The sequence below is a fragment of the Platalea leucorodia genome (genome assembly GCF_965183815.1).
Source record: "Platalea leucorodia genome assembly, chromosome: 2".
In the NCBI taxonomy this organism is placed as follows: domain Eukaryota; kingdom Metazoa; phylum Chordata; class Aves; order Pelecaniformes; family Threskiornithidae; genus Platalea; species Platalea leucorodia.
In genome coordinates, this window is record NC_138824.1 from 118,844,856 (window position 1) to 118,989,034 (window position 144,179).

Here is a 144,179-nt window from a genome sequence, read left to right on the forward strand (position 1 = left end):
CTCTGCAATGATACGGTCTTGCTGCTGCGATCACCCTTCACGTTTTCCAACACTAGGATTTCTTCTGCCACCAGGTACTGCCTGGCATCACTCTGTAGGATGAACTTACTCTACACATTCCATCACCATCTTTAGATCTGTTGCTCTCTTTAAACAATTATATAATTCATACTAAATCAGTTTTCAGCTACAGGCCACAAAAAGCACTTGAGTTATACAAATTATTTCAACTGCCAAAAAAAGTTAGTAAAGATTTTACAAATAAAGTCAAATTCATACTATTTGAAAAGCATAAAATCCACGCCTACGAGGTGTACTGCATTAAGACAGTTTCCTACAGCCTGTTCTGAAAAAACACAGCACGAGCATCTGGTCCAACAACGGAGCAGAAGATGGGTTAGCACAGCTGAGTCTCCTGCAGCCATCTGCCTGACCCCACCTCCTACCGCAGGCTTTACTTCTGCTCGGCAAAGCCAGTATGACCCATAGCTCAAAGAAATGTCCTTAGCAGCATTTAGTGTCCCACGCACTGTTAGCTTCCCATTTCAAAATAACAATGACTAATTAGGAGATCTATATGCTTCTGAAGGCACCCAGAGCCCCTACAGAATTAAAAGCCTGCACTTTCTCAGAGTGCTTAGCAGGGAAACTTTGTCACTTCTATCCTGCCTGATTTCGATTAAGAGGACTGTAGGTACCCTACAGCCAGCGTGAGAAATGCTATTGCTTCCAAACATTTCAGGTGAGAAAACTATCACAATTCCAAACAAATTGTTTCCCTCAATCCAACGGTTTAACAACTGAGCTACTTCTGCAGCCACCACCAGAGTATATTACAATGAATTTGTGAACTAATAAACTAGAGCTAGTCCGAGATGTGAAATAGTCCTTCCAGCGGCAATGAAGAATCCACACCTTTTGAAATAGTACCTGCAATAAGCACTGGGGTTTTTAAGTTGAGGGAAGAGGATATAGGAAACAGAGTGAAACTGACGGCTCGCTTAATGACACATGCATTATGAAACCTTAAGAAAAACAGACAGTGAAGTCTGCAAAGGCAACGTTCATCTACCTTGGCAATTTATGAGGGGGAAAAAATACAACCTAGCAAGTATTTTCATGAAGACTAATCATCAACTTCAGATTTCCTCCTCAGATTACTAAGCAAGCAGGACACAGACGAAGAATATTACACTCCTTTTGCGAATTCCTAAATACACTTAAAAATCTAATTTCATGGAGGAAGTGAGCATCCAAAGAAAACACATTTCTTTTGTTACTATTACAAGTTTGATAAAATAACATGCAGTTGAGCACTGCTGGATATTTAGACCACAGACACAAGCCAGAACTCATTTAATGCTCTGTGTAAGGTCTCCTTGTGATCACTTTTCTTCTTCTGCATAAGGAGACTAAGCACAGCCAAAGCAACACAGCATAACCTGCAGTAAGGTAGCTGGCCTGCATGATCACAGAGGTTCTGCTCATATATTGCTTTAAGACATTCAAGCTTCCTACTTCAGAGGCAAAAAAATTAAATCTGTCTAGTGTGGCTGATTAGAACAGTGGGTCATGATTTCCACTCCTTCACTTTTATACAATTCAGAAAGTTCTGCCTGCTTTGTTGCAAGTCAGTATTTTCATAGAATCATAGAATTGTTAAGGTTGGAGAGGACCTCTGAGATCATCAAGCCCAACCATTAACCTAACTGCCAGGTCCACCTCTAAACCATGTCCCTAAGCACCACATCCACACGTTTTCTGAATACTTCCAGGGACTGTGATCGCACCACTTCCCTGGGCAGTCTGTTCCGATGCCTACCCACTCTCTCCGTGAAGAAATTTTTCGTAATATCCAATCTAAATCTCCCCTGGCACAACTTGAGCCCACTTCCTCTCGTCCTGAATTTTTGTTTACTATCAAATTACTTTCCAGAGATAGATCTACAAAATATAAATTTAGCATTTCATCTTAAGTAGTAGGGGTAGACATAAGAAATTGTTACTGAAAAGATTTGTCTTGAGCCTTGACTAAATAGTGATACAGAGGAAAATTGATGAAAACAGTTTTAAAGAAGTTTTATTTAATTTTTTTGTATCTCCTAAATGCAACTAAAATGGCCATTGTTTCCAAAGGTAAACCAACTAGAAGTTACTTCAGCTTTGAACAGCAGCATCTAGAGAGAATGATGAAATCAATTCCATAAATATTTCAAGTTTGTCGTCTGTACTCCATTTAAACAAGTCCTAACTTTTTCCTTAAAGTCCAGGTTAAGCTAAAAGTACCTTCTGCAGTTAGTGTTTTTCCACTCTTAAAAAAAATCCTGAATGTGACAATGACTTGAAAAATGAATTCTGAACTCTCAGTAAGGATACTTATTATAAACAATAATCAAAACACCAGAAAAATATTTGCGATATCCTGTGGTGCATAGTGCAGCTACAACCTCACAACTCTCACGTGGCACAAAAATGAACATGCTTCTACATACACGAAATGTCAAGGAGCAGATGCCTCTCTGCTGCCCCTACAACCTGACTGCAAGCAGGTCAGCCAGTGCTGACTGGTCAGGCAGCAGCTTTCAAAACCCAGTTCTGCCTCCTTGCAAGATGGAGAGCCTGAAGAGCCATTATAAAACTGGAATCCTTTTTTCCAAGTGGAAATAAAATGCATTTAGAAGGGATGCTTTTGCAAGAGAGAATGCAGGCCTAGGAGAGAAAGAGGCAGGTGTATTACAGGATAAAAAGTCATACCAGTTAATAACTGCAAAACCACAGTTACTCAGCATCAGCTGACTGTCAGTGCCTACCAAACATTCAGGTGGTGAGATTGTAAAGAGCAGATACTGTACCATTTCCTGCCTTTTGCAGCAGCAGCCTAGGATAACTGCTGCTTATCAGCAGCCATCAACTGCTCATCAACTGCTGATACCACCTGCTCCTTGGTAACTACAATTTGAAGTAACCCATAAGCACACACCAAAATTAGCTGCTGCAAAAATGAGTTATCATTCAGCAGCTAATGAGCACCGACTAATGTATGCAGGTTCTTAACAGCCTCATCAACGATGCAAGAGCAGCAACTGCACCAACAGGTCATCAATAAATCATACAGCGCCTACTCCACTCTGCAACAAAATAGGAATTTACACAGAGGTCACAAGGCTGCGACAATTTATCATTTTCTTGCATACGTTGTGTAGGAGAACTAAAGGAGTAAGAACAAGTTCACTAGGTACCAGTCTTTGTAAAAAGCGGATTTACCACAATGCTCCTTGCATTCAGTACTTTGAAGTTATCAAGCATAAACATTTGGAATGTAAGAATTAACAAAGACTGCTGTTTGATCACTTGCTTAATCCCACAGAAATTCAGGTTGTCACCAAAAAAAGCAAATTCTCGTCTCTGTTCCTCAAGCTGACACTAGCACTTGTGTGGGCAGCCTTCTTACAGAGCTGATCAGCCTGAAGGGTTTCTGACAATCAGTTAGTTTTCACTGGGATCAGTCCCCACTCCCTCTTGTTCAGAGTCAGCACAAGCACTAATGCCGATACAAGAAGGAAGCGAGGACAGGTACCTGAGTGGAGGAAGGGGACCACCCGCACCACATCAGCTTAAAGCAGGAATGAGAACTACACCCTTAGTCAGGTTCATATTTAACATACTGACTGAAGTACTAGCTACGCTGCCAGTTACAAAGTACGGTCCTGCAAACCACAAAATATTTCGTTGAATTACAGACTGTCATACTGAATGTTGAAAAGGTACCCATTTAGGCCTTTAGGTAGGCTTTTGCCCTCACCTGAAGAGGAATGCAATTCTCAACACATACGAGGAAACTGCTTCTTCTGAATTTTAAATTTGGGTTGATTTTTATTTATTATACATCAGTAGCTGAAGAAGCCACAACTCAACTGTTTATTGGGAAAGAACATCCAGCAGAGTATTTGAACTTTGGCTTAGAAAAGAAATTATTTTAGAAATTTTTAAAGAGAAATCAAGACTCAGACTGTTCATAAAAATCAGTTCTGTGCATACCTGAATCTTCCTGTTTCCCCTCACCCACCCATAATTTTACCATTTGTTGTCATTGGCAAACATATTAAAATGAAAAGAACTGTTCCCATGTTACAGGGAATGTTTCCATTTTCACAACTTGTATTGGTGAAACTCTAAAATTAAAACAAAATTCGCAAACAATCCAAGCAAGCTGCGGGAAAAAAAGTTTTCATCTTGGTTCGCCTGTAATCCCTTATAAATTAAAAAAAAAAAAAGTAAAAAAATTCAAGTTCTGCAATGGCAACAATTTCAGTTATTAAGTAGTAATTGAGTTATTTATTTAATATCACCTGTCATTGTAACTGCACAGCGTTAACAAATTGACTTCTAGTCAATGTAATAAAGGAGCTCAGAGTAATTAAATTCTTATTCTGAGAAAACATACAAAAATCACAACTATTATATTAAAAACTCTGTTGTAAGTATATACAAAATAATTACCAAAGCATTTGGTTCGTACAGTGCTGCTCTAAGTCATGAAATCAACTACTTGATCCAAGAGAGTCAGTGCTAGAAATGGATGCCTGGGCAACCATCTCAAATTTGTCTGCCTGGGGACACATTTAGAACAACAGGGAGTTGGTCTGTATTCATTACAAAGTTGGAACCATAAGGTAAAAGGAAAGGAAGCTATTAATCCAAAGAGAAAGAGACTTCAACGATGCCAAGTTCCCCGTATTGTCCCATTAAACTACTTCTATCGTTCAGTGACCTAAAGCAGCAGATGGTTTTCCTGGGACTTAGATGTCCATTTAGACACTCACCGACCCCAATTTCAAAAAAACAGATGCAATGATTTCCTATTACAACTCAGACAAGAGTTTAAACTGGTGACCTGAAGAGAAGCAACCTGAAGTTTGTGAACCTCGTGTCATCTAGTTCATTACATACTGCTGCCAACCCATATTTAAATGTAACCATATTTTGTAACCAAGAATAACCTATCTAACTCCATTCCTAACTACAGTACAAAATCTAAACTAATACTCTGAAATATTTTTTAGCTCTGGAAAGGTGCCCAAAAGCATCACCTGTATTAATACTTTAGACTGTATCTCAGTTTGTCATCCAGCAGATCTGACTCAAAAAAGAGACAACATCACATGGCTGCAACCATTTCAATATTCAGCTATGCACTACAAGTGCTCTATGCTCCCCCCTTACCCAGTCACTCAGTTCGGAAAGAATTGCTCAGAATTTCTGAGGTTCAAACACGGTCAGTTCTTTCCCATCATACAGCTCTTGCAGTTGGTTTGACTCGTATTTTATAGAGGGTTTTTCAATTTGCATCCCAGGCTCCAGAGCATTCTGTCCAACTATTTTAAGATTCATAACTTTTATTTTCCAGGTATTCTCCCTAGCGGGACAGCTAATGAGTCCAAAAAATTGTTCAAAGATGCCCAAGCAAGTGTTGTCTCTATGCACTGTGCCAGCCACAGCTACCAGTATTAACCCATGTGGAGACATGGCACATTTCAGTCCATTGGCATGCAAATTAGGGCTGAATAGAAGATATTCGTCTTTAACTAAGGAGAGCAGACGAAGGCTCACCATTTCTGCACCAACATATTCTTCCGTGTTTTTTTCTAATGTGTTGTAACGGAACTTCATCCTGGCATCCTCCCAAAAATGCTGTGGTCCCCATCTTTCTTCAGATTTTACTCCCAAGGGATGTTGAGAATTCAGGAGTTCAAAGAACCATTGACAGAATTCTTCTCCTAGATCGTGAATGTCATCTTGTGGTGACTTTTGTCTCTGTCCATGACTCTGCAATCAAGCACATTTTTTTTTCTTTTTAGCCTTATTCTTTTATTTAGCTTTAACATGCAAGATTACCACTTAGAACAACATAAAATCAAGTAAATACTTATTTTAAACATCCTGTCTTCTTCAAGTGTTCCAAGACAGAGTGCCTGAAGAAAAACAACAAAGTCAAATCTCATTTATTTTTTAAGATCGTGATTATCTTATCACCTAGAGAATTGGGGTAGGTTCTTTGAATTACAGTTAGAACAGTCCTTCAGTTTTGTCTCCGTCTACAATTTATGAACAAAGAGGAAAATCCTGGTTCTACTGAAAAAGGGCAGGGGAAGGATTTTTGAACAACTTCCATGAGACCACGATTCTCACACAGAGAGAAAAAATTTCTGCGGAGTAAAAAACGCCTGGGTTAGTAACTTTTCACTGGCCTTTACATTTCCAAAAGAAGGTTACAGAAAAACAAGGATACAGACCCAACCTGAAAAGCTAATCTCATATTAAGGCATATCAATTTACTAAAAAGTGCTTATAAGTAAGCAATTCTGTTGACATGTTTTTCCTGTTTCACGTTGCCTTCAGTCTCTTCTTTTTGGTACCTTTCAATTTGGTGAATTGTGTTGGTCTCTGCATCTTCATATAGCTGATAAGAACAAATAGTACTTATCGGGAAGTCACGTTTTGAATATGCAGATAGAATCATAGAATCATTTAGGTTGGAAAAGACCCTTAAGATCATCAAGTCCAACTGTTAACCCAGCACTGCCAAGTCCAACACTAAACCACGTCCCTAAGCACCACGTCTACACATTTTTTAAATACCTCCAGGAATGGGGACTCCACCACTTCCCTGGGCAGCCTGTTCCAGTGCCTGACTGCCCTTTCGGTGAAAAAATTTTTCCTGATATCCAACCTAAACTTCCCCTGGCACAACCTAAGGCCACTTCCTCTTGTCCTATCGCTTGTCACTTAGGAGAAGAGACCGACCCCCACCTCGCCACAGCCTCCTTTCAGGTAGTTGTAGAGAGCAATAAGGACTCCCCTCAGCCTCCTCTTCTCCAGACTAAACAGCCCCAGCTCCCTCAGCCGCTCCTCACAAGACTTGTGCTCCAGACCCTTCACCAGCTTCGTTGCCCTTCTCTGGACACGCTCCAGCACCTCCATGTCCTTCTTGGAGTGAGGGGCCCAAAAGTGAACACAGTACTCGGGGTACAGCCTCACCAGTGCCAAGTACAGGGGGACGATCACCTCCCTGGTCCTGCCGGCCACACTATTCCTGATACAAGCCAGGATGCTGTTGGCCTTCTTGGCCACCTGGGCACACTGCTGGATCATATTCAGCTGGCTGTTGACCAGCACCCTCAGATCCTTTTCCACCAGGCAGCTCTCCAGCCACTCTTCCCCAAGCCTGTAGCACTGCATGGGGTTGTTGTGACCCAAGTGCAGGACCCAGCACTGAGCCTTGTTGAACCTCATACAGTTGGCCTCGGGCCATCAATCCAGCCTGTCCAGGTCCCTCTGTAGGGCCTTCCTACCCTCCAGCAGACCAACACTCCTGCCCAGCTTGCTGTTGTCTACAAACTTACTGAGGGTGCACTCGATCCCCTTGTCCAGATCATTGATAAAAATATTAAACAGAACTGGACCCAGTACTGAGCCCTGGGGAACCCCACTTGTGACCGGCCGCCAACTGGATTTAACTCCATTCACCACAACTCTTTGGGCCTGGCCATCCAGCCAAGTCATCCAAACTTTACAACATAAAGATACATGACCTCCAACTGTAAGGTGACGAGTTTTTTGAACAAGAACTAAATGTACAGCTATTTTGTAGGGCTTCTCACTATTTGCAACTTGACAGCAAGACTTTTAGAAGTAAATCAAATGTCAAGTTTGCTAACATTGAAGTCTAGTAAGCATTAAATTAAGCAATTATTAAGTAATTAAGTATGAAAAGTTTAGAGACTTCTATATAGAAATGCTGTATTTGTTTCACAATAAACTGTAATTAATTTCTAATTCTGTTACATAGGTTCATGTTACCCATTTCTTCAGAATGGTGAGGGCCACAAGAATGAAGAGAAAACAAAGGCAAAGAAAGATGTATGTGATAAATAAACCAGTTGAACTTCTCATTCTTTGTGAATGTGTTTAAGTACTTTGGAGAATTTATTTACTGCAATCATAACTTTGCTATGGGTTAATACTTGGGAAGCATTTTTGCAAGAGCAACATTTTTATTTTTTTTTCCAAAGTATGCACACAAAAAATTATTTTGAAAACAATTCTCAGCTAAATCATAATTCTCCTCAGTTAATTCCTGACAGAAAGCTCAATGCAATAGGTTATCAACAGCTACAGAGCTCTAACAGGCCAGCTGGTGGGGCTGTTGCCCATTAGGTCTCAGAAGTACAACACTTGGAAGAGCAAGGTGGCTATTTAGAACTACATGGTAAAGATCCAAGACTAATAAAACACTGAAAATTCACTACACCACGAGGATTTGCTAAATGTCAAACTTTTGAACTTCAAAACAACCTGTAATTGCCAAAACACATTTAGTTACACTGTATTAAGTGTTACTACTATCAAGGGAAAAAAATTACACAGACCTGGCACTGCTACAAACTTTACATTTCAACGATATAAAAATTCGCTAAAATCCATTCTGCATTCTAACTGCAAGAAGTGAAAAGGAAAACAGCTTACAGACAGTGCTACTTTGATTGCACTGCCTCTAGAAGTAGATCAAGGCCACTTACAAAAAGGCAGTTTTCTCTCCATTCCCTCCCTCCCCTGCAACATTTTAGACCACAGTCCGACAGACGTCTTCGCCCTATGATTTACTATCGACAGCATCTCTTTGCTCTGCTCTGGGACGTGCCCTACCAATGATATCGCTAGTGCCTGGTGTGGCTGGAGGGTGACTGGAAATCCTGGATCTATACCAAAAGTTTAAGAAGATCCACCACATTAAAAAAACTACAAGGAGGTATGCAGGGTTTCTGTACCATTAACACTGTTTTCAGTTGTCCTTGAATCCACAGAATTATTTGTGAATACCCTCTATTTTAGCTTACAGTGCAACTTCAAAATCAAAAGCATGGAGAAGACCCCACACATTAGAGTTCAAATGCACTAATATACTTTGTAAGACAGAGCAGAAGACTGTACTCTGCAAGTGATACGTTGGCACAGACACCTTTAAATGATGTAATTTTAAAAAAAAATAAAAAACCAACAAAAACCAAACAAACCGAGTTAAAGAGACTCAGTAACTTCCTAAACACAGGTGAAGAGCCACATTTTAGATGTACATTAGAACATTTACACTGGTTATCCTGCAAAAGCAATGCTAAGCATCCTCAGATCTTTCAGAAAGCAGAACTCACCTCTGTGTATGGTTTTCTCTCCCCTGACTCTGCGGCACGTGTTGCGAGCTGCCCACTCCAGTACTGCTTTACACGATCAACGAGTAGACGTTTCTCAAAGGAAGGAGGCACTGGAATTCCTTGTGTTGCCAAATACTTAAAAATTATTTCTCGATAGACTTTTCTGCGTTTCAAAAGTTCTTCTACACTTTGGCTGTAAACCAAAATGGCATGAATGGCTTCTGCAAGTAAAGAAATTCAAGTTAGCAGTTACTTCTCTCATGATTAAAACCCAAGCCTATGCCATTTCTTAAACTCCTGACCAGCACCTCCAAACACAGTACAATACAAGCCTAAATGAAAGGCAAAGACTTAAAAGTTTGTTTGCAAACTGAAATCTGACCTGATCATATTAGACACAGAAGGTACCCAAAGACTTGGGAACACGTTTAAAAAACGGTGCTGTTTCTACTGAAGAGCTTGCTACCTTGTAATCCCTACTTCCAGTAGCAATGACTGCTTAGAACTTATTATGTATTATTTGAATTTGATGAAAAGGATGCAACTTTTTCTTCCAAATGAAATTACTAATATTCTTCAAGTATTTTCAAGCTGTTTAGAAACTCCAAGAAGTATAAAGATTCTTGCACACAATGCATTTCACCTATGCTTCCTGAGATGCAGCTAGCCTTAACTTCAAAATAAGGTCATTTAACATGAAATCATTCAAGGCTTCCTGCTGCGTGTCACCATACGGCACCTTCGCTTAGCAAAGGCTGAGCTTGGGTTCATTCTCCATTTGAAAAAGCTCTGGGATATTTCAAAATAAGCCATCCACCTGTCTTCTTGGAAGCAAGATTACACAGAGAAAGAAGAACCAAACAAATCTTGTATGGTTCTTCTGAATATGCAATGTGAATCTTAATTTCTGAACCAACTGGGTACTTCACATGATTCGGTCAGAGAACACATTATTATTTTGAAGAATATGCAAGTTTTCAAATGTTTCCCATGAACAGAAAATTGACAGAAATGCAGAGAGAGAGATAACTATGGTAATCTCTGTTTCCTTGTGTGCTGAACAAGAATTCTAGTACCAGAAGTTTGCAGTTTTTCAGACAACACACAGTAGTTTGTGAAAGTGAGGTTCCACCTAGGTTCCTGAAGACTGACAGTTTTATTTCCATGTTAATAAAATTACTACTCCCGGGTTCATAAGAAAACACCATTCATCGTAGCACAATGACAATGCATTGAAATGTAACATTAAAAGAAATCAGCTACAAGGTTCTGTGGCAAAATTAGGAAACACGACAAACTGAAATTCACTTTTAAAGTAGTTGTGGTAGCCAGTTCCCCCCTAAACTGAGGCTGGGTACTTAACAAGTTACTCATAAAAACTGTAGGTTTACACAAGAACAGACCAATAGCTGAAGTAAAAAAAAATAGACATCTTTTAGTTTAACCTACAACCACTGCAAAAACTGGATAAAAAAAGCAAGAAGAAAAACTACAGGCATAAGACCTTTTTAAGAAATGTGTTTGGCAAATCTTACAGGTCTGAGTTATACTACGTGAAACAAACTCAAGGTTTTTGGATGAGTATATTTCAGGGCAATATACAGAGTGGCCTCAGGTAAATCATATGCAAAAATAAGTTTTACAAAACAAATCTCACCATCTACAAAGCGATGGGGGATGGTCACACCTGAAAGTGCTCTGTTCTACACAGAAACAAGTTCAATATTTGATTTGTGTTTTACCCTTTCAAAACCTGAAAGCAAATGTCATTAACGCAAACAGCAAGAGACACTTGGGTTTTAAATACGTTTACAAACACTAACAGGGCATAGGAGGGGCACAGCAGTGCACGAAGCTCACCGCGGGGGGCGGGTGGTCTAAGAGAGAAAAAGACGTCCTTTAGATCTGAAAATCTCCTAAAAGCCACAGGCAGCCGCAAGTTCCTTGGCCAAAACAAACCGCAAACTCCCAGCAGCCAGATCCCGGTGCTGTTCGGCTGTACACAGGCCCGCTGGAGGAAGAGGCTCCCGACAGCTACAACCGAACAAAACGCAGCTGCACGTTTCGCTACAGCCCTGCACCGGGGCAGGGCGCTGCCACCTCCCCAGGGCCCCGACAGTCCCCCTGGGCAGCTCCGGCAGCCGGCCTAGCTCGCCTCCCCCGCAACCCGCCGCTGCGAGCCGGCCCGGCCCGAAGCCAGCGGCAGCGGAGCGGGGAGGCAGGGGCAGCCCCCGGCCCAGCCTCCGTCTGCGCTGACCCGCCGGCGGGGCACAGGGGCAGGTTCCAGCATCCCCGCCCCGGGGCCGGGAGGGCCGCCGCAGGAGTCAGCGTTCCCGCCGCGGGCTCCGCGCACCTTGGCGGCTCTCCGGGTGCACCAGGCGGTTGGTGACGGTGTCCGTCAGCGCCATCAGCTCCTCGGTCTCCAGAAACTCCAGGAGGTCGCGGCACCCGGCTTGTTCCCGCTCGCTCAGGCCCAGCGACGCCATCGCCCGGCGCCGCTTCCCCACCTGAAGCCCTAGCAACGGCAGCTTCCTGCACGGCGCTCTAAGCAGCCCCCCCGGTCAGCGGCCTACAGGCGCCGGGTGGAAATAGCGGCCGGCACTGGGGTTCCGTCCGGGAGCGCCGAGGCCGGGCCTCCCGGCAGCGAGGGGAACCTCCCCGGGTTGCGAGCCCCGGCCCCGGCCCGGGCCCCGGCCGGCCCGCCGCCGCCCGTGGAGAGCAAGGACCAGGCAGGGGAGAACCCGACGGCTGCCACCCAGCCCATGGGTGGAGGAAAGCCACAAGAAAGTGAACCTAAACGTAGACAAGATATATATGAAGAGTTTATAATTAGGCATCGCCCGCCCTTCCCGTCGGATCGTGAAGTTGCCGTGCCAATTCCCTCCCCGCGGCCCCTTAAGCCAGTGCAGCATTGCTACAGAGCGCCCTGTATCGCTGGCCCCGGCCGCGCGGTGACTGGCCCTCCTCGCTCGCGAGCCCGGCAGAGGCTGCGAAGGAGAACACCAAAGATCACTGCGTACCTCAGCGATGGTTTTCCGTCGCTGACGCAGAGCCAAGGCCTCCGGTCTCAGTGTTTCCAAGCAGCTCTCCGGGGTCAGTCACGGGCTGCCCGGCCATGGAGGCCTTACACAAACAAGGCTCCCAGCAGGATCCAGCTGTGCCCAGCCGCCATCGGCTCCTCGGGAAGGGCTGAGCGCTCCTGCTGAGGCCCGGCAGATGCTCACAGTGGAAAGAGCCCCTGGAAGCCTATTGATAGGCCTCAAGCTGTTGTAACGTCTACGGTGGTCGCTTCAGCCGGACTGACCGATCTGTGGCTATCTGAGATGCAGCCACAGTGGCATCAAGTCCTCCACTCATGCCTGAGGCAGCTGCGGACACCGTGGGAACTAACGCCAAGCCAGTTGCACATGTCCGCAAGGGCAGAAAATCTGACAGCACAGCACCTGCCTACAGAAATGAAGTTCTATAAGCCAAAGCTGCTGCTCTCCTACATGCGAAGATTGAACCTTGTGCTGCTCCTCCACTTGGCAGTATTTTCTCAGTCAAGGGCAGAATAACCAGTGGCAGTCACTTTATGGGTTAAGGGAGAGAAAAGAAAAAGGAGGAAGGATGAACAAAAAAGGAAAAAGATGACAAGAGAAGCTTCAGCTGAGCTAAGGACCGTAAGCTACCCGAGGGCTGGCGCTGAGAAAAATACAGGTGTAACGAGTCCTTGGCCTCACTGTGGCAGAAAAAGCAGGCACTCTCATCAAACCCATGCTTTAATACCGGTAGCATAAGGAGGCCACCTTTTGGTGCTAAAGTGGTTTCAAAACCTGTGGTTTCAAAACCAGGAAGACCTAGATTCCGTAAGGATACACAGACTGTCGCTTGAAGACGGGAGTTAAAATTACTGCTGATGCTTTTGCACAAAGAGGTGACAAAACAACTGAACGCTTCTTTATGGTAGGCTCTGTTCAGATCCGTAGTAACGAATGCCTGCCCTCAAGACCTCATAAACCTAAGACAGAACATCTACAGGAACACAGAACACATCCTTACCCCCATGTTAAACATTTTTTAGACGATTCTTTCCTCTTTGAGGTCTAAAAAACTGTCCATGCAGATCTCCCAGTTTCATCAGAAGTAAAACCAACACACCTGCAGCTACAGTAATAGGTATTCTCTTGAGCTACAGCAATGAATGCAAAATAAACCAGAAAAAGCTGAACCAATTTTGCTCATGAATTTTAAGTCTTTCAGATAAAAATTCAGTCCTATAGCATCTGGAAAGATTCAACACAATAATGCTTTCTGTGCCAGAATTTCCCCTCATGTGCATTAATTTAATATTCTTTGCGCAGTTAGAGTAGCACGTAACAGCTTCTATCGACAAGATCAGCCTCATGTATAATATAATATACATGGCCTTGCCATAGAGCTATTACACGTTCTGTAAGACCAGTTACTTGTGCGCTCTTCATGTAAAAGAAAGATCTCCCACCACAACATGCAGTGCAGAACTGTGCATATCCATATTAAAGTTTACAAAGCAAAATTGGTTCATCAAAAATGAGACAGCCTACATGCCACCAAGGTAATTTTGCTGCTGAAATCTTGAATTTCTTAAAATTAATCCTGCAAGCTTAAAATTAGAAAATGCATCTGAGAAATATAAATGACCTTTCTTTCATTTTGCTTATGTTTCAATAAACCTATTTAGATTTGTAGACTTCAGGGGAATAATATTTAACTGAATATTCTAGAATTCACGGGAAAAAAATCAAGATGCCATTTTTTAAATTAGGTTATTTTCAGATGTTTGTTGTGTTTTCAGTGAATAATTTTTTGGCAGGCTGCCTTAGAATGGTGACATTCCCATTAATGCTGAGAGAAGAAAAGTGCATTGTCATCACAGAGACTAGAGAGCCTCTTTAGTGTTCAGAACTAATTTCTTTTTTTTTTTTCCTTTCTTATTTTAAACAAAGGCCAGCACTAGTAGTAGGATTATACCTATACCTTGTAAGGAAAGGTGAAAATCTCAGAAATAGGTTTTATTTTTTTGTCTTTCCCGTAACTCAGAATTGCCTATAAAGTTTTTATTCAAACTTTCAAAATTGACTTTGATCACTGACAAGGAATGTAAACTGGCATTCCTAAAGGGGATGAAACAGGAAAATTATTAGCCTATATAAACAAAAAGTGAATAGAACTCTTGCAACATGAAGCTGCAGTTGTAATTCAAGGAGTCACTACAAGTGATCCCCTACCTCGTCCCATCCACCCCACCCTATTCAGAATTTTATTTACTGCAAATTATAACCCTAAGAAGTCAAATGTCCTCTTATTTCCATGAGCACGGTGCAGAAGTCAGGCACTGAGACAGAAAGTACTGGATGTAATGATACTGATACATAGGAGTATAGCTTCAGGCAGTGCCAGATACTGCTCTAAGTCACACAGGCGCTGCTCCGACACCAGCAAGACAGCACAAAATATGTCCGAGGTTATTTGGATTGGCAGGAACTAAACTCAACTGAACTACCACTTACAGACTTTTTTACTTTCCTTCGAAAGCTAAGCAAAATAAATGAGAAGTTACTGACTACAACACAAGCAAATACATATGAATTTTACAGTCATCTGTAGAAGTCGCTGTTTTATAGGCGGGCACGGTCATAAAACTATAACAACTTAAGGATATTTACATACATACTTAAATGGCGCTGGCCATTGCATTAACTCATTTTACCACTGCCATCCTACACTAAATTTTCCAACAAGTTAGCTTATGTAGTGTTGATTATGCTGATAGACAAAGATGACATGTACGGTCTGAAAGAATGCATTATAAAAAGGGACAACAGTAGCTAGTTACTGTGTGAGGCATATTCAGTTTAACTGTACCTCCCATTCAATTCCATTTCATAACCTTGAATTGATATTTTATACCTCCTACCTGCCATCGTTGATAGTTACATTTTTTTTTCTTACATAATTCTACAAATCAGGAAAAAAATTGTTCCCAATATGACCTTTTCAACTTGCAAAATACAAAATTCAAGTACTTAAAGTCATCTGTATACCAAACCACCTCAAAAAGGTGGCATTTGTCTTAAACGTATGTAGACTATTTCAAGCACCCTTGAGCACCTCTTTGGTCTGTCCAGTCGCTTCTGATTGTTAGGTGCTTCATTCATCCAGGCACCCCAGCCTCCCCGTGGGCTCAAAGCTCATTATTTACTCCTCACAATCCAGCTGTTTAACACTGGACACCAAACCTTTCCTGCCCCGCTTACCAGCCGCACTAACCTGTTGTGAAGTGGGCCGCTGATGAGAAAACTTACAACGCTGCATTAGGCTACCAACTTAGGGCACAGTTCTACTGAGAAATTGTTACTTCTGCCTGAGATTTTAGCATGTCAAAGGAATTAAAACAATATCCAGGGCATCAAAGTTTACATTTGGTAAGTTAATATATTTTGCAATGAATTTATCAAATGGCTTATGTATACATTGCCATTTTAATAAATATTTTGCCTGCAATGTGCATGTGCCATAGCAACAGAGATTTGAGAGCCCTTACCCTTATGCCCAAACTGAGTAACTTTCTTAGGCAAAGACTTTGTCAAAATTATACAAAGCAGAAAATAAAGGTAAGTTTGAAGTCAAAACACCAGTCCAAATTTTGCTGAGGACAGTCAAAATCTGCGGTCAAAGAACATTAAGAATTTACAGGACTGCAAATAATAAAGCTAAATAATCCAGCATTTTCAGATGATGGTATTGAACTTTTTTGAAGCAAAAGAAAAAAGCAATTACACTGTCTTTGTCTCTCAACTACAGCATTCAATCAAGGGGACTAACAAAGCAATGGAAACAAGTGTATCACACCCGAGGTTACTATCTCTACTAGCAGCATTACCAGAAGCAAACATAAGCTCATAAACAGCAAAAATGGAGGCTAAGTATTACCGCCAACAAATCTTCCTAAGAGGTTTAGGCCAGCATTTGGTACTTGTAACGCAGGACCACTGGAGAACTTTTCACGATGGAGAAACACAAACAGCCAGAAGCAGAGGTATCTTGAACGTGCGGCATCCCGACCTGGTTGTGGCCCCAAGTTTGGCTTTCAAGCCCTACGCAGTAACTTCAGAGCGGTTAAATTCCCCTACCTTTCGAATCCATTGCCCCCTGGGGTAAACACTATACAAGCCATTAAAACGAACACAGGTCTGCCGAGTTCTTTGAACACCACAGGCAACTTTTCCGTGCAAGCTTTATTCCTCCCAACCCCTACTGCCTCCATCTCTGCCCTGCCAGCCTTACGCCATTGGAGCTGTGCATGTTAAAAACCTCTACACAAGCCCTCCATTACCAGATCAGGAACTTGAGGGGCCTGCCCTGCTCCTGGCCACCGAGCCGACTCCCACTTCCCCTCGGTCTTCTGATCGATTCCCTTTATCGGGAAGCATATCATCTGAACAACACATGACGCTTGTAAATAACACAGGTATATGCAGTGATGACAAAGTCTGGTTCCCAGCGCACATTGCTGACTGAACAAATGATCGTAAAGTTGCCAGTGTTTTGCAGATGGTCAGAGCCAGTCAAACCTGAGGGGCGGATTGCTGGGTGTCTAAGGCTCAGATGCTGATGGAAGCGTTTTCTGCAGTAGGCGTGTTCTTCACACATCTCAGACTGATGACCAAAAAGCTATTCCTCTCCCTCACACACGGACATGCTTCTCTATTCAGCAGTTATCTATTTCTAAAGAATCTGTATGACTTTTTGAAGACTTATTTAAACCAAGAGGTCCCAAATTTACCAGAGCAGGTAGTTAATTAGGTAGAAGGAAGAAAAGGGGAGGGGGGGAAGAGAGAGAGACAGGAGTTCTGTTTTAATTTCCTTGGTAATCCTGGGTATTCTTGGATATACTTCAATAGATTTAGTCTATTCAAATCCAAATATCCACACACCTGGAACATCAAGACCTGGCAGCTTTACACAGGTGCTGTGCAACAATCATATACCAAACATAACATGGTAATAATAAACATTGCAGCAGTATTTTCAGAGTGACTCCCCAAAAGACAAGATCAATTTCTATCAACAACAAAGACAACCTTTTATTGAACAAATCTATGTACAGTACAAAAAAGTTTTTAAAATGAAACACTACTGTTGATTTATTGCAGTTTGATGGCTCAGTTTTAATTTGTACTCTTATATAAAATGCAAAGTAAAATAATTTAACATTCAACAAGGAAGCACAAATTTCCTTTCTTGCTGAACCTGTAACAGCTTTTACAAATTAACAGAGTCCCAAAATGCATACACTGCATTTAATCAGAAAGGTGTTATACAGTACCAAATAAATTAAGAAAATAGTAACACTACCACCCCCTTTGAGTCTTTTGTCCATACCACTGGTGTTAAACAGTAAAAGAAATGAGTACAGCTGAACCTTCAATGTGATATTAAAATCACAAAGTTTAATGTTATAAATTATCCAAACTATACAATTTATATAGTTTTAATGAATATGGCTAAATAACCAAAGTACCAGTGACCTTTCCCCACAGATAGAACCACTTTCAACCTACTTTCAGTATTTCTTCTTTTGTGAAAGGTGCCTACCAAGCGGCAACTCTTTGAAAATTAGAACTTACATGACCTTTACAGTGAACTGTGATCGGGTTAGAGTAGACAGTCTTAAAAGGAAAGTCTAAATCCAAGTTACAGCCACCTGGAGGAACGTTATTAGAATACGATTATCGGCAATGAAATGCACAAACTTTGATCCAACAAAGCTCCTAAGCTCATGTATAACTTCAGGCAGCTTTAAGATATTTGCATGCTTACGTTACACATGTACTTCAGTATTTATTGAATCAAAGTGATACATCTTGAAGAAGTACTTCCAATTATATCATACAATGCTTAATGCCTGGGAAAAAAACCTTTCCGTTCTCGATTTGGAACCTTTTTCAGCCCTAGAAGTTGCAGGCTTAGTATAGGGTAATACTCAACATACTAAAGAATCCTTAAAAAGCATGTAGAATTATCCCTCACACGTTGTAAGTATCGCTTTGCTCCTAATTAAAGTAGCTTAATACTGCAACTATCTGAGAATACCAACAGGTTATCAGAGAGTAGCTTAAAGAAAATGCAGTGCCTTTTGAAGTAAAAATCATTACTTAAAGCAAAAATATTACCACCCACTTGCTACTTTAAGTCAATTTAGCATATTTCTGATAGGTGTTAGGTGATGCTAATGTTCACCTACATAAGAATTCAGTTTTCCAGTTCTCCAAAGCATATATACTGAACACATGGTATAAACAAATGGTGGTGTCCAAGAAAATAATCTTTGAACCAAAATGAGTTTAATGCAGGTACAAAAAATTATGGTCACAGTCTATGCATGTACATAGATGCATTTATCTACACACTTAAACCAAAGAAAATACAAGTCTCAATCATGTTTTTAAAGCATCTTCAAACACATGGAGCTCCAGGAAAAGGCAAAAAAGCACCAAAGATTAAAGGTACATTTAAAAGACTTTACACAAACATTTTTGTCATATCTATTGACTGAGTTTTCAGATTTTTAAAACTGTAATAGTTAAAAATTAACCTTTTTTCCCAATATATTTAACTAGATTAACAATGTTAAGCAAAGAAAGGGGAGCCTGGGAACATTCAAGATGATAACTGGGTCCTTAAAAATTAGTTGGTAACTTGAAAGCAAAAAATGTGAAAGTGCATTTGGCTGATAAGGTCCCCATTAATTTTATGTTTAAAAACTTTTAATGTATTTATATATGTAAATATATATATAGTGTGTGTATATATGTATATATAATGAATGGTGCATTTAAATCAGTTTTTTTGCAACTGCAAAAAAAATTCTTTGGTGCCTCAAATGTCATACAAATCTCTGAAAGCGGGCCAGTCATCGGTATTAATGTAATGCACACATACCTGTGATCATAATTTTATAACCTTTTATGTAATCCAACTCAAAGTTAAGGCAAAAACTTTCTAGAATTCAAGAGAGCATGATTTTGAATTTGCGTTCTTTTTACCTCCCAGGAGGGGAAAAGGAAGCAGAATTAATGCAAATATCTGTTTAATTTCACAGAGGATTATTAGCAGAGGTGTTACTGAACTATTAAGTTTAAGTTCCAGAGCTAGTTAACAGCCTATTTTACAATGAAACCCTTAGGTTTGCAAGTGTGAGCCATTGCTACAATGAACAGATCTTTTATGTACCTCTTTATTTTCTACTCATTAGTTTTTCCTTATCTGTTGATTTAAGCAAGTTGATCATCTTATTATGCCATACACGCGTTGTGATGAACTATTCAGTAAGCAGACTAGCTGAGCAGGAATTTCGGTGATGACTCCATCTGTACACACCAGTTTTCACCACTATACCTTCCGTGCCTACAATCACATTAAAATTTTCAGCTACCCACACAGAACAGGATCCCAAATAAAACATTTTTAGGTGGCAAGACAGTATAACATAAATTAGAGGATAAATTAGCCCAGTAATTAGACAACATGCTTGTTTGTCACACCTCTGTTTGGGGTGGGAAGACCAAAAACTACAACAGCATCTTTTTGGTTTCCGACTGTCCTATATTGCAATATTACATATAGAGCTGAATGACTCAAATTTCCTGTCTTCACATTCTGATTGTTTCTATGAACAGTGAATTTTGGATAAAGTGCTTAACATTTAAGTCTAACCCATTCACTAACTTCTGGGAAAGGCTATCTTTTCAAGAGATGCTACTAGACAGGGTTGTAATGTGTGTTAAGGTTGAGTCAATACATATTTTTTCCCTTCCTCTAGACAGTAAATAAGGAGTTACAGTACTGAGTTGGGACCTACCACCATTAAGCAATATCACATATGTGAAACAGGCTCTTCCTGATCTTCTTTTTCCCAACTTGACATGTGCTCTGCTTTTGCCTGCCCCTTTTTTTATTTTTTTTAAACTTTTTTTTAAACAGGAAGCCATCTCAAGTTCTTTTCAGTCATACCAACAGCTGAAGGACCTCTGTATTTGCAAAAAATTAGTTTAACTCTGCCCTGTAATGCAAGCTTAACCCCCTTCACATTCTGTATTTGTTTCAATTTGCTTCTGACAATATCCACACAAGCTGTGCATGTACTGCTTGTATTAGTCTTCCTGCACCTACAACAGATGTTTTACAGGACACTCTTAACATACACATTTACCATAGCCTTGAAAACGGCTTCTCTTGCATGCATCTGATTTCCACTGTGCGTAACTTCCACACTTAATATCACACCAACACACTTCTCGCATGCTCTGTACTTCAAGTTTTTGGCTATTCGAGCATTCCATCCATCTTAGATTTCTTTCTACATTCCTCTTTTTGGATTCTGAGTATAAGTTTATTAAAATGAGCTCCATGCTTTTTAGCAGATAAGGGAATCACATACTCAAACTTTGAAAAAAGAATGCGTGGTTCCTCTATGCATTTCTTATCCATGTTACAATAATTTAACACCTTCTCGAATGATTCTTTCCCAGCTGTGTGGATGGATATCCTTTAACCACACATTTTCCAACTAAAGTAGCTTTCAGAATTGGCTGTTTTTATTTCCAGAAGGCAATTAACACCTCTGCTTTCTCTGCTTGCTCAACTGTATGCCTTATTTTCCTTAAACCTTCATGCTAGAAAGACTGTGCCGCTAAGCTTCAATCACACATTTGGAATGAATGTGGCTTTCCGGATAACTGGTACTTTGGGGATTTTGTAGCAACCTTTCTGGACTCAAGACCTGCAGAGCTCCTAGTATTCCTCTGTGAGTTTTGTCTAGAAAATGTGCTTTGTCTTTATCAAGGTCATGTTTTTCTTTAGTAATTTGAGACTGCTTTATGATTAAGGCCAACTGGGAAACGAACTGATGCTTCTTCATGTAGTGTTTTCTTACACCACTCCTCGTTTGATACATTTTCCCACAACATTGAATCAGGCACCTGTAAAAGAAAATGGATTGGGATCAAAATGAAGACTAACCAATGTAAATCATTCTTTAACCTAGAACACTGCTTATGTTTTTCAACATGTTTAGTTTCAAACACGCAAGGAAAGACAGACTGAATTACCCTCTTCTGTTTTATAAGGTCTTTTCCATTAGGGTTGCCTACCAATTCTCACCACCTCTTCCTTACTCTACACAACACGTCCAATTTAGCACAGCATTGCGATTTAATTGTCTAAGTTCTAGCATACTACAATTGCTTAGAAGTCGTGTCCGTCTTATCTATTCCATCAGGTTGCCTGTTTTCAAAGACCATTTTCTGGTTGATTGGTATTTACCTCCAAACAAACCAATCCAGAAGGACTGTAAGACTTACTTTCATCATCTGAATCGAATCCAAAGAGCGTCTGACACTTCTTTTGTGCAAGGTGAGCCTCAAGTGCTTCTGAATTACAGTAGATGGTCAAGCAGTTGCCACATCTAAATCTTTCTGTTGATTTGCTACAAAATTTATCTTGTTCAGAATGAGCATCTACTTTATCAGTCAAAATTTTTCTACGTTTTGGCATGCTAATGTATCGTTCATCAAGATAACTTGGAGGCAATGGTCTAACATACGGTTTTGTTAAGATGACACCATATGAAGTGTTCTCTGTTGTCTGATTTGGTTTAGAAGGTAATTGCGAGGCAGCAGCATTATTTTGTGGTATATCATGACAATTCTGTAAAACTGGTAACACTGACCCATTTTCTGTCCTTGTTTCATCTGCCACTCTGTCCAAAGGTATTTCTGATGACTTTGATGATGTCTGATCTAGGTCACTGTGCCCATTGACTAGTTGGTCACTAACAACATTACAGTTTCCAGAATTTGGCTGTAGCACAGGTGTCTTTTGGTCTATCAAACTTAAAACTGTAGTGCTACCCTCAGATGAATTTTCATTTCCATTGTGAATTACATTATTTGCTTTCTTCTCAACGCTTTGAATATACGTCTTTGGTTCTGTAGAATCCTTCCTTGACTTCCAAGTTGGAATTGGTAAATCTACAGTTTCTTTTTCATTAATAGATTCATCGTCATCTTGGTAACTACAAAGTTCTGAAGGATCATCTGAAGAATCTTTTTCACTTGCATCTTCTGAACATTCTGGTGTTTTATTTAAATAATGCTGAGCCTCATGTTCATACAGCAAAGGGAGCTCCTCAAATAGCTCACAGCACTCTGCAAAATTGCATTGAGCTTTAAAAACACTATGACTTTTTGTATGTTCTGCAAGCTCAGTTGACAGCTTAAATCTCTGATTACAATTAAAGTGTAAACAAAAGTAAACATTTGGATACACATGTCTCTTCAGGTGGTCTATAAAATGTTGGGAATCAGCAAATTTTCTCTGGCAGAACCGGCATTTCCCTTTATTCCATTTCATTATATGCTGCTGCACCTTCAAATCAGTTGGATGAGCTTTTCTTGCGTGTTTATTGAGGAATCTTATCTTTTTAAACACTCTAGCACAACCATTAGCTGGGCACTTAAAGCTTCCTTCCTCATCCATAGCATCAATGTCTTTTTGAAGGCAAAAAGCTCCATTTACTTTATGCAGAATAGGTGACTCTTTACTGGAGCTCTCATCATCTTCAGGCAAACTTTCTGTACTTAAAGCATCAGGAACATTATTAAAACAGCTGTCACTACTATTTTCAGTAGCATCATCCTGGTCACTTAGATGGTTTTCCACCGCATCAAATACCTGTTCTGCATTCTCCTCCTCCACTTGAACCACTTGGTCAGCGCTTGGAGCTATTGCAGTCTCTGGTTCATTGTCTTTGGAACCATCAGAATTCCCGTTTTCAAGAGAAAGAGAGACATCAGAACATTCTAGTTCATTAAGAGCAGGAGCCTGCTGACCAGCCTCAAGAACTGCAGCAAGATGTTGCCTTTCTATCTTCCTGACATGATTCTTTAAGTGCTTCAGCATAAGTCCTTTTTGCCTGAACTTTCTGGTGCAAAGTACACAGGAAAAACTGCCCTTTTTTTGGTGAGCTTGTGCATGTTTCACAATGTGACCACCAAGAAATTCCTTGTTGCATATCACACAGCGGTGCCTTGGTACAGTTTGATCTAACATTTTCGATGCCTCAAGAGCTTCATGGTTCTTTTTGGCATTACCTTTGGACTGGGCTTCAGAGGGGTCTTCAGGGTCAGGCTCCCCATTGCTTACATCTGTTAAACAGACACGTTCCTCACTCAGACCCCTGTACTCTGTTATCTTCTCTGTATTTGCAGTAGAGTTTTCCAGTGTACTTTCACTTAAGCCAACGAAGGCTTTATCCCCCAATAATGCTAAACAATTCTGCTTGATCATCAAGAAATTCCAAAACTCAGGATCAAAAAACAATCCTTTTTTCAAAATTGGAAGCAATTCAAAACGTACACGGTTTTGAACAGAACTAGTGCACTCATTGTATTCTTCATCTGCACATTTATATAAATGTTCAACAGTGTAGTAAGATTCCAAGGTGCGCTCGAGAAAAAAGATTGAAAGAGCACAAATTCTGAGGATCTCTAAGTCATTTGGCAGAAAATGAGCAATTGCTTTATAAATAAGACTTTTCATGTTGGGATCTTCACGGAGGTCCAACTGTAGGGCACATCCACATATCTCAACACATATCTGAAGACCATCTTCACCAACCTGCAGAAAAGAAATTACAGTGTACATAATTATAGAGTACACATAATGGTATTTTCCTTATGGGCTTACAGGTAAGTCTACAACTTGAAAGTAAAATAATAAAAAAAAAAAAATCAGACCCAGAGGGGAAAAAAAAAAAAAAAAAAACGAACTAGTATAAACAATGCCCAAACATCCAACATCCCATGTATTTACATTCATCTACTTGCAAAATAGTTCGGAGTTCAGAAAACATCCTGCTAGTAAACTGCACCTAAGGGCATGTACATTTTAAAATAATACTCAAACAAGACTATAAAATATAGATACAAAAATGCTCAAAAATAACATCTGGTTTGCACTGAAAGCTATACAACTACTGTCAACAAAGCTTCAGATACTTTTGCCACGTGCAGTTCTATAAAGACAATTAATTATTTGGGGATGTAAAACAAGACTGCAGCAAATCATATCTGATCTAGCAGTATCTTCTGTCTGCATCTTCATTACCTAGGCTGTTTCACACTATAACTGGACAGTTGCTCTGTATTTTGTCCCTGTTCTAATTAATTTAAGTTGAGTTGCATAAAAATACCAGTTATAAAATATTGCCCTCAATTTTGAACAATGACCACCAGGGAAACCATAATAACCCGTGGCCAAGCATTCTGAGAGGGTTGACTTTTAAGAATTGACAAACTATCCTTCCAATGAGCAGAATTCCTATTCCACACTTTAGGCTGGGAACATGTAATTCAGAGGGATGATCAGAAACATACTGCCCAACAGGTAACAGATTAAAGTAAAAAGAGTTTCAGGAAGTTTAAAAATAATTAATACTTACCTATATTTAAATGTGTGTTAACAAATACATACAATGCTCCATATGTAGTGGGTTATTAAAAAATACAATCATTCAGATGCAAATACAAATAAAAGTTACTCATGTCACCACAAGTATTTTAGAATGCATACCAAGATTAAAGTCTTGAACAGCAGCAAATCATTGCATTTAGAACTGTACAGCAGCACCCACGACAAAATAATTTATAATTCATTTAGGGCATAGAATATGAAGGAGCTCTGTTCAGTCAGGTTAATGATAAAAAACATTTGTTTGGAAACAACTCGCACTCCCGTGTGTAAAGCACTGCACGTTACATCTTTTGCAGATGTTTGTAGGGGACAGTATCAGACTAACATCTGAAGCATGAAACACAGTGCACTTTTCTGAAGCAAAATTATGCCTTCTCCTATCTTAGTCTAGGTTTTAATTTATATTACATTAAGCATTTCTTCAGATTTGATTAGAACTGGTGAAAGGATTCAGAACTTAACAAGGGTGAAATGCAGATACAATGGCACTATACAAGTCCTATTTCCTCAAGGAGCCAGGCTGAAAAAAACCAAACCAAACCAAAAAACCTCCACAACGCAACCGATGCATCTTTCACATTTACTCCATGTATTTATTATTAATTTCCCCGTTTATTGATAGAGCATGGCATTCTTCAAACTTACTGCAGACAGAAAGAAAAACTCAATTCAGTCAAAAAAAAAAAAATCTTAAAAACCACACAACAGATCAAGGGCAATCATAATATTGAAACACATTCTGGAACTTGACAAAATTTTTAAGATAATATTGTGTCTTTCCCTATCTTAACTGCCCACAAAAAGTGGCTGTTAGACAATATAAACATCACTTCTCTAACTGAATGGGCGTGAGGTAAAACAAACAAACAAAACTTACTTCATCCTTAATGACTTTCATGAAAGGGAAAATTACTCTGACATTTGTAGCAATTCTTAAAAGCTGGTAGCACTGGTCGACAAATACTTGTTTTGATGGGTTAGATTTAAGCTGCAGTTTACTCCAAATGAAGATCAGGTCCCTATAAGTACAGAACAAAATATTTCAATTAGATTGAGTTTTAGAACTCTTCTCACTAAGCATGATGTGCTACTAAGAACAACTATTTGCATATTCTGTAACTAAAATCATATTTGAGGGTGTAATATCAATCTAATTAACACTACAACTGGACACAATGTGCACAATGGAAAATGCAACTTAATTACTTTATTAAAGCATTCAGGGTATCTCCTATCACTGAGCCAATTAAATAAACAACAAAGTATTAATGTATTCAGCTTAGTATCAGAGAACTGCATAATAAAACCAGATGCTACAGCATCTAGCCCTTAACACCACCGGCAATAAATGTCAGGCTGAACAGCAAGCTCTGTGTGTGCTCTTGGGATTAAGTTACTTTCAGTGCAAGGATGAGGAGTCCTTCAGGAAAAGAAGTGTTTGAATGTAGAAAAAGGGAGCATTGTAGAAAGCTAGCTTCTGATATGGCCCATTGACAGGAAATATTGATGTTTTCCAGTTATGCATATTACAGCACAATTTTCTTTTTTTACTGCTGTCATCACTGGTCTTTCTAGCCAATAGCAGTTACGTCAAAGTATCAGGCTCTACAGCTTTTCATACATCTCTATGATCTTCAGTCAAATAATATTTGACTGATACAAGAAAACATAAGAATAGATTGCTAGCCTCTGCAGCAGAGCTCCTACACAGGTAATGTGTTTAGTCTATAAAATATAGCTAATTGAAATTTACAGCCTGTAATTTCTATGCACTTTAATTCAAAGACTCAGAAAGGCAACTGGACTTAACTCTCAGTTATAAGAAAACTTGCCAGCACAAAGATTTTACACAGGAGTAGATACAGTCAGGACTAGGCGGAAAACCCACCATAACATTACAACGAAAACAGGGGACCAATCGACTTTCATTTTCTGAAGGAAGATACTTTTTTATACCACCAGCCTCCTCCCTCAGAAAACACAAACCCAGTTACTGGCAAAATATTTGGTTGATCTTCCAGAGTGTCTAGTCTGCGCCAGACACAAATCAGACAAACCTTTTGAGATTAAGCTTGTCTAGTGAGGTCAGCGCCTGCATGAAGGGAAGTGACAGAACTGCCTATGACAAAACACCAACTTCACTTTTAAATTTAGGACAGCTCTACAATTCTGCTTGGCATTTTAAGAGTTAGACAAGAGAGCTTGATTGTTTTCTTTCATTCAGAACCCAAGAAAACTGAAGTCGAAAGAAAGATCAAGCTTACATGGGGGAAACTGTGAAAAGGGAGTACTATAAGCAGCTCTACCCACAAAAAATCAGTCATACAGGTTTTCTAAAGATACAAGCTGTTCACCTCTGCCTTTACCAGGCTGGAAATCTAAATTCTTTGCAAACTTCACGTACAGGTTTGAAAGACTAGTGTCTTCATGCACCAAACCATTCATAAAAATTCAGTAAAAGTCTCAACCTGAAGTACAAAAGAAAGAACTGAACATTTTTGCTGTTAAATGTTACAGCAGTTAAATAATACAACTTATTCTCTGCTTTGTCTCATACCATTTCAGAGCAAGCCATTTCAACACTAATCCCAGAGAATCTCAGACAACTCCAATTATTCTTCTGAGATTAGTGGTTAACGTGGCTTGCCATGTGTTCAGACAAGTGTGACGGCTGGCACAAGGAAAGAACTGAAAAAGGAATAGAGAAAACTGAAAGCAGAAGGAACAGCTCCATGGGTGAAGAGCAAGCTGTTAAATCAGTTGAACCACCAGTTGACTAGACCCTGATGTGAAATAGTATTTTAGCCTTATTCCTCCATGTAGACATGGAGGCTTCTCCTTCTCAAGCACATTTCTGACTTTGATAATCATTAAGGATTAAAGCATTCTTGAAAAGCTGACTGGACTCTATTTCAACTACTTAAATGCTTTGGATACCAACTTTAATGCTGAAGTCAGCAGCACCTGTGATATTTCTCTGTCACTGACCACAACACAGATGATAAACTTGAGATAATGTAGGCAGGGGTAGTTTTCCGTTTCTTGATTATTATGGCATAGTAGTATAGCACTTAATGACATTTACTTCTTGGATAGCATAACTTAGTTCACACTGAGGCCTGTGCTTAAACTATTATGGACATGTGTTGGGGCAATTTAAGCTGTTACCATGAGATCACAGAACTCCATACCTCTTTACCAGAGGCAACCAACTATTCCAGCCTGTTAACCCCCTACAAAATACCAAAGGCATTGTGTGCCTCCATCAGCAACATAAAAGAATGGTTAAGTCCACCCTACCGTAGCTAGATGCAAAACCTTTGCTATTGTTGGTAAGTAGAAAGTCTATCTTTTCTCAGGTATAGATAGCACACTTTTCCAAAATATTATCCAATTCACAAAAATTACTGAAAGGTCAAAGACTGATCGAACGTGTGGGAAAAATTTCTTGACTTCCTGAATTTACTGCGTAGGACCCACTTGAAAACAGCCAAAACAGCATTTAAAAATTGCCTGGCAGAGAAGGCAAGCCATTCTGCTACGTCTGCTCCATCAAAATTTTGGCTGTCTTCCTGAAGAGACATCACTTTCTGATACTAGAAAGTCATTAATCACACCCTTTATGGACTGATTTCTTACCAATACCTTGTACACAAATATTTCTAGTAAGGCCAAGCACAGCTTGATTTGTGATTAATTTGTAAGTGGGCTTTCACTTCAGAAAAATAATTCAGATCATCTGAATCTTAAATTTATTCTTAATATCAATGAAAACAGTAAGAGTTTTGTGACAGAGCTGCTTAAAGTCCATCATCCTCTGATATGAGAGCTAATGGTTTCAGCATGAACATTTCATACAGGCTGCTTCGCATGAAGCGATAGCAAGTATCTGCTATTTACAGCTTTCTAATCTATTTTGATATCTTATCTTTGCTAGCAGCGTTTGCTGCTGGATTCTTGCTGGATCCCTGCTAGATCTGCAAGGTCCTCAATTCCAGACAGGGCAAGACGATTTATGCTGTGCTGAAGACATAAAAATCTTCTCTAGGGAAAAATACATGATGTGGGTTAATTTAAACTGGCTCCTACTCCCTCATTTGAATTACAGTATAGTCATGCCTTCACAAGCTTTGTTCCAGATTACATTATCTATTAAGCATCATGCAGATTTCTCTTGTTGGGTAGACAATTGTTAAGGCTCAGCATCTGTAAAAAATGAAACATTTGTTCTAGTTGCACAAACATAACTGCTCTGAACTCTTTCAAAGATCCTCAAGTTCTATATTCTGAACAGAAGATTAAAATACTAAGAAATGCCAAAATGGTTTCCTTGATAAACAGATATCAATCAGTACTTCGGTCTCTTCTGAATTTCATTTTTGACATCCACTTTGCCAGAACATAAGGACAGACATCTTGTTTTGAATAGCAGTTTTGAAAATGGATGATACAAAACTTAATGATCAACTGGGTAAGAGCAAGGTTAACATGTTACTACAGCAAAAGGTATAAAAAGTAGGTTTAATTCCAGTATTTAAAATGCAATTCTTAAAAGACTGAATCCCCGAACCAGAAAGCACTAACCGCGTAACTAACACATGTAGGTTACATCTGCAGATTTCCTGATAAGCAAGAAGTCAGGAGATGCAGCATTGGGGCAGGAATCAGCAAAGTCAGATTCCATTCCAAAGTTGGTCACTGGGCTCACATGAACTATGTACCTTTTTGGTTTAACTTCTTTATCTGTCCTATGGGGACAGTCATGCCCACCTTTTCCTGGACAGACAATGAAAATGCCTCTAGGTATTGCCAATACATTGTATTATAAATGTATGTCAATCATAATTCCAAAGGTTTTGATTCAATGCAATCAATTATTCATCAAATAGTTAAGGAAAAATTTTATTAACAAACCAAGCATTATCATGTCTGGCCTTCATTACTTCCTCAATTAAAAAAAGGAGACACATCTTACTTTTCAATTCCCTGAAATCTGGGAACAGCAAAATCCTATATAGATTCTAAACTCCATATTAAAATTAGTTACGCAGATTAATAAATTGATCTCTATTGATTGAAAAAAAAATAATCAAATCCTTGCTGACTAAGCCTTTTTGCTTCAACTACATAATCAAACAAACAACTTAAGCATACTTTATCAAGGAATGCAGATGTTACTTTAGGTACAGAAATTATACAGGCTAAACTGAAGGATTATCTTCTTTAGCCATCTTTTAATCCTCAGAATGATGAAATTTGTTTTGACAACTCTTTAGAAAACACTTCTTAGCCATAAAAATGTCCAACTATCAAGCTGATTCTGAGTGTATGAAAACATTCTTAAACATTTTTTAGAGGACCACCATTTATGTTATGGCTCTGTATATGAAGTAAAAGTTTGCATAATTCATAGCATATTTTCAGAACCATATATTCTCTTTTTAGACACGTTGGTGACATACTAGTTTGGTTATTATAAGCAGTGCCGTTTAACTAGCAGAACAGCAAAGTATCTGCGTTGCCGGAGAGTCTACAGACTGCATATTGTTACACATTGCTAATGATAAATACCATATTTATAGGTATTTACAGCCTAAAGTCTGTAAAGGCTCACCCTTCTGCCACTTTGAAACAGTTAGTAAGTGTTATGTACTATGTAGGCTACCACTATACACTATTGTGTGTACATAAGCAACAGGCATAACAGGTGTACTAGGAATGTTTAAAAATCATGTTAGAATGTTTTTAGCTGGTATTTTAAACTTGAGCTACATCTCAAAGTTAGATGAGTTTCATTTTGGCAATAAGCATTTATTATCTGCTAAGCTGCTTCACCAGAAATAAAGTATTTACCATATACAATACATGTCCCCATTTTGAAGCTGTGGGACTAGGAACGATTCACATAGCTGTAAGGCTAAGGTAGTCTTCCCTTCTTTTTCAGTGTTGCAGATGATCTCAATTCCACTCTTGCAATCAGTCCTCAACAAGTGCTATACAATTAAAATAAAATCAATTTAGATAAATTTGCTAACATAAAACAAAAACCTATCAGACCTTGCTATATTAAAGAAGCTACTGAAAACTTCAGGAATTGCTTTTAACATAGGATTTCTCTGGAACAGCTTTTGTGTAGGTCTGTAAATAGATATTTTGGAGATATTTCGAACTCTTTCATATTTCTTAGAGCAATGACAATCAGAATAATTGTCTGAGAAATTAAAAGACTACACAAAAGCACTCTTTTTGCACAATGGTACCTTGTTCTTAAAACAAGGTTAAGAAAAGCATTGTTATCTAGTAAGGGCTATCAGTGGTAAAAGTAAGGCCACATTCAGCTACAGTGTCATTTTACATACTGGGGCATCATTAAAAAAACTTCAAGGCTCACAAAACTATATAATGTACAAAACGCTGGACTGACATCAATTAGGCTCAAGTGCTTTTGCTAGAATAATAGTCAATAGTAAAATAGTCAATACACTGAAGTTACAAAATATTAACGACTCAAGTTATTTAGGGAATATATCTACAAGTAAACTTGACCAAAAAATTGCATTTAGGTCAACAAGATTTGTAGGCGCTTAACATTTAACTTTTCAAAGCTTAAGCCAGCACTAAGTTAAGCAACACCAGTGTAGTTGCCTGATTTTATGACATTTAGTTCTACAAAAACAGAGTTCCATATGCTCCTCTTGACAACTTGTATACAGTAAGTATAATGTACCACTTCATTAAAAAAAGGTATACTGACAAACAATACCTCCTGGAATAGCTGATCTTCTAATGGTGACATATAAAGACAGGTGAAAAGAGCTTGATGGAAATACAGATCTTTACTGATATCTGGATGATTTATGCAAGATTTGATAAGAGCCATTGCCTCAGGGATGCGTTCACAGGCAATAAGGTATCTGGCACGTAGTTCAAAGAACAGTGGATTTTCAGAGCTTAAATATTTGTTAACTGTACAGAAAAGAAAGATTTAAAGGCAATTAGAATATGAAGTCCAAACAACAAATATATTTAAATGTAATGTTGTTTTTAATAGTGCAATGTCAACAAATAATATAAAAAAGGCTCTGCTAAAGAAGCTATCATATATTAAATACCATCAAGAATCTGTCCTTCTGCTTAGAAACAGAAATTGTTATTTTTCTTACACCAGTAATCTAATCCAGTTTTTTGTTTCTAACAGATCAACACAAGGTGCTGCAAAGGATTAGTAAAATATACACTATATAGAAGCAGATATGAACATTTTCAAGAAAGAAAAGTCCCTCCTTTCTCAGCAGTGGAATCTGAGTGATTGTCAGAAGTATAGGATCAACATCACTTCCAACGCTATAATTATAAATATTTAAAACAACTCAGGATACTCATGACCCATTAAAATGGAAGAGCTCAGAGTGGTGAAAAAGTTAGCTAGAATTCACATGCTGTTGCTTTAAGTAGCTTTGAACACCTTGGTTTTGCTTGAAGAAGTGGAAAAATATACTTTTGCTTCCTCCAAAAGTGCTACTGGGCACAATTCTAAATCCCTAAATACCTTTAAATTCTAGGCCCTGATTTCTGGAAATGTGTTTTTCAGATCTAAAAGCTAATCTTAAAGCTAACATTTGAATGAAATTGTTTCAACAGAGATACTCAAAGTACTTAACATTTAAGTAACTGGGAAATTCTGAAATAAATAGAAGACAGGCTTTAGACCTCTATTATAAAAAATCACACAGATTCTAGTATCTCTTCGGAGTAAAAGTTATAACATCACTCAAGGGTAAAAAATGCAATAATGCTGCTTTTATTTTGAGAATTGTTTGCATCTTGTCAAGTAAATGGACACTCTGAGGTGTTATAGTGTGTTAACATTTATGCAATATATCGGACAATATGGCCTGATCTTCCTCTTGTATTCTCAACAGCTACCTTAAAACAAACAGTTAAAATCCCACAGTTTCTAGTGCATACCCTGTAGTACTGTACAGTGTTTTATATTTTAAAAAAAAGAAAAAAAAATATTGTCAATTTAAAGTCAATGAAGGCTAGAAGTGAGCATGGTAAGGTTATACCTTAAAAGAAACGTGCATTAAGAAAGTTACAAGCAACTTAAAGTGACACCTAAAATGATGAAAAAAATAGAAGTGGTTACTGAAAACCACAGTCTGAAGCACTAAGAGAAAATTTTTTCCCAAAATAAAAGATCATTTGTATAACAAGCTTTCACTTAAACTTTTTTTTTAAAGGACACCTAGTTTGAAAGACATTCCTTATGCTCAGAAATGGGAGTTCTCTAGCATCTTTATTTTTACACAAGCTAATGGTATTATATGCTAATGAACATTTAAGGAATATTATTCAAGGTGATATAAGGTTTTAGATTAGACTTGTTAATAGATGTACTGTAAGGTCCACCATAAGAGATCATCTCATTCCCACTATCCATTAGCACTTCTGGGTACAAACTTAGTAAAGATGATGACTGAAAGAAAAGCCAGTGTCTAACAGTGGTCATTAACTGCAAGAAAAAGCGATCATACAGAACAATCCTTAAAGCCAAGTAAAGACCTCTCCTTTTTTGAATTAACATACTTATGATAATAAACCCAATCATCAGTTTCATATGCAAACATTACCCAAGAGATTACTGAATGTTCACATGGGAAAATTAGGCCAGAAATACTTAGCTTTTGCTATGTGCTAACGTTAAGAAAATGCTGCACATATAACAACTGGCAGTAACATCCTTTTCCCTCAAACGAGGGAAGATTGCAGTCCACAATACAGGTCAACTTGTTATATCATTCCCACTTTGTGTGGGGAACTCTTAGGTCAGTATGCCCCTGTGCTCCAGGAATGAGAATCCCACTTCTGACAGCATGAGCTCCCAGAGAAGGGGATCTCCTACACCATCCAACACTGTTTTTAAACAGACCGCGAGTTCCAGCTACACCACTGGCAGGATTGTGCTCCCTCCCTGTAGTGGAATGCCCTCTTTTCCCAAGGCAGTATTTACAGCTCTTCTAACCCTCCAAGCAAAAGACAACTGCTAGCTATGGTAGCATTTAGCCAAGCCTGTGATAAATTAACAACAGCTTGGGGAAAACATCATCTATTCATGTCCAGGCAGCATATGTGGTGCTTTGCTTTAGAGCAACAGATGCCAACCATCAGCTTATAAACTAATTACCTGCTTACATCTGAGCATACCTGTCTACAATACTCTTCCACATGTTCACAGTAGGCTGCCTTACTCTCCCTAATCTACTAGAAGTTTATTGCTCCTATGTTTCAACCTGCTATTTTTCTTTAAACCCAAAGACTGCCTTTCTTTCCAGCCATCTCAAAACAGACTGCAGCATCTCGAAGTATGCTACAATTCATGTAAAGACAGACACAGCGAGGTTTGTCTTGGCCTAATCTTCTCTACGTAATTAATGAATCCAAGACAGGATTATGTAGTTCGCACAGTACATACTTATCAAACTGACTTTTGCAAGTAATGGTTGGTGATTCAGCAATAATAGGCAGTTTTCCTCATTTAAAATAGCGATCCCTGAGGGAACTATATGGCCAAGTTTCAAAATATACACCAAACACTGCCAGCCTATAAAGCAGCACAGAATCTTTGCTTTGTGTAAGACTTCACAAGCATCAGATTTTAGAGGAAGTGAGACAAGAAAGAAAAAGCTTCCAAAAGATATTATCTGAAGTAAAATGTTTGTCGTCACAGATGAGGTATGTCAAGGGGGCGTGTGGGGATATGAGAAGATAAAAGGAGGAAGAATACCTCAGCAGAGGGGAAGGAGATGTGGCCTGCAACAAAAGGAAACAAAATGATCATCTAGTGACAACAGGCAGCCTCATTCCTACTCTGCCAGGTTAAAACTAAGTAAAAATCCTCAAACTGTTACCCATCACGTAGAGGCTTCATGATGATCAAGGGAATCACTACAGCAAAGGACTAAACTAATTCTTTGCTGGAGAGATGGAGATCGAGACCTAACTTCAGATCATAACCACCAAAACTTCTAGAGTTCGTCATGTGATGCAGAACAAAACAAGGATAACCTTTGTTTTCATCTTGTTTCTGTAGGTATTTGACTAGAAGTTTATGAGATATATAATAAAAATCATGGGTAAACTATGTTGCTCAAGTGCTTGCTTCACAAGAGAGACAAACAACAAAGGCTACCCACTTAATCACGTTAATTTGCTATCAAAATACTTTCGCTGGTTAAGGAGGCAGGTCACTGAGCAGTTCTGACTTTATAGTCCTTTTCCTCTCTCTACAGAACGAACACATTGTCGTAAACACAGTAATGAATTTGAACCATGCGTTACACCATAGTAACTAGAGAAGAACTAGTATTTTCTATCACTATCAAATAGAAACAACTTTTAAGAGGTCCTCTGTGAACACTGCTAGCAAATATGTCGCATAAGATGTTAGTAAAGACTTTACTGTAGATTGGGTATTTTCCCCTTATGAACTTTCATTAACGTTCTGCTAATGTTTGTTTCCACACACTGTTAAAAATGCTGGTTTACTTTGCAGCCTGAACAGACATCTTTCTCCTACTCCCAACTCTAGGAATTACGTACACATTACAGAAAGCAGCTATCAGGTGTAGTCACAGGCCTCATTCTAAACAGAACCAAGAAAAGCCACAGGCCTGAGTACTTACAATTTAAAAGAAAAATTGAATGAGTCAGAGTACCATGAGACAGAAATACACATCAGGTCCTCCCCGATCATGTTACTTCAGGAGCCTAACTGAAGTCAAGTCACCCTCCATGCTCTTTCAGGGGTTGAACACCTGGATTTGGTAAATTCGTTTTATAAGTAACTGCTCAGTAGCCTCTTGTATCTGAATAATCTGATCTCTACGCTATACAAAGAGACTTTAACTATTAGCAAAGAAATTTAGTTTTCCGTCAAATAAAAAAGGGACCGGTACATTTTATTACAGAAAAATAGTTAAAAGTGTGTGCAATGCCAGCTGACACCACCTGACCCTGATATAAAAAAAAGCATAATTTAATACATTTTTCAGTACTCTAAAAAAAATTAACGTCGTAAATGAAATACCTAATTCCTGTGATACAGGCTTTGCTTTAAGAATTGCTTGTAACACTGGATCTTCCCATGGTCCACCATCTCGGATGATGCGAGTCACTAGTTCCAGGTTCATATTTCTGTATCTATTTAGAAGATTTTGACATTCCTATATGTAAAAAGAAAAACAATTAAAAGAAGAAAAAAAAGTTGTCTAAAACCAAAGTTAGGCCACCTAAAAGATAAGAAACAAGAAAACTCACGCATGTTTGAATACTTCCTCAGTCAACAATGTAAGCTACGAAGTCTTTTATTGAGCAGGCCTACACAAAGCCCTAAAGCAACAACTTATATTCTCTAAAAACAATAATACAGAACTGTGGAATCCAGAATGCTCCTGTCTTCTATAGGTACACAGCAAGAGCCTGTCATTTGCATAACAACGCAAAACCACCTTTCCTTGAATTAGAGATATTACTGGCATACACTGTGGGAGAAGTCTTCACCTCATGCTAGCCTGCACAGATTTAGACATGCTGACGCTGGATTTGCGATCCAGTGATGGTGTCTGAATTCTGCGAGGGGAAAACTGAATAAAGCCATGTGAGTCACCAGCCCTCAAGCAACCATTTTTCTCCAAATCTCTACATAACAGAAATTATGCTTGCCTAAAGTAATCCAGAATGTTTTAGCCACCCATGATTTTCACATATACCAAGTTCCACCCCCTCCTTGTTATTTGCTGGTAAAAGTGTCAACATCAATGTTAATCAACAGTAGAATTCTCATCACAAGAAACATGTATCTAATTTTGAAATAAAAAGATGCAGCTGAAGAATGGCTTCCATGCACACAGAATTAACTTCTTCACATATGCTTTTTTGATGTAAATTCTTTTAGTTTCAGCTCATTTTTTTTCCTTTATATTCAGACAAATGTGTTTGAGGGTAAAAAATGGTTAAGTAACTGAAACAATGGTTTTCACTACCAGTTTGATTACACAATTGATTCAGAAATTCTGTATCTAGAATATTACATAAAGATATATTTTAATACATTCACTGTTTAAAAGTCGAGGCAATTGGGAATTGCAATAGAAAAGCACAGAGAAGAAAGTATTATACATCACACTTTTTCCTAAATCCTTTCTTGTTCATAGACTGTTTTTGAAAAGCACTTATTGCAGGACTGCCAAAATGTCCCATTACTCTTACGCAAGAGACCCTACCCCTTCCCGAGGCTGCTAAGCCACTCCTTGACCCCATTCTTCCACCAATTCTAATCAAGCATGTACTTGCTGCTGGTTTGATAATTAAGGTAAGTAGTGCTGACACATTAATTTGTAGCTGCAGTAACAAACAGGTATCAACACAAAAATAACAAAGGGATAGCTATTTTTCAAACTGCAGTTCCATGATCAGTATTAGCAGAAGAAACAACCCTGTTTTTCATCCTTTTTTTCCCTATAACAAAGTTTCCTCTCATGGTCGCACAAGTGCTTGTGTTCCCTTGCAGCGAACTCAACTCTCAAAATCAGTTCAGGTCAAATAGTCTTATCTGACAAAAAAAGGTAAGTTTTTAAATCCAGGATCATTTATCTTATGCAGTTGTATATAGTCATACAAAACCTTGTCCCAGTCTAGCCAAGAGTACGACAGTTTTAAACACTGCAAGTTTATGCTGACCTGAAGAGTTCATTAAGATCAATTTCAAATTTACTGTTTAAAAACACAGCAGGAAACTTGAGGTTTCATGTCATGAACTGGTATGCAACACTGGATTAGATTAAGTTCTAATTAGATGTAAACAAGCAAAGCTTCCCTCTTCTATATGGGAAACACACAAAATATGTCTTTAACAAGACTGGTATTACAAACAAAGAGAAGTACATTTTACTCAGTCCACGTAGATTCAAATAGCAATACTGATGACAAATGTAAGAATAAATGGCTTTCGCTTCAAATATCCCTTTTTTCCTTTGGGTATATAAACGTAAGCAAAGCAGCTACCTTCTTTCAGTATAATGGCATGTTTCCTCCAGGTTATATATCCACAAAAACTGTCTTTACATGTACTGAAATAATATTAAAGGTTTATATGAAAGTAGGCAACACTACCTGGATTGAACCTAAAATATCTTTCAAAGGATCTTCATAGAACTCATCCTTTCCAAAGAACAGCAGCAATTCAAAAAAACTCCTAAAAAACAGAAGTAGTGACAAGTCAACCAAACTAAAAATGTTAATTCAAAGAATGAAACTACTGTAAGTCTGTTAGTTTTCACAGCACTAAAAACAAAATTAGGACTTTCATAAGTTCTAGATCTGTGCCCATGCCAGAGTCGCTCTAAAAAGCCTGGCTAATGCCCACACTCTCTAAATGCAACTCATATTTCAAAAACTTTATGTTGGTCTGCTATTTTGTGCTGGATTTTGGCAGTCAGACTTCCACACGCACCACCCAAACACATTTTTCATCAGGCATCAAGTCACAAATGCAATACAGCTATAGATAAGCTAACAAGACCAATTCAGTAATAAAACAGATCATACTTAAGCACAACTTAAAACCCCTTCTGCTGCACCTTCTTCCTAAGTTCAGGACATTTAGACTGCCAGTACCTGCCTGATCTTCTCCCTCAACAACTCTCAGGTCCTCCATACTGCTGCTCCCCATTTACCGTTACAGAAGTGAACCTTCCTCAAAAGCCAAAGCATTTGTCAGATATGCAGCAGTTTTGAGGAAGAAAGAGGACAACTGTAAAATTACTATAGTATGGACAGTGGATAAGGAGTTACATTCAAGGAATAGTAACTTCATGTGAATACAGATTCCCAGCAATTCATATTTTGAAGTGTGATAAGCACTTTCTACTAACACATTTTATTCCATTTCATCCTGTCTTGCCATAACACCCACTGGAGTCTCTCTATGAAGATGCAGGTTTAAAAGTGCTATTAATTTCATATTTCCAAATAAAAGCCTTTTGCTATTAATTTCATATTTCAAAAAAAAAAAGCCTTTGAAGATTATTTTCAAAGGGAGACCTTTTGTGCAAATATGCAAATGGAACTACATTCATCTTCTGTGTGGCATTCAAACAAATTGATAAAACTTCAGTTTTACCACCACCAAGTTTTTAAGCAAATCAGGTCTATGTGCAGCAACACGAACTCACACGTGTTACCTCAAAAGAGGTGGCAGATACAGAAGGCAGGACTGATCCTTTCAACAGCAGCCTAGATTCAAACTGACTTGTGGCCTCCATGTTTTCCATCATCTTAAAATACTTGTCTAGCATTTTATTTATTTTTAATACAGTGACTGAGACAAACAATCCTGATAGCACAATCAGAGAGGCTGGTAAAAAGTAGCTTTCCAGAGCTCAAGTCAATTCAGGTCTTCACTTACAGAAGCATACTTCCACACAATACTTGCAACTCAGGCAATTCAATCACAAACTAAATATTTGGATCTCATGGATCTGCAGACAGCTCCAGTGCACCTGCTATTGCTCTGCCTTAAGATTCTGAGGAATTTAATTTCTGTTTGGAAAAGGTAACTACCAAGTACTGCACTAACATAATCCGCAACTGCTGGTTGAGAAAGTCATGAGCAGCAGGCAATAACCGAGCGACTCTCAGAGGGAAAGACAGCACTGAAAGAAAAACTGTGCATCTAGGGTGTTTTAGAAACAGGACTGAATAGCAAAGGCTTTGGTCTCATAACAGGAGAAAATATGAATAATTTTTTTTAAGATTATTCTAGACATTTTTTCCAAATGAACAAGGAGAACAAGGAGGCAGAAAGGGAGAAGGTGGAAGATGAGTCCTGAAAGAGGTTCCAGCACTCTTCCAACCTACAGGTTTTTGAGTCAAGATCTCGCTGATGGCAATTTCTTTCCCAACTACAGCATTTAGTCTTTTGTTGCCAACAGCTCTTAAAACAAAAGGCAGATTTACGTGAACAGCTGGACAAAGAACTCTTTTGCAGAACAATTAAATTCGTTGCAGTTATCTCCAAATTTAAAGTCAAACTTCAATATTTGAAGTTAACACCCAAAGTATTCCTACGAAACAAGATGTTTCCTTTTTAATAAAGCTAATTCAAAATAAGTTAAAGAGCAGGCTTAAGGCAATTTTTACTACTAGTAACATTTTCAGAAATACAGTGCATTAAAAGATCTTAATATTCACATAAACAAAATGAAGTTTTGTATGGGAATAATGCAAAAAGTATGAAAAAAGTAGGTTTCCTTTAGATTATGCTGCAGTAATTTTTTTTCCTAACCAGTGATAAGCTATGCCAAAAACAGACCTAGAAAATTTAAGATACACATTCATTATGTTCAGTGACAGAATTTTTCTCCAGATTAGGTCCTTGAATTTCAACTTAAATAGGGAATGAAAAAACAACCAGTACCCAAATAAGTACTTTGCTCTGAAAAACATTATCTCATTTCATGTTGATAAACAAAATTTTGCAGCATACTTGACTCTCAGGAAAGGTCAGGCATGAGTCATGTCATGATCTGGAAAGCAGCCAAACCGGAACTTAAATAGCAAGACAAAACTAGTTATAGCAAATGATGCATGCATCCGTTTTTATTTGCTTTGACCGACGTAAAGACAATGGGATCTTGAAAAAAAAAATCTGGAAATTAATAGTGAACAAGTGTAAACTACAGTTGTCTTCCCTATGAATGCACCTGCCGCACACTCTTATCAGACTAAAATATTTTGATAGCTTCCTTTGTATTTCCTCATCACCAGCCTCCATTCAGTTAAAATTATTATAGTCAATTCCAGCTTGGCCCTGTTACCTTAAACCAGGCTGCAGCATTGCACATCCACATTAACATCCATTCGTTTAGAACAATGGTGCTTCTAGATTTATCGCATCATGACTTTGATATTAGTGGTATCAGAAGATTGCCCAAGAACACCAGTATGCTGGCACCAGTCTCAAAACCCCCTGATATTAATGGCAATGCAGATGCTGCTCCATTTGTGATGAATAGCAAGGTTAGTAAGTATAGGAAATGCAACAATCATTACTGTTAATAGTTTACTGTCTGGTTACCAAGGAAATCTTACTCAAGTATGACAATACAGTCAGGTAGATTTTTGCTCTCCAAGAACTAAGACTTAATATACACCAAATTTTCAACAGAGATTCGAGCAAGGTTTCCCAGGTAACTGCAACTACTAAGTCCCAGGATCCCTTTACGATATCACGTGCAAAACTACACCAGTCAAGCAGAGCCAGAAGAAAAAAAAAAAAAAAGCTGGCATTCTAGAATGGAAGAAAATCTCAGTAAATAAACCCAGCTCCAAAAACCAAGAGAGACAAAGGTGACAGGAACTCAGTGACAAATTCAGCTCTAGATTATCAGGAAGTGATCACCTATATACAACAAATACCTGAATTTCTACCTTTTTTCCTCCCAAGCTTTGACATTTAAAAGTATATAAAAGCACAGTTTGAACTTTATGAGGTTTTTTTTCCTAAGAACTAGTGAAAAAAAACAGAGGTCACCATGGTTTGATGCAACTGCTAGTCATTCTCCGATACCTGAGCATTCTAGTTTTTAAAGTTGTGGTCTTACGATTCCATAAATAGTCCCACATCAAATAGTTTCACACACAAAACAGGAAAACGCCTTAGTGAAGTTTCACCAACAATTAAAAGATAACATATACTCTGTAAGTGTACAGAATAAAGCCTTGACTCCTATGTAATTAGTACTAATAGCTCAAGAACAGTGGAAAGAATAAGCAACCCAGTCCTCCTGACCAAGTAAACCAAGTGAGGAAGACCAGGAGAGCATCCTCTTCTGATGACTAGATGAGGCAGAAGCAAGACATTTCCACACAAAATTCTGAACTGAGGTATCGAGCTGTATTCGAAAGCACTGCTCAACAAGAAAGCAGTTTAACCAGCTGGACAAACAAATCTGATTTACTCAAACCAAACTCGCAATAAAGCTAGCTTTTAGGTTTTTGTCCCCATCTGCTGAGAGAAGATCAAGTACATTACATCTCAGCTAAGTATATCTAACTCACCTCAAGATTTTTTTTTTTGCTTCCATTCAACATTGAGGTTTTGAAACCTGAAAAGTAGGTTTTTAGAGCAAGAAAAAAATGGGACTTTTACTTATCTACTGATCATTACGCTGACACTTTCAGCCTTCATTTGGGAACACCACCAATGCATCAAGAAAATCACGATTATAGCAAGATTTATGACCCAACATTCTGCAGTTCTTTAAGTTGAATATGACTTTTTGTCAGTTAACTGTATAACAAGTCATTCCCATTTTGATGACTCAAACAAAGATCCATTTTAAAATTGACTAATTTCTTAAACTTTACAAGAAATTTATCTTAACAAATACTTAGCTTATTACATCACTAGAGGCAGAACAGTAAAAAAATTTGATAAATTATTTACAGTTATGTACTGTCAAAGGTTGGTCTTCAAATACCCCAAAATAAGACTTTCCAAAAAGAAGCCTGTATGGTGATCACTTATTTCTTTAGATTTTGCCAGAAAACCCTTATGACACAACACTGTAATACCCAACTTGAATATTGAACAAGGACATAAAAAGACTACAATAAATTCTAGGTTTTGTACCCTCAGTTAGCAATTCTTGGTTCCACGTAGCTACGTCACCTGGTAAAACCAGGCTTAAAAGCTCTGTGGATCTCTGAGACCCTATTGCTATTATAAAAGTAACACAGACAAGTCTGTATGTTAAAGGAAATAATAAAAAAATTAAGATGTACTTACAAAGCTAGGCTACTCAATACATATTGTACGTGCTCACATTCAGCTGGGAATGATACACAGGCAGACGTGAAACAACAGAGCGCTGTCTGAAGCACCTGAAGCTGAGGCAAAGGAACCTGCCATCTTCCAGCATAGTCTTCAACAACCTAACAACAGAAACATTGAAATATATATTACAATGGAAAACATTCTTTTCAGTCAGAAATAATAAGTAGTTAATACTGTACCTGCTTTATCTCCCCTCCTCCCTCAGAAGCAGGGTTTGTCACCAAAACACCTGACCATTTTGTGTTATCAAACCAAAAAAATAAATAGAAACTTTATGGCCTACACCATAGAAGAGATACCACAAAGGACCTTCAACTATTCTTTTCAGAGGGCAAGGCAGGAAATACTTTCTTCTTACATAGTATCACAGTAGATATTACACTCTGCATTTAAACACAATTTTTTATTTTGCAAGAGGATACAAATTAGAGAGTCTATAACAATATCCAGACATTCCATTCTAAAACTTTCAAAGAGGGAAACAACTAGCCAGTGCTATTCTAGCCTTTATGTCAGCAGAGAAAGGCAAAAACATACCAGTCACCCTTTCTTATCTGATCAAATAAGTAAATTTGGCCTTTTTTATCCATATGATGGAACTAAGGCTAGTTATGCCCTGATCTACAGTTACAGAACTGCATCACTATTTATAGAGAAACATGAAGGTGAAATATAGGTGTTTTAATGGAGAAAATGGAGAAAAATCCTTGCCTGGTCATCTCGTCCATCTTGTTTCTGTTAATTAACGCAAATTTCTGGCACTGCCTATGCTCACATTGGAAGGCTCAATAACCCAGCCCCATCTGATTTTTCTACACGAGCATCCCTACACTGAAGTCCTCTGAAAAGCCCAGTCCATTTAGAGCACTCCATGTATAAAACCCCCAGCACCGAGCTCAGCCTGAAGCACAGCAATAAAACAAGTGACTGTAAAGGCACCCACCAGTTCTGTGACAGACTAGTCATTATGCTGCAGGCCCCCAGCAAGCAGAAGGCCAAGGGCTTTGGGTTGTATCTCCTCCTTTAATCAACAGCTAAGCTGAGTCCATAGGCAGTATTCTAAGCAGAGACTGAAAAATGTATTTGCTCCATGCTCTGGCACATAGCTTATCTCATTACACTACAGTCAGGCTCCCTTTGCTCACTTACTCTTGCCTTATTTTTTTCATCTAACAGCACAGCTTCAATATAAGCCGAAGAGCGGACTAGCTGCACTTCAGGGCCTAGGGCACTCTTCCCCAGCTGAGCACACCTAACTGAGATCACCTACATCCTGAGAAAGTGAGAAGCAGGTGGGGAAACACAATGCCATCAGCCATGTTGTAAAGAGAAAGGTAAACCACTCCATAGCATACGGAAGAGACAACTGGCTTCAAGAAAGCTATGAAGTGCCAATCCTACACCTGGCTACCTATCTCAAGAGCTGGGCTGGCCCACAAAGCATAGACTAAACCAAAAATCAGATATATCCCTCTTCAGGATTTCTTTCTGACTTAAAAGTCTGTGAATCCCACTTAGATTTGTCTAATTCCCCATGAACTAAATAAAGGGCTTATAAGTCAGGTTAAGTGGCCTACATTTTTAGTTCCAAAGCTGCATGCCTACTTTGTTTAAGGCTCTGCAACATGAACAGCCCAGCGTCCCATTTCTGGCAGTTTGGTTATAGCTGCTCCAGAGCAAAGCAGTTACTGATAATGGGACCAGTAATTTTTTCTCCTCACCAACAACAGCTGAGACTGATTTATAAGTAGATTTTGACTTTCCACCAAATTTATTTTAATAATTCCTGTTTGAAAAATCTATTAGCTTAATGCAGCAAATATCTAGGTCATCTGGAAGAGAATTAGCAGACTTGTAGATAAATACTCTCTTACAAGGAAGAATAAACACTTTACAAAATAGTACTGCCTCACACAACTATCATGAGTTCTCTGAAATACTTTTAACAGGGTCCCTTGTATAGGAAAATACAAAAGCGTTAGGAGAAACAGAGCAGACTGAGAGAACGAACGTCCTTTAGTGGTTTTAGCCTCCAAACGGTCAAACAAAGGTAGAAATAAAACATCAGTTCCCACCATGGTGTTTCACAACACTTTGACCTGAGAGGCACAGTATAGATACATTCATAAATGATTTCAAGCAATGAGACAACATTTTGTGATGATACTGGGTTTTTTTCTTGGCAGCATAAAGTGCTAACTGTAAAGAACTATAGAAAGGATTTATGACAGCGAGCAATGAAATTCAGCATACACAAGCATGCAGTGGTACCTGGGGAACAAAACAATCCTAACATGTAATATGATGGCCTTCAAACTGACAATTACCACCCAAGAGCAAGACTCTTATTATGGCAGATGTTTTAATGAAAAATCACCTCAATGCTCATCACAATGGCCAAGAAAGCAAATTAAATATTAGGAGAGTAATAACATCAAACAAAGCAGAGTGTTAACTGCTCAAAACCATAGCACATCCCCACATCTATAAAATTGCATGCTGGTTTGCTACCTACCCATTCCCATCTCAAAAGAGAATACAGAAGGCCTTAAAAAAGCTTCGAAGGAAGGCAAGAAAAGCTAAGTAGTGAAATAAATGTCACATAAGGATCAATGCAGCTAACTAGGACACTTTAGGTTGTAAAGAAATGACGACTGCAGGGGGGGACACACCAAACAAGGTTAGCAAGCAGGATCAAAATAAATTACAGGAGGTAGGTCTTCACACAGTGTGCAATTAAGCTGTGGAGCTCCTTACTAAAGAGACACTGTGGATGCTGAATGGCTACGTGAGTTGAAAGAGGCTGCATGAGCTGAAAAAGATAGCTACCAAAAGTTACTAACTACAGTAAATTAGGTGAACTGAAAATAGTTAGAGAGGGGAAAGTTACTGTATGTGCTCATCTCACTCTTTCGTTAGGCATATATGAACTTTTGATAAGATTCTGGTCCTTATGTCAGTGTATTGCTTCTGCCAATATTTGGCATCCAAAAGCAATACAACAAAGGCTCACAGTGACAATAATAGTTAGACATTGTATTCTCTGAAAGGTGCAGTCCTACTGCCCCCACTTTATGAAGGCCTATACAGTCCTGCTAATTGCCCTTGCTGCACCTACAGCGCTCATCTGAACCCAAAGCAAACAAGTTCAGGAACGAACAGGCAGAGAACAGCCTCTTCTCCCCAAAAAAGCCACCAGTCACTGTCTGCATCAGCTCTCTGAACTGGCCAGAAGAACAGAAAGGAAGACACTGCAACAGCGACATTGCTTTAGTTAGGTCATTAGTCTGCAACCCAAATGCATCCACAAAAGATTCACAGCAACAGATTCACCCCCAACCCCAAACTGGTCAGGAAGAATATGAATAGCATACTTCTTTTCTGAGTATGGATACCTGAAACCATCCATTTGTCAGTCCCGGGGGGGGAGTCTAGAATTGGTCAATTCTCTGCAGCAATCACCAGTAAGAGATTGGGGCGGGGGGGCGAGAAAGCTAAACTAAGTACAAAATAAATCCCAAACCATACTCCACACACATGCTATACAGAAGGGGAAGGGGGGAATAATATGTTTGTTTTACAATTCTACGTATGTTTCACTGTCTGCTTTCAAGTGATCTCATGGAATAGCTTTTTCTATAATAGAAACTAACATCTTTTTTTGTTCAAAATACTCAACATGCCATGCTTTGAAACAGGACTGTAATCCAGAACATAGGGAAAGGTTTATACCAAAAAGAACCTGCAAAACAAACAAATAAAACCCCAAAAAACTTTACAACTTCTGACATTTTTCAAGGAAAACGGAAGTCGAAGGGACATGCATATGTTCACCGTCATGTTGTGAAGTTGTGTCATCAGAGCACTTCAGAAAAATCAGATAGATCATGCTGCTTGAGTCCTAAATGCTTTACTCGAAGTTTATCAGCACATTGCTGTGTTTTAACCCCAGCCTGCAACTAAGCGCCACCCAGCCACTCGCTCACCCTCCCTCTGCCCAGTGGGATGAGGGAGAGAATCGGAAGGGCAAAAGTGAGAAAACTCCTGGGTTGAGATAAAGACAGTTTAATAGGACAGCAGAGGAAGAGAAAATAATAATAACGATACAAGAATATACAAAACAAGTGATGCACAGTGCAGTTGCTCACCACCTGCCAACCGATGCCCAGCCCATCCCCAAGCAGCGATCGCTGGCCCCCAGCCAATTCTCCCCAGTTTATATACTGGGCATGACGCCATACAGTATGGCATGGCCCTGTGGCCAGTCTGGGCCAGCTGTCCTGGCTGTGCCCCCTCCCAGCTTCTTGTGCCCCCGGCAGAGCAAGGGAAGCTGAAAAGTCCTTGATGAGTGGAAGCACTGCTCAGCAACAACGGAAACATCAGTGTGTTATCAACATTATTCTCATCCTGAATCCAAAACACAGCACTAGACCAGCTCCTAGGAAGAATATTAACTCTATCCCAGCCAAAACCAGGACAGTATGCACCCCTTATTCCATACCTTCTTTGTCATGTCCAGGTCCTACTCTTTCCAATACATTCCAATTAATCACCACCACTTTTTTTTTTTAACAAGCACACTAATTTCAATACAACGCAATCAGCCAAACAAGAAGCACATGACATTGTCAAAATGGCCTGTTCCTTGTCCAATAGCACAGAGAACCAGAAGGGAGGTGACGTTTTTACGTGACTTTCCGCAACAATTCCCTTCAAGAATTCTGTTAGGTTGCAATTTTTGTGTATTTAAAGACTCTCCATGCATCATTGCCCAGTCTGTCTTTACCTTTTAAATTACTACTATCCATGATGAGACTGTGGGGCCTTTTGTCTTCCCTTTCTCATTCAGTGCAGATACAGATACTGAAAGGGAGGCTGAAGCGTCTTTCTGACACCCTCCACCAATTCAACTCCACCCTTCTCCCATACCAATACACTACTTCCCCTTCTTTAATATGTTTGAGTAACTCAGAGGAAAATCCACAATTCAGATGTGTCCTATCAAGTGCAAAATCAAGACCAGACTTATCAGTCTCCTGTAAGAAGTTTTAAGCACACAGCTAAAGCAGCCAAACCCAAAAATAACAAGGTAGTCATTAAAGACCTGAACCAATGCAAAAAATATTTTTTCCTGGAATATTATGTTTTAACTGATTAAATGCACATACATTTTAAGTGATCAAACATTCATATAAAGTGATTTGACTATATTCCAAATACTTAAGAGAAACAACATTACAAATAACTAGATTTGCAAATATGTAGGACACACGAAAAACGTTTTATGCAGTGCAAGGCCTGAAGTTGCTACAGCTTTTCCTGTCCCCCCAACCCCGCCATGAGAAAAGAACTAAAAAGAAACAAATCCTGCCAATTTAAAAGTTTTGTCATGACTAGGATTTTAATTGAAGTTACTCCCATCAATTTTTGTGAGATTTAACCAATTTTAAAGTTTTGTCACGACTAGGATTTTAAACAAAGTTACTCCCATCAATTTTTGTGAGATTTAACAGTAAAGGAAGTCACCACAGGATTAAAATCACAACAGTTCTGTGAGTACTTTTGTTCATAGTTTTCAGAAAAAGAAAGCTAGTAGGCAAATACAGTGGTTGTCATTTATTATAAGCAAATAAAGCGGTTGTCACAGAATAGAATGAACCAAAAAGGATGTAAAATGCCAAGCAAAAAAGAGGCAAGTTTAAAAAAAATTAGTTTCCTGAAAATTAAAAACCATAATTAAAAGCAACACCTACCATGGGTGCCTGTTCAGCAAAAGTACCAGAGCAGCTTGGATACCAAAGTTCAGTTCTAGAAAAGAACTTGAGTAATACTAAATTTACTCTACCTGGAAACACCAGAAGAAATAATCACACCTTTTTTACTTCTTTTTAACCTATTTAGTGGATGACGAGCATTTTGTTCTGTTTCTGCATACAAACAAGCTAACTGTGCCCTTACAAGAAAGAATCCCATTATCCAAACAGAGAGTAGAAAAAGTTTTAAGATTTTAAGATAACATAAAACATTACTTAACAGATACAAGTTTAACATGGGTTTACATGGTGTAACTAAAAAACCCATGATGTAAGCAATGGCTTTACTGCAATTCACATGTGAATATTACATAAGGAGTAACCAAACATAATCACACTTCTGGCAAAAGAAAAAACATCACCCAGCAACAGCATGACACATCCTATGAGACAAGTTTCTGCCAAAGCTCTACCCTTAAAGCTAAATGCTTCCCCCCACCCTTAATCACTGAAATCTCATCCATCTCCTCAGCCTGCTTGAGGCAAGAACAATATCTTAGACTGGGTTCCATATACCCATTACATTTAGCTACCCAAAGAGCCAGTTTCCATACATATTTGCAGTCTGCCACTTGCACAACAGTGAAAACTATATATTAATCCCAGAAAAGCTGTTTTGGCTACTTGTAGCACTGTAGTAAACGTGCCTGTGTAAGATTTTATGACTGAAAGTTATTTATATTAAAAAGAAGTAATATTCCTCCTCACCTTTTGATTAGCCCCTCCCTAGAGTGAAAATTAACTAATTTAAGGAATTGTTTTGATTATATATGGAAGAGAGTACTGACAATCTTGTGAACACACACATGAATGCATATTTCCAGATCCCCAGTGATTTTAGTAAAAGACAACTTAAGATGCATTTCAAGTGAAAAGTACAATTATTTCTTTCCCTCATCTGAACAACTGCTACCCAAAAGGACTTAACTTTTTAATTTTTGCATTACCTACCACAATAGGTGTGCCTTTTCTAACTTGAAAAAGCCTGCATAGCAAGGCTATCAGACAGACTATGCTACAGAAGCATCATTCAATGGAGATCCTTCTTTCTAGGTATAAAAACCTGCAACTCTTTATAAGTTATAATCTTGATATGTTTTTCCAAGCAAAACTCAAAAGCTTACCTTCATACAAAAGCTAAACTTTGAGACAAGGCGTTAAAAACTGGAGAAGTAGCAATAGCAAGAAGTTTAAGAGTGTGAAACAGAAACGATCCAAAGAAGTGGAAGGAGAAAAACGTTACAAAGATCAAGAAAAGTATACAAAGTATTTGTACATTTGTGCAATGTTTCCTTTTTTACAATACTAACGCCTTAATTCCACTTTTAAAAGAGGGAGATAATTTCTCAGGGTGCAGCCAAGGACAGCAGGCACCAAAGCTGAGGAGAAGCGGTAGGAAGAAGGAAGTGAGTATGTGAATAAGAAAAGACTTTATAATGTTAATGACAAGACAAGGGCACTGAAGACTGACTCCTTCAGCCTACCCATCCGCAAATAAAGAGGTTGCAAATCAAATACTAGTGTGAATTCTCCCAAGAAGCTGACTGAAAACAGCCAAATGCACTGCATATACCACAACTTCGTCTTGCATGGTAGTGGCTTATCAGGTTTCCCATCAAGGGTCAAAGGAAGGAGTGCCACCACCTGACCCAGGAGACCCTTCTTGGCAGACGGGCAATCCTCAACAGAACTGACCGCTCACGCCTGGCCGTCAGCTCGGGAGTAAACCCGACCTGGGGCTGGCCACAGCTGCTTTGGAAGGATTTCCTTCCAAACCCCAGCTTCACTTGGATCTCCAGCAGCTCAATACCAAACTGCTAACTAGCAAATCAAATACGCTTGTTTTCACCAGCCAAGCACCGAGAAAACACCCAGTAAATAGACAACATGATGACAGGTTAATTTTTAAATTTAAACCATTTCAAGTAGTTATGGTATTCTGTGATACACAGGTAAATTTAGTTACTGCAGTGTACAGTTTGCCCTTTACAAGCTTTCACATAACTAGCAATGTCACACATTTAAAAACAACCTGAAAAGCAGTCCGTCAATAAGTCAAATGTGACTTTCAACAGTGCTCCCAAAATTTGAGCACATTAACAAGTATAAAGCATATATTTATACATTAACAAGTATAAAGCATATTTATTCAGGAAGCTAAAAAAAAAACCCTAGAACACCACAAATCATTACAAGAGAAAATAGGTGGTTAAAAATTACAAATTATACCTTCTCAGAGAAATAAGCTTCAAAGAAATTGAAGAGATCGCTTTCCAATACTAGTACTCATGTGAGCAAGATTTCTGTAGCTAAACTTCAAAACAACATATGGAGATCAAATATGGATCCCAAAAGTCCAAAAAGTAGTAAAATAAAAGTCTGGCATAACCTAAAAGGTTATGGTTTTGGGTTTTGTTTTGTTTTTTTTTTTTTTTTCTTTAAAATATGAAAGCACCTTAACAACTATTGACTTGAAGTTCAAAGAAAGAGTCAAAAGCAAGTACTTCCAAATTTAAACACATCACAAAAAGTGTGAAAATGTATTAATCCCAAAATCATAAGAACAAACTTTCAAAGACGTGTATTTTCCTACCTTCATCCTCACAAAGCAAGACAGACAACAGTTGAGTCATACACCCCTGAATTTTTTTTGTCTACTAAAATAAATCAGGAAACACTATCTTCTCTAGTGCGTTACTAAATTTTACTTCTTAGCTTTCGAGTTTATAAACCCGAGAATTATTTTTCTAGCAGTGACTCAAGATACCACCAATTAATGTGAGCAAACTAGGTAATCTTTATTTCAGGAAGCCAGATCATACTGGAAGGCCGTAAGCTGATGCCACAGTACGAGCAGATCGAGTACTGCTTACCCTTCACAGTATTACCTTGTTACTTCAGATCAGACTCACCTTGTGTTTATTTCAGTCAGTCCCAAACAACATAAAATACATCTAGTACAGTTATGCAGCCATGTGGACAACTACAGAAACGCTAGGAGTAACTCGTAATATTTTGACAGTACTTAATATTATGAGAAAAGATTCTGAAGAGAAAATTTCAAGCTAGTTGATAAAACTATACCCACTTTAAGTGGAACAAAGTAAGCTATATCCATTTTCCAGCTTGCTGTTCAGGTCTGTTTTAAAATCAAGTAAATTTGGAAATTCATCCTTCTAATTATAAAAGTACTCCCTCCACCCTCGTACCAAAAACCAACCATCTACGCTATTTTCTCTGCCCTTCATCATTTGTATTTCACTCACACAGGAACCTCTCAATGGCTCTAGTCCCTGAGAAATCTCACGAAAGAATTTCACATGCTGCATATAACATAACATGTTGAAACTCATTGAACCTCTTCCAAATGTTTAGAGTGAGGGGGTTTCTGCTAGGTACCACCTTTCAAATTTCTTTAAACCTACAAAGTAGTTATAGACACCTTGTTCTTTTGCTAGTCAAAGTTGGGAACAGTAGACTTGCTTTTCCCAACATGTAAGTGGTTTCAATACACGGCGAACTTCACAAACAGGAAGAAATGCCAGATCAGCAATTTTTAGAAAGTAACACAGGAACAGCTGGTGAGGTGCATAAGCTGGGCACTTATCTTCCAACTGTCTCTTTTCATTCCCAACCACAGAAATCTTGATCTTTGTTTTCTCCATGTCATCAATCTCAAATAACAATCTAAGAAAACATTTTATTCCACTTTGCCTTGGAAGATTCAGGCTGTAATGACTCTGTATGACCATGCACACCTACAATACAACAACAGACCCCAGAAACTACACATGGGTTTAGAGACTCCACATTCTGACTTCACCTTGTATCATTTAATTGTGATTACACCATACATTTAAGGAAAACACTCTGATAATCCAGTCATCTTTTGTAACTGTTACTTAATCTACTGTCTGAAAGTGAAGTTCAGCTGCAATACTCCAGGCCTCAAGAGTACTGAACCTGGCTGTTTACAGCAATATTTTACCTTTCTAACATATTTCAAGGAGGAAAGACACGTGCATGCCAATGCTTTTCAAGGTCTCAGCCACCCTCTTACTCTTTAAGATCAAGTCAAGAGATCTTTGCTTCTATCTACAGAAAATGGCTCTACAGACCAAAAAGGCTTTACACCTTGCTTCTTTTTTCCTGTAGCTCTTCCTGAGAGATGTGGATGTGCGCATACTTCTCACAGTAGCATAACTATAAGCAATCTAAACAATATTCTTTTCAGCTGACACCAAGCTTCATCACTATGATCAAAGTACAGCCATATATTTTAATAGTTTGTTATTCTGAATGTAAAAACGTTTATTTCAGGTAGTTCAAACTCGTGGTATTATCGATAAGCAACTATTTCTACAACTGCTGTTCAACTTTCGACGCAAAAACAGGAACAATGGAGGCAAACTAGGACATTCAGAAGCACCAAATAACCATTAAGACAAGCAAAATTGTGTTATCAGTGTGGAGTGGAATGAGGTGGAGAAGCTTCATTTGCACAACAGCCTAATATGACCTTCAGAAGATCTGGATAGAAAAGTACAAAGCAACAGGCTCTGACAAAAACTAGAGCCAAAGGGAAAAATGGCACTAAAAAAAAAAAAAAAAAAAAGATATCGGGGGGCGGGGGGGGAGAAGCTAAATCTAATAAAGTAACACAGTATTTAAGTGAGAAGTTTTGTTTTACAACAGATGTTATGAGAAAGAGGTGACTTAAACTTCATGATACTTTCCAAAGAAGAAATATAAATATGCTTCATCACTTATTAAATAGGCTGAGGGCCTATCAGCCCTCTATATGTACAGGTATATATAAACCAGTATAATTACACCAGTGTCAATCTCATGAGGGTAAATGAGCTAATGTGGAGCACACGCAACTTCATTTGTTGTCAAACCACAAATGTCACACAGCTACTAGCTTTTTATACCAGTATACCACACCAGTTAAGATCTTGTATTTATATAGTTAAATCAGTAGAAGAATCCAGTACTAAAAAACATGCTTAAACAAAACATGGAAGACTACACTTTTGAGTGAGCACATGACTGCTGATCACACTAGGCCAAATTTAAACAAACAAACAAAAAAAATCAATCCCTGGAGACAAGGTGTTAATATATTAACTCACTTTCATCAGCATTATTTAAATGATGCATTGTTAAAAAAAAAAATTAAGAGAAAAGAAACTGAGCCTTTTATATCCTCAGAACATTGGCTGCCCATGTGGAGAGTTCATAAACTCGAAGCAAAACAAAACAAAGTAGGGGAGAGAGCTTGGCAATCTTTCTAGACAAAAGAAACTGCAGGAGAAGTCAAGGTCAAACGATTTAGATACTCTACCATTAACAACTGTGGTACAACTATTTTATAGGAAAATTCCTTTCCTGGCCTTGTCCTCTTCTGTTCCCTACCAATTCCTAGCTTTCTGAAACGGGATTGGCATCAGTATATGAAGCTATTGCCCTGCCCACACTTCCTCCTTAATACAACGAAGTCAACACACAGTAAGCGTAGCTAGAAAAATTTAAGATCAAACTCTCAGTGTTCAGCAGAAGCAAAGGTCTTTCCAACCTACCAACTTAATCAAATACAGTTGTGATTTCTTACAATAGTAGTTTACGCCATACTTCCAAAAACATCCACTTCTCCTTTTACTGGCTTCACAATTTTTTTTTCACACACACTAAGTTTAGAGAAATCACCAAACAGAAGAAAATATAAAAGGATCGATAAACCCAAAAAGCAACCTGTGGACTTATTGAGCAGTATGCTACCCATGATGATTTTAAACACATCTTACAGTAAATAATATGTGAAAAAGATGTTTTATTGAATGTTAGAACAGGAAAAACAAAAAGACCACAGAAGCACATTTATTTAAACGGAAGAAAACCATCATAGCGGTGAGGTAAGCACTCAAGAAGTTGATGAAATGAAGTAATTCCATACAAAAAACCTCTAGTCTGTGCTTCTGAAAACGGCAAGTAGTGTGGCTGAAGTACACCCGGCACAACTAATATTTCATCAACACCTGCTGATGAAAGCAACTAGGGAAAGCAACCTGTTGTTGCTTGTTACTTTGCAAGGCATACATAAAGAGGTTGCAGAGAGCACAAGAATTCCGGGCCCGCATAAAGAAACACTGCTTTTCCAAGGAAAAACAAAACAAAACAAAACAAACCCACCCTGCTCTCATTTAGCCACCGTTACGGGAACGGTTCCGAGGCCCTCCCTCCGTCGCCGCTCGCCCAACTCCCGGCCCAGAGATCCCCACCCGGAATTGCTCTTCCCGCAGCAGCACCGCCGCCGCCGCCGCACGTGTCCCACTTCGCCGGGCCCAGGAGCGGCGGCGGCCCCCAGGCACCCCCGGCTCTTCCTCGCCCGCCCCCCCGCCCCGCCGGGAGGCGCCTTCCCTCCCCTCCCCCACGCAAGCCTCCCTGCCCGGCCCCGGCCTCCACCCTCCCCCCGGGCCGGGCCGGGCCGGGCCGGGCCGGGGCCGCTCAGCGCCAGCACCCCGCCCGCCCCCCGCGCACGGCCGGGCGTCGCCTCCGCTCCCCTTCCCCGCCTCAGGACCCGGGAGCGGGGCGGGCCGGGCCCGCTCCCCCGTTAACCCCCAGCCCTGCCCCGGCACTGACCCCAGGCCGCCGGGCCGCGGCCCCGGCCCCGCGGCGCCCCCGGCCCCCTCCCCGCCACCCCGAGGGGCCGGGGGGGCCCGAGCCCCGCCGCGCCCCACCCCCACCCCCGCCCGCGGGGGGGGAGGGGCGAGGCGCGGGCCGGGGGGGCGGGGCGGCGCTCACCTGGCAGAAGCGGCGGCAGTAATACTGGCTGTTGAGGAGCGCCGGCAGCCCGGCGGGGAGCCCCGGCGTCACCAGCGCCTCCAGCTCCTCGCTGAGCCGCTCCGACTCCTGATCGCTCTCGTCTTCCGCCATGCTGCTCCGGCCGCCCTGCGCGTACCGAGCACCCCCCTGCCCCCGCCCCGCCACGCCGGAAGGGGCGCCCCCCTCCCCGCCGCCTCACGTCCGGCCACGCCCACCCGCCGCGCTCCTATTGGGCCGGCCGCCGTGCCCATCAACGGTCGACGACGGGAGAACTCGCTGACGACCTCTGACCTCTGGCTCCGCCCTTCCACCCGGCCCCGCCGAAGCGTCCGGCGATTGGAGCAAAAGTCTCTTCGTTACTTTGTGCCCCCCTCGCCATTGGCTGCTCGTCCCGTCCGTCACACCTCCCTCCGCAGCCTCCCGCCGACGACTGGCCCAAGCCCCCGTCCGCTAGACGCCGAGGTCGCCCTCGCGCACTCTGACTGGCCTGAGCGCGCCTCCATCACGGCGCTTGCACCCGCCCCCCACTTCTAATTGGGCGGAACTCCCGTTCGTCTCCCCGCGGCCGGGCCAGGGGCAGCCAATCACTGAGGGGCTTCTCCCGCTCGGCCGCTCTGCGGCGGCGGGCAAGGGGCGGGCGGCGGGCGGGCGCGGCGGTTGCTAGGCGGGTTGCTAGGTCCCGCCTACCGCGGCCGCCAGGGTGGGTAGGTCCGTCTGGCTGCGGCGCGGCGCTGGCTGCGCGGCGCCCGGCGGCGGAGGGGCGCGTCCGGCCCGCGGCGCGGGGCCCAGCGGCGGAGCGGCGGCGGCGGCAGCCCCGGGGCGGCGCGGCGCCCGCCGGCGGGGCGCGGGGAGGCCGCGCGGCCGGAGCGGGTAACGGCGCCCGGCAGGGGGCGGGCGGGGGCCGGCGGGGCGCGGCGCGGCGGGCGGCGCTGGCTCGGCGGGGCCCGCCCGGGGCCGCGCTCCGCCGCCTGTGGGGTGCCCGGGGCCGGGCGGCGAGGCGAGGGGAGGGGCCGGCGGCGCCTCCCGGCTCTGCCGCGGAAAGCCCCGCCGTGCCGGGAGGGGCCGCACCTGTCTGCCGCCGCCGGGGGCGGGGGGGTGAGGGCGGCGAGGCCTGGGGTGCGTGCGCCGCCGCCGGGGCCGGGCCGGGCCGGGCCGTTCCCTCAGCCCCCCGGGGCGAGGGGAGCGCGGACCCCGCCGCTCCTCGGGGGCCCTGACGGGTTAAATGGCGCCGTCAATCCGGCGGCCAAACCCCCGGGAATACAGGCATCGAGTTCTGGCTCCCGGTCCAGCGAGGGCAACCGCGAAACCCGCCCGGCGGCTGGCAGCCCAGGCGCCTTCCCCTCCTCGGCCGAGACGGTGCCGGGGCTCGCCGGGAGGCTCCGCACAGCCGCCGCCGTCCCGCCTGCCCTGGCGCCGTTGAGCCGAGGCTGCAGGGGCTCCCGCCGCTCGGGGAGGGCCCGCCTCGCCGGGGAGCGGGGCGGAGGGCGGAGGGGGGCCGGTCCCGGGCGCCCCGCCCGCACCCACGCCTCCCCCCGCGCCTGGGGACGCAGGAGCGGTTCAGGCGTTAGTGGGCATCCAAGAATCCATGTGAAAACTTGAGAGAAAAAAAAAAGCGCACACCAAAAATCCCCTGTTCCAGCAGTTGTACTACTCACAGAATTCCTACGGGTTCTGATAAAGCATAAGTGCAAACACCTAGTTTGGCAGGGGATTTGTTTTGACATTTCAGAGGCCTAAGCAACAAGTTTACGTTAGGTTAAGACTTGCTTTCTGCTTGATTTCAGGAAACAGTTAGGAAACTTACGGGGATAAATTGCATAAAGCAACAAAAATGAAAAAAGTTCCATCGATGCTGAAAGAAGATTATCTTAGTCTGTAGTGTTGTGCAGTATCAGTCAAGACTTACAGTTCTGGAAAGTAGCAGATGGTGCAAAAAAATTAACTAGGAAATTAGCTAATAGTAAGAGCTTTGTCTCCTTTTTTTCAGAAGGTCGTCATCTCTTAGTGTAGCAAAGGTTGAAGAAAAAAGACAATTTTGAAGACTGAATTCTCTGTTCCTTTACTCTATTTTCAGAGCAAGCAAAAGGCATTCTGGACAGCAGAAACTCCATTCAGTCCTTAGAGCTGGACAAGCTCAACTTAGAGCTAGTTTGGAAATTCTGGTCTTTTAGAGGCAGATCTTTTAAAATGTTGCAACAACAAACTCCGTATGTGTAACAAAATAAGTACAGAGAATAATACATCTAGAGGTATTCCAGTCTCTCAGTCTGCCTCATAAGCACAGGCACCCATAAGTAAATGCCCAGGCAACCAAAATATATTTTTTTAATAAATACTTGTTGCCCTTTTTTTGATAAGAAGGTGGGTAGTTAATGTAATGAATGGTCATTTTGCTCAGAAAAACCTCAAACCTGAACAGAGCTGTTTCTTGACTTCAACTTTACTTTGAAAAGGACTTAAAATATCTTGGCTGAGATTTACACCTACTCTATTTATAGCTACTCTATTTCTCAACAACAAAAAAAGAAATAGGTCCTATTTGATTTTAGGACAGTTGACTAGGTTATTGCCTACATAGTGTAATTTAGAGTGATGTTAGAAAGCATCCCTCTAAGTTCTCTGTTACCTTCCTCGGAGAAGTTGTCGCCTTTGAAAATACAGGTTCTTATTTTGCATTGAAATGTATGCAATCTTCTGTTTGCATGAGGCTGTTTCACCAGTCTGTAGTTGCAATGACAAAATGATTTGCTTTTGACTCTGAGTTAAGGTTCAATCTAATAGTTGTGGTTTGAGCTGGGGCAAAAGTGAGGGATGTTCCAAAATGAGTGCTGACAAAGCTCAGGTTTGCTTTCTTTTGGTTTGTTTTTGGTTTGGTTTGTTTTTGTTTTTGTCTGTTGGCTTTTGTAAGTGACAGTAATGGCCCTCTTGCCTGATATTTGGGCAACTAAGTTTTTGCTAACAGAACTAATACACATTTTCAGGGAGGAAACAGAAAAATACTGACTCAACATAACTGAGAAACTGTCAAGTATGTTGACAATATTAAGAAAGCACCCTTTACCCTAGAGAGTAAAGGATAAAAGCTCTTCAAGAAGAAGCAAAAAAACCTTTCTATTTGACTTTCAGTGATGAACAGGTTGAGTTTTGAGGGTTCTGTTGAGCTTTGTAGTTGTAGAAACTAAAAAGTATTTTACCCTCACCCATGAGGAACTTTGGTCTCCTAAGTTCTTTGGACTTCAAGATGAAGAACCTTTCTAGTAATAGTTTCACACATGTGTCTTACATGTAATTATCTTTTAGATGTCAATAAGCGCCATATTGGATATTGAATAGACTGCATCCAGAACTATTTGGTTGAAATCATTAGCACACTTTAACGTTTGGGTTTTTTTGGTTATTTTTTTTTTTCAGCTTTCAGGTAAAGTTTATTCAAGGCAACAATGGAACGATTTGGAGTGAAGTCCGCTCCATCACGTAACCGCTCGAAGACTGCTTTGTATGTGACTCCTCAGGACCGTGTAACCGAGTTTGGCAGCGAGCTGCACGAAGATGGAGGAAAACTCTTCTGTACTTCCTGCAATGTGGTTCTGAATCACGTTCGCAAGTCTGCCATCAACGACCACCTCAAGTCTAAAACACACACAAAGCGAAAGGCAGAGTTTGAAGAACAGAACGTCAGGAAGAAGCAAAGGACTCTGACTGCCTCCCTTCAGTGCAACAGTACTGCCCAGACAGAGAAAACCAGCGTCATCCAGGACTTTGTGAAAATGTGCCTGGAAGCTAATATTCCACTTGAGAAGGCTGATCATCCATCTGTGCGAGCCTTCCTGTCCCGCTACGTCAAGAACGGCAGTTCAATACCTAAGTCAGACCAGCTAAGGAAAGCATACCTGCCTGATGGGTATGACAATGAGAACCAACTCATCAATACTGAAGACCGTTGAGAAGAAAACTGTTTTCATCATCGTTGTGAAGTTTTACATATTGATGGTGTGGTTTATTTTTATATTCATGCATATATACAGTGTTACATATTGGTTTTACAAGCTATTTTGTATTATTGTAGAAATGACAATCTATTTGTGAACTTAGTGGTATGCCACAGACTGTTGCTAACCCTGCCGTAGACGTCAGAGCTACATTGATGTAGAACTCATGATGAATGTAGGGAACGTACCTGGCATACACCTTATCTATGTTCAGTCCAGCTGTAACTGACGCTAAGAAAAAGGCACTTGGATGGCGGACCTCGCTTACCCAAACTGTGCATCTAAATACACGAGGAAGATGATGCGATAGGGATTGTTAATCATGTCAGTGGATTGCTTTGTCCAGTATCCTGTCCACGAGTGACCAAGAAGAAGTGCTGCACATTTGAAATGCAAGAAGCTGTAGAATGGTTAGTTAAACATAACTGCTCTGTTGCGGGAGGATTATTACAAATTCCTATTCAAGTTCGGTTTACGTTCTAAAACAGGAAACATTTTTCTTCTAGAATACTCTCCTCCTCTTTGGTGCAACTGTGGATGTATTCATTATCTAGCTTAAATAGCCAGTCTCTTGTATTGACCTCAACTCCACTATTCTCATAAAGCTAGGAGTTCTGCAGGTTTGCCATGCCCGCTTTTTTAAAATCACCGTTTTCATTGTCTTGGTTTAACACGTCCCCTTCGGTTTCAGTGCCAATCTTTGAAAGTCGAGTAGACAAACCAGTAACTGAGTGTGGTTTGCAGTGCAGCTGCTGGCAAGTGAAACTTATACTGGACCAAGATCTTAGCAGGGAGGATTAATGCCTTTTTCTTACTAGCAGGACAAAGGATGCTAAATCTAAATTGAGGGTGGGGGAGGCACTAAATTGTGGAGTTGAAAAAGCTTTTTTTGCAGTGCACAGGAGAAGAGGCTCCTCCAGCTTTCCCTGAAAGTCCTCTGCATCTCTGGCCTTGTCCCTCAGCCTTTTAGTCAAAGGAGGTAAAGTGATTAAAACAGTTTTCACAATAGTTACTGCAAAAGCCGTTCAATACCTGTAAGCGCAAACGCGAAAGCATGTATACTTTGAAGCTATACTGGAATTACAGACCTGGGCTGTATTTCTTACTCTGTGCCAAGGCCACATCTGTTGGACTGGCAAAAAGTAAAATGGGAAATTGACGAATTTCAATACTGTTACCCTCTCCGAAATCTAGTAAACTATTACGGAGCTATTCCAAATTATTATGCCAAATAGTCCACTCGATGCAAGTGCTCTATAAAGTTCTTGAGTGGAATGAGGGAGCATTGTGCAAAGTGCTGGAATACGACCAGCTTCTGCCTGCTCTAGATTTCCTTGAGATGCTCTGGGTTCAAGCAGGAGCCGAGCATCTCCTAGCAGCACAGAAATCCTCCACTCAGTGGATACAATGGTGTCAGCATCTTTAACTCCCTCAGGTGGAGCCAGTTGTTCCCTTCAGCTTCCTTTCCCCAGTGGAGTTTCACAGTATCTGTTTCTCAGTATTTCTTTTACTCCAGATATTTACAGCAATACTAAGTAATTGCTAAAGAGAGACAAAAATAACCTGCTTATTTTGTTTCGGTAGCTATTTCCCTAGCTATTTCTAGAGCAGTCTCTTTTGCTGGACTGAGAGAGACTTACATACTTAGTAACAACTGGTTTTTGTGCAATTAGCTTCTACAGAAATGCACTTGCGTTACATTATAACTGTGTCTGCTATGAGACCTGTTTAAATAAACGGACAAAACTAAAAAGCAGAATGCTGCCTGTCCATGTCTACCAGGACACAGGTACTCAGTACACTGCTGCACCTTTGGTCCCTGTTGAAGCTAGCAGGAATCCATGCAGTCATAGCAATCCTGTCAGTGATACTGGTTGCTGGTTTAGAACTTCAGACAGAAATAACAGTAGTAATTTTTTTCTCTAATCCTAGATATCAAAATATGCCTTCCAAAATATCATTTGCTATTGCACAAGCTTGTGTTTAGCTTAAGATCATGAACTGCCTTGGGCTAGAACTGTTTTATAAATCTTCTTAAGCCAAGTGAAAGGTACACTGCCAATAGCCTTTTCTGTCCTGACAATAATTGAAAGTGTTCTTTTACAGCTGCTGTTTCATTACAGTAAAACAACATCCTTGCTTTAATTTTTTTTTTTGTTTACCTTATGAATGCTATCTTAGAGTCGAAGCAAATAAAAAACAATGAAGTATTGAGAAAACAGGCTTCCATTAAATAAAAGCATCTCAAGAAGGTGGTATGATTAAAAGGTATGAATTTGGGCTAGTTAGCTCAGTTCTTGCTAACATGGGATTTCACAGGCTGCACCCCATAACCCTTTTATATAGGGTTCAATGCTGTATGTTTTTTCCCTTGACTGGCAAACTGACAGACATTTTGAAAAGCTTAAAGGTAACATTAAATAGGCTCTTGCACAACTGAAAAAAAATTATTTTCATTTACACAAGTTTACATAAAAATAGAAGTTAGCAACATCAACAGCTTTTGTTAAAAAAAGAAAACCAGTCATTTTCAATAAGGCGAAGCAACATTACCACACTTAGTTTCTCAAAAGCTTACTCATAAAGCAGTCTGTGTACAGAGCCTCAATTTATAGAATTAATACAATTCTGTATTTCCAGTAATTATTCTAGTACCAATTTACTTTTTATGCAGAATTACTGCAGAGGCTATGAGCCTGATGAGGAACCTTATTGATGTAGCCATAAGCTACCAATTCATAACAATTTGTAAGCAAAAATTTGTCTTCAGAATTTTGAATGGAACTGACTTAATTCCAATGCACAGCAGTTTGTAGGACACTGGTGTCTTAATAATAGGATATTTTTGTTAAAAAAAAAAAGCCACAACGTTTTTCAAGCTTTTTGAAAATCAAAATGCCGATCCATTGCAACAAACATTCATAATGGAGTAAAACTGAAAAATAAAGCACTTCCAGGTAATCTAGAAAGAACAATGAATAAGTAAGTTTATATTCATGGACATAACCCAGATCATCCACAAGACAGTTACACTTATTTTCTTTAAAAGTAGAAATGGTTCCACTCAGTCTTGGAACGGAGTCCTGCAAATACTCAAGTTCAGAGCAAAATTTTGCCAGTGTGGCTATAGTTGGATAAAGCATAACCTTAGTTTAATTGCTATTGATCTTAGGGAAGATTTACAGCAGAAGTTTTCTGGTGTATCTAAACCTAAGTAATAACGGATTCCTAGAACAGAGGCTGTGGTTAAGTTGTTTTACAGTCTCCATGGGGTTTCCCTTTTTTCTGCAAGAACACTGCATTATTTTTCCATGTATTTCCTGTAAAGAGTACCCTCGGAAGTAAAGGGAGGATGGTAGCAACGTCTGCTTTTCATTTTGCATACGTATGTAGGGACAAGCTATAAGGGATACTTTTTGCCAGGTGGTTTTATTAATATATTTGAAGCTCTAAATGTAACATTAAAAAAAAAAAAAAAAAAAGAAGAGATATTTTCTTCTTTGACCATGTACTTATATTAGTTTAGCCAACTCACAGCTAAAATTACCCCGAAGTGCTTTTCTTGGAACAACGCTTTCAGAGAGTAAAATACAAACAGGAACATTCTCTGTTTTGTGACTACTTACATGTATGCACCACGTTAGTTTCAGCTTGCATGTTCTTGAGAAACCGTGGGCAAGTTCTAATATTTTTAAGCATTTTGAAGCCTGTAATTTGGCAGGCCCCTAGAAGAGGTGAAACATTCGACATAATGAAAGGGAAAGCTGTTTTTCAATTGAGAGAGAAACTTGGTTCTGCAAAGTATGGGATATTCTCATGATAGAAGGACTATTTTTAGCCAGAGCCCCTTTTAACAATTCTGTTGAACTCGACAGTGAAATGCTCCCTGCTAGGTTTTGCAGCATAATGAGCTGGTTTTCAGGGGGAAAAAAACCAAACAAACAAAAAAAAGCTGGAAGTTTGGCAAGGATAATCTCTATTTATATTTACATATAGAGAGAGGCAAAACTCACTGTTGTTGTGTTCACATTGTACTCACTGCTAACTCTGTGTAATTTGAGTGCTTGTTGTCTTTGTACAATTTTAAGGTTGTGTCTAACTTTCAAAATAAATTTTTTTTAACAAAGCTTCTCATTGTAATAATGCTATTAGAGTTCAGTCTCTTTTGGGCTAGTGAAGATGCTTTATTTTTGGTTTGGTGGTAAGGGTGTTTTGCTGATGGTGAGTGGCCACAGAAATGGTTTTATTTAAACAAGCGATGATTAGATACTAGAGTGAGGCTGAAAATACCTGGGTCCTGCAGTGCCACAAGACTTCCTGTTAGAACAGTAAGACCAGAGTGAGTGAGTTAAGTTTTTATATTAAAATATTATTGGAAGAGAAATACTTTACTTTGTAAAGTTTTCACTTGGTAATGGAAAAATGGTCCTTTTTTAAAAAATAAAGGAATTCCTTTTTCATAGAATTTATGCATGATCTCTTATTTTGCCAAGAAAGCGGGTAAAGAACATGTGGTAGTTTGCTTATAATAGTAATGTAAGATAATAGAAACGGATGGTGACAGGAAAAATTAAAGAGTGTGTATGCTGTTGTTCTAGCTTGAGGTAACATCAGACTATTTGTTGAAGCACTTTGTTGATGTATCTGTAGAACCACGCTGAAGCCTGCTTCAGGACTGGTTATACAGAACCCCGTTTCTTGTCAAGTATGTGACTTTCTTCACAGGGACAGCAATTCCCTGATTATGCCTTCTGTTGCAAGCAAACACCAAGTGAAATAATTGTTAGGCATTTTGACATTGCAGTAAAGGATTTGTAGGTATAGGATCTTGCAGCTGCCTAATGCTTCGGGTCTTTTCAAGAAGGGCTTCTGCAGTGCGGAAGAATCGGGTCTTTCCAAACTGTCTGCAAAACGGTCACAGTTTGATCTCCGTCTCCCTTAGGGACTTCATGAAAATTGAGCAAATAACATCAGCCCATCAGAACTATCGAGTGTAGATCTGACTGTTTAGACGTTCCTTTTCCTGAATTCTTATCTGGCTTGACATCTCATGATGGATCAGTGATAAACTCATGCAACCTCATGAATTTATTAATCGTTACTTTCTCGTTTTTAGTCATCTCCAGGTCACAGCACATTAAGAGCAGGTTGCTTTTTGTTGCCTTTACACCAAATGGAAAAGCAGAATAGAAATAAACGTACGCTTCTGTAAAGTTTTCTTGTGTGGACAATTCCTCTTTGAAACAGCATATGTATACTTGCAAAATCAATATATCAGTAAGGATTTGTGTGGAAGCTGATGCAGAATCAGGTGAAGTATATATTTAAAGTTTAGTAATTAGGCCGTGCTAAATTCTTATGATGACATTTTACTTTCCTAAGTAAGTGAATCATGCTGTTTAACCCATATCCAAGATGCAGTAGGATGAAGTATACATAACTGCTTTTAGGCCACATTTATACTGATAATTAGGTTTGACATTTGTCATTTACATAGGCTGGACAGCAGAGACTGGAGGATAGACAATCTATGGCAGTTCTGCTTAAGTCAGGTAAGAATTTTTTTTTTTGCCCATCCCACCACTTTTCTCTTTCTACAAGGGGTTTGGAATTTGTGGGTCTCCTGGTGGTAGAGGCCACCTCTTCCATATTCAAAAGCAGACAGCACATCTCACAAGTAAAAGCACAAGGCGCAGGCTCTGAGATAGGGTACAGAGGGCTGCTGCAACTGACACTCAGAGGGCAGCCTCAAGACCTGTGTCGCCTCTTCTATTAACTATACCTAATACGGTTCTATTCTGTAAAATAGAAAATTAAGTATAAAACAGAAAACAATTACTGAATAGCTATTTCAGTCCCTTTGAGTTTAGCTTTGGAGTGTCCCAACTTCATCCTCACTTTACGTTTCAGAAGCCAGAAACATTTGAAGATTTAGTCTTGCAAAAGAACATCTATTTTGCTAGAAGATTTCTGGTAGGCCTGGAGGAGGACAGGTGGAAGATTATAGTTTCAGTTGGTATGCAAAGCCCGTGTTCAGCTGAGCCAAACAAGCACAAGCAATTTAAATTTATTCACGTTTTAGATCTGCCTGAGTACTTAGCTCTCTTTATGTGTCTTCTTCTGTCTAGTAGTGCACAGGAAGGGGAAGTAAAAGCAGAGCACTAAAGTGCAGTGAGGTGACCAGTACTCTCATATGTGCTCCATGAGCACACTAAAATAAGAGGACACATTCATTAGGAAGTTTCTACTGCCTTTCAGTGGATACTTTTACTTTTTCCTCCAACCTATCTGATCCTTCTGTTCAGTAAGAACTGTTGTGTCCCTGAGGAAAATAAGGATATTGTTCATTTTCTCCTAACCAATCGAGTAGCTTACAGCAATGCAGTGGAGAGAGGGTAGCATTCAGCAGGTCTCTTCAAAGCTGGAGGAAAAATAATTAGGAACTTTAGAGGTTCTTGGGGGGGGGTGTGTGTGTGTGTGTCTGTGTGTGTGTGTGTGTATTGGTTTGCCTCAAGTGGTTTTTTTTTTAATCTGTCCTTCAGTGTACAGAATAATTCCCAAATTCAGTATTAGATTTCACTGCAGGAAATGAGACCTCCTTACCTTAATTATTCTGTAATTAGCTTTAAATTGCTTCCTCCCTCCCCTTATTTCTGAAGCCTGTCATTACCATAAGATGAATCCAATAACTAGAATACCCATGCTCACACTTAGTCTTTTATGTACAGCAAAACCCTGAGAAGATTTTTAACCAACGCTGTATTGAATAAACTGACAGCCCTTGTGAGAGCATCCAGGCCCATGCTCAGTCTGCGCTTTAGAACCTGGTGCGAGATGTGTTGGTTGATTTAACAAAGCTTAGCTCATCTCGTTAAACTGAAATGGCTTAGGAAAAAGCAGGGAGATGCAGAGAATCTCATCTTGTGGAAAAAGGAAAAACTTGCATAGAAATGAAGTAACTGATCCCTCCCATAACAGGGCACTACAGTAGTAAGACATGAGAAGAGGCTGCAGGAGCCAGCCATAGCTGATGTGGAAGCACATGCTGCTGCAAGCTGCGTGATCGCTAGTGACAGGCAAGGAGCTGGATGGGAGACTAAATTATTGCTGTTCCCTGAAGATACCAAAGCTTCTTCATGTAGTGTAATGAAGGTAATTTTCAGCGGACTTACTGGAGCCCACTATGTAAATGCCATATCTCTCTATGTGGTTGGAGGCCAATGCCTAACCACCTGCAAACAGGGAAAATGCAGCCCCAAAACACAACCTTGTCTTGTCAGAAGAAAAACTGAGGTGTAACAGAAGGAACATTACATTGTTTTGTGTTTTTTTTTTTCTTCCACTGGTGTCCGGTAAAGCAGCAGCAGACATGACACAGTAGACTGAATCAAGTAAAGAAAGTTTCTATTAATAGCAATCATCAGGTGTTTAAGACTATCCAAATTTTACTCCATATTTTTTGAGCCTCTTCCTGAAAATGGTATCCAACGCACACAGAACTGTGCTAATCGTTATGTTTGAATTGCACTGAAGTCTCTTAGTTCTTTAAATACTTGGTATCTCTTAGGTGTCAGCTGAGGTCTGATTTGCGTATAGCAAAGTTACTGAGTGACTGCAGATAGTGGAAATCAGTGCCATCTAGTGACATCTTTTTCTGCCATCTTCAAATGGTATCTCGAATTAAATGCATATGCTCCTCCCTCTCCTAGTTATGCAGTTTTAGATTAGGATTCCCTATTCCTTTCTTTGGTAAATAGTTATTTTATATTTACCTAGAATTTACTATCCTTTCAAACATGCTTTTAAAGCAAAACCAGAATATTTTAGAGTCTCAAATGCAGGGGCTCATTTTCTCAAAAAAAATGGAGTATAAGTTGCCATTTGGAGATTTAAAAGATCTCATTTATAAACTTAATAACATCACAAAAGTAAAAAAGCTCCCAGAAATGTCTCAAGAATGTAATAAAGCCTTAACAAGAAAACATGAAAAAAATCAGATTCTTTGCCATCTTCCAGCAGATTCTCAAACACACCCCACCAAAAAAAAACCCCACAGCCCTACTCTTAAGCAGAACGGAGATAAAGGAAATAATGAAGCGTCAGCAGTGATAGTAGAAGTCACAGTTGCCAAAGCCTTTTTAAGAAAAGGGCTCCAAAAACCTAGATGAGTGTCCAAGCTATTTACTATTGAAAACACAAAGTAAAGAACCCTCACAAGCCCCGTCCAGTACGTGGTCCGGGAAATCGGTGCTCCTTCCTGCCACTCTGACCCACCTCACCTCTCCCAAAAGGCTAATGTACGACAGCACCTGTCTTACCCTTCAGAATACTTCCACAAAGTTACCGACAAGGAATTATCCACCTAGAAAGCCAATCTCAATACACCGTAGAAAACAGACAAAACCTTATCTTACTAAAAAACTTCATTCAGTAGCAAAGGACTCAGCCCAAAACAGTTCTTCTGATAAGAATACAGAGATTAAGTACCGACTACTAATATTACATTCCTAGCATAAGCTTTGGATTACTCAACATTAACACGAGCAGAAATTACACTCCCAGGAAACGCATCCCTTAATGACCAATTTTACTAAGCAGCTATGGATTCAGCCACTAGATGTCTTCACTACACAGGAATGCAATCCGCGGTACTAGTATTTTTGTCTCAAGTGGAAGCATGCTGTGTGTGCAGTTATAGTTAAGGAGTTTCCTTTCATAAATATTTTCCATTTAGGCTGGATTGTAATTTTTGTAAGGCTATTTCAGTGTCTCACAAACAGCAGTACAATTCTCTTGATCATCACATACTTAGCCAGACACTTCCAACCAAGACATTTTGGAAAGCTGTTCAATTATTTTCTTCAAAATAGTACTTTGAAAAAATCCTGATAATTTAGATTTTTGTTAGAGCACAATATGCATATATGTTGTCTAGAAAGCTTGAAATATTTAGAATAGAATAGTTCAGTTGGAAGCCGCCTACAACGATCAGCTAGTGCAATTGCCCGACCACAAGTTAGAGCACATTTTTAAGGGCATTGATCCAAATGCCTCTTAAACACTGACAGGCTTAGGGCATCGACCACCTCTCTAGGAAGCCTGTTCCAGTGTTTGACCACCCTCTCGGTACAGAAATGTTTCCTAATGTCAAGTCTAAATCTCCCCGTTTTAACATAGGCTTTCATAACTGCATTAATTTCTTCTCCGGTTTCTATTTGTGGTTGTTGTATTTGCATTATAAGCAGAAGTGATAATTGCTATATATGAAGTTCCTGTTCAACTTTAGTTTGGTTCTAACTTTATGAAGAAACTGTACATTGACAGAATTTTTTGGGAAGGTTCAGCTAAATGGTTCAGTGTTTTAGAAATATTTAGGAGAAAAAGGTGTCAAGGACATGCTGAAAAAGAGCCCACAAAATCCAAAACTGAATTACTTGGCCTTATGTTATGAGGATGCTAAGACTAAATAGTAGAAGCAATCATCTCTTATAGTGCAGATTATTGTAAATTAATCTAATGCAAATTAAGGCTATTCAGACATGTGACATCTACCATCTTGTGAATAGTGGATTTGCTCAGCTTCTTAATTTGTTAATATTCAATTAGAGCAATACACAAGGACCAAACAAGTTTAAAATACTGTTGTGCATCCCTTCTCTCTGCTATATCACGGCTTGTAAAATCAAAACCTCAACTGCAGGAGCATCTTTCAAAAAAAAAAAAAAATCTGCAGCTGTGTCTGTTACACTGCAAGGGGAGCCAGAGAAGAGTGAAAGATGTTTTGCCTCGAATTGCAGAGGAGTTCTGAGATGATGTGAAATGATCAAGCAGTTCACGTTTTAACCACACAAAAAAGACAACTGTGTAAGCCGTCAGATTTTTGCAGATATATTGCTTCCCCTCCCCTTTCTGCACTGTCTTAACAGAACTAGAAAAGGGAACCAGCTCAGACATTTACCCAGGTAAACCTAACAGGATGCAAGAGGCCATCTGAACTGCACTTTTTAAATCCGTGGGAACCTCTTCCCTCTACCATGCCCAGAGAATGAAGGCTCCTCCAGTCATGTTGATAAAAAGGACCTTACTGTACATCCTCCTAGTAATGCTGGCTGAGAGCAACTATCAAATTTACGGTAAGATGCGGTCTTATAATTTAACCTGTCTGTAGTTATTAAACGTTGCGGGGGGAGAACAGAAACCAAAGCAGCGCTTAGTGTACCTTGGATATAATCTGTGACTTATTTTATTACAATATCAGAGACTTCTAATTCAATTAAAGACAATGATGACGACAATAATTGAGAAATAGTAGGTAACAGTCTAGGCTAGAACCCTAGCACTTGGGGACAAAATACAACTTGCTCTGTGGCCAAAGACTCTGCTTTCAAGGGGTTTGGCAGCATTCAAGCCTCTGCTTGAAATCCAGGAATCCTACTAGCTCTGAACCGGATCCAGTAAATTGTCCTTACCAGATAAGTAAGTGTACCCTCAATTATTTAGCTTAACTCCATCTAATTTTCATCCCGCTTTCAACTTTGAACCTCCATAGTTTTTAACTGGAGATGTTCTCCTGATTTGGACTGATGCGAGAACTACACTCTGCCCAGTATATTCCTAATATTTTTACTAGAGATTATTTTGTTTCAAGTTCTTCCCTGCTAATATCATATAGGAGACATAAATTTTAGTATTGAAAGGAAGGCACTCCTACAGAAAGGATAATAGCTACTGTAATGGATGCGCTCAGCTGCTGTTGATACATTTCTGATATATCAACTGATAAATTGATCAAAATACCATTTGTTATAAGGCACTGCTAAAATTACACAAACAAATTGGCTATGTGAGGCTTAGTTGACATGTGTGACTAACTCTGCAAATCTATAGCATCTTTTGACACTCCTTGTTTTTATGAATAAAACACATTACTAATACTAATAGGAAAGGTTAAACAAGCATTCAGAGCATCTGCCTGGGAAGGGAAACCCAAACATTTAGCTTAAAATATATGAATTACCAGGTCAGTTAGATGCAGCTGTTTCTTAATCAGGGTGTGAGCTGAGCTCGGGGAGGCTACTGAACTGCTTTACATTTGATTTTCAAATGAATAAACTAACATGCTTCTGAAAGGGGTGTATCTAGAGCTGACAGCCTCCATCATACCCTAAACGGAAGTATCTTCTTTTCTGGTAAGAGTTAAGTCCTGTTTCTGTTCACTTCATTAAGTCTGCCTGTGTTTTTAGTTCCTCATGCAATCACCTCTCTGCATTGTCCTGTATAGTTCACTAGTACACGGGGGAACCCTCCATACTCATCTGCCAGGCTCCTAGATACAGTTTTTATACCAGAATGTAATTTCTGTTATGCTGCTTATAGCATGTATCTTGTTTACACAGAATTTATTTTACTAGGGTTTATTTTTTGTTCTACATCAAAACTACTTGGGGTCCTCTGAGAACAATACTATTTCCTTCTATACACCTATATTACTACAAATATCAGAACCATGTTTATAGAAGCATTACAGAGAGAAAAGTTTTGCAAGTCAGCCTCTACAGAACCATGATGTAAATGGTTTGTTTTTTTTTTTTTAATGTATTCACATTTTAGCCATAAATTTTCCAGGCTTGTTTGGGTTTTATTTTGGTTTGACGTAAGCTGAAAATTGAAGCCGACTTATTTAAGCTTTGTACATTGCAAATGTATCCAAAGTTTCCCTTACTCCTAACAGAAACAAAGTTGACCACTCAGATTTCGTATACAAAGTCAATAACCAGCAAATCTTTTCTAAATTAGGGAAGGAGAAGTCAGCTTGTTTCTGATAAGTCACAAGCAGCAGGCCCTTCTCCCCCCTCACCCCAGTAATTTTAGTCCACTTAGGCCCTGTCTCCTTTGTAACACCAAAGAACAGATCATTCCCATCCAGTCTCAAAGAGTGGTTGTTGCTATCTGGACAGCATACACAAAGTAAATGAAGCGTTTCATCCCAATGAAAATAAAACCCAGCAAACCTCCCCTCGCTCCAAGAAGCTCCAGCCAATAAGTAGGTATGTGCACACATGCCCACTAAAGGTGAGCACGGTTCTTGGCTCAAGTAACACCTTGCTGTTAGACCTTCTTGTGGGATAGCCTGCACATGCTAGCATTCAGCTAAACAGAAACGTTCCATCTTCAAGTTTCAGTCATCAAAATATAAAGGCGTGTTTTCTGCACTTCCACAGCTTTCATCAAGGAATAGTTAAAAAATGATGCAACTCTCCATCAGCTACCTCAGCGAGCAGGTCAGCTTTACAAAGCTGACCCATTGCCGGGAAACAAAACCAGAAAAACAACGAGACACCCAGAAAAATCCTTCATTGTACACCAAGTAAATAGAAAAAGTAGGTTACTCTATCTTTAAGATGACATGGGAAAAATTAAGTGAAAAGGACTAAAACTAAATTTCTATTAGCAAAATGACATTCTTAAAAAAAACCAAATTGTGATATAACTATGTAAAAGGACTAAAATAAAATTTTACATCATTCTTTGAAAAGCCTTCTCTGAAGCTGAGGGAAGTCTGAAAAAGGCTTATCCAGGTATCACTTAATATGTCTTCTGAAGTACTTCTCTTTCTAAATACACCTTACCTAAATTCAAGGAGGGAGCATATCTTTCCATGAGTGCCCCTCACAGCCTGTTTCCTTTTCTGTTGTTAAAATTAACAAAGCCACGAAGATCTCAGTGTTAAACGTGAAACCCCAACAAACCAACGTGCTTTCTGGTGTAGTTTTTGTGCTCTGGCCCTAATGAGAAACTTCCCAGAACATGGGGCCTGAGTTAAAACCGTTACTCGTGCTTCGCTGTGTTCACAGACAGACCCAAATGTAGGATTCAACGCTAAGTGTAGACATTAATTTTTCATGAATAATTGACATTTTATACCTCAGCCATTATCTGCCTCAGGGAATGATACATGTGGCTTGTATTCTATCCTACCCCTTGTTCCTTTTTTTTTTTTTTTTTTTTTTTAAAAGAGAGGAGAGAGCGAAAAAACAAAGTAAAGATAAATCCTTTTGAAAACAAATGCCTCAGAAATTTCAGTTAATAAGTCTTAGTTTACTGGAGTTGTTCTGAGTTCTTAGATGACCAGGTGTGAATGATACCATTTATAATTCAAAGATTAGAAGGCTCAATTTTTAGCTATTATTTTTATACCAATGGATTGAGTTAGGTAAATGGAAAGCTATTTCCACTAAACCTCTTTTGTTTGCTTAATGAGTCATGTCATGACTATGTTTTCTAGAACACAAGAATGAGGAAAAAAATTAAAATTGTTTTTATAAAAGAAAGCACTGTCATGGGTATTTCCCTATTGTACAAGTTATGGAATATGTGCTTTCATTTGAAATCCTTATCCTGGCAGTACACTGTACAGAAGATTTTCCTTACCTGTGCAAATCAGTTCTCGGTGCAATAGAGCCTGGCTCGCCGCAGCTTGTTCAGGAACACACTCAAGTGATCTAAAAGAAAACGTGCTTTTAGTCAATCTGAATCTTACCGAGAAGTGTAAGTTTGAAGCTGGTATATAAAGCTTCCGTACGTTACAGATTCTTGTACCCTCTTGAAAACTGCACATTCAGATATTCATCATGACCACCCATGAATGTGACATTGAAAACAAGACTGGGTATAAGACCTTGTAACTGGTTTCAGGTCTCAGCTCATAGCAGTATTAAAGAAAGAGTAATTAAATTTATCTCGGAAAGCACTTGCACACATACAATATATTTGGCAGACAATGTCTCTACCATTGACTCCTCATAAGCCACAGGAGGTAGCAGATAGAAAAAAGTGAAGCTACACTATCAGAGGAAGAGTACACCAAGCCATGTTTGTGCTAGTTCATTAATTGAAGTTTATTTTGTGGTTGGCTTTGTAATGACAACCAATGAACACGAAAGGTTGTCTCTCATTATCAGGCGTGTTGTTATTTTTTTTCCCTGTTTAAAAACCCTCATTCTCTAGGGTATTATGGTGTATATTGTTATTTAATCCCAAATCTTCACTAACACCTATTCCTGCCAAATGGCCTTTACAGGAAATCTGTGAAAGATATTTTAAAAGTTTGCCTTAAATATTTTATTCTATATAAAAAAGTTCCCAAATCTTTTTGTTTTTAAAAGGATTTTCTCCACTGCTTTTTATCCACTTAAAGTTTCTTGCCAAGTAAGGTGTGATTTGGGAAAGAGGAAAGGTTAATTAGAGATTTCAGGCCACGTTCATTATGAATTCCCACACTTAATTACTAGAGAAAAAAAAAAAAGGCTGAATTATAGGAAAAACTTCATATAGCCCAGATTTTTAGTTATTGAAGTTCAAAAACATTCAAACTAAGAATTTCCCAAAGCCCGAGAAAAATGTTTAACTCCTATTCACTCACCTCTTCTGATGATATTGTTCTAGAAGGTCCCCAAACTCATGACTAATAACATTTACCAAGGACTAGATTTCTTCCTACCAAAAATTTGAAAACCTTGTCCTGGTTTCAGCTGGGATAGAGTTAATTTTCTTCTTAGTAGCTGGTCTACTGCCGTGCTTTGGATTCAGGATGAGAATAATGTTGATAAGACACTGATGTTTCAGTTGTTGCTGAGCAGTGCTTACACCAGTCAAGGACTTTTCAGCTTCCCCTGCCGTGCCAGGTGCACAAGAAGCTGGGAGGGGGCACAGCCAGGACAGCTGGCCCAGACTGGCCCAAGGGCTATTCCAGACCATATGGCATCATGCCCAGTGTATAAACTGGGGGGAGTTGGCCGGAGGGCCAGCTATCACTGCCTGGGGACTGGCTGGCCATCGGTTGGCAAGCAGTTGCATCACTTGTTTTTTCCTGGGTTTTGTTCCTCTCTTTGTTGTTGTTGTTGTTTTCTTTTTCACTACAATTTATTCTTAATTTAATTATTAAACTGTCCTTATCTCAACCCATGAGTTTTCTTACTTTTTGCCCTTTCGATTATCTCCCCTGTCCCACCAGGGCAGGGGGAGGGTGAGCGAGTGGCTGGGTGGTGCTCAGATGCCGACTGGGGTTAAACCACAACAAACCTAAAGCCCAAGCCATTTAGCAATCAGTCATTAACAAGTCACAGAAACATACAAAAGCAATTGTGATTACTTTTCATGCTCCCATTGTTTCGTAACAACTAAAAAAAAACAATTAAAGGCAGCCTAAAGTCCAGCTGCTTTAAGACTCTGAAAGGAAGGCCTTTTTGCAAGCTCTGAAGACAGTCTATGGATTCTCATACGCACTGAAAGGCAAGCAGTAGCTTGTATAGCTATTGGTTAGGAAGTTCAAAAGATTGCTCTATTTGACTGACAGGAAAATAAAACAAAACAAAACAAAAAGCACAGAAGTTAAACATCACTGATGTTTACCTACTATCCACAGGCTTCTTCAAGGGATCCACAAATAGTAACTAAGGAAATCCACAAATTGTAACTATCTACAAATGATAACTAAGAAAATTAAATCAATTTTCAGTACATTAAATTTCTTCTACAAAGTCTATAGCTACACTGGAAAAAAGAAAAAAAATTTAAAAAGCACTATAAACTGGAGGAAATGGAAGACCAAATGAAACCTGGTAGCCTCCCCCCTCACTTATTTTAAGGGAAAAGAAGAGGAGGATTTGTACCCTAGGCTTAATTGACAGCAGGCTGCCAAACACTTTCACCTGCATCAGCAGCCAGAAACGAAGGCTGAGAGCCAACAGCTGTGTGTAGGCCAGTGTCATGCAAGCTTCCAGCTGGAAGTGCCTCCGAGGGTCAGTGGGACAGGAGGGCTCCACTGCTCAGAGGTCGTGGGCAGGCAGTGCCACCACTGGGCTGGGTAGCAAGTGCAGTACAAGTTTTCCCACGTGCAGTTCCCAAAGCTCAGTGGCATATTCCACAGGTAACCTTCGGGAGAAAGCAAGGGCGTTGGCGTCAGGCCCACTTGATGGCAGGGAATTTTGCTCGGGAAACATAATTTAGCCAGACCTGATTATCCTGGAATTATACTAGTAAGTGAATGATCACCACCAAAAGTGAATGATCACTACCAGAAGATGAAGGAGCAAAACTGTGGCACATGTTTGCGTAGTCACTTGGGGAAAAAAGGAGAAACACTGTTCAAGCTCACCTGACCGAGAGATCACACTAGCACATTTTATTTGAACTCTCTTAAAAATATACTATATGAGCAAAAGTAATACAACTACTATCAATGCCAGTGGAACTTTTCTTAAAAAAAACAAATTGTGACCAAGTAAATCCTCTGTTAGGAGTGATATTCCACTCCTAACTCCTCATGACTGACTTAGTAGTAGTGTAGGAAGGTGTATGGAGGGAAGTTTCTCGTGATATCAGTGCAAGCATGTAACACTTGAACTGCTTATACATTTCACCTACAGAGCAAGGGCTGCACAAAAACTACTCTAGAAGTATATCCAGACCTCAGGAAGGCTTCTGCTCAGGCAGTTTCTATATTCCCACTCAGGATGTGGCTGGAGGATGATTCAAAACTTTCTGTGCACCCAGTATCACCCCTGGGAGGTTCTGCCACTGAGTGTTACCCTAGGTTACACTGACCAGTGCAAGACACTCATTTCTTTAGAGCAATATTTAACATTGATAAGATATTTTCCTTTCCAATTACCTGCACAACTAATGTTCATCTGAATTAATCATTAGTAGCTTTGTCCCAAGTGAATGCTGTTGGATGTACAAATTTGCTCAATGCTGATCAGGTGATTCTTCCAAAAGTGACAGTGGGAAGTGATGTATACTTTGTTGTAAAAGCACCAGATGATTCAAAATCAAGGAAAACATTACATCCCTGAACTGGAAAAAGATAAGAATGAAAGAGGTACAACAATTCCTGCCCCTCTCCCTGGGTAATAATGACGCTGAATGAGAGAGTGTCACTGAAATCTGTTTTAAAACTTTGAGAGAAATTGGACTTTCTGGACCTTCTAGAAAAGTTTTGGGTTCTGTTTTGGGTTTGTTTTATTGGTTTTGGGTTTTTGTTTCCCAAAAGAGAATTTTGAAAAAGGTAAAACTGTATGATAAAATAATTAGACGAAGGACATCAGAAAATACCTGTTCTGCAGAGACCTGCACATCCTTCTGGAAATACCTGTTACATAGGATCGTATCAGAAAGAAGGCTGCTATCAGGGCACGATCCAAGCTTTATAGATACTTCCTGAAGCACTATCTTCCATGGCAATCGTTGCTTAAATAATCGAAACCTCTACTTTCTAATTTGAGCTTTTAGTTTCCATTTTCAGACTAGTGATAACCATGTGCTGCTACTGCGGTATGACCAAAGTAGATATGACCTACTTGCCTGAAACCAAATCATACTTTCTTTTAATCAAAGATGGAAGAGTCTAAGTGAAGGATAAGTGACCCTGCTTCATAACTAAAATATGTCTTTCAGAATGATCCTACTCAGGGGAGCAGAAAAGGAACTAGATGACTGGGCAGGGCATGCTGACCTAACACCTAAATGCTACCTAGTGAACATGGCCAGGCTCTACATGTTAGAGCTGTTGCTATTGCAATATATTTGCCACGTCATATACATTGCAATAAAAATATATATATTATGTATACTTAATATATTAAATACTACATTTAATTATTTTACTCACATTAAATATCATACATGTTAAATGAGATATTAAATATATTAAATATATTGCTATTGCTACTGCATCCAGGTGGATGGTCCCTAGGAGAATATCTCTTCCTGTACACCACATATTTATTTATAATCAGGAGCTACTATTGAGGCAATGCTGTGGCAGGAAGCGGATCACGAGCCTATCTTGTGTATCAGTGGAGACAACGTGAGAAACACCATACCGCCTAAGACCAGTGCTCTGTCTCTGGCAGCAGCAAGAAGAAAGGCTGTTCAGGGAGAGCACGTGAGCATGGCCACTTTCTGTGGTCTGTTCCCTTCCTGTCCCCCCAGCAATGGAACAGTTGCATTGGGGACATCAGCATGTACATCTTTCCCAAGTCCTTTCGGTATCCATTTACGGACCTGATGTCCATGAACTTGTCTATATGACTACATACACTGACAGGTTAGAAGGTAAATTCAGCTATATTATCCTGACAGATGTCAGTGTAGGCTAGTCCTTAGGGCCACCAGTGATTCAAACTCTACAAGCTTCCACAGAAACCAGTCCCAGTATTACTGTTTTCACAGTTAGGAAGTTTTTCAAACTATGTAATCAACCTTCCTTACTTCCCTTTTAGTCCATTATTTCTCTCCATACGTAACAGAAACATGAAAAAATAGATAATTTCATTCTTCTATACCTTTACATTATTTTATTATGTCTTTTCCTCTCGTTGCTTTTGTTTAAGTGAAACAACCCCAAGAATTTCAAGCTTTCCTTTAGGGTCTTCTTATCATGTTCATGGTATTTGCTGGCTTCTTTCCAACTTGGAGAGACTCCAAGCATTGCCCTCCTTTCTTGAAGAGCAGTACAAAAGACTGAACAAGACCTAGGTACACTTATCAGTCCTCAGCGGAACACAGAGGCTATTGCATGTCCCCTGTATATCTTCTTGAACTGAGCCTGCCTTTTTACAAATAATTTCTCTAATTTATCTGGTAAATCTAATTCACTGCTGGAAATCTAGTGATAGCGCTCTCCCTCCACTGAATAAATATTTTCTTAGTTTTACAATCAATATACTTACACTTGATGTGTTTTCCTAAGTGCACCCCGTTCTCTGCCATGACTTTTCCAATGATGTTGTTCAGTTCTTTTGTGCCCCTCCTTAATAACCTGACCTTCTTTATGCTTTTGGAGGCTTCCTTCTTGTCTCAGTGAAAAGCTTGCTCATGATTTAGCCAAGATCGTCTTTTACTGCACTGCTGTAGTGTAGATGCTTAGTGCTTGTACTCTCATCATTTATTGGATGGACCACCAGCTCTGTTTATGTCCTTTTCCTTTGTATTTACATCTGATGAGTTCTTCTCTCCCAGATCTCCAAACTTACTAAAGCTTTCTCTGCCAAACCCAACTATTTTTATTCTGCTGCTGTCCTTCCTTCTCTTCTTAGGAATATTGAATAAATTAAGGCTTCTAGTTCCTCTTGGTTTTTATCCAGACTTTTTTCATTAGTAAAAAGACATTGTTTGTACCCAGAGCTACTGTCCTCCTGGTTCATTTTTTTATCTCCATTCAAATTATCTGAATTTCCTCCACTTGCCCCTTCCGCAAGGACCAATTTTTAAGTCCTTGTCCAAGTACCTGTGTGCTTTTGCCATTCTACTCACTCCACTTCAGTCCTCATTTAAAGCCATCCTGACTAAGGGGAAGTTGGTGTACAAGGATGATTTCAGATTTGGACCCCTCCAAGCAGAAACTTCCCAGGATGCCAAGTCCTGTGAGCAGAGGAGTTTCTCTATTGCACATGGCAGAGATATATCAGAGACCGCAATTTCTTGCAGTGGCTGCAAATAACAGCCTTACAGTGAAGAGCCTTTTCCTCATTATCAAGCAAGATCAGGCACATTGATAGTGCAAAACGAGACCAGTATTAAAGATTTAGGTTTAGAGGCAGATGAGTGCCACCTAATTTTTAAATGCCCGTTCCCAAAGTCACCTGAAAGAGAGTGAACCAAAAAATCAACAGAAGCAAAATGTTAGCTCTGCTATAATGAAGGCTATGGACACACTTATGCTCAAAACTCATTATTACTGAGTGCTCTACAACTTATTTATGGTGTGGAGTAGTCTGAGATTTGTAGAGAAAAGTTTTGCAAACTAAAGGTCATAAATGAAAACTGTTAATCTGGCCATGCCAAGCTCTTGAATATACTACCCAGGTATTCACAAGGATTGCTATGTCACATGCATAAGAAATCCTGGCTGACAGTGGAGGTGAGGTGTGAGGTGTTGCAGTTATGTGCCCTGGCTGCCTGGGGTCCCAGAGGCTCCCTCCCTTGAAACAGCGCTGGCTGCTGACAGACAGAGCCCTCCCCTCTCCACTCTGCTCTTTCCTCCCCTATACATTTCTCGTCCCCACAGAACTTGCCCTCAACATACTTCACCATTTTTACTACTTCCCTCTATCAACCAGAAGACATAGATATACTTAAGATTTCTTTCTCTGGACTTGCGAGCAATCACTTTCTTCAGTGCACAAGCACTGTACTGTAAGACAGGGTAGGGAAGTAGGGAGCACGTGGGTATCACATAGTTTTTGTTACTTTTACTTAGCCAGAGAAATAAAGCATCACAAGAAACATGAATCTTTAATAAAAGGTCAGGGCATTCAATACCAAGACCCAGAGTTAAGTTCACATACCATAGCTTGAACACTGAGTTTAACAAAACATAACAAAAATGAAAAAATAGAGATAAGGTATATTTGCATTGAATATAATTCTTTTCGTTATTACAATTATAAAAAATCTCTACCCAAGAAAAGCCCTTATTTCTGCAAGTTAACAACAATTGTGAAGTAAACAATAATTTGAAGTAAATCTAAAAGTAACAGAAAAGGTCTGTGAGAAGGACAACGCAGGAAAACATGCTATGTATGTTTTACGTATTTTCTTTCTAAAATATTATATTTCCAACTTGACTGAGATATAAAAAAAGGGAAAAATTCATATCAGAGGGAAAAAGTGCATTTTAATAATCCTCATAAAAATGAAAGAAACAATAGTCTTGATGTTATCTGCTATCACTGTCCCATATGGAGATCGGATCTCCTGCAAGTAGACAAGGGAAGTCTTGAGTAATGACAGAGAAAAGAAACTGTGATTAGTGTTATGGGGAGTATACACCAGACTCCCACCACCATGACTTTTTTTATGTTTTTCTTCTCTTCTAGGATTTGATGCCACCTATTGTGCAGTTGAAATTCAAGTTAAAAGAAACTCCGAGTACAAAACTAATCTCGGGAACTCCTTGACTATAGCTTGTCCAGTTCATTACTGCGAGAAAAAGCCAAACATGCAGTGGTGCAAGATAGAGGTGGATACATGTGTGGCGCTGAAGGAGGGCAAAGCGGAATGGGAGTCCAATGTGTTTACACTGGAGTTTTTCTCAGTTAATCAGAATGACAGCGGAACTTATCGTTGTCGAGCAATAGGGGGCAACTATTCCAGTGTGAGCCATGGAATAAAGGTTATTGTTGAAGGTGAGGCCCCTGTATTATGAAAGAGCCCTTTAAGACAAAAAGATGCCACATACAGGAAAGCTCATGCATGCTGGACAACGGCTTCTCCCAACATGTTTGTCTGGTAGCACAGTTGTGGTGCTACTTACCACCTTCTTCATGTTTCTATCCTGCCTGTTGGTCCCGGGGAAAGGAAATAACAAAATAAAGAAATAACAGGAGGATCTGGAAGAGAAAAGCAAAGCTGCCAACACCAAACAGCCATTAGTGGACTATTTGATAATAAAAAAATATCAATTGGAACACAAAAAGATTGTGGGAGGACAGCCTGATTATACGTCACATGGACTAGACAGGATGCAAATGGTCATGTAGTAGCAGTTGATGAGGCCGCACAACAGTAAAGAGGAAAAAGCAATTCAAGCGTCTTGTTGAAAATGATCTTTCTTGCAACAGAGAGAAAGTACAGTTTTGTACACCAAGAAGTTCAAGAGCAGGAAAGACTGCAATAGCTTTAAATGATCTTGAGGACTTAAAGGCAAGTGAGGCCTTCACATTAGCTTAGGCAGTTGGGATGCCAAGTCTAGATTATGACAAGCCATGCCTGCCCTCCTCAATGTAGCTCTGTAGCTAGAAAGTGGTCTGTGTGGCCATAGTGTCCTACTGACCCCAGGCAGCTGCGGTGTACGATTGTTTTGTTGCCAGTTCCTCTTCTGGTAAATTAATGAACTTTAAAACCTTGTTTATTGCCACATGAAATGCTGCAACAGAGGGAGCAACATCAAAATTTATGGCTGTAATGAGCTAGCAGACACAGTATATGCCGAGCTCATGATGCAAGTTTCCTTTGAAATATGTATTCTGCTGATCTATTTATTTGGATGCCAAAGAGGTCTGGAAGATAGAATTACTCTGTTGGCAGTGGGAGACCAACACATCATTCCCCCTACCCCCAAAACACCCTACCCTTTGGTTGTTGCACTTTGTTCCTTCTTCCATCAGCAGATTGAAGGGGAGCCTTGGGAAGACGTTAGTGTGCAGTGCAGAGAACACAACTGCAGTGCAAAATGTCAAGTTGTTGTTTCATTTCCCTGTCTTGCTTTTCTCTTTCAGAAAAGTCTACAAACATTATCACAATTTCACCAGAAAGTAAGTTCTGATTCTTGTTTCCTCTTTGAGAGATAGGAACTAACCTGTGTTGCTACAAATTAGAAAAAAATAGTGGTTTGTGCAGTCAAAGCAAATTTAAACCCATTGCTAAACTACAATTGCTTTCTTCCCACTTGAACAAAATGCAGTCTCTCAAGGGCCACAGTTTTCAAGGCTAGGACTGTCCAGCATTCAGAGTAAAAGGGGCAAAGTCAATCAAATTACCTCCTGGTGGTATACTCTACACTTCTGATGTGCTCTTTAATATCCCAGTGATATATGGCTTATACTTACAAAGTGTTAGGAATTGTGCTATCCCATCACTTTAACGTACCCTGAAGTATTGTTTTAACTCACGGTTGCTTATTGTTCACAATTACAACTGCAAAAATATGTTGGAAGTTCAGAGCAGTGCCCTAATTCTGACCCTTTGTTTGCTCCTGCCAGCCTTCTGCCTTGCATCCTTCATCGATTACACTTTCCCATGCACTTTTCCTTCCAGTATCTTCATACTTCGTAGAATGCCCATGGAGGTGGTTATCTGATGACGTGCTGTACCAAGTTAAAGAATGTTTAAGTACATTAAGAAGCGAGTTGCATCAGAAAGACCTAATGCAAAAAAAAAACCAAACCAACCCAGTCAAATATTTCTCTATGCTAATACATGTTAATGCAATTTTAGATACCACTAGTATCTCAGAAGAGTCCCAAGAATCTCGAAACTACAAGATATTGCACATTATTTATGCTTCAGCATCCGTGGGTCTATGTTGTCCATTCATCGCTGTATGCATGTTTTGGCGTCTAAGGAGGTACCATGGTAAGGAGTTTTACCATTTAACCTTTGCCTGGTGTACATTTGATTCCACTCCTTTTCAGAGCTTCACAGAAGTTGCATTCAAAGCTCTATGCAAATCCCCTAATAATTACCCCAACTGATTGCTGAGATGTCCTTGTCGAGTGCGCCAGTTAGGATACTGAATCTTTAAGAATTTAATTTGCCCCACGTATTGTTCCCTTGCAGAGACAGAGGGATGGAAGTAAAGTAAGAACAAATAAAAATCTCAGACTTTGTAATAGTTGGAAATTTTTCTCCTGTTTTGCAAATAATCAAGTTAGAAATAAATAGGAGTTTTAGCCATGCAAATGCAGTCAAGATCTATCCAGTTACATTTTATATTCCTAGTTTTCCCTCTAAATTATCAAATAATTACAGCATTAATCTCTCCTGCTTTACAGGAACTCTTACACAGCTGCCACGTCCTAAATCAAGAAAATTGGAGTCCCCCATATCTAATTTAAGTGATCTCACATTTGCCGATTATAATCCCATGGATTTTTTTTTAATTTTAGGAAAATGAAATTCTTTCATCTTCCAAAAAAATTTAACATGTTTGCTCATAGAATGGCTTTAGGATTCTCTGTGCCTTTTTCTCCCCACCCAGTTCACTGAACAGAGAGAAAACCAGCCACAAGTACACGAGGCATTTTTCTGCTGCTATTCAGAGGAGCTCTATGGAACACAGAAACTCATTCTATAAATATATCATTCTGTGTTGGTTAGCTTTTGTCAGAATAGCTGTTCCCAAATCCAGTTTGGAAATAGATTTTTGTTCTTTGATGTCCACTCGAAGTACAGTAATTAACACTCCCTCGATAAGCAAAAAGGCACCTTCTCAATGCTGATTTATTGAAACATCTTTTTTTTTTTCTTTTTTCCCAGCGAAGCAAAAGAGAACTCCATTAACTCCACAGAGACAAAAGAGCCTGGTATGTTTAAATTTTGCCATCATCAAAACCTGACCACGTCCTGCATAACCATGTACTGAGAACAAATCTTTGTGTAGTACAAAAAGTGGCATAGGAACAGAGACAGATTTAGTGACCCTCTTGGTGCCGGGACATCTTGGTTTGCCTGGTGTGAGATGTCACCACGGCTGAGCTGAGGGAAGGAACTAAGGGACTTAGCCACAAATGTACTTTAGGCATCTAAATTCCTCTTAAAACCTATTCATTTGTAAGTACCATTCCAGTAAGAGTTTAGGCACCTAAAGAGCCTCTGTTGATCTGGTTCAGACTGTCTGCGTAAGAGAAAAAATGACCCACAGAAAAAGGAAAATGTTTGAAAAGAAATGCTTTCATATGTGTCAAAAGAGGACTTCATTAGAGAGATTAATTTATAGAGGAATTCGCAGATTTTGGAGAAGAAGAAATATTTATTTGGAAAATAAGTCAAAGAGGATAAAAAACAAGAGATCAGGAAATGGGAGAATGGGGGTGATAAGGAAAAAGTAGTCTGGGGTTTGGAGATGAAAATAAGAAAGATTTTTTAAACTGAGAAGGGAAAGCCTTGAATGAGTGACATAGAAGAGCTCTCACAAAATGATAAATCAGTTTTGCCTTAAGTAAGTTGGCATCTTGCAAGAAAAGACAGGAGAGTTTGGGAAGGGAAATGGAGAAAGGCAGGAGAGCCAAGAATGATTTCTAACTGTATTTCAAAGATCAATATAAAATCCAGTGACCAGGTGAATCCAATACACCTGTGCTCAAAAGCAGTTTTAAGGGGATAAAGCAACTTGAACAAAATCTTAACATGCCTCTTATGTAGCAGGAGCACAGGCAACAACCAGATATGCACAGAGCTGTACCCTGTTCTTTTTTCTGCAGGTCAGAAGCCCATCAGCTGCTCCATCCCACGCTGCTGGGACAACTCAAGCTTCAGAAGAAAGCTCCTCACTTTACTATTGCTCCATGGCTAGCCCACTGCAGGCCTCGCACGGCAACGCCATTTATGACAACGATGTCCCTCCCTGGAACGCTCAGAGGACAGCACCTAATGCACCTCGCAATGATCCTGTTATTCCTTCCACCCCAGTTTTACCTGAAAGCCCAGACGGCCTCACATATGCTGCACTAAATCATTCTGCTTCTGCAGAAAGATGCCAGAGAAGGGAACTAACTGTAGAAAATGAATTTACAGAATATGCCTCCATTAATGTAAATAAATAAATGTGTCAAGGACTTCTCCCGACAACCGTTTTGCATGCAGTCCCAGTTCTAGCTTCCCTCCAGGATGTTGTTCCTTTCTGTTTCGGGAAAGCTTCCTTTTTGTTAAGAAGAACCTATGGATGCTCCCCTGTAACGCCAGAATTCAAAACAAGGTCTGTGTTGATGGGTGGGTATTTCCACTGTGTGTTTGTCTCTTAAATAGGGGAATAAAAACAGTCAGCTTTCTTAGTTTTCTTGTTTTCAGGATTCTGCTTCTAGCCTGCTGTGATTTGGTTATGGTTTGAATATATACAAAAGGGAGAAGGGGAAGGTTTTCCTAGGATAGAAATGTGTAAAATGAATCCGTGAGGAACGATACTGAGTCAGGTTAATTTCTCCCAAGTGAAAGCTAAGAGTGTTTGTAGGAGAATTTTTCTCTGAGTTTCTAAGAACATCCTTCCAAGGATTCAGTTTTTCATTCCGGTTTACACTATCTCCTTGCAAAGTTCTTTGAGCACCATGAATGTCTAAAGCTATTATTAACCAAAATCCAGTGAATACTTGTGTGTGTGTGTTTGTTTTTTGTGGAAGCCAGGGAAGGAGGAGAGGGTTGTTTTCTTTTTACAAAGAATTCTCACAAATAACACGTGAGAAAATATTGAAATATAGCACACTCTGTTTTTCTCTCGGTGGGATGATTGGTTAGCTGAGTTATTGCATATTGCTTTTGTCCATGATGAACCAATGGAAATAACAAACGATGAGCAGTGACTGACCCCTGTCAAAATCAAAAATTTTTGTTCACAAATTACTGTGTATAACTGTGTCATGCTAAGTTTTCCTCCCAACACTGGCACAAAAAAGTGACTATGCTTCATGCCCAGGTTTGTGGGAAAGAAGATAAAAAGGAGGTAAAGACTAAAGTGCCATTTGAAGTTTGAAAAGAATGCTCACGCCCTTCTTCTGCACCACTTATTCAGCTCTAGCTTGGATACCGTGCATCTGCTCTTGCCAAATAATCTCTTAAAAATTACTCTTAGCGATATCTGCACCAGAGGTTTACAGCAGCAAGCAGAGAGTCTTTAACTTCATTAAAAATTCGCACCACAGTTGAAAAGGAAGGATGTACTAGGTCTCAGGCTGCACATAACACACCGGATGATTTGCGCTCAAGTTAATGGAAGAAAGTAAGGCTCTTCTATCTTCATATTTCATCTTGGTATCATTCCAGCTAACACTAAAGGTGTTAAGCACATACGCATTCACCCTGCTATTTTGGTAAGCTAGGTGGTTTATTAGGCTTATGGTACACATGCTCAGCCTCCCCCGCCCCCCTTTGAGCTCAGTCACAGTATCTATGTGGAGAAAAGCCCATGGTAATTGTTTCTGCACTAAGTTTCTGCACTAAGCTGTTAGTCCAGGCCATTACATATGTTGAGATTTTTGGTTTGGTTTTTTTGGGTTTTGTTTTTTTTTTTTTTTTTAAAATATATAAATTATCAATCCAGTAAATCATTGATAATTCCCATTAAAAAAAAATTAGTAGAAAACTGTCTTCCAGAAAAAATCAGTTTTCTCCTTTTGTTTTAGTGGGCCAATCCTTGTATGGCTAGAGACTAATTATTTTAGGTGAAGGACTGGGAAACTTGGAGCAAGTTAGGTATGAATAGGCCCAGAAATAGACCTTTAATTGCATTTATTACTCAGCTGATAAAGGTACAATTATTTTCAGAGACTACAAGTAGCTTTCAGAATAAGAAAAAATGTTTCTCTGAAATAGATTCTACCTCAGTGGTCTTAAACTGAAAAACAAGGACAGCCATTCCATGGCGAGCCTAAATGGATTTGAACAAAAGGCATGAGACTTCCTTAATTGCTTTCCATGACCTGGATACAGGCCTTGCAGGCAGAAGGGAAAGAGTAAAAAGGCCATCCTTCCAGGGAACAAGTACACACGAAACAATATGGTTCTTGAAGTGCTTTGCAATACTCTGCCCATACCAGAGTACATACAGGGAAGAGACCAAAGATCCTCAAGAAGGCGAGGAGCGGTGCTAGGGACAGGCACTTTGCCGATTTGAGTTTCCAACCAGCTCTGCGGCGCATTCATCAGGGCACGCACAGCTTTCCCTCTGTCACCCCAGTGAGCTGAAAACACCAGCAGGTCCGTTCAAAGCAACCCCAGAAAGGCGCACCAGCAACTGGGACCTAGAATGAGACCAAATAGACATGGAAGAAGTATTGCACCGTCAAGAAATGCAAAGGCTAGTGAAATCTTAACATGGTTTGTTTCACCCATGAAAGCGTGAACCTTGGCTTAATGAGGTCCCCCGAGTTTGATTTGGAAGATGAGATTTTTGTAGATAAACAGGAAGCACCTCACCAGCTTACCATCAAACGTGCTAGCGTAGAAAAGCGAAGCACAGGAGCCTGCAGCAGGTTCATTTTTTTTAAGCCAACAAATTGAAAGACTGTGCCTTTTGAAGTAGGGAAACAAAAGGCGCTGACTGAAACCATCTGCCTTTCAAAGTGCAAATAACCCATTCAGATAAAGTGCATCATCGGTCAGTTTTCACAGCCTTTCGAAAGAAAAGAAAAAAGTTGTTATTTCCACCCTCTAATGGCTATAAAACTGGCCAGTGGACAGAAGGACTGTGTGCTATTTCACTTAAGGTGCTACATATTCATCTCAATCATCTAGTGCACCTCTCAGTAACATAATGTCACATTTGAGACATCACACCCAACGTCAGTGGTGTTAAGTCTCAGCAGCTGGCCTCCAGCTTTTACAGAGCAGCATCCTGCTGGAGGGGCAGGACACCAGTGGGAGCAGAGCAGTTTCATGATTTGCCCTGCACGCTCAGTGTGTGACTGAAAGGAGCCAGTAGTGGGTTAAGCCATGCAGTGAAACCACACAATCACGGCAGTGCACTGAAGGAAACAAATAGGCTCGGGACCATTCTGTGGGAGATGTACAGCACCTGTGCAGCCTCCCTAAGACATGGTCTGAGGGTCTCCAATTTATATTACATAATTTTCTACTTCTTGTCTTTCCTTTGCTATTTTTGCACCAAATATGCTGTACAGGTATAGTCATACAGGAAGCCCAAAGAACAGACACAAAGCCGTACTGCTCTCAGTTACACCCACAAACCCACATGGAAGGAAAATAGCGAAGTCTGTGGAACTGAACGTCTGTTAATGCCAGCAAAGCATGTTATTGCTCTTCACGGCAATCTCTTCTTGCAAGGGAGGGACATGTAACTGGTTACTCCCTCCTCAGCAACCTGCATAGCACACAAGCCTCTTACAAGCTTAGATGGGATCAGTGGGCTCTCAGACAGTAAACCACATCAGCCATCCTAGTTTCACTTTATCCAGTTTTTCCCTCCCAAAATTGGGCTTTCTTATAAAGACATAAAAAAATTAGAATAGCGTGAGGTTTATTCATTTGCCAACTCTTGGGGCCCAAAGGTTTATCAGACAGGGGACTTCTTTTGGTAAACCACAAACTTTTTCATATTGCTAGATCAAGCGGCAGCTTGCCGAGCCTTGCTTCTCCACCTACTTGTTTTGCAATACTTTCCCCCACATGCCCACAATAGCCTGAGCCCCCTTTTAGCTCATAAGGCTCACAGGCAGTGAGGAGGGCGCAGAAGAGAGTGCTACAGCTAAAAGTACACGAGAAGTGGAGCTTGCACCTCCAAGAAAAAGGCATCATCTTACATTGCTAAGTTTCCTGCTGCTTTCCCCCCTAAGAGAGTGGCAAGGGCTGTAAATTGTAGGAGTGCTCCCAAAACCAAAGAAATAAGGTGTACAGACAATGTTTGTTCCTCAGTTCTCCTGAGCTGCTCCACCTAGGTCCTGCTGTACCTGCATTACCGGCACCGTTAAGGCAGTGGACTCAGGAAGAAAAAGGGTCAGCACAGACAGATGGAAACATAGGATGGTTTGGGACTCAGCAGCCAAGCTCCACACCAAAGCCATGCTCTCTGCACCCCAGCTGTTACCTGTGCTGCCAACTTGGATCTTGCCAACCTCCAGGCAAGTGCTAACATTCCCTGGGTCTCCCTACATCCCACGTCCTCAGTGGGGGACAGGGGACGCAAGCCTGGAGCTGAGCCCTGGGACCAGACCACAGCATCGGCCTGGGTGCACAGGCAGGTTGAGGGAAGAGGCAAACATTCATTTCCCTGCCTGGGCTGTTCCCTGTTCTGCGCCTTGCACGGGGTTCCTCATTCTGTGGTCTCCATGGCTCTGCTTCCTACCCTGTTTCGTATCAACAAACGTCATCACAAGCGAATGGGAACCAGAGACAGGAACAGACACATGGACAGTGGCCAGGGAAGAGAGAAGAGCAGATTTCAGGGGGAGACAGAGAGCAGGAGAGGGAGACCTGAACAGGGGCCCAGAAAAGGATCCCCAAGGAAGACCACCAGAGCCTAGAGGACAGCAGAGTTAGCTACAAAGCTTGAGATGAAAACAACCCCATGTCCCTCAGTACAGAGAAAGTGAAATCTCATTTTTCTGTGAGTTTTAAGTGGCAACTACTATTTTCCATTAAAGAAATCCTACACTGGGCCAGGCCTGCTCATGTGCAATTCCTGCTCACCTAATGAAAAGGAAAATGCCTAAGAACCACGTAAGCCCACATTTCCACCCACACAGGTCAGTGGCATATGTCAGACACATCAATCAGCTGCACTCGTACTCTCTCAGTTTCACACAGGTGATCTTACCGTGCCCTTTACATTCCTAACCACTGCAATTACATACCTAGCCTGAACTCAAATTTCAAACTCCTATTCCCCTTTCTGCCTTCTCATATGTACGTACCCATCTCTGGGGACCCATGGATAGAACACTACTGCCATAGTTACTGTAATATAACTAAAGCAACAGGGGATAATCAGTATTGGAAACACTGTTAAGAGGCTGAGCTTTTAACTATTATAAATCTTGGCCTGTGAGACCGGAGTTCATGTTATAATGGACTTGTATAATTAATTATGCATCTTGTGTAATTGATTTTAGTCAGGAGACATGCTTGATCAACCAACGCTTGGAGTAAAAAATATGCTTGGCATGAGACGCAACCAGACTTAACTGAGAACATGGGAGTGATCATTTTGCATGATTGAAGAGTAAAACTTTCCTGGCTTTAAGCTAGTGATATGGCAGCCGAGTTTTCATCCAAGTGGCGTTTATTCTCAGGTAAATCAACTCGAGTTCTCTTTCCAGATGAGATTTTCTAGACAAGCTAGTGTGTATGCACTACTTTCTAGTTATCACACGTCTGCACATGGCGTTACCGAGACTCCACTCAACAGCAGCGCTGTGGTGTTTGCTGCAGCCCCGCCACCTCTGCTGCTGAGACACAAACCTGTCACCCGGCAGTCAATCACACGCACTCAGTTTTCACACTGCAGCTTCAGAAAGGGGAAAGGCATTCGGAGGCAGGCGTATTCGACAAGCACACTACTGGTGCATGAAAAGGAACTTTATGATACCGCAGTTAGAAACCAACAGTAACTAACAGACAGTCTCTCCAGTCCACCCCAGCAAGACACGTGCACTGAGACTCAACGCTTCCTAAAATCAAGCTGCCTTGGCTAATAAGGATCTCTTAAACTTATTAATAACCATCTGTCTGTATCTTTCCATATGAAGTTGTGGCTAATAATATTTTTCTGTGGATGACTTGCCCCTCAGTTGGGGCACTACCTAGAAAAAGGCACATCAACTGCATACGCAGCATTTCTACACGTAGCCAGATGCACCGGCACGTCTGTTGACTGAGACCTGGAACTGAGACCACATCTCTTCAGGTCTCAGTGCTGTTGGCTTTGTGGGCACAAAGAGCCAGCTTTTCACCTAATGCAAAAAGGGATTAATCATCATAAAAATCCATGGAGCTACTTCACCTCACACCTGCTGACGTGTAGGTGTTTAGGTTTTACAGACAACAGTTCTTCAAAGAAAGCTCAGAGTAATCCATAAAGTCACTATTCACAGATTTCTGGCTGCAGTCTCAGAGCTTACATTTATTTTCTTGCCTGTAACCTGTTCTAAAACAATGTCTGCCTCAGTAAAAGAGATGGGATTGTTGACCTTTAGTGTGCACTAAGAAACTGGTCTACTTTCTAGCATTTCTGGATTATGGGAAGGATGGTGAAGCAGGGGTGGCTTCTGCTAGATTTCTTTCTTCCTTTTTTACGTTGTTAATACCCAAAAGTCTACTACCTAAACTTTACATCAGGGATTTAGCCTCATTTTGCTGCATTTTCACAAATTCTGCAGAGGCTCAGAACCTTTGGGAAAAGCCATTTCAATTGCATTTAATAAAAAAATGAATTCAATAACTTGCAGTTCCCTTTGTCCATGCCTTAGTCATTGACAGTTGTGGTTTTCTGGAAGAAGCGGTAGCTTCAGCAGACCCTCCATTTTGTCAGGAAAGTCATATTTAAAAGGTTAAAACTACAGTGGCAACTTCTGTCATGGTAGGAAAGCAAGACACAAAACCTAATTTTATGTAATTTGTGGTTATAGTATCACTACCAGCTCCCCAGCTGGGGACCTCACAGATGCACACGATGGTTGATTACCTCGCTCAGAGGCTGAAAACCCCTGTGATCTATCAGCTTCCTCTTCTCTGTAGCCTGGGAACAGGCTTTACTAAAACAGTGGTCTCGCGTTATAAGCGAGTGATAGGAAGTACTAAGTGTGCTTTGTTTTGGACACCTACTTGCCATGATAAAACAAAGGTTGAGCAGAAACAGCTTTCAATACCCATGCAAGGCACTCATCTTCCAGTGTCGTTTCTTTTCTTTCTTGGCACGGCTTTGGAGCTCTAAGCCTATGAAAGAGAAATGAGAGACAAACCAGAGACAAATCAGGAGTGTTAGTCAGTACTCCGGCTGACCTCAAATTACGGGAGTGGGTGCCAGGAAGAAAACTCAAAATATAAGCGAACAAAACAAGAGAAAAAACTCTCCCCCGGAATCCTGGAGAACCTCATGTTTCTTTGCAACAGTCCTCCAGGGGTGTAGCCCTTGCTGAAGTGCAGATTTTCACTGAGATGTGCAAGCTGATACGTGCTCAGAGAGAAATTTTAACTGGGTCAGGTGGAGGTGCAAGGCTTCATTTTCTTGTCTTCTGAAGGTTTGCAGGACCTGCCTGTTGGCAAGAGGATAACTGGTATGAGAATTAGCACTGCAGCATCTGTCACCAGCACAGAAGGCCCTGGGAACTTTTTTCCCTAGCAAAAAATAGAAGAAATGTAAGTCATCCCTGAAGTAGCCTTTGTAGCATTTCTCAACATGTTTTACAAAAATGCACCCATTTCACATATAGGAAATGTGAGTGCTAACTGCTTGGAAATCAGACGGTTTCTGGCTGTTGGTTCCAGTAATGAAATGGAACCACCTTCCTGAAAGCCATATGCACACATTTTTGGCCTAATATGATGCGTCTGCTCTTGGTAAAGTCACCTAGGGCTAAGCTTAAGATCACAGCTCTCACTTGGATGGGACACTCTGGCCACTCCTTCATCCAGTCTGCACTTTAACTAGGGTCAACTTTGAAGGTACATCAGGTTGCTCAGGGCTGGGTGCTTTCCACCACTCCACCTTTCCTATGTGTAAAATGAATGAAATGACATTACGATTGCAGAGTAAAAGGCAAGAGAAAGAAGGCTGGGAAGGACAATATGACCCAGGACAAGATCACAGTACTGAAGCCATCCCAAGTTAGCCTTTCTCTAACTTGTTTCTGAAGACCTTTAGTGATGGAGATTCCTTGGTCACTCAAGATCATCTATTCCAGCATCCTATAATCACTACCAGTAGAAGCTTTTCCTAATGTTTAGCCTGAAAATCCTTTCACGGACTTAAAGCCAGTACTTTTTTTTCTATTTCAAGTGGACATGGAGAACATTTACTCCTATCCTCTTTACAGATTTGTATTTATGTATTTGAAGATATCACATTTCACCGTAGACTAAATAATAACCCCAAGTCTTTCAGCCCTTCCTCAGACCCACTAGCAGTCTTGCTGCTGTTCTCTCTGCTCTGTCAAATTGGTTGACATCTTTCTTGAAGCCTTGAAAAATGGGACTCGCTACCTTCCAAGATACTATTACTCTCAATCAGCAAGCACAGTTCTCAAATAATTTCTTAGATATTTTACAGGGGAGAAAAAAATCAAGCCATGCTAGATAAAAGATTGTGAATTCATAGATCTGGAAACAGTATTCATGCTCCAGAAAACAGACACGTACTACATAATAAGCTTTCACCCTAATATTATAAAATCAATCTTAAGGTTATAATGTCAAGGGAAGCATAGATCGTGAAAACTCTTTATACAGCTAAAAATGAATTTTCAAATTATATGCATTTATTTTGCCATGAGTTGTGACAATCCTGAGCCTGACACACCTGCCAACACCTACTGCAAAGACTGTGGGAAGAGGAGCTAGGAACAGAACTTATGCTTTTCTTTCCCTGCAGAGATGACATAATATCCTTTTACCTAAGAAACCAGAGAAATGCATACTGACTAGGTTCAAATATATAACTGAGCTCTTTCGGTGGTGAGGTTGCACTCAAATAGCTCAGCTCACTGCTCTGTGATTGGGGATTGCAAGAATTCCTTGTGACCGAAAGTGATTGAGTCATGTGCTTTGACATCTCACTTACATTGGATGGGGCCTGAAGACAGACTAAAAAGAGAAGTTAGCTTAGATCTTTTGAAAACTTAGCTAAAATCTGTAAAAGCTTGGGTAAACATGCTCCTAGATATACAACTTCAGCACCCTCACGGCAGAAGCATAGGTTAGGAGAGGGTCACGTGTGCTGGGGAGGCTGCAGTGCCTGGCTGGACGCTGCAGTAGCCACAGCCACCATGGCCACTTGGTAAGTGAGAAGGAGATAGATAGCTCTTGTCCCTGTAGTCCAAAACGACCAGTGTCAGCAGAAAGAGCACCTCTCTGCAAAAAAAGGGAAGGAGCATAGCATCTAACCCATCAAGACTACCCGCTGCTGGGACCACAGCCAAGAAGCCCTTATTCTGGCCGTGATAATGCACATTCTCTCCATGTCCTGGAGGGTGCGTTAATCACCTGTGGCTTGAGCAGCTAGGTAGCTGACCCTGCTTGTGGGCTGATGTCCCATCCTGATCCCCAGGGAGGTGGCCTGGGATGGGTCTGCCCCGGGTGTCCCCTGGCTGCCCTGCTCCTGGCTGGGGAGTGGGACAGGTCCTGGCTGCCAGGCCCTGCCCTGCTGCTCCAGAGAGCCCCTGGCCCCGCTGCACCCCGACACAGGCAGGGAAATCACCTGCCATCCCACTCCACTGCTGCGAGATATGCTCTGATTTCTTTGGGGTTGGGGGCGGGAAAGGATATAAATAAAAAAGACAAAGCAATCTCCTGTTTTTACTTTATCTCACTACCGCGAAGGGTAAGGTGGAAAGTACCAGACTTGTAAAGCACACTATTGTCTTTCATTTTCTACATGCATGGCAATTTCGGATGAATGTGTCAAAGCATCCTACTTCCTCTGGGAACTGTTTTTACTAAAACCCCTGATAATCCGAACCTGCTTGCAAAAACAATACCCTGAAGGTTAGGTCTAGTCAGGATTACTTTCTGTATATAAAGTGTCTAGTAAGCCATGAGTGTAGGGCTACTGCCTGTGTAAAAAGCTCAATGCAACTCCTTCCTTCCCTGCCAGGGAAAAAATAATATGCTTGCAATCTAGTCAACATACCAAAAGTGTACAAAGAGAACAACTTTTATAGTTCCCATGAGTGGGTAAACAGAAGTGACCAAACTGTCAGATCAACCCACTCGCCTGCATTTGCAAGTCACATTTCCTCTTATAATAGACACTGGCATCTGAGTTCACAATCATCCTAATCTAATAGATATTCCCAAATAGTTAAATGAGGATAAAGTCTACAAAAAGAGTGGATGCTACTGAGGGAATACACATCAAATATCAAGGAAGGCGACAGGAGGGGTTTCCTACAGCAGGGAATTTTTTCCCAGTATTTTACCTATCCATTGCTATGAGGGAATGGCTGGTAGCAATGCTGGGAGCACACCCGTGGCCAGGCTGACCACATCAGGGTGTTCAAGCCTGGAGGATGCTGCTCCACCCAGCCCAGTAACACCGAGGACCAAAAGACCTGTGCTGTGATACCACCATCCTCCACTTCAGTGCCGGCAAAGCCCCGGCTTGGTTATTCAGCAACCACCAGAGGTAAAACTTTGAAGCCCTTTCCAGCCTAGACAAGGTCAGAATGAGTGACCAAAACCTCTGCCACTTCATCTTCTGAAGAGAAGAAAGACGAAAGGGCAGAGGGGAGGGGACGGGAGGATGCAGGAGCGCTGCGGTTCCTTGGCGGTGGAGGGGCAGAACGCTTACCGCCTCTCACTGCTCGCTCCCCTGAGCATACAGCATCCTCCCTCTCTTCTGACCGTGTTTTATAACGCCGTGAGGTGTTGGGCAGAAGACTGCTGTTCTGGTGGACCACTAGATGGCAGGGAACGGCAGGGACTGAGCACCAGCTGCACCTTCCTCCCCTGCCAGCAGGACCCCCCGGCTCCCCCGGCCGCCAGCGGCGAGCCAAGCCTGCGGACCGGCTCTCCTAAATACAGGCACAACCCCTCTACAGCCAACAAACCTCAAATTTATTTCCTCTTCTTTTTTCTTCTTCTTCTTTTTGTCGGGGGGTGATATTTTGGGAGTTCTTTGGTTTTGCTTTGTCTTCCTACAGTGCTGAAAGAAGACACGGCAGCTGTTTTGAGGTGCCACTGAACTGTGGCATGGTGGCGGCGCGTGAATAGAGCCTGTTCTTTTTAGGGAAGGGCAGGGGCTTTTCTCCAGTTCTTCAGAAGACAGGTTGACATGCCACCAGCCAAAAGAGGTTTTCATTGATTAAGAATAAAACAAAACTCTTACCCCTTAAATCATACCCTTTTGCTCACCCTTTTGCTCCTTCTCCTGAAGTGTTATGTGTCCAGAGAGAAAATCCCACAAACCTGTTGAAATTTCAGGGCTAAACAGGTTTACTCTGAGTGGTTTCCAGCACTACCAGCTAGGGTATCATTTTTATTTGCATTTTTGGCCAGGTCAACTCTCATTTACTTAACCAGAGAACACCAAACCCATTTTACAATATTTATTCAATTTCAAGTCTTTTCTCTAGGTCTATGCTTTTTAATTCCTCTGGTATCAGTAAAAGACCGCGTCACCCAAAAAGTTATATTCCAAACAGGAACAGAGCAAGATTCTTCTTCACAATACCTCTGCCACCTCCTGTCTTTCTTGACTCAGCAGAATCCCCTACAGGGGTGGAAGTTGCCCCCTGTCCCGTCCCTGCCCTGAGCCCCTGCTGTGCCTGGCCACATGAAGCCAAGGCAGGGAGCTGAACCTCTTTCATTTTGGTGACTCTATGATTGTCACGGTTCCCAGTCCCCACCCCCAACCTGCGAACATCTGCAGGCTGCTTCATCTGCAGGGCTTGCTTCCACGTGGCTGTCCCAAATTAACTGCTAAAATAATTGACTTTCTTTTGATTTTCTTGAAAGAATATGTTTCTTTTGAACTGAATTTCTCTACATTTTCTACTCCCATACAGTATTGTCTCTGACAAACACAATATTTCAAAACTTGCTCATCTTTCCTCAGAGCTTCTTTCTCTTTCAGAGAAAACTAGTCAAAAATGTAAAATAAAACCTTATTTGCCACACAGGATATAATCAAGCATCCCAAAACTGACCTTGGCATCTTCCCCCTGGACCCCCGACTCTGGTGTGGGATTCATCCCACCCACTGCAGACAGCTGCACTGGAACATTGTATCTGAGCAAACCACCACCAGGGTCCCTTAAGAGTCCTGGGAGAAAAATGAATCACCTCTCACAGTTTGTGCACATTATAGTTAAGTGGACATTGGATGAATCACACCATAAAAAGGCTGATTCTCTCCTTGATTGTGAAGAAAGCTTTCCCATCTTCCAACTGCAATAAAGTACATCGACCTGGATCAATTAAGGCAGGTCTAAGAATGAGATCTGCTCACCTGATCTGTGTGCTAGGTCCGAGTTTGATCCGTTGGGTCTAGATTCAGAACTGAAGATCCTCAATCCATGTTAATTTGTGAATGTCCTGTTACAACAACGGATAAAAACTGAGCAGGAAGCAAAGCTACCACGAACCATGGAGGAAAGTACCTGTCTCAGCCCCTCAGACACAAAGGAGTGCAAACAACTGAGCTACAGGCTCGTTCCCAGGAGCTCAGAGCAGTGACCGTAATGGACAACAGAAGGAAGGTCCCAGTATGAGAGCTGGGGCACACACCTCTGCAATGCGGAGAACAGAGTTGCCTTCCTCCCCCCTAACATGAAGGTGGCAGCAAAGGGAAATCAAAGATTTGTATGAGTAAAAAACTTCAGGCCAGCCCATAGGTTTCCTCTGATCCCTGTAGCATCTGAAACGAGATTACAGATTTTTAGGTAAACAAGGAAAAGTAGGATGGGTCTGACGTTCCAGTTTTCATATCAGATAAGTGAGTACAAAGATTAGTGGTGATGAGAGATTGAATCCCAGCTTCCTCTTCTGCCACACAGGAAAACAATTTGGTTACAGCTTGTCCCCACCATATTCTGGGATAAACACCTTCTGAGGGTTCTTGGTAGATGAACCAGAAGGAAGACATTTAATAATAAAAGAGTATTTTTATAGTTTCATGTTTGTGTAAGGAGAGAGCATTTGAGGGTAGCAGACGTACCACGCAAGCTATTGCAGCTACAGTTAACCTCTTTCCATCATGGAAGAGGACAACTCCTTTACAATACGTGGGGGCAGGGATGTTAGATTCCCTGGTGTGATTTACTGTTAGAGCAGCTCTATTAAAAGCAATGAAAGATAACCGTTAGAAACACTCATCAAGCATCACCGTAGAGAGTAAAGGAAAACCAAAGACTAAGTCCTTAACTAATGCTTCTCCCCTTCTTCTGTAGCCAAGGACAGGGCTCCTGGAAGAGCCATCAGAGAGCAACTTCCATGAAGTCAGGATTACACCAGGTCAGCCATTTAGCATAACCCCACTTTCATGAATTACAGAAATGGAGGAGAGGGGGGCAGAAAGAAAGGGGATTGACTCAAGTTTAGATCAGCGCAATCACGGGAAGAGCAGCCAAGCCTGTGGTTGACAGTCTGCACTTGGGATTAGTGGCAAAGCTGAGAAGGACTGCAGTGTGAAAATTTCCTCCCTGCATTTACTATTCTGATCCTTATCCAAAGGACTGTCCCAGCAAGGCACACAAAGTACAGCTCTCCATAGCCAGAAAATACAGTCATTGCATTTAACTATCACTTATCTCCCAAAGAACAGAAAACAAACATAACCTATTACAGAGCCCCAGAGAACTGTAATTTGCCCAAATATGGGGGAGGGATACTATTCATTCAATCTTGAAAATGTTAACAAGATGTCTAAAATTAATCTCCCCAGCATTCTCACGGTTCATTTTCCATAAATAAATATCCTTTTACTAGCTACTGTTTTTCCAGAATAAGGGCTATATTACCAGCACGTGTACCTTTGATTACTAGTTGCACGGGATTAGATTATCTTTAAGTTTTAGTCATTCTTGCTTTGACATTCTGAAGCACTAGATACACCCTCTAGTAGATTAGTCTGTTACATAAACGCAGAGAGACTTGGTTTAAAAATTGTGCATTATCGCAGGCTGTGTTTTGAGACAGCTCCTACTTTTGAAGTACAGAGAACATAAATTCCTACTGTTATTCCCATAGTTGCTTCAACACCACTACTACAGCAACACTTCCATTATTGGAACCATTTGATGCCATGGAGCAAATTACACATACTGGGAGGATCCTGTGGCCTTTGAGTATTTTTCTTTCTTATAGAGCTTCAGTCATTGATGAGGGCAACTGAGACATTTGCATCCCCAAAGAAAAAAGACTGCAGCCAGTCAGAAAACTTCACATAGAGATGACACTTGCAAATCAGCTGAGCTAAAAATACTCGTCCGCCATCCACACATGCAACATTTGAGCTGCACTAGCTAAGGCAAAGCAGCAGTGTTTTATGTGGCAGTCTCAGGCTAGTGACAGATAAAGCTCACAGGAAGACTCAAGACTTCTCATAAGGTTATCTGATCTGGCATACAGCTCTGGTGCAAGTTTTGATTTTCTTCAAACTCCCTCAGGGGTCACAAAAGCCACAGAAACAAGTAAAGCTGACTACGTTGACGATACACAGCAAGCAGTGTCAGAACAGACCATGGGTGATGGGAGCAGTGGCCCCATGGCAGGTCTTCCAAGGAAAACAGCTCTGAATGATGAAGTTCTGGTTTTCCTCTTATAAATGGTGACAGCACTACGGCCCTCTCCAGAGTGGAAAGACTATGATAAGGAGAAATAAACATCATTAGTTTCCTCTGAGACAGTCCAAAGCTTGCAAAGGTTTTTGGAATAATGAGCAGGCACTGCACAGCTTTTCAGGTGCCAAATAGAGGGTTTAATGCACCTCCTTTCCAAAAAAATATTTTTCTCTTACCACGTCATCTTTGTTTTCCCTGAATTTATTGCAAATGTAATTTTGTTCCCAGCGGGAAGGCTATATGTGTAGCAGATGAAGGACCATATTCAGGGTGTGACACACACAGAGCGATGATACCCTATAATTTTCAGACATGTAGGTGTCTGTGTCACCTCATAATTGCTTTACTATGTCTAAACCACAGGCTTGGTCTCTGTCAACAGTCACAGAAAGAGGAGCGGGGTGCAGAAGGGCAATTGGCCCCAGCAAGGCAGGCATAGGCCGAGCTGGGCACAGCCAGGACACAGCCACACGCCACCCCCTGGAATTAAATACTGAGGTTTGGGCTGAACTGGGTCCAACCACTTTGGGGAAGGAAAAAAAAAAGAACCTTTGAGAAATCTTCAGGAGTTTCAGGCGTATGAAAACAGCATTTTTGTCTAAACAAACACAAAAGGTATTTGGCAGCTCTTTCCAGAAAATTGTGCCCTCTGGGATACCCCAGACAAGGAGGATGTTTACACTGATGGTCCGGTCAGTGGTACATACCTGTAACATTTAATGCAGTTGTCATAAATGATCCCTTGACTTTTTCCCATGGGAAAGCTTTTCAGAGTTTGTATCCTCATAAGTTCTCCTAAAAAGTTGACAGAAATTTTCAGAAAAAAGTATTTTCTGATGAAGAAGAAATTTTATTTCAGATAGATTGTTTTTATGTAGAAAGAACTAAAAGTTAATTCTGTGAGACTGTAAGATTTCATTTCCTCTTTATCTGAATAGGTGTTTTATTATTTCATTTGAAAATGCTATTTTAACTCATGCGCAGCTTTCTTTTATATCTACGAGCTAATCAGCTAACCTGTTATCATATCAGCTGCTGTTTTAGAAGTGGTTGCCTTGGTTAATAAATGAATGAAACCTTGAAAGGATATGACAAATAGGGCTTTTATGGTAAGTAAATAAATCTTCTGCCATCTTTAAGTTTGCAATACAGTAAAATTGTTGTCTTACTCCATGATGACTCACATTCCTTAAAGAAAGAGAAGACAAATGTAGGAAGCCCTTTCAACCTGATTGCACATTACTCGTTTCCTGAGCTCTCAGCCTCACACCCTGGCCAAGGCACAATGCCCACTGCCCCCAGGCACCCCTGCAGCTCCAGAGGGCTCTGCACAGCCATGCCCTCCTCTTCCTCGGGAGGGAGGAGGAGGAGGAGGAGGAGGGGACAGGAAGCTATGGGCCTCTCAAGCACTCAAAGCAGCAAAAAAAATCATTGAAAACCACATCTTGAACAAATGGAATAGATGAGCACTGTCTGTTATAGTCACCAAATGAGGAACAGTCCCATGGGGAAAATGTAGGTCGAGACTATGCTCATTCACACACCCAAGGAGGCCAAATTAAGGTTACATACATAAGGTTTTCAGTCTATCATTTTGTGACTTCCATTTACATAAGGGCATAGTGCTGTTTTTCCTATTATTCATTCTGTTATCTGGGTAAACGACTCCTTTTAGGATCTCCTTTCCGCTTTTTAATTTCAAGGGCAGATGGGACTGCTGCTGGCCATGCTTCAGTCTTTTCCGTTCTTCGAGCAATTAGCTTCAAACACTTAACACACAAGAGGAATTCACACACCCTTTTCCTGTGCATTACCTACTGCCCATTCATCGGTGGGATCCTTGTTGCCCATTCCTGTTAGTCTCACCAATAAGGTAACCAAAATCATGGTTCATCCATTTAGGACAAACACCATCTTTCCCAGCAGCTAAGCACCACACAGCCACTCACTCACTCCCCCACAACGGGATGGGGGAGAGAATCAGAAGAGTAAAAATGGGAAAATTCCTGGGTTGAGATAAAGACAGCTTAATAGGAAAAGCAAAAGCCACGCGCACGAGCAAAGCAAAGCAAGGAATTCATTCGCTGCTTCCCATGGGCAGGCAGGTGTTCAGCCATCCCCAGGAATGCAGGGCTCCATCATGCGTAATGGTTACGTGGGAAGACAAACAGCATCGTGCCGAATGTCCCCCCTTCCTTCTTCTTCCCCCAGTTTATACACTGGGCATGACACCATACGGTACGGCATAGCCCTTTGGCCAGTCTGGGTCAGCTGTCCTGGCTGAACCCCCTCCCAGCTTCTTGTGCACCTGGCAGAGCAGGGGAAGCTGAAAAGTCCTTGACGAGTGTAAACTCTACTTAGCAAGAACCAAAACATCAGCATGTTACCAACATTATTCTCATTCTAAACCCAAAACACAGCACTAGACCAGCTACTAAGAAGAAAATTAACTCTATCCCAGCTGAAACCAGGACAGGGCCTCACTGAGCATTTTGTGGCACCACCAGACAAATTTCAGTCCAAGCAAGTCCAGGAAACTCAATAAGTCGCAGCCAAACTGGATGTAGTTACTTGCTACTTAGTAACCAGGCCTGGACATTTTGAGCACGGTTTTCAGAAAGTCCCCCTTTCCCAGGTAATGTAACTTCTTGCACACTTTTAAGAATACAAGGGGGGTTTGCCTTTAAAACACCCGCTATTTTAAATAGGGTATAGAAGAGGGGATCTCCTTGCTAATTTCACTCAAATTCAGGTTAGGCTAGCCTGGAAATGCGACATTGGTTTTGGCCTTAAAATGGTACCAGCTGGCAAACTAGGAGCTAGGGAGAACTAGGAGGGGTTTTGCTGAATATGTTAAAGTAAATAGATATGAGTAATTTTTCCTGGACTCTAATAATTCATCAAAGAAAAGGACGTAACAGCTGGCAGGACAGTTCAGAAAGTGTTTACACATAAGTTTAATTTCATTTTCACGAGGCTTTTATGTCTTCATGAAGAGCATTGCAGCTCAGTTCTCACACACTCTGTTGGTCATCTTTACTAGGGACGTGACCTCTATAGGACTGGATGGCCTCTTACCATGTCAATGTAGCAGGTTTCGCATGGGGCAGGCCAAGTATGCATTCCCATACAAAAAAAGACATCATTTATCATCCTTTAAGACTGAACATATGACCGATCTCATCTGAGCATCACACGAATAACATTTTAATACCATAAATGTCTCAAGTGAACATATTTCTAGCTAAGAGGCAAGAAAATTCTTCTCCTGGGTAGCTGAGTTGAAGCAACAATGAAGAAATAGGTCTTACTTACATATTCACATTTAAGTACAGAAAAAGCTTTTGCTCCATCTCAATAGGCACACATGCATTTTTTTGCATGCAAGATTCTTAAAAATTTCCACAGTTTGCCAAAAGATTGTGTAATGTCTGTAAATGTTCTGCCCTGCTTGGGGCCTGTAACTTAAGCGGATGTTAAAATTTAGATTCATTTTAAACAGAAGCCAAGACTATATACGAATCCCATAACTTAAAATGAGTTAACTTTATCACATTTCCCCCCCCCCCCCGTGAGTTAGATTAATTTTCCAACTTTCAGTTTCAGCAGTAAGTCAGTAATACAGTAAACAAACTGCATGCAAATAATTTTGCACAAGTAACAAATGGACAGGAAACAGAATCAAGAATTTACATTCAACCTCTTTGACCTTCATGGTATGTTTGAACTTCAGCCTCTAGATGGAAGACCTTCTACTACAATGTTCGCTGCAAGCAGATCCAGGTTGCATATTATTTATTTGCTTATGAGAGATTAAATCTCCAGTAGGCATTCCTTGAAGATTGTAGCTAACAGTGAAAGTCTTCTAAAACTATTTATCTTGGGCAAATTCATGAATACAGTTGCGTAGGATCAGCTTACTACCTTTGAAGCCTAGTCTAAACCACAGTGCACGCCTGTTCAGCAATATTACAGTCTTACATCAATCAGTGCCTGCCACCCATCTTTGTATGAGCTGAACAATAGATCCAGGTAACATAAAACCACAAAATGGAATACATGCAGCTTTTTCGCATGCCAGTAATTAATGAGTTTACTTCATAGTAGAAAACTTTACTCCACACCAAAAGCCCCAGAAATCTCACTGAACAAAAAAAGGTGGTTTAATGCCCTGCAACCACAAGCTCTACACAAAATGGACTATTAAGAAGGCTAAAGCATGAATCCTCTCTACGAGCCTTTATCCCTTGAGCTAAGACATTAATAGGTGATACGTGTAGTGTGGATGCTCTCGCTCCCACAGAAGCTATGGATGCCTCCGTAGCTTGGCTTACAGGGTAAGATAACATCTTTCAGCAAGAAAAGAAATAACCTCTACTTTCTCTGCTGCGGCTGATTAGGAAAGGACAGTAACAAATGTGGAGTCAACCTAGGAACCCTGGAGTTCTCTTGCTAGGTTGCTGCAAGCCAAAGATACTGGGGTTTACATTCTCACTGGCAGATCTCCAATCAATATTCTTCTTTACTAACTCTCTGGCAGACCCTACAGAGGGTATGAGGTACTCCAAGCATGGACCAGTCCCCTTTTTTACCAGTTACTATTCCTGGAAACTGAAAGCTGCTGGTTCACCAGCTATGTAAAAAGAAATAAGTTTACATTTTGTCTAAATAAATATTTGATGACAACACACAGTAACAGGAAAATAGTTACCAGTTTTAGAGACAGGTACAGCCTTGTAGCTAACTTTGGCGAAACACTGAGATTCATGGATCTGTCTCCTCCTTGGGACTTACTTGAATGCAGACTTTCTCTGGAGTTTCCTGTAATCCATCAATTTGACAATCTTTCCTGGAATATCAGTTTAATAATATCAGCCTGGTATTTATGGAGGATGTCATTTTTACTGGAGGAGAATTGAATGCAACTGCCCAAATTAGATGCTGAGATCTCCTTTGGGAATATGGATGTGGAATAACTTCCTGGACAGAAAAGAATAGAATAGAAAAAAACAGTTCAGTTGGAAGGGACCTACAATGATTACCTCATTCAACTGCCTGAACAATTCAGGGCTGACCAAAGGTTAAAGCATGTTGTTAAGTGCATTGGTCCAAATGCCTCTTAAACACTGACAGGCTTGGGGCATCGACCACCTCTCTAGGAAGCCTGTTCCAGTGTTTGACCACCCTCTCGGTAAAGAAGTGCTTCCTAATGTCCAGTCTAAACGTCCCCTGGTGCAGCTTTGAACCATTCCCACACGTCCTCTTGCTGGATCCCAGGGAGAAGAGATCAGCACCTCCCTTTCCACTTCGCCTCCTCAGGAAGCTGTAGAGAGCAATCAGGTCACCCCTCAGCCTCCTTTTCTCCAAACTAGACAAGCCTGAAGTCCTTAGCCACTCCTCACAGGACATTGCTTCCAGCCCTTCCACCAGCTTTGTTGCCCTCCTCTGGATGCATTCAAGGACTTTCACATCCTTCCTAAATGGCAGGGCCCAGAACTGCACACAGTACTCAAGGTGAGGCTGTACCAATGCTGAATATGGCAGGATAATCACCTCTCTTGACCGGCTGGTTATACTGTGTTCGATGCATCCCAGGACTCAGTTTGCCCTCTTGGCTGCCAGGACACACTGATGACTTATATTGAGCCTGCTGTCGACCAGCACTCCCAGATCCCTTTCTGCAGGGCTGCTCTCCAGCCACTCCTCTCCCAATTTATTATTGTGCCCGGCATTACTCTGTCCTAGGTGCAGGATCTGGCATTTGGACTGCAAGGCCTCTCATCCCTCAGGAGAGTCAAAAACACCTCCCAGTTTGGTATCATCAGCAAACTTGCTAATTGTGCGTTCAACTCCTGCATCTAGATCATTGATAAATATATCGAACAGAACTGGCCCTAGAATTGAGCCCTGAGGAACACTGCTGGTGACTGGTCGCCAGCCAGATGTAGCCCCATTCACTACAACCCTTCGAGCCCTGCTGTTCAGGCAGATCTTCACCCAGTGCACAGTGTACCTGCTCATCCCACAGTTGGACAGCTTGTCCAGAAGGACGCTGTGAGGGACAGCATCAAAAGCCTTACTAAAATCTAGAAAAACTACATCCACCCCCTTCCCTTCATCCACGAGGCAGGTGACCTTATCATAGAAAGATATCAAATGGTTAAACAGGAATTTCCTTTTGTTGAACCAATGTTGACTGTGCCTGATGATTGCATTAGTCTTTCAATGCCTTTCAATAGTACCCAGTATGGTCTTCTCCATAATTTTTCCAGGTGCTGAGGTTAGACTAACAGGTCTGTAGTTCCTTGGGTCTTCCCTCATGCCCTTCTTGTAGATTGGAATAACATTGGCCAGCTTCCAGTCAGCAGGGACCTCCCCAGATTCCCAAGTCCTTTGGTAGATGATTGAGAGGGATCCTGCCATAACATCTGCTAGCTCCTTCAGAACTCTGGGATGAATCCCATCGGGCCCCATGGACTTGTGAACATTCAGCTGATTCAACTGGTCCCTTACAATTTCAGTGTCCACAAATGGAAAGTCACTGTTCCCGCACTCGTGGTCCTCCAACTCAGAGGACTGGGCAACCCGAGGTCTATCAGTGTTACTAAAGACTGAGGCAAAAAAAGCATTGAATGCCTCCACTTCTTCTTCATCCCTATTTTTCAGATGACCATCTTCAACAAGGATTGGCCAATGTTCTCCTTAGACCTTCTCTTGCTATTAACATACTTAAAAAAGCCCTTGTTATCTGAAACAACACTGGCCAGTTTCAATTCTAACTGAGCTTTTCATGTCTTCTGTCTGCATAAACGAACAACAGCTCTGTACTCTTCCTGCGCAGCCCGACCTTGCTTCCAGAGTTTGTACAATTTCTTTTTCCTCTTGAGCTCCATGAGGAGTTCCCTGGTCAGCCAAGCTGGTCTTCTGCCTCACTTGCTTGACTTATGACACAGTGGAATTGCCTGCTCCTGCGCTTCTGAAAGGTGGTTCTTAAAAACTGACCAGCACTCACGGACTCCTAAGCCCTCAAAAGCAGATTCCCAGGGTACTCTGCTAAATAGCTCCCTGTATAGCTTGACGTTTGCTCTCCTGAAGTCCAGGGTAGCAACTCTGCTGTCCTTTTTTCTCATTACACTGACAACTTTAAATGCAACCATTTCATGATCACTGTGGCCAAGACAGCCACCTACCATCACATCCCCCATGAGTCCTTCTCTATTCACAAATAGCAAGTCTAGGAGAGCATCTTTCCTGGCTGGCTCACTGAGTACCTGTGACAAGAAGTTATCTTCAACAAACTTCTGGAATTTCCCAGACTTGCTTGTCACAGCAGTATGGTATTCCCAGTTGATGTCTAGGAACTTGAAATCTCCCATGAGGACAAGGGCTACCGATCCAGAGATTTCTCCTGATTGCCTATAGAATAACTCATTGGTGCTATCATCCTGGCTGGGCGATCGGTGGTAAACACCCACTACAACATCTGCTTTGTTTTCCATCCTCACCTAGAAGCTCTCAACCACATCATCCCTAACTGTAAGGGCTGTACAGTCAAACCTCTCCCTTACGTATAGTGCGACACCTCCAGCTCACCTGCCCTGCCTGTCCCTCCTGAAGAGTCTGTAGCCCTCCATCCCAGCACTCCAATAGTGGGACTCATCCCACCAAGTCTCACTAATAGCAATGACATCATAGCTCTGGGAACAGACCAGGACTTTCAGTTCATCTTGTTTGTATCTCGTACTACATGCGTTGGTGTACAAGCATTTCAGATAAATAGAAGAAGTGTTTTGGTGAACAGGAGCACAAACCCTAAGGACCGATGTTTTAATCAACTACCGTAAAAAAAAAACTTCCTGTAGGCGGGCAGGTCAGGATTCAAACCTCACAATGTGACCTTGCATAATATGACAGTAGTGTTTCATATAAATGCGTAAACCACCCCATATTTCATAGGGACAAGTAAAGGCAAGCAGTGTGCTTAGTTCAGTGCTAGGTCTCATCGAAAACGTGCCAGGAGAGTACCATCAACCAAGGTGGATGACCATTTAGCCTTGACTGGCAACTGAAGGCTCTCATGACATAGTCACCATATACCTAACCCTCTCTTTTTGCACCTCTCCCTCCTTGTGGACCCTAACAATGTCCATCAAACTTACCCTGCAAAAGGCTTTCCAAAAGTCTAAGAATAGCTCAGCCTGCCTCTGTGCAAGAGCTTCGTATGAGGATAGAGAAGGGACTGATGCTTATAGATTCATAATCCCTGGAAAGAGGGGTTTGTCGTTGGTTTATAATATACAGTCACTGTTCAGAGGCATCCCAGGACATACATAAAATGACATTCATTACACAGTAAGCACTGCATCACTGCTGCTCCAGGACTTCAGCATAGCTGCATTTACATAAACAAAAGCAGAATGTGATACTATACTACATCTCTGAAAATATTTCTGTTATCTTCCTGAAAAGGACTTGTTTTTCTACAATTAATTATTTCCCAGAACGAACCTCAATGAGGCACAAGATGTTTCCATCTTATCTTCACAGCTTTTTGATTGTTCTCAGTTAAAAAAGAAAATGACAAAACACATACATATAACAAAAAAGCCCACTGGAAAAAATAACAAGGAAAGTTACAGTTTATGACATTTAATCAGAGCTTCTCAGATCTGGAAGTGGAATACTTTAAGATACTAACAGTGGAAAGAATAAGCAGTGCCATGTTTTTTTTCTCTGATGGGGAGTGAGTCACTCAGATAAAAGTCACCTGTGAAATACCAGGATGTACAGTCTGCACTAGTTTCCTTTATAATTATCTTTTCATCATGTTTACAGCAACAGGTTCTGGAAAAATGGGACTCTCTCACACTTTTGGGGCTTTTCATTGTAAAAACATTTTTCAACCCACTTTTTTTTTTTTTTTTTTCCCAATAAATCCTCATCTAAAGCATGAGCTGATAACTTAACAAAATCGATTGCACATACTGGACGAACCACAACCTCACAGCATGTTTATCCATGGCTGAAAATAAATGGCACGAGGCCTGCCTTTGACCCATGTCTCTACACCCTTCTTCAGCCCAAAGCAAACCTTTCCATTCACAACCACACCAGTATGAAATCTGCCCATAAAGATCTACGGGCATCCCAGCAGTACTGCCAAAATGTGTGCAATCAACTGGGAGCCAAAATATGCATCGTTCAGGTGTTTCCACTGCACTATGTATAACCTATGGGCATGACAGGTTACAAAGGCAATGGCAAGTTAACAGCCAAAAGGGCAAGCAAAACATGAGGCGGGGGAGGGGAGGAGGAAAGCATGTGGGTAGTGAGAAAAGTTAAGACACAAGAACAGAGGAGATACAAGATGGGGAAGATGGAGAAAACCTGTCTGTGAACCTGCACCATTAAAGTCACCATACACGCTCCTATCCTACCTATACCAACAACTTGCTGTGGCTCTCACTCCCCTTCCCCTCCTTATCACTTCTTGTCAGCTAAACCTCATAGCTGCACATTCTGTTCCTGCCTGGCGATTTTCAGACACATTCCCTGGATTCGGGCAGCGAAGGCTACAAAATAAGAAAATAACTCAGCAACCAACCCGCCCCCACACGTACGTCTCTTATCCTCCCTTCTGCAGCTCTCTGCTTGTAAGAAATTAGCGATAGCCACCAGAAACCGTTAGAAAAAACAAAGGATGGGAGTTAACCTTTTAGAAAGTTTTGCTACAAGACTAAGAGTTCAGCCCTCACCCTTCCCTGTTATATCAACAGTATTGCTCATAGGCAGCAAGGCAAACTGGCGGGTCTCACCTCTTCCTGCGCGGCTGCTTGGGAAGGGAAAAAGACACGCTGTGAAGAAAGTAGTCTGACCTTTCTCAGGATGTGCGAAAGCCGAGGGTTTGCTGGCATCTCATTCTCTGGAGATTATGGAGCAGAAAGAAAAAACACACTCAAAATTAGGATTCAGTGAACAATTTTAATTCCTACTCCCATGGGACAAAACAATTTTTCTTCCAAGTTAGGGCAGAGAAGCGTTATTCTTACTACTTTTTCTTTTCTGCACTGCATTGCTTCAATCATATACAGCACGAATAAGAAAGAAGAGCTAGATCTCAACATTAATGCCCAAAGATTTTTTCCAGCCTAAACCCACTGGGTTATGTCACATCTCCCTTTTTTATAGGGAGACTGACAGTACTTTTGGTGTTGCATCTTCTACATTAAAATCTTTTCCTCCCAGAAAAATCAGTGGACTGAGGATTTCCCTACTGCCTGCAAGGAAAGATTAAAATCTCTGATATGTAGCAAAATCAGACATTTTCCTACTGGAAGACAAGATAACCTGGACCACACTGCACACACAGAGAGCTGCTGTGCGGTACAGGGGTAGTTGTACTCCAGTAGCTGCTTATTGGGGGTCCTTTACAATGATCCCAGGCCATGCAGATGTCTTCCACTGCACCTAAATACTTGGCTTCTTAGAGAAGTGAATTTCCTAATGTGCCTTCAGGGGATTTGGGCCTTCCTTTTTTTCAATTTGGGCAGCGTGTGTCTTTAGGAGGGAGTGATTGGTTCAAGTTAGCACTTGGGAAGGAGGAGAGAAGTGCTTTTTTTCTTGGAAGTAACTACATCTGTTCTAGAAAAGAAAGCTTCAGCCTGGAAGTTATTATGTAGGAGGAGAGTCTCAGTGAAGAGCCCAGGACCTGCATCCCCTAAAGAAAGTGCCATGAGGAGCTGAGAGCAGACAAGGGGCTGCTAGAAGGCACCGTGCAAAATCTGAAGCAAGGCAGAAAAACACATAGCTGTCTGAAATCAAACCTGGAAGCAAGGACCTGCCTGCAAGGATGCCACAAGGTGGGAACAAGATGTACACAGGCCCTTAATTTCTGTCTGTCACCTCAGTTTTCTCTTTCTAGAAGGTGAAGACTCCTTGTTTAGATACTAACCAAAACCTACCTTTTTGAATTTAAAAGTCATCCTGTTTTTAAGTGGTAGAGCTTTTCTAGGAAAAAGGGCTACTCGGAATAACCTCAAAGCCAGATTCATCTCAGGATCATGTCACAGAAGTCAGCAAATTGCGCAGAGAGTTAAGTACTAGTTGTACGTTCACATGTATGTTCATCTTAAAACAGGATAAAATATGACTACATGTGCCCCAAGAAGGAACCTGGAGTACTCCCTAAGGTTTTCTGCAAGAATGAAAACCAACATCTCTATTTCCACATATTTCTATTTGAACCTATTATCTAGAACTAAAGTCATATCTAGAACTAAAGTCATATCTAGAACTGAAGTCATACCAATGGAGATCATCTTGTAAACGTGAGAATTTGTATGGGCCTGTTTGTTTGTTTTTTTTTTTTTTAAGCACAGAAGCCAATCAGCAAAATCACGAGCATTAGATATTAGCAGTTCTCCTGGAAACAGGTGAATTCATACAGGCAGCAAAAATCTGAAGAAGCCCCACGTCAGGTTTCTGTAAGTGTAAGCTCTCCACAGAGAGAAGCTCTGCCGCTGCACCTCGAAGAGCAGCTGGCTTCTGACTTGCACTCCCCTCAAAACCCTCCCCATCACACAGAGAAGTGGCCTCTTTAGGCTCCTCTTCACAAAGTTGAACTCTCCCCTATAATCCTCTGTAATTCCTATAATCATGTCTGCTACTCGCTGTCGTTCCTCTTCTGCGCTATAGCCCAGCGTTGATGGCACCCCATGTCATACAAGGCAGGTTCAGGATCTCTCTGCCCAAGGGGACTGCTCCACCATCGCCTGTCTCTCAGTGCTCTGAAGACAAGGACGCAGAGCAGTGTGGAGGTTGTTCTCAGCTCTTCCTTTAGACAATTCTTCTTTACACAAGGTAAGAGAAACTGAGGCAACTCCATTTCCAAATAGCTACTGGTTTGGAAATGCCACTGAGAAAGGAGATTCATCAAAAAAAAATCCAACCTCTACCGAAAGTCTCAGCACAGCTTATTCGATTTGTTGTACATCCTAATCACTGCTCTCTTTTTTCCCCTTTACTGTAGTCTCTTACCTTCAACCAGAGCGGCAAATCAGAGTCAGAAAATGTAGAATTTTATATTATTTTCTGTTGTTCACAAGCTATCTATTCCTTAACATAACACATTTTCATAGTAATTTATAAAGGTAAAATAAAACACTATGGAACACTAAGTTAAAGATTTATTAAACCTTGAAATACTTCTCTCACAAAATACTTATTTATTCCACTGAAGGTACCTTCCACCATTTCAGTGGGAAAGGCAAAAAACCCAATTGTTTACCCTATTTTTGGCAGCAAAACTTCTGGCAGTAAAGACAGTGAAGTAATATTTTCTTTTTTGAGTTAGCTTTATTTACACTGTGACAAGATGAACAAAAATTCTTTATTTTTAAAATAGAATACACCATATATGTGTGTGTCAGCAGAGAAGAATGATTTGTAAACATTTAAATCATACAATATCTGAACTAAGACAGACAGTGTTTTGGGACAGGGCTGTATCAACAGCTCCGCTTCTCCTAAGTGCCCATTTCAGGGGCATTTTCTCTTTGAGAAACAGCCCCAAGCTAATTAATTTCTCAAAAGGATATAAATGCCTGTAAATTCTAAACACAGCTCAAACCTCTCTCCCAAAGATTTCAGCAGGAAAGGCTAACAAATGCATACCAGTACAGTCAGTTACACATACAAAACACGTAACTAGATGAAAGCTGTACCTGCCCAAACCCACTCTGTAATGGAATGGATTATACACACACCCCATCAAAACAGCCATTCTGTACACAGCGCAAGCAAACAAAGCAAGGATATTAAATTAAGTCTGCTTGCGCTATCCCAAGAGTGGTGTAAAACCACTGAGGAGAGGATTTACAGCTCGTGTTGAATAATTTGCCGTATTATCCACATAATACAAATGAGGCCGATGATAGCAAATAAGTTCATGCCTGTTGTTTACCACTTACTTATCCCCTCAAATTTTCAGACTTGAAAAAAAGGTCATAAAGACCAGAAGAAACAATTGTACAATTTCTGGGAATATCTCCCCTCTTATGTTAAAATACCGATCTTTCAGCTAATATAGACAAGCTTGAGGAAGGGAGACTTCACAGCAGAAACCTCACTTTAAACACAAGGGGAAAACGTCCTGAGGAGTGCTTCCAGGAAATCAGAAAGCTGTTCTACCCGGTCCATGTAGCTGCTTACACCATTTGAGGTTTCCACATCTGGTCTTTCGCAGTGTCTCCATCTTCCCTGCTTTTAGCATAGCAATTTTTCTAGATGCCGGGGTGCCCATACCGCTTTCTAGGGCTAATTTTACCCCTAGGTTCTTTACATGGGCTAGATTAACATGCAAAGCTTTGTCAAAAGGGAGAGGGAAAATATCTGTGTTGGCTAGCAGAGACATAGTTCCTACTCCTGTGGGAATGGAGAGATTTTTCCATAGATAGGAGTGCTGCTTACATGCCAAAAAATAAAGGCATAACAAGTTCTTTATGTCAACTGTTAGGCACCGCATTTATCCCACAGCAGAGAGTTTTATCTTTCCCAAATGCAACACCAGACTAAAGTTTCTCACACAAATCTGGCCTGCACAGCACTAACAGAAATGTGTCTGAAGACTCAAGAGTCCAGATGTCATATGAACCTGAACAGCTAAGGCCAGTGGAGCATGCAGAAATTAAACTCTTCACAGTCCCAAAAAGCACTTCATAGGAAACACAACTGGGAGACCGCGGCAAAAACCTCAACCTCAGGTGTTAAACAAGGTCATGCTGAGTAAATCCTGAAGCCTGATGCTGTAGGTCAGTCAGAGGGCTTCACACCACCTCCGCTCCCTTACTGATTTGGAGAGGACAGGACCAGACTGGAGGGGCTCCCCCTCAACATTTCTCATTCTTGGTAGACCATCAACCACCTCCTACTTGCACCCCATGAACTTGTCCCGTTACTCCTCCCTGACCCTGGGATTTCTGCTCTTCCAGTGAAAACAAAACTTTTGCTTAGGAGGTGGCCAGCCTGGTCAAGAATCCCAATTTTTCCAATTTTCTCCAACTCCAATTTTCCAGTTTCTCAAGTGGCCAGTCTGCCCCTTCTCAAACATTGCAGTTCTGCCAGGCAACCAAACCAAAATGTGGCCGGTCAATGTGGGCAGAGCAACAATTTCTCTTTCCAGTGAAGCAGATGGGAAAAGGATCTCAGTTCATGGTTATTACTGCAAGTTGCAATAAGATTTAGCCCCTCTGGTGCCCAAATCAGTTTAGAACATAGGAGTCTCAGCTGCAAATTAGGAAGGGCTTCGCTGACGTGGGAGTGATGGGAGCGATGGGAGCAGGGGGAGAGAGGAGCTGTTCACTACAGAAGAAGCCTGGTCAACAGCACTCCTACCCTATCAATGATAACATTGCAACAACCCCCCTAAAAATCCTAAAATTAAAATATTGATCTCATATCCCAGTAAACGCTACACAGATCAGTACAAAAATATTTCTGAATGGTTCATCTGAGATCCTACCATCACTCCAGATCAAGCAGGATGAATTTACCTTCATTTAACTCTGAATTCCAATCCCGTTCTTCCACATAGACTGGAAAATGTTTCATGTATGTCTTCTCACATCTCCCTACCTGTAGAGAAACATAGCAGTTTAAGGAAGAATTAGGAACACAAGGGGAGGGCACTGGGCTTGCCTGGAGGTATAAGGGCAGAGCACTCGCTGCAGCAGCACAGTGGCCACCAGGCAATCCTTGGGGCTGCTGCCCAGTGCATGTGCAGGTTTGCACCCGTGGCAGTCAGGACAAGAGGAAAGCATGGCTGAACACGCAGAAGCAGCTACTTGACTTCAAGCACGTGATTCGGAGGCAGAGCAGGACACCCAAGCTCTCTCTCATCTCTCCCTGTGCAACCACTCTCATGCAGGTTCCTGCTGGGATGCTCAGGGCTGGCAGGGAAACAAGCCAGGTTTCTCTCACCCAGAGACTTCCCATCTCTCATTCCCATCACTGTGCCTTCCGTGCTGTCCAAAAAAGTATTCTCCAGTGTTTCCATCAAAGCCCAGTGTGTTTTCCTAGTGCTGCTCTCATCACCACAGAGTGCTCACTCCCAGGCTGGTTGGTTCAGCAAGAAAACAAGCCTTACCAAGTGAATTTCATAGTTACCTTCTGATTTCTTATCCCAGATTGTGCTGTGATAAAGGAGGCAGAACAATGCCAATATTTATCACCCCTACGTAAAGATCAGTTAGCTGAAATCCCCAGCTGCTTAATATAAACCAAACTTAACACTAGTGCAACAGTGGTGAGAGTATGCTTCCCTTTTTCTCCACAGTGAAACACCGATCACGTTACTCGGTTGGGCCCACAGTTGCACATTCTCTTTTTCTGTGCATCTTGATGGGACAATCATGCACCCCAGCAAGGGAGGAGGACACGTCAGTGGGCTCCACACAAGCTCCAGGTGGTGTACGCCCAGGGTCTGGGCTCTGTGGAGCTCCTGCAGACAGAGAGTCAGCTCCATTTTTCCCAGGTCTGTCTACTGGTGTCCAGGTTATTTGCCTTTCCTAGAAGGGCCACCTTCTGGTTTGGAAACAAGGATGAGCTTTCACCAGAGCTACTTCCACTGTGTGGTTGCTATAACCCGGGCAGATAACAACACCTTCCCATGATGGAGTGACCACTGTGAACTTTTAGGTATCAGAGATGGACAGGGTGCAGTCAGATTGAGAGTGTATCCAGATAAGTAAGAAAACAGTACTCTTCAGGCAAAATCCTTTGCAAAGAACAAAAGAGCGACCAAGAAGAGACTTGTCCAGTACTGAGAGGAACAAGGGGTCAGGGAAGCCTGAACAGGACATAACCAAGAAGAAAGGAGCTGAAATCAGAAACACTTTAAGAGTAGGTGAAATCAAATATAAATCAGTCACTCTCTCACAGTATGTTTCCTTACCAAAATCCGTTAACTAATAGTTTGTTACCTTCTGCTGCATGCTTCGTCTGCCAAGGAGCGACATGTTTGTACCCCGTTTCAAGTAAGCGGTGGGTAACACCCTGCTTCCTTTTGTCAGCCTGCTACACTCAATATATTTTTTTCCAGAAGTGATTTACTAGGCTGTAACTAGTAAGGAAATCCAGCTCCTCCGTTTCCTTAAGGAAACCCAGATTAGCAACGCCAGGGCTGCAATCCTATTCTTCACTGCCCAGTTCTGTCCGTCCAGGCGGCCACGCTTCCCTCTTGCAGGCAGAATGACTCAAATCTCTGAGCTCCTGTTGTTCCCATCTCCTTCGAGCCATCCCTATGTATCCTGTGGCAGAAGGACCCTTGGTCCCCAGAGGAGATACCGATCCTTTCAGCACATGGAAGCTGCAGATTGCCTCTCTTGCTTCAGCATGAGGGCTTCAGCAGTTGAGGGGCTGCCTAAAAAACTTGCTACCTACACGTTTCCCTACTAAGACAGGGCAGACAGCTTGCCTCAGACTCCGTCCAGGCAGACTTTTTTTGAAGATAACACATGAAAGCTGCTGAATGTCAGAAGGCACGCTTGCCACCCCAGCACCAGCACTGGTGAGCTTCTGGACCTGTTGGAAACACCGTGAAGTGAGTTTCTTCTGGCACACAAAACGATCAGCGCACAATTAAGCGGCTGACTGTGCAGAAACAGACCTGCAGAAAGCTGTGGAAGTTTCCAGCTGAATGTCATGAGATTAGGGTCATGGAAATAGAAACGCCCTATTCAGAATGAAAAATGGCAGGAGATCCCGGAGAGGAGGCAGCAGGTGATAACTATATACAGAAAGTGAATGTTGCTCACTGCACATGGTCTCACCAAAACATATTTAAGTGGTTTTTAGGCTATTTAAGCCTTTCCAGATGATAAATACTGGTCATCAACATGCAAATTCTTGTCCAGTGCCGATTCTGTTGCTAAATTCAGCCCATCTTAAGGAAAAAAAAAATCCAGAAAAAAACCCTCCTTACCTCCTCTTAGCTTCTAAAATTATCCTGCACTTCCTTCCTTGACAAGCAGACTTTGAGAACAGCCGCCACCATGCTTTCAAAGCAAACAGCATTTCAGTTAGCAGGGCAGTAGCCGGGCAACACAGGAGTGAAGCAGGCAGGCACATGGGATAACACGAGAGGGAAAAAGTCACCCAGAAGCATCCAGAAAGTCTACTTCTCAGACTTGGAAACTGGAAATATGTCGTGTGGAAGCAAAATTCGTGGATCGGTGAAGGATGAGGAAAGGATACAGGAAAAAAAACAAGCATGCATTCACCACTTCTTCAGAGGCAGCTGGAGCAGCTGCCCTGACCTCAGGCTGGGTGGTCAGTGTGGTGAGGCAATGAGAAAATACCCGAGGCAAAAAGAGAAAGTCATCCTCATACTGCCATCACAAGTGATATTTTTTTTTTGCAAACTCCCTGTTTCCTAGAAACCCAGCCCTACCTGCTGGGGTTTTGAAGACCCTCTCTTTCCATCACTGCAGCCATACATGGAAGTTGTTACCTCCAGCAGACACTTCACCTTCCTGCCCCATATGTCAGCACAATTCAAGACTAAGAATAACGGCATCCTTGAACATGCCAGGGACAAAAGCACACAAAGAGAGGACACAGCTGTAGGAACCGAACAATTCAGTGTGACTTGAAAACAAAAGCAAACATCTTGACAGGTTCTGAAGAACAGGCCGTCAGCCAAAAAAGCTGTCTTTTACAGCAAACTTGATGTTTCCCTGAGGAATCTGGCTATTCTGCATTTGTTTAACTTTTGTGAAGCTAAGAAGAGTGGCCAATCTGCTTTCTGTAAGGTCATTCAACGCTGCTACTGTACCTCAGCCCCAGCCTGAACCGCCCCAGCCCTCACTGTTTGGTTCCTGCCCTGCTCTGCCAGCACAACTCACCTTGCAACTGGTGGGCCAAGCAACTCTTGAGCCAGCTCTGCCAGGAGCTCCTGGACCATGGCAAGCAGCCCTTCTACTCTTCTGCATGGTAAAAATTGCTCTTCTGCCTGGAAAAACCACAGCTTGCCCTACACTGTGCTCAGGGCAGCGATGCTGCTGGCTCACTACTTTCCCTTTGTGCGTCGAGAGGTGACCTGGCTGATCTCAGAGTGCCAAATTCCCAGGAGAAGGAACTACTAACTCCCATCACTCAGGGTGAGGTACGTCAGCAACGAGACTTGCACTTTTGGCCAGCATCTAGTAGGAAGTTCTTCAGAAACCATCAATAGCAACCATTTGATTCCCTGAAAAAACAAGAGTGGGAGTTTACATTGAAATCTCAAAACCTCTGGAAATCACTGCCTATTCTATTCTACCAACTGGTAGAGCTCAGACAAGCAATAAACTGCTGCCTTTCACTGGTATTGCAAGACCTAGGACATAACCCCATGACCCTCAGCTCCTTTAGGGAGATGGCAGCATTGCCACGTCCTTTTGACTAGATCCAAGTTTCTCACTACCACATCTTTTAAGAAGAAAAGTGCAAGCTGTGCCATGACAAACAAAAATTACTGTGGTTTCTCAATTCGCCTCAAAAGGTCATATGTCTTAAAGAATACACCAGGTCACTACTGCTGTTCCCAAAGGAATTATTCATGCACTTACAGCTCATGCGTGATGCTTCTCTCATAGTTTTATAAAAGCTCACAGGCAGTGTGCTACAAATGAAAGGAATCACGAGCCTTATGTTTAAAGTTGCTTTATTTGACTTCTTTTCAGAAAAGGCAAATACAGAAAACAGGACAGTCAATACATCAGTGGAGCATGTAACTTCAGATAAAGAATAACTAAGCAATAAACATGACACACACACAATACCTCTGAAAATATAAAACACAATTTTTTGATTGGCTGAAGTTATTTTCAAATCTGAAGCAAATCGCAGCTGCTATGGTCAAAAATACTTCTGTAAATTTATCTCAAAAGTTGTTTTGCTCTTGCTCAAAATTTTTTTTGGGGGAAAAAAAAAAACCAAACCAAACAAAAAAACCCCACCACCCCAAAACCAAAACAACTTAAAAACCCCCTGGAGTTCCACTTTTTGTACAGAAAGGAAGCAAAGTATAAACCAAAACCATAAAAAAGCCCAACTCATAATGAAGTGCTTCTGGTATCGCAAACAAGCAGGAAAAAAAAAAAATGGACCACCTAGTGTTTTGGCTGGATTAGATTTTTTTTTTTTAATTAGAAAAAGTGAAATATATAAATAAATAATTCATCTTGCACCTATAACAGTAACAGCAAACATCAGCCCTCACATCCTCAGTAACAAACACATTCAGACATACACACACACACAACTTCTTGCCAGACTCTAGAGAGGCTGCCACTCTGGAATCAACAAAATATTGGTTCTGAACGCTTAGTCATAAGTCTTGTGTCTGCTAAATCTTCTCTGTTGATTTTTTAGGTTGCCAGTTTGTACTCTTGGTAAACATATGACATAAAAAGCACAATCCAAAACTCTACACACATAGGAAGATGGAATATTTCAGATGCACAAACAAACGGTAATCAAACCCAAAAGACAAAAGGATGCTGGTAGTGATCCCGATACGATGACAAATAGTGAGACAGAAGGAAGACTGAGAAAAACCTTAAACATTAGCACTTGTCAACAGAACAAAAATCACCAGAGGACCCGCTGCAGTCCTCCCATCTGTCTATTCTGCCAGTAAAACGGGCCATGAAGTCAGTATGCCCAGAGGTAGGCTTGTTTTCAGCAACCTTCGCCCCGTGAAGCAGGCACGGAGCCCTGGCGAGGTGCTGGGAGGCAGAGGGCACGCCGAGCCTCTGACCCCTCACAAATACGATGAGCTGCAAGGCGATGCCCGGGAGCACTCTCCTCTCACAAGCCGCCGGCTGCTGCACAGCAAGCAGGGGGGACAGGCAACTGGAGCATTAAGCCTGGGAATGGCCAGATAAGCAGGCTTGGCCAGGCAGCGAGGAGCAACCAGGGGTGGGGGGGATGGGGACGGGCTCCAGTCCTACCTGGGGCAGGAGCAGAGTTAAGTCCCAGCTCTTAAGAGTAGTGCAGTGTCTTTCTCTGCTACCAAAAAACACGGCAAAGCAGAAAATTCTGCCTTTGTAAAAGTCCCCACTGATACCATTACATTCACAGCAGTGACACACGATAGTTAGCTCAGGGTGTCAACATGCCACACAAGGTCCAAGCATGGAATAATGTCTTTTGGCCAGCAAAGGGATTTGTCTATGTTTAAAAAGACACAATAAAAAAGGATGAAGACAGGGGAGACTATTCTGAACAGTGCAAAAGATGACCATGAGAACTATCAACAATCCTCGTCCGTGCATTTTGACAGCTAAGAAAGGACTAGGCTGGGGTATTAACAGAGTTGTTTCAGAAAAAACAGAGAGAATGACAGCAAAACAGAAAGGAAAGGAAAGATGGGGATGCCAATACTTCCACTACTGGGCTTTGCTTCCATCTCCTCCTCACTTATATATTAAAAACAAAAATCACCCCAGGATTAGAAAGAAAAGCCAAATAAAATAAATTTCTTATAACTCTTCTTTCCCAACTGTAGCTGCCTCTAATCTGTCACCTGCTTGGAGCCCTATTGCTCTTCCCCAATAATTCTGGCAGATTTGGTGTGGTTTGGGCCCCGCGGTTTTGAGTCCAGCAGGTCTCTCCAGAGAGAGTTAAGCAATACTGTCATTGGCACGTTCACATGTTCACTGAGGAAAAGGAGGCGGATCAGCTGGATAAGAGAAGGAAAACCAGATGCCAGGAAGAAGGCGATGAACAGAGTTGCTGCAGGTGAAATTGCAGACAGGTGTTGGTAAAAATGAAATCCCTCTTTACTGCAAGAGCAATTAGGCACTGGAAGAAGATCCCCAGAAAGCTTGCAGAGCATCCATGGACATTTTCAAAACTCAGCTGGAAGAAGGCGAATATATTTTGCACACTAGCAGTACCAAGAATGGCACGAGCAAAGTAGATTTTGCCTGGTAGCAAAGGAATGGACTAAGTGGTCCCTCTGGCCCTACTTTTTATGACTAAGCGTCTAGACTGGATAACAAACATTGCACTAATCTTTGCAGTGATCAACTTGGTGTCTAGATATGTGATGTATTTCCCTTTTATTGCTGTTTCTTTCCAGCCAGTCAAGTCACTGCTTGTAACGTTGACTTCAGACTGCTGGGCTGTAACGATCTGATAGATGGATGGAAATCCTCTAGGATCCTAGAAAACAAAGAAAAAACAGGAAAAAGGATGAATCGTGGCCATTGTGGTGTTGTCTTAGGTTTGCTGAGCAGTGTGGTTGCCATTGGGGTGGGGTGGGTAGAAACACACAGTGGGAAAAGTGGAGAGGAACAGTCACAAAACTGCCCTTTGGTGAACAACCGTAGGTCCTTCCCTGCTGTACAACGAGTGACACATCTTCCTAAAACACAACAAGGCAGGCTTCAGCCTGCGTTCCCCCTTGCTTCCTTTGCACACTACAGATGATACATTACCTTAAATTTAAGAAGCCACTTTATCTTTAACAGCACAGACGCACGCCTGCCCCACGAAGTGTCATTACATAGAAGGATCTGTGCCTAAACCCAGAATATCTGACCCCAGCACCACTTGCCCCGAGCACCGCAGGAGATGGCTGCAGAGCCACAGGCGGCACCGCTCCCAGCGGTCAGCGCTCACTCCATCCAGCTTGCCCCACACTGACAACATCCCCCGCAGACTTCTCAAAAGGGATACTTTGAGGGATGTTCAGCCCCCTCTTTATTTTGTTTTGCTCCAAGGAGGAATAGTCTTAAAACTGGTGGGAAAAAAATAATTGTTTTTTCCTCCCCTTTTCTCCTTAAGCAACAGAAATTCCTTTGGGAGCGTATTCATGAGAAAGGCTGAAAACAACAGTTATGAAAACATCATGCTACACACTATGCAACAGTGTTTTCTCCTTGGGTAGGAATAAATGACCCAGCTCGCCAACACCCCGTTCAAAGCCATTTACTACCAGCAGAAGGGTAGGTGCTGGCTTACAAGCCGTTTCGCCTTAGGAGGAAGCCAAGTGATCCTGCTCAGCAGTAGATGCCAAAAGACATTACCAGTGTAGAGGGAAGTACACTATTGAAAAAGGTGTTTTAAAACCCAGGTAGTTTATCAATTTACACATGAATTTCAGTTTATGATCATTGAAGGAAAACCTGCAGTTATTACAGTGCAACCCCAACAACAAACATGCACTTTTAAGTAAAGTAGTGAAAACATAATGAAATATGACCACAGGATAGAAATTGTGTTAATCACACATAGTAAAGGCCTCCTTGTTTGCAAAGAAAGGGCGCTGTTTTCAGTAGCCAATACTTTGACACCTCTCCTTCAGACAGGTACGACAAGCTCCGAGATGTCACCTGCGCTGCTACCTCCATCCTGTCGGTGGCAAACAGGATTTCTTTCATCCTTCCAGACAAAAATCCCAGCCGTGCCCCAGGAGACCTGAACTCATCCACACACCTTCCCCTCCCTCCTCCTCCACCACTCCTTCTCCCAGCTCTTCTCCGAAACGGAAAGCAGGACGAGGAGCGTGCTTTCCCCAGCAAAACATGCTGGGGGAAAACACGATGGGAAAATGAACGAAGCACCAGCCGTCTCTGTCCTTCTCAATGAAAACAGGTAGCACTAAATCATGGAAAGCTTGGAAAGAGTGCCCATGCTCTCTCTCTCTCTATATATATGATGCAGACTGGAGGGTACTGCCAGGCACATTTCTGTGAACAGAAAGTTAAGTGACTTACTAGGGAACAGGAGCTGTCTGGAAACAGTGTGTGATTAAACCCAGAAAACATCTTCACTTGGGTTGCAAAATATTTATGTCTGTGGGAAACCTGATGGTGAGCCTGACAGCAGAATTAATTACCCCTCCACTGACATTTTTGTATGGGTTTGTTTGTTTTTTTTTTCTTTCTCCCCTCATTAACTCTGTTTAGGTCTGTTTGCTACAGTGTTTTTTTATGCTGTGGTTTTTTTTGGTGTAGTGTAAAGAAGGGTAAAGGAATGAGGCTGTCGTAAGCAAAACAACTTTCATTTATGCCACTGCATATTTTTTCTACTTTGGGGAATTCAAAATAGGACAAATATAATCTCCTACTCACAATAAAGCCACACTTGAGAGGAAACCAAGGCGATTCTAAAATGAGTCTCCCCAGCTGGAACATGACAGCCATAGACCCGATCCTCTGCAAGCGGGGTGCGTTATATCCATCTGCCTCACAAAGAGGGAGTTATGTCCCAACTTTATCATCCGAAAGGCTGGTATTTAGCTGTCACTTCTGGAAAAATTGTTCTGAAAAGTCTACTAAAACCAAGCTGCTATGTTGTTCTCAACTACCTAGTCTCTCACTATTAAGAAAAAGAGCTGTATGTCAAAGCACATCCACTGAAGAAACGAGCCAAGCCATACAGATAAAATAAGAATTGCCGTATTTTTTAAGGCAAAGGTTAGAAACACAGCCTTCCCCAAATCGAATAAACACTAGAGGATACTGCTATAACGGCTCTTCCAGAAATAATTCCTCTTTACTATAAACAAAGCAATGGAAGGTGTGCGTAAGTACATGTTCTTGTCCTTTCCCAAATAACTGGAATCTCTTACACAAGACTTCCATATTTCCCAACCTTTCAGGACATCTTTGGCCACCAAAATTTAGGTTTCTGATACCTACGTATTATAGCCGATCAGTCAAGTTGCTATTTGCAGTTTAACAGACCTGAATCTATATTATTTGAAGCAACTTCCAAACTCAAAAAATAATAGTCAAGGAGTCTTGAATTCCTATTCAGGGTATTAAGTGATCTCTAGCTGGTAACAAAGAGGTATTTTCAATCTGTTTTATAGCACTTGTGTAACATTTGAGGTACAGTGAGGTTCAGCATCTCTTTGAAATACAGTTGGCTGTATTCAGACAAAAAGACTTTAATGCTGCTTAATCTAAGTTCCGTAAAACTTCCACTTGAAGGAAAACTTGAATGTTTCAATTTCCAAACATGAAAACCCCGTTGCTATGTTGGCGCTTTCTGCAGAATGGATTTTTTGATCTGACCTAGTCTCCTCTTCTATGACTCTTGAAGTTTTCTTCTTCCAGGTTCACCTAATCTGCTCAGCTTTCTTAGGTCCCATCGTATCTATTCAATAACAAGCTCCAAGAATTTTTTGTCCTGTTGTTATAGCTTTCTAAACAGATATGCTATTTGACCATTTCAAAGTTTTCCACATGGCAAAACATGCGTAAGCTACCCAAGAGAGATCAACACACCAATGCTTAAAAACAAAAACAAACAAACAAAAATGCTGACATTTATATCCATTTGTGAAACAGCCCTTCCTCACAGACCACCGCAAGCCTCCAGAAAACTGTGTGGAATTTTATCCCCTTGCAGACGGCTAGGTCCTGAGAACTGACTATAAAGCCTTTTAACTGGCCACTGAATTTATTCAGACTAATAGCCTTTATTTTGCTCCAGTCCAGGCACTTGGCTTGGTAACTGGACTGCTTTACAAAGATGCGGTCTACAGCTAAGCTCTATTAGTCGAGCCAGGTAGGAAACAACTTAACTTTTTACCAGAAGAGTAGCACTGAGAAACCTCCAACATGGGTGAAGTTATGCCTGGCGATTCATTGCAGCCTGCTTATCGCACTTAAATTGAGTGATAGGCATGGCTAGGTTTGCCTTTCTGCTTGGCAGAGGATCAAGATGGGAGTTTTCCAAAGCTTTTGCATCAGCTCTCGCCGCAAAGGCTGCGCAGTTTGTTTCTGAACAAGTGACTTTTTGCCAAACATTGTGAAGACGCTTCACTTAGGATGTTTTCACGGAGAACAAAAATGTACGTATGCTCTGTAATTAGTACAGAAGGCAAACGCCTGAGGGATGGGACATCAACTTTAAGCCCCAGCTCTCCATCTGATTCCCAAGCATCTGCCATGGAGAGGAGGGAAACAACAAAAATAAAAGCAAAGCAAAAACCAACCATACTCTGAACAGCAGAAGCGGAAGAGAAGAAACTTTGACAGAGAAAGGTCCCCATCCACGCAGATAAGAAGCTTTTTATTTTACTTTATCAAGGCATCTTGACAAGACTGGAAAGGCTTTGCTTGTTTTCTAGTGCAGAATGAAAAGAAGTATTGAAGCCCCAGAAAACGGCCTCAGACAGACATTGGTATCCTCCAGCCAACACTATTAGCTCTCTATTGTGCTGTTACAAAACACATGTCCAGAAATATGTACGTAGGCGCTGCTCCTCGTTCCAACACAATCTGAGGGTAACAGAGGATAAAACCAGAAAAGGGCTTTCTGCAAGATGTTATTCTCTTTTGGGTGAATAGACTGCAATCGATGCTTTAAAGAGCATAAACAGATTTCAGAGATGATCAGGGAAAAAACAAGTCACTGCAAAACCAGACTAGGGTCCAGTGTGCTGCTCAGAGGGGAGCTAAGGAGCTGTAGGGGATTTCCTCATTACAACGTAGTATTTGTGGAGCAGTAATGCACTCCAAACATAGTGTTAAAAATTACTCTAGCTCCACACATATTCTTGGCATTCTAAGGATTTGGCTGGGAAAGCAACAGTGGAATCATATACAAGATAAATTGTAAGTAACTTTTAGCAACAGGCAGAAAAGAGCATCCAGGAAAGAAAAAGAAAAAAAAAAAAAAATGGTCACAGAGTGATCAAACTCTACCAGTACTGGAATTTTACAATAAACAAATTAATGAGGCCTTCAGAGAAACAGATGTATGTTAAGAAGATGTACTACACATTTCCCTAAGCTGGTCACTGTATGAAGGAATAGGATCGGCTGGTCAAAACTACTCTGGATAAAGTAATGCTGCCTTTATGCAAAAAGGATCCAAGTCAGCACATTACATTCTCAAAACTCAAAACTGAAAAGAAACTGAAAAGATACAGACTGATAAACACTAGACTACATTAAAAGAAGAGAGACTGAATGACTTATAAGCCCACTGCAGAAATCACATCCTGCAGTCACAGTTAATCAAAACACATGATAAATAGGAAGGAACACAAACAACTGAAGTCCCTGAAATCCTGCTTTTGTTGATAAACTCTAATACAACAAACTTACACCCACTGCTAACCACTGCTCGTCTAATTGACCCCCTCTGCCCCGGTGACCAGGTAGTTACATGAAGTCTTGTCCCTGTGACAGACAGGCACACGCGTGGGGCCAGGAATCCAGACGTCCTCCCAGGCAGTGGGGCATGACACCGCACTTCTCTTGCTGACACAGGGGGGCTCCAAGCTCTGAGCCATTAGCTAAGGAAGAACGGGCACAGTGCTTTCAGTTTAAACATATTATGGTCTTCTGTGTCTTATGCTTTCCTTATAAGGCAGGAGGAGGGGGATCTGTGCAAAGTTTCCAAGATAATGTGTGGGCTCTGTTGTTGTGCATCACAGCGGTGTCTCCGCAGCAAGAAATCTTGCCTTACATGACATGGCACAAGGATGCATGAAATGGCTTGAGGGTTGCAAGCCTGATACCTAGCGGGTGGTGCAGGGCATAGGAAACCTGCCGTGAAGCTAACCGTACCGCCTGCTGGGGATGGTCCTGTTATAACCTATCGCTGGAACCACATGCAGGCATTGCCTGGGGAACCGCTAATATCCAAGGGCCAGAATCATGCCAGGAGCTCATTTGTATTTGGAATGGTTGTTCTAGAATAAAAATACATCTTTCTTTTGAGCATTTCAACTTTTTTTTCTGATCCTTTAAAAAAAAAAGTAGTTAAGAACCAACTCCTTGCCCTTCAACTTCCAGGTTGGTCTGAAAATTCAATAGAAATTTTCTCTTCTGAATTGTTTATAGGATCAATAGAAAGCTCACATGTATTTTTATAATTCAGAAGTTATACTTGGGATGTAAGAAGTGTTCATTTCTCTTTCTTCTCAGTGAAGACTTTTGTGTCTCTGGCAGTAGCAGATTCACTGGATCAACCCCTCTTAACAGTAGATGCTGTAGGTCTAAGTTCACAATAGACAGGTCTGATACTCCTGGAACAATTCTTTACCTTATATCACATTATCACCATGAAGCAAGTATCTAAATATTCAGCAACTGAGTTAATGTGTTCTGGTGTTTCTAAACATGTTAGTAGAATTTAAAGCCAGACACAGCATTTTGATCCAGTTAAGGAAGAGTGAAACTACCAATGACCATCAAATTTCTGTGATTTCTGAAGCCTAAGGCCTCCCCCTCCTCTAATTTTTTCCTTTCATTCTGTTATTAGTAATTAAGACTAGAAAGTCAAGCTGATCCATGATCAGGTCATCACACATACAAGGACATTACACTGACTGCAATTTCTCCTTAATTCATCCTTAGGAAGCAGACTCGTATGCCAAGTTTGAGTGCAGTTCTCCATCATATTACACTGTTTGTCTTAAAAATACAAAGACAGTGCTGTGACCAGAAGAAAGCCCTTCCCTTGAGGGCACATCAATCTGCATGAGTGGGTTTCTCTCCAACACACCTCCGCTGCCAAAAATTCTCTGAGCGTACTTACACCCGACACTTTTGTGGCCCTCCATGAAAATGCGAAAGACCAGTGAATTACTTCTGCTGAGACTTCTGCCTGAAAGCAAACGACGAGCAGCATGTCCTGCTCTGCTTGGATCCTCCTCTCACAATTTGTAGTCTTGTATTGTCCCTCAGCACTAGCAATGGGAAAACAGCTCCTAAAACTACATGGAACTGAGGCAACCTCTAACAACTGTAAACACATTATTACAAAGTTTTGTTGTCCAATATGACAGTCTTATACCCTCTTATGGTATCTCAACAAAGTCTCATTCTTCTCTGCAGATGACCAGACCTTATTATGGGTCCTACAAAAACCGTTGGCTTCCATGCATCAGTGACTCACCACTTCAACCCCTCCTGCATATCCTCTTCCTTCTGCACAGCGCGATCAGAATCAGAACTATGACAATCAAAATCCCCGCAGCAATTATCAGCCAAAGCAATGACGATCCCCCTTCTGTGAAAACAAAACAACAAAAAATACACCAAACTAAGCTAGTTTAAGTAGCAAAAAGAGCCAAGAGGATGTCTGATTAATGACAATGGTTCCTCACTGAGATTCTGAAAGTTATTGCTAAGCTACACAAAAGCAGCAATTGCTCAAAAGAGAGAGTGAATGCGTGTATCTTCAAAGGCAAACCTACTTGCCCACAGAAAATACTTTGTGAAGAAAAGGTGCTCGTGTTCATCCATAGCAAAGAAAACTGTCATTCCCATACCTGATACGGTAGTTGGCATACGTACATAAGCAGAACTTTATACAAGTCTTGACGCTTTCTGAAGAGTTTTTTGTTATGCAGAACTTGAGTTTTTTGTTTGCAAAATAAAAGTTATTCCTTTTACTGTTAAGCACTTATCACTGTCACAAAGGCTAAGTTAACTTTCAGAAAAGAAGACAGGCTATGCTTTGATGCCTGCAAGTAGCTCTACCCAACATCTGAGCATAAATGTCCCTCCCTGATTAGACATTAGCCACTTCATTTGACTGCCATTAATCAAAATGATAATACAAAAGCTCATTGCAATACTCACTGATGTTAGCTGGAAAACTTTTTGAATTAAAATTTATTTGAATCAAGCAAAAACTATCATGTCTTTTAACAAAGCTAGGTTGAACTATTAATTTGAATTTATCTTTCCCTAAAATATAAGATTGTTAAACAACAAGCTGTTAGCTGGTTTTTAATGCTCCTAGCAAGGAATAACAACAGTCTTAGTTTCCTGCTTTCTGAGATACACGTTTCCTTTTTAAAAGGCAAAAAAAAAGAATATTACATTTGAGACAGGACAAAAAGATTTACTAAGCTTTTCAGTTAGTGTCACTCAGAATTAAGAATGAATTTGCTTTTGAACTTTTAGAGAGAAGATATTAAAAGTCAGATTTTGCTCTTTACTACTATTCCTATAACTATCACTTCTTGAGCACGTAATTTAGGAATTAATCCACAATCCCAAGATGCTTTTCCTGTCTTCCTAATTTCCAAGGCTCTGGATTTGGAAACACGTGAATTTTAAGTCACCTAAATCAATGTACCTGTGTGAACCGAGAATGGTACTTCAGCTTTTAATGTTTCTATTTCTCATCTATAGAACTGGGGTGAAAGTCTTTCCAGCAGAATAGAATGTTGGAAGAAGAAATAAATTAGCACTACAAGGTATTCAGATATTACATTGCCATATTTAAGATTTCCCCATAAACCCAATGTAAGTATCTTCCACTGATCACCTTCCTGTCTGCCTGAAAATACTATTCCTCCCTGACCATTACTGCAATGCACATGTGTCTTAGCAAAAATGTCAGAGAAACTGAAACATAATACACAGGTTAACTGTACCAAAACAGGGAGTAAGTTTAACTGAAATGTTTGGCTAATTGTTGTTCAGAGACAGTTCGTTATTAATTCAAAACTTCCACTTCAGTGTTCATTAAGCGAACTATGGAGTTTTTACTTCATCTAGATAGATATCACATGACAAATATTTATATCTATCTTTGGGCTGTCAAAGAAACTATGAAGGCCTGTGTGAAAACTGAAGTTTGACTTGCTGCAAAACGCATGGTATCTCTAAAACCCATAGCTCCCTAGCTCACTACTTCGGCTTTTTTTCCCCTCTTGGAGAGGACCCCAATATATTATTGTCTCAAAGACGGCAATGAACACAAAGCAGGATTTCCTGTCTTCTTACTTGGCACATACACATTTCACTCCCTCCTCTTCCCAGCAGATTGCTATCCAAACATGCTATTACAAAACACAGAGGCCAAGAGCACACTACCAAGTAGCTTGTATCATTCACCTACCTTCTTTCATTTTCACAGGCAATTCCATTTTTTCATTTGTGTTGCTTACTCTGCAGGTCAAGTCCTGTGCACCGATGATCTGAGTGCTGTCGATCTCCAGTTTACTGGTGATGGACACCATCCCATTGGTGTGCCTGACCGTCTCCTGTGTAGGAGTAGAATTGAACAAGTTGTTCCAGGTGATGGTGGGCTCTGGGAGGCCAACAGCATTACAGATGGCTATCAAATGACCTTCGGAAATGTTGTAATGGACAGATGCATTGAGACCTTCCAACACACAAAGGAGACAATCCATCACCACAATGAGCACCTGGTCATAAGCAGTAATAGCAGTTTAACCATTATCAATCAGCGCAAAGCTTACTGGATTCACACTGAGCCCCACGGCACAGGAATGCAAGAAGAGTTCATTGGGTAAGGTCCCCACCATGATTCAATACTCCTTCCCTTATACTGAAGTTAGGTCCCCCAAAGGTTTCACTCAATCTGAAATCCCAGGGTTTAAAATAATCCGTTAAAGTAAAAGCATTTCTTGGTCCGTGCTGTTCTCCCATCTGCTAATTCCCTATCAATGGTAGGGTTCAGCACAGCAGCTCACAGCACTGGGGTTGTACCTGGCACCAAGAGGAAACTGCAACAGACAATGCTGGTTTGCCCAAGTTCCAGCTGGGACTGCTCGGGGGCTTACAAATAAAGATGCCATTCCTTGCTTTTTAGCTGCTACTTACAGAATAACAAACAAGGACAGCCCAGAGCTAAAACCACCACAACAGGCTTGAACATGACCCTAGGGAGTCTTGATCACAGCAGTAACGCTCTGTTTCTACACCATGTTCCACCGAGGGATGCTCCTACCACTGCAGTTCCTGAGTCCGCTCAAGGAAATGCTGTGGGTGAGAAAACACCTCTTTTTCCACTAGAGACATATCCCTGCAGAGAACCTCACCAAAGACACTCAGGCAGGTATGTCCTGAGAAGGAGCCAAAAGGGAAAGCATTGAAGAGACACGTGTAACAGCCTGAATCATCCATTCTAGTGTCCCAAAAAGTGATGCTTGTCTCATTGAGTACCAGACTCGTGAAATTCATTCGGTCTTGATAGGGCTCATGAATCTTTAATCCTTTTATGGTACTGTACGTAGCTATATTATTGCGTGATTTTTCAGAGTCCTTTTGCCATGTCACTTGCAGAACATCCTGAGGTTCTGTCAGGGCACAGCTGAGAGTCACGCTGTCGCCCACCTTCACGTTTCTGTGTTCAGCCTGTGGAACCACTGCAATGACATGAAACAGTTAGTGAAACGGGCAGATATCACACATATTCAGAAGCCTAATGTTGATTCTAAGGCCTGGATTACCCACAGACGCAACAATTCCATCAATTACATATTGTTTCTATGGTTTTCCCCCACCAAAAACTCCTTCTCCTGCATCCTCCTAGAAATCAATGAAGTTATATTGATTTACATTGGCTGAGGTTCTGCCTGCCTTCTAAACTGTTTAAAGGAAAAAGACATAACCTATTTCTGTACCCATCCCTGCGGACTTCCCCCTTCTGTTTTATTAAATCAGCTCACGGCTTCCCATTCTCAGCAAAAACTCAGATTTTGTTTCCTAAAAGCTAGAGGAAGATAGAATGCACATGGGAAGTGCACACCAAGCCATTCTCAGAGAACTGAGCAACAAAATGGGCTAAAGAGAACTTCTGAACTATGTAGCTTCAGAGTTTGCAGTGCACTTGAGAGGGAGGGAAAGAAAGAAAAAGGTTTGTTCCCAGAGGGCGGGATCCGCTATGGGAAGTTGTGAACTCAGGTGAGCAATGGTGTCCAGTGTCATCGTAGATATGGGATGCTGCACGTCCCTCCCATTTCCAAGTGCTGCTCCAAGAGGTCGTGTCTCACATCTGCCAGCTCAATGTCTCTGCCTCAGCTATCTAACGTATGTCAAATGGCACCAGCAATCTGTATTTCACCTATTTTTGCCTCTTACTCTGGCTGTTGAAGCCTCAGGAATGAGAAACCTGTTCCCCAACCATTTTCAGGCAGATTTCAGGAAATTCAACTTACCATTTGCCTTTCCAAGCCCAGCACAAGCCAGACACAAAACCAGAGCTCGGAAAGTCATTTTGGAAGGGAAAATCTGATCACCTGAAGAAAGGAGAGATGCATGAGTCAATAACAGATCAGCTTCGGTGCTGTCACGCCTCTGGGGTGCAAACATTAACGGTAGCTTTGTCATGTGAGAAACAACATAGTTCTGGGGGCAGACAGCGACTTTTGACAGGTCTCATTACAGAAAGTGCTCTGCTCCAGTGGGAAAAAAATTGCATAATGGAAGTTAGAAAGGCATTAATCCACCAGAAGTGTGACGTACGGGTTGTCCAGGACTAGCTGGGACACTGGGAGAGCGGTAGGGTTAGCCTGTGAGATCAAGAGATAAATTGAAAGCAACTTCTCTGAGGACTTCATGACTCCCCTTCTGTCCAAAATTGCATGAAATGGGGAACTTTTGGGGCATGCTGCACCTGCTGCATACAAATATATTTCCAAGGCGGGAAAGCAGAAATAAGGTTGTGTTGCTGCTTTCCCTAGTGAACAGCTTTTGACCCGATTACTGCTCCCTCAGTCGGTTAATACTCCCACAGCACAACTGAACTGTAGACCTGCCTGGAACAGAAGCTGATGTCGTATTCAAATGGAAACATTTTTTCGCATAAAATACCTCTGTAACACCACCTACACCTGGGGGGTTTTCTTGCCAATGCCTGCAAAACTAGCTGATGCTCCTTGAGAGTGTCCTCTGTCAAGAACACAAGAAAAGCCCAACTTTTAAAGATTTTCACAACATGCAAAAAAATAGAAGAGAGAATCAACGGTAAAGCATTTTCTACGTTATCGTATGGCTTAAGAAAGGAGGACTGATGAATTAATAAATGAATTAGAGGGAGGGAAAAAAAAAAAATCTGTTTAAGAAACAAATTCCCAGCAAACTTGCATACACAATGCATAGGCACACAACCAGTAGCCTGCCTTTAAATTTTAAACACGCTGTGCTAAAACAACTCCTGATACAACTCTGCAGTTACCAAGCATGAATACAGACCAAGTTCCTACGCGTAAAACAAAGAAACAAGAAACCACCAGCAACAAGCCCAACGAATAATGCATTTGCCAGATAATACAGCGTAGTCAGATACTTGAGGATGGCTCTAAGAAGCTCAAATAGATATTCCTAACAACACGCGACAATTAAGGGCCAGCATAGCAAGCCAGAGAGAAATTTCGAGTTATAAAAGCGTTTATAAACCAGTGAAAGATGTTCCACACCTGCAGGAAAGCACAGTTTTCAATAACAACCTTCTATCTCACTGGTTTAATACCCGCTTAACACCCGTTAAACTCGTTTAATACCCGTTAAAGTCCTTAACGCACCATTACTCACACCCGCTGTAGCTACAAGATTGCATCCAGTGAGGAACCAGGCTACTGTGTAGCTATACTGGTCTCAAAAAAAGTCCCTTTAGGTCAGAAGCCCAATCTAGCGTATTACAGGGGGAAATAAAGAAAAAAAAAAAAAAATCTTCTAAGACTAGGGCAACTAAAGAGCAAATCCTTCACCGCGCCGTACCTTCCCGAACCACACCTCAGGCCTCCTGAGCCACCGGCTGTCTCCGCGGGCTGGATTCACCCGTCCTCCACGACCTTCTGTAAAACTTTTCCAACTTCTAAAAACCTTTTCTACTTCTGGCGACCAGCTCCAACAAACTGCTCGCCGCTGCTTGTCCCTGCTGCCTTCTGGCGTCACGCGGGCTTCACAAAGCAAGCGCCTGCGTGAGGCCGGCACGGCGGGGACCCCCGGCGGGCGCGGGCGGGCAAGGCTGGGCCCCCGCGCCCACACCTGGGAACGGCGGGGAGCCGCTGCTGCCCCCCGGGCGGCGGCCACCCCCCCCCCCCGGGGCTCAGCCTGCGGGCAGGGCCCGGCGGCGGGGGGCACCGGCCTCTCCCCCCAGCCCCGCTCCGGGCCGTTACTGCAGCTTGGCGGGGTCCCGCCGCCCCGCCCGGACACCCACCCCTTGCCTCCCCCCCAGACCCACCTCAAACCTGTCAACGCGCCCAGGCGGAGCGGGGAAGGCGGCGGGAGGGACGGCCGAGCACCTGGCAGCCGGGCGGGAAGGGGCAGCCGCGCCGGCGGCCCCCGGACAGGCGGCAGCGCCGCCGCCCCTCCCCGGAGCCCAGCCCCGCCCCGGGAGCGGCCCCGGAGCTCGGCCCCGGTGAATCAGCGACGGCCAGCGGCGCCCGTTGCTCGCCCAGCGGTAACACCGCGGCCGCGTTTTGTCACCTCCCGGGCCCCCTTGCCCCTGGAACCGGCTGCAAAGGGTTTCCTCAGCACCCCCCAGTTTTCTCTTACCCAAGGGTTATTAATATCAAACAAATTCATCTTGGAAGAACAAATAATAAAAAAATAAACGCCACTTGCTTACAGCAAGAACGCGGTAAACCCTGAAACGCGGCGAGGTTTCAGTAGCACCAAGCTGTCAGCGCAGCGTTAGTTCCAACAGCTCTCCGGGACGCACGGTCACGCTCCTCGTCAACGCCAGCAGCACAAACCCGAACCTCCTTCTCAGCAATTTTGGGTGGCACTGCAGCGTGCGACAGAGCAAACTGCTTTTATGTTCAAAGCGTGTTCTTCCCTGGTTTCAGGTTCCAGGGTAGCGATAGCCACCCCATCAATGAATTTTTATTAAAGATTTCTGCGCTATCATAAAACACTAAAACTAGAATCCAACGGCAGGAACATAATGGAAGAATAATAATAAAATTTATAATAATTAATAATAATAAAAATGGCCAAGAGCTGTGACATTCACCATCCAGATACTGGACTGTGGATACTTAGTGTTCTAGAAAGTGTTTGGGTTTTTTTCAGACCAGATCAATTTCTTGAACTTACTTTTTGTAGGGCTTCACTGGAAGTTGCACAACAAATGTACCAAGGTTTTCCTCAAGCTGGTAATTGTTTTGTTCTTAATTACCACCAACTGTAATAATCAACTGCCAGTTGCAGGTCAATAGCCTGGCGCAATAGTCAGCAATAAAATTTTGAGTCCTAGGCCAAGGCTCTGCCTCTTTTCTGGATCCTCAGCCCAGATAAACAAAACCTACCTGTTTTTCTGATGTTAGGCTATAGGAAATTAGCATAAAAAAACCAGTGGAAGATCTTGTGGAAAGGGAAGGTCATTTTATTGTACAAAAGCTCTAGGCAAGTTGATTTTATAGCCAGTTTCATACTCACAAGCTGTAGGCATTCCAACGGTCTGGCCAGGATCTTCTGGGTTCCTCTTTGTTGGTGATGAGAAACTGATTTTGAGATATGTCTTTTGTATCATTTGGAGTGGTCTTTTGTTTCGCTGCTACCTTCCTGTTGGGCTGAGAGGAAAAAGGGCAGCACGGGTGATATGGGGCAATCTCACTGCCATCTTCCTGTTGTTAAACTACAGGATCTTCCACTGACAAGTTCTCTCTGACGTAGTTTTATCAGGCTTGTCCCAGGCTTGACAGAAACAATCCATTTCTCAATTTGATTATTTAGAAATGGCATCGTTTGCAATCAATACAGGACATTTGGTGCCTGCTGTTTGCTGTTTTTTCAAGTGTTTTCGCGTGCGCACACACACATGCACGCGTTCATACATCCTTCCTGCCAATTGTAACACTTCTCTTGCAAGGCCCCAGAAGGTCTCCTGTTTTAAAGCATCATTGCTTGTGGGAAAAATATCAGACTTGGCACAATTTCAAGCCCCTGCCACAATTAATTGACAAAGGTGCCCACATAGTGGCCAAGAGCCCACATAAAACCAGAAACCCTTTCTTATTTAAGACGCAGATGTGTGGGAATATTCGGAGCGCTACTGTTAAACTGCCCTAAGGAACGGGGTGGTGTTTGCATCTTTCCTGAGTCATCCCAGGCTCACCTGCGCGTTAACCGTGCCTGTTCCGCTGCTCTCGGTACCTCACTGCACAAAGCAGTGCCTTTTGACCTGCGAAAAAAGAAAGCCCCCGCCGCCCCCACCAGATGAGGTCTAACCTGTTGCTGGAGGCTGGGGGTCAGGGCAGTGGCTGTTCCAGCTGGATACAGCTCTTCTTGGAGATATCTTCTCAGCCACCGTGCTCGATTTAGTGGAGCCCTTCCTCTACCAACTAATAAACCAAAGTCCAAGCTCTACCACCACCTTTTTTTCAACATTTTCTTCTGTCTCCTAGGACCAATGAGTAAGTCTCAAGTCAGTTAAATTTCCCTCTGCCAGCCTTCCCCTTTTTGCTCTGAGAATGGGTTCCTTCTAAGCAGTCAGGTCTCCAGCAACTAACCTACTACTTGTTGTTTGAGGCTGACATACCTACACACTTCAAAGATGTTTTTCTTTTTACGAGAAAAATGTGTTAGCAAGTCTCCTCTGCTCACCTGCCCTCACTATAGTTGAGGGGATTTCAGAGGGAACTCCAGAGAACTGCAGACTACACAGCTTAAAATAAATTTATCCAGAAGTGCCCTGTGCCATCAAAGCAACAAAAGCAGGAGAGTCCCAGGGACATCTTCCTGCCCTTATTTCATGAAAATAAAGGGGACATTTGGGGGACTTAAGTGATATTTCATATTAGCTCACCCTGTAACTCACGTCTACTGAGGTGGAAAAGTTCTATATTTATCCAAATTTTGTTGCTTCTTCAATGGGCTGGGGAAACTTAGAGAATAAAAAAGAAAATTATGAAAGGGTCTGGAAAATATGAGGGCTGCTTCTTTGGAAAGGAGGGAGGAAAGTAGAGCTGAGCAAGAAAAGGATACTTCTGAAGTAGTAGATGAAGACCAGAGGTAACCTCAGGGCAGATGGAGGCAAATGGAAAGTACTCCAGGCAGACCAGCAATGGCAGAAAATTCAAAATCTTTTTATATTCATAGAAGAATAAGACACAAAAATCCCTTTCTGCCTCATTCTGTGCTCTCATGTCAACCGTTTCTTTTTACAAGGACCTGGCTCAGGTCAGCAATCTCTGCCAAGTTTGGCAAAGTTCTTTGTACACCACCTTCTCTGGAGCTGTTGGTGGCCAAGCTGACACCGACTCTCTGGCGTGACAAAGCCTTAACTTCAAAGTTAGTGAGAAACAGAGTAAGTAGAGACCTCTTGTCCTAAAATCCAAAGAGTTCTTTGTTCCTCTCCTTTTATTTCTTCATTTGCAATACACCCTGCGCGCTGGTGGAAGAGGCAATCTGAAATCCTGTCTGTCACAAATTAGGCATATTCTTTATTCTTTCCTCTGCCTTGTGGGTGGACACACTCTGCTATTAATATACGTCTTGGTTCTTCCCTTGATTTCTGGACTAATGACCTCTTTTAGTCAGAACCATTTGAGCCGGTAACCAGTGAAACTTGTACCAGTTTAAGGAAAAGGATATGATACAGCTGATGCAAGTTGCAATTATTTAACAGGGGAAAAAAAAAGCTGTAGAGGATGACTGGAGTCAGTTGCACAGATTCCAGTAAAACCAAACCCACTAAGTTTTACAGGGCATGTTGCCTGCTGGAGGCTTACATCAGGATTCTTAGGCTCTGCTGATACAACTCTCTTCTGGCTCGGCTCATATAAATTAGCTTATCTCCCTTAATCATCTTATTCAAACAATGCTTCCTCAAGTCATGAATGCTCAAATAGGTCTCCTAGGAGGTCCAGCCTGGTCCAGAGGATCTGCCACCAGCTGCCATTTTGCTAGTGATTCAACCTCGTGACCATGGACAAACCACATCTTTTTTCTCTCTCAAACTTACTGCTATAGAACAAAGCAAATGCTAAGTGGCTCGCAGTTTGAGATCCTGACAATTTCTCCAGCGCAAATTGCACTGTGTTTCCCAGCAGAGAAAGTTAACCATGTGGGTGGGGATAAAACCATGGAAAAGTTCTGGGATCCCTTTACGTGGCAAGAAAGAGATGGATACATTCTACATTTTGCTTTGCTTTTCACCTCTAGAATAGTTGTGTAAAATGGAAGACATCTGAATTTAAACTTTGCTGTAAAAGGTGGTTTGGTATTAGACGGACATAATAGGAGCGGGGGTTATCGGGCATCACGCAGCCATGCATCTTTGGTACATCTAAGATATCCACGCCTAAGCTCACATTCTCTTCCCTTCTCTTGTTTCCCAGTGAAACCTGTTGGTCTTTTTGTGTTGGTGGCTGTTCATGTCTGTCATTGATCTTCATTTATGTGCCTTTTCTCTGCATGAGGACTGAGCATCCTGGCAGTCTGGGGCTGTGGATACCACTGGTTGCGCAGGCTCTCTCAGAAGTGTGCTGCATATTACACAGACTAACATATATACTTCCACCCCAGACAGTGCAAATCCTTGTTTCCTTAGGGATGAGTAACTGGGAGAAAATCAGGTTGATAGTCAGGAAAGAAGGATATTTCATGAAAGAAAGGTGAGACAGTCATTATAATTTTTTATATTAATTCCTGCCATCCCACAGAGCCTCCTTCAGCTCTTGGGACAGGCACACTAAAAAGAAAGCAAGCCTGGGCATGTGATCTGGGTCTTGTTAGTGAGGCTGGCTTTGGGACAGCTGTGGTCTCAGCTCTTTGTTTCATTTTGCTTCCAAAACCGGTAATGTTTTTCCTTCTGAAAGGAAACAACACAATTACTAGCACTGAAAGAAACAATTAATTTGATTTCATCAGGATTCTTCCTGATTCAAAGAGCACTTCTAAACTCCTACCTGAAGAGTAAGAAAAACAGGTCATCTGCCCTGTAGAAATTCAGTACTGGACTGTTTTAAAAAAGCCCTCAAGTGAGACGTTCTGGAAAAACTGAGACTTTTCTGCCTATTTGTTTTCTGAGTCCTTGGTGTGCATTTCATCGTATTTTCATTTTTCCTTCTCAATCACCAAAGCTAACTTTTTACTCTTAGAAAAACTACACTTTTGCACTGCGGATAAATCATGTACTCACTGACAGAAGTATGAAGCCATTCCTCTCCCCCTCCTTCAGCACTGGTCGCTATCTGACAGCACTGAGCCTGCATATTTCTCTTTGCAATTTCCATTTCCCAGTAAAAAGTTATCTTTGAAAAGCAGTAAATTCACTCGCCTCTTCTTTTGTTGTTGTGCTTATACACATATATTGATAGCTTCCAGTCGTAGCCACAACTGAAGATCACATACATGTCCATGACTACCATGGAGAAAAACACAAATAATTTCTCTGAAAAAAAAAATTAATGAGCATTTAGTCTCAGAAAACTCTCATTCAAGGAATGCCAAGTTGAAGCCCCCCGTTGTAACCTACATGCATGTGGCATGACAAGCTGAATCAGCACATGATTTTCAGAATGCAGGGAACAGTTGTCCTTTAAGTGCTGAGCAACTCTCGGTTAAAACATCACTCAAGATTGACTGCTAAAGGTCCCTTGGTCAAAAAGCCTGAGATTGTTTTCTAAAGGTCCATTGACCAAGAAGCTCAGCCGCAGAAAATCCAGCTGTCTCAGGAGGCAACCCTGGGCAGAACATGTCAGAGGGATTTGGGCAGCCTAGATGCCTTCCTGGGTACTACCAAATCCCTACCATTCCCACTTCTCCTCTAGCACACCTTTTATCCATCGCAGGCCAGCCTGGCAGCTTGGAGGACGTTGAGAACTTGAGAACATTGAGGACTTGAGAACATTTCCACGTTTCCTTCACTGGTCCTTTGCAAGAGCTCTTTCTCCAGGAGAGCAAGGCCGGACTGAAACCAAATGCCCAGTTCCTTCTGCCAGTCCCTTTCAATACCTTCTCTTCCAGCAGCCTCAGTCAGTGTCCGCCACAGGACAACCCTCATAAAATCATTGCATTGTGTTGTTCCTGAGTGTCTTTGGATACAATGGTTGTAATTTTTTGATACCTGGGATAGGGTTACTGGATACCAAACGACTATTTGAAAGTCCAAAGAGAAAAAATAGCACTCGTGAGTTATTATTTTAATGGAAGACCCACTGGAGGCGTTTTCACTTTCATTCATGATCTCTCCCACTAGAGGGTACTCTGCTATTATAAAAGAAAGTGCTGTGCGCTGAGGCTGCACCGTGATACAAGCTGTTAGAAGAGCCTTTGCAAATAAATTGGAAGGACATTTCTAACACACCTTGTGTAATGATACAGTGAGCTGGTGGGGAAGCTTTCCAGCTTGAGCCCTTGAAAACATAATTTTTTTGGAAATACCTATCTTCGTATGGTTCTGCAGGTCTTGCTGCATCCACAGCACAGATCCTCCCACCTGATTACTTGTGAAACATCAAAGGGCGTCCCAGGACACATCACCTACTCACCAGCTTGTCTGGCTTGATCCTTGCTGGCTCTCACATGCTTACCTGCGCTCACTCCAGGTGCTGCACCAGGGACACACAGGCTCTGACCCTGGTCCATGCTGGTGGCTGGCACTTGGTTTCTCTCACTCAGGTCTCCCCAGTCACTGGCACCCAGGCACATGCGCCCACTGGCCTGCGGTCCTGCCCCAGCTGCTGGCACCAGGCCCCCAGACGCACATGCACACCAGCTAGGGAGACCCTCATCCAGGAAAAGAGTTAGAAATGGAGTTTAATGAGAAGACAGGACAGATCGCGGTGACCAGGCGCTGGGCATGGCCAGACAAGTGTACTGACCAGCCTTCTGTGTCTCCATTTTCCCAGGCTTTTTCACCCCCAAATCCCCTTGATTGTTCCCTTTCTTCCCTTTGGCTCCTCCTCTAAGCATCCCATAATAAGCCCTGTGCAATCCCCAAATGCTCTTCCCCTGCATCCCATCATGTGTCCCTACCCCTTTAGGCAGTGACCTCCCTCAGTTCAAAAGGCGCTCCACTGATGACTCATCTGGATGGGTTTCACACCCGGACCCTGGGGATGAGGATCTCCTGGGACATCCCTGGGCAACGTGCCCCTTCCTCTGAGTCCTTAGTTTGGCCTCCCCACCTGCCCTTGGGCCCTTGTGCTCCTCTGGGCTTGTGGAGGTGGGCCTTTAGCGGGCTGATGTCTCTTCTTCCTGTGCTGGGGAGCAGCTGGGGTGGGGTGTTATTTGGACTCCCCCACCTGCCATTGCGTCTCTGTCCTCCTTCATGGGTATGCAGCCAAGCTCCTTGACACATAACCCAACAGGTCCTCCCTCAAACACGCTGTGGACGTTGCTGTTCAGATTCTCCTCTTCCTCTGAAAACAACCGCCTGCAATTTTTTTTCTCTCTCAGGTTTTTCTCTCTCGGGTTTCTCTTCACACCTCTTTTGTGAAGTGTGGAGCCTGGTGACTGCTCCTGCAAAAGACCCAGCACAGTGATGTAGTAACCACGACAAAGCTCTACGTTATCTGGCAGAAAGAAGCGACAAGAAGACAAGAGGGTTTCCATTCACAGCACAGGACTAGCAAGAGCTTGCAAGGAAAACCGGGAACCTGTGGGAGGTCAGAGGAAAGTGGCTAGTGGGGGTGGCTCCCAGCTATGGTCACTTACTGGTTTTGTCTGTGGATGCCACCAGCCCTCCAGAGAACTTTCATGCCTGCGGGACCAGCAGGGCAGGGCAGACTTTTCTGGGGAAACCTCTGTGTGAGGGTGCTGGTTACAGCGCCTGAGCTCTGCAGTGCTCCCTTGCCTTTGTCCAGAAGGGACATCCCATCTGCCCTCCTGGACATTTTCAGTACCTCTTCCATGCCTTTCCACCTAACCGTTGACTCATTTTTCTCCTTCATGCTCCAGGCCTTCCCCAGCATTGCTAGAGCTTAGATGGAGCACATATGGTGTCATCTACCCAGTGTGGCTGTCCCATGCAGTGAAGACTGCATGCTCTCAATGGAAGGGTTTTGTCACATTCCTAGTAAGTGTTGCCACGGCTTTTGAAGGATGTGAGTAATTAGTGGAAACCTTGGGCGTTTTCATTACCTCATTTTGGTAAACAAAGTGCTGGTCCTTCGGTGTGTGCAGGCTCATGGCTTTCTTGCTTAGGTCTTGGTGTAAGTCTTTCTTCATTGCAGGTGTTCTGGGTGCACTACGTCTCTTCAGTCTGAAAAAAAAAAACACCCAAAAAAACATTAACTAGTCACATAATGCTTGGAAACCTCCTGGCATTTAGAGTGAATCTTGCCATTTTATAGGTGCTGTTACCACCTGGATAAGTTTCGAGGGCAGGTATATAAAAACACCAACAGGAAACAGAAAGGCAAATTGCAAGGGGAACACAGGCAAGCCATGTAATTTGCAAGAAAATGGAAATTATTCTTACTTTTTCCTTCTTCTGTTGACTAGTGTCCTGATGTAATATATGAAGATTATTAAGAACACCACAGCTATTAAGACCGCCATGATGATTACGCTCTTCTGAACACCTACAAAAAGAAACCAATAAGTTCACACAGAACATGTCAACATATTTCTCGTGTCTTCTTCCAGAGGTTGGGACTGAAGTGAAACATTCATCAGTTTGTGCTCATTTATTCTTTGAAGAGAAAGGAACACTGTAACAATGTAACACTGTAGTAGGTGAGGAATTATTTTATTTTTTAAAATAAATATTGTTAATGTCTCACATTTCCCTGGTATTGGGGGAACCAAAACCCAGCATTTTTACTTCTTATTTATTTGTATTTCTCTTTCTATATGAAGAAGTTTTATCATGAGGAAAGTCTCCCATCCTTCCTGAGACATACCCTCCTGCAAGATCTTCCGTGTGAAATGTTGTTCCCCAGCATTCAACAGCCAGGGGCCTGCTCTGCGGGTACTCTCCAGCTGTGGATTCTGCTGGAGAGCTGATGGCATCTGCTCTAAATCAGTAATTATGTAGAAATATAAACATAGAGACATATATACATATTTATTAGATACATATATGCACACACTCACCACACAGACAAAAAGGTACTACAGGGAGGAGTCTTCTAGATGGTTTCAAATCATGAAATCTTCATCTAGCATGAGGTCTGAACTCCCAGAAAAATGTCTAGTGAGACCTAGGTAAGTACAAGCTGCACTCACACTATTGCACATCCTTTCCTAAGAGCTCCCCACTACACGCTGCACCTCTCCATGCAAATGCAGCCTACCTTCTCCTCCTTTTTTCAGGTAAACGATCTTCATTTTCCTTCCCTGCGGGTGGTCAAGGACGCAGGTCAAGGTATGGAGGTGGTTGGCAGAGAAGGTAAGTCTGTTTGCCACTGTTACTGTTCCGTTTTCATTTTGGATGTGGTGTATTTCAGGGGACTCATCCAGGTCTCTGTCGTCCAGCCAGGTGATTTTGGGGGCAGGCTTTCCTGTTGCTGAGCAAACTGCGGTAAGGAGACCCTTGGTGGGCAGGTGGGAATCATATTCCACTGTTAGCTCAGAAATTGCTGAGAGCAAAAAGAGAAGGTACTTTTTACACACTGTGGCAAGTTTACAGCCAAAGCTAGATGGGTCACCTCTCTGTATGGGACTTCTTATCCAAAAGCATCTCCTGGCTTATTTACCTTCACCTCCTCTGAGGAAAGGTGTGGCAACTCTGGAGACTATCCACCAATGAGATGCTGCTGCATGGAAAGTCTCCATGCAGTGGAGAGGATAATGCCTTACCCACCTCCTGACTACACCAGACCTGTGCTGAGTGCCAGAAAGAAGAAGGTGGAAAACTTACTTTGGATGTTGAGGCATATATCTTTGCTGAAAGAGCCATGAGGGAACACGTTGAAAATGCATCTGTAATAGGACTCATCCTCGAATGTGAGATTTCGGAGTGTGATAGCTGAGGCCTTCACGGTTGCTCTAGTGAAACGCGCCTTCTTCTGAAATGACCCTATCAGCCTCAGCCCGTGGTTTGGGCTGTAGGTGGCTATGTTGTGGAAGGAAGACCCGTTTATCTTCTGCCAGGTGACTTGCAAAATATCCATCGAGAGCGAGAAGTTGCAATAGAAATTTGCCTCTCCACCAAGGGCTGCCACAATAATGCTGTCAGATTTCACAGCTTCTTTCAAACCTAGGAACAAAGCAAACCCCAAAGTCAGAGCAAGAGGAAAAGCAATTAACTTGGGGAAGGCTATAGTGCCTTGAAGCATCCAGTCACAGCGTTCCCATCTTGCGGAGTACTGGAGCAAGGAGCTTCACCATGAGGTTGTGTGGCACACTGGGAGACCTCGGACACCTTGTTCCCATGGGTGGCCATCACATCATTAGCCTACACTGTACCTTTCCTGTGGTGAGGAAGAAGGCGGCATGGGAACAGAGGGCAGACAGGCTCCCTAGCAAGCACAGCAAACTCGAGCCCGGGGCTTGTTTGCCTGCTTCTTCCCACTGCATTACTCTTAGCTCGCCTTTGTCCCCGGGAGCTCAGAGGTGTCCTCTACAGACCTGACATACAGCAACCACCCAGCAAAAGTTGCTCTCGCTCCAGAGAGCATCTCTGCTCCCCTCTCACCAGCACCCGCAGGGGTGCAGGGGGAGGCAGAGCAGCCCAGGGCACCCCGCAGCTGGGAGGCAGTGCAAACGGCTGCAAGGGGATATCCCCCGGCCCCAGCCTCTCCCAACAGAAGTGTGCACTGCCCAGACATGTGCGTTGGAAATGCAAACCTGCTCTGTCCCTTGTGCTGAGGAGCTTAGCAACACTTACAAAGAAAGGGAATATAGGGGCTGAATATACAGCTTGAGTGCAAAGACAAACTGCCCTGTGCTCTCTCTGACCTGCATTTCCCAATTTTGCTGCTGACCAACCCCCAGATTACTCATTACTGTTCCAGTTATCAATTAGTATTTTTCAGTCAGGATGGCATCTGGGTCTCTCTGCTTGCCAAGAAAGGCTGGTGCTGCTCGGGAGTTAACTTTGTGTGGGGAAAGGACACTCCACTCACCCATCGCCGGCTTCTCCAGCTGGCAGCTTCCGCAGAGCAGCAGCAGGCAGATTTCAGCCCAACAAAGAAGGAGGAAAAGCATCGTGGGACAGAGCAATTGCCCAGGAAATCTCACCCCCTTTCCCGGCACCCCTCAGAGGGTGGCTGCCATGCCCGAGAGGACAGTTGAAGATTTCGCGCTTTTTTCCCAAAGCGCTCCTCAGAGGCCAATCAGGAGAGCTGTGGCAGCAGGGCTGGCAGGGAGCAGCCGGCCAGGCGGGAAACCATCCCCTTGTTTCCTTCCGCGATCCTGGTCAATCATTAATCATGGGAAACTGGCTGTGGGTTAGCTGCACAACTTTGTCCCCTGCCAACTGCACTCATTGCCAGAGCTGGAAATAAACAGCACTCCTTTTTTATTTTTTCCCAGCAGCAAACCTTG

At 41.7% G+C, this 144,179-nt stretch overlaps 5 protein-coding genes across 9 annotated transcripts in view; 2 read left to right on the forward strand and 3 right to left on the reverse strand.

Moving 5' to 3' along the window:
* Positions 1-11,728, reverse strand: part of LOC309586607 (uncharacterized protein C3orf38) — an 18,849-nt gene extending 7,121 nt beyond the window's left edge. The window contains exons 1-3 of the mRNA XM_082303818.1: positions 11,563-11,728; positions 9,210-9,430; positions 1-5,826 (exon numbers count right to left, since the gene is read on the reverse strand). The exon at positions 1-5,826 is cut by the window's left edge and continues 7,121 nt beyond it. Coding sequence (XP_082159944.1) covers positions 5,251-5,826; positions 9,210-9,430; positions 11,563-11,695 — 930 coding nt within the window. The 5' untranslated portion in view covers positions 11,696-11,728 and the 3' untranslated portion in view covers positions 1-5,250. The remainder of the gene's footprint in view (positions 5,827-9,209; positions 9,431-11,562) is intronic.
* Positions 11,729-20,711: 8,983 nt separating this feature from the next.
* Positions 20,712-55,459, reverse strand: ZNF654 (zinc finger protein 654). Of its 4 annotated transcripts, XM_082304733.1 has the most exons (9): positions 55,284-55,459; positions 42,619-42,764; positions 37,941-38,022; positions 35,857-35,992; positions 31,531-31,733; positions 30,621-30,760; positions 25,645-25,786; positions 21,596-23,912; positions 20,712-21,214 (listed from the first exon to the last, which is right to left on the reverse strand). In XM_082304733.1, exons 1-9 carry the CDS (start codon positions 55,413-55,415, stop codon positions 21,207-21,209), a joined length of 3,306 nt encoding a protein of 1,101 aa, XP_082160859.1. In that variant the 5' UTR covers positions 55,416-55,459; the 3' UTR covers positions 20,712-21,206. The 4 variants fall into 4 exon arrangements, with proteins under 4 accessions (XP_082160859.1, XP_082160861.1, XP_082160860.1 ...); XM_082304735.1 differs by lacking the exon at positions 55,284-55,459 and having other exon boundaries at positions 37,941-38,019; positions 42,615-42,699; XM_082304734.1 differs by lacking the exons at positions 37,941-38,022; positions 42,619-42,764.
* Positions 55,460-55,991: 532 nt separating this feature from the next.
* Positions 55,992-64,286, forward strand: CGGBP1 (CGG triplet repeat binding protein 1). Of its 2 annotated transcripts, none has more exons than XM_082335706.1 (2): positions 55,992-56,004; positions 58,716-64,286. In XM_082335706.1, the coding sequence occupies exon 2, from the start codon at positions 58,745-58,747 to the stop codon at positions 59,246-59,248; it is 504 nt and encodes a 167-aa protein (XP_082191832.1). In that variant the 5' UTR covers positions 55,992-56,004; positions 58,716-58,744; the 3' UTR covers positions 59,249-64,286. The 2 variants fall into 2 exon arrangements, with proteins under 2 accessions (XP_082191832.1, XP_082191831.1); XM_082335705.1 differs by lacking the exon at positions 55,992-56,004 and adding an exon at positions 56,092-56,174.
* BTLA (B and T lymphocyte associated) lies at positions 59,621-84,624 on the forward strand. The gene is made up of 9 exons (XM_082335695.1): positions 59,621-59,703; positions 64,791-64,845; positions 66,272-66,445; positions 69,220-69,426; positions 80,176-80,484; positions 81,577-81,612; positions 82,295-82,432; positions 83,336-83,382; positions 84,280-84,624. Exons 4-9 carry the CDS (start codon positions 69,339-69,341, stop codon positions 84,619-84,621), a joined length of 960 nt encoding a protein of 319 aa, XP_082191821.1. The 5' UTR covers positions 59,621-59,703; positions 64,791-64,845; positions 66,272-66,445; positions 69,220-69,338; the 3' UTR covers positions 84,622-84,624.
* Positions 84,625-119,948: 35,324 nt separating this feature from the next.
* Positions 119,949-133,395, reverse strand: CD200 (CD200 molecule). Its single transcript, XM_082337618.1, has 6 exons — positions 133,366-133,395; positions 130,952-131,032; positions 129,833-130,159; positions 128,887-129,153; positions 126,928-127,041; positions 119,949-120,225 (listed from the first exon to the last, which is right to left on the reverse strand). Exons 2-5 carry the CDS (start codon positions 131,007-131,009, stop codon positions 126,932-126,934), a joined length of 762 nt encoding a protein of 253 aa, XP_082193744.1. The 5' UTR covers positions 131,010-131,032; positions 133,366-133,395; the 3' UTR covers positions 119,949-120,225; positions 126,928-126,931.
* Between the last annotated feature and the right edge of the window lie 10,784 nt (positions 133,396-144,179).

What these genes read in the sequence shown, in the direction of transcription:
- ZNF654 (XM_082304733.1), bottom strand. Translation starts at nt 55,415, where the DNA reads ATGGCGGAAGACGAGAGCGATCAGGAGTCGGAGCGGCTCAGCGAGGAG. An exon ending in ATATTTTAGGTTCAATCCAG is followed by an intron (nt 35,993 to 37,940) that starts GTAGTGTTGCCT and finishes TTTTACATATAG; the next exon opens with GAATGTCAAAATCTTCTAAA. An exon ending in TGAAAGTCATTAAGGATGAA is followed by an intron (nt 23,913 to 25,644) that starts GTAAGTTTTGTT and finishes TCTTTTCTGCAG; the next exon opens with GTTGGTGAAGATGGTCTTCA.
- CGGBP1 (XM_082335706.1), top strand. Translation starts at nt 58,745, where the DNA reads ATGGAACGATTTGGAGTGAAGTCCGCTCCATCACGTAACCGCTCGAAG.
- BTLA (XM_082335695.1), top strand. Translation starts at nt 69,339, where the DNA reads ATGAAGGCTCCTCCAGTCATGTTGATAAAAAGGACCTTACTGTACATC. An exon ending in AATAAAGGTTATTGTTGAAG is followed by an intron (nt 80,485 to 81,576) that starts GTGAGGCCCCTG and finishes TTTCTCTTTCAG; the next exon opens with AAAAGTCTACAAACATTATC. An exon ending in CACAGAGACAAAAGAGCCTG is followed by an intron (nt 83,383 to 84,279) that starts GTATGTTTAAAT and finishes TTTTTTCTGCAG; the next exon opens with GTCAGAAGCCCATCAGCTGC.
- CD200 (XM_082337618.1), bottom strand. Translation starts at nt 131,009, where the DNA reads ATGACTTTCCGAGCTCTGGTTTTGTGTCTGGCTTGTGCTGGGCTTGGA. An exon ending in TGGGCTTGGAAAGGCAAATG is followed by an intron (nt 130,160 to 130,951) that starts GTAAGTTGAATT and finishes ATGTCATTGCAG; the next exon opens with TGGTTCCACAGGCTGAACAC. An exon ending in GCCTGTGAAAATGAAAGAAG is followed by an intron (nt 127,042 to 128,886) that starts GTAGGTGAATGA and finishes TTGTTTTCACAG; the next exon opens with AAGGGGGATCGTCATTGCTT.